At 38.8% G+C, this 144,179-nt stretch overlaps 4 protein-coding genes and 1 non-coding gene across 6 annotated transcripts; 3 read left to right on the top strand and 2 right to left on the bottom strand.

Annotated features, from left to right (window-relative positions):
- Positions 1 to 73,991: 73,991 nt before the first annotated feature.
- Positions 73,992 to 78,894, bottom strand: creld2 (cysteine-rich with EGF-like domains 2). Its single transcript, XM_038274503.1, has 10 exons — positions 78,598 to 78,894; positions 76,809 to 76,891; positions 76,481 to 76,591; positions 76,197 to 76,288; positions 75,930 to 76,106; positions 75,756 to 75,848; positions 74,768 to 74,851; positions 74,545 to 74,640; positions 74,254 to 74,388; positions 73,992 to 74,151 (listed from the first exon to the last, which is right to left on the bottom strand). The coding sequence occupies exons 1-10, from the start codon at positions 78,736 to 78,738 to the stop codon at positions 74,093 to 74,095; spliced, it is 1,071 nt and encodes a 356-aa protein (XP_038130431.1). The 5' UTR covers positions 78,739 to 78,894; the 3' UTR covers positions 73,992 to 74,092.
- Positions 78,895 to 80,786: 1,892 nt separating this feature from the next.
- Positions 80,787 to 84,683, top strand: alg12 (ALG12 alpha-1,6-mannosyltransferase). Its single transcript, XM_038274523.1, has 9 exons — positions 80,787 to 80,971; positions 81,847 to 81,979; positions 82,052 to 82,225; positions 82,307 to 82,501; positions 82,765 to 82,868; positions 83,008 to 83,231; positions 83,326 to 83,495; positions 83,632 to 83,707; positions 84,313 to 84,683. The coding sequence occupies exons 1-9, from the start codon at positions 80,813 to 80,815 to the stop codon at positions 84,557 to 84,559; spliced, it is 1,482 nt and encodes a 493-aa protein (XP_038130451.1). The 5' UTR covers positions 80,787 to 80,812; the 3' UTR covers positions 84,560 to 84,683.
- Positions 84,684 to 85,558: 875 nt separating this feature from the next.
- zbed4 (zinc finger, BED-type containing 4) lies at positions 85,559 to 99,659 on the bottom strand. 2 transcript variants are annotated; one of them, XM_038274521.1, is made up of 2 exons: positions 99,602 to 99,659; positions 85,559 to 90,337 (listed from the first exon to the last, which is right to left on the bottom strand). In XM_038274521.1, the coding sequence occupies exon 2, from the start codon at positions 90,141 to 90,143 to the stop codon at positions 86,397 to 86,399; it is 3,747 nt and encodes a 1,248-aa protein (XP_038130449.1). In that variant the 5' UTR covers positions 90,144 to 90,337; positions 99,602 to 99,659; the 3' UTR covers positions 85,559 to 86,396. The 2 variants fall into 2 exon arrangements, with proteins under 2 accessions (XP_038130449.1, XP_038130448.1); XM_038274520.1 differs by lacking the exon at positions 99,602 to 99,659 and adding an exon at positions 96,088 to 96,244.
- Positions 99,660 to 99,712: 53 nt separating this feature from the next.
- Positions 99,713 to 118,216, top strand: brd1a (bromodomain containing 1a). The gene is made up of 13 exons (XM_038274522.1): positions 99,713 to 100,129; positions 101,583 to 103,002; positions 103,733 to 103,889; positions 105,585 to 105,716; positions 105,819 to 105,947; positions 107,983 to 108,295; positions 108,447 to 108,746; positions 110,947 to 111,522; positions 111,712 to 111,853; positions 111,972 to 112,105; positions 112,924 to 113,033; positions 113,341 to 113,495; positions 116,447 to 118,216. Exons 2-13 carry the CDS (start codon positions 101,600 to 101,602, stop codon positions 116,628 to 116,630), a joined length of 3,735 nt encoding a protein of 1,244 aa, XP_038130450.1. The 5' UTR covers positions 99,713 to 100,129; positions 101,583 to 101,599; the 3' UTR covers positions 116,631 to 118,216.
- trnak-cuu lies at positions 107,836 to 107,908 on the top strand. Its single transcript has one exon. It is a non-coding gene; the product is annotated as a tRNA-Lys (tRNA).
- Positions 118,217 to 144,179: the final 25,963 nt, after the last annotated feature.

Genomic DNA, 144,179 nt, shown 5'->3' with positions numbered 1-144,179 from the left:
CTTTACAGGCAAAATCACTCTATCCTTACTTATTTCAGGGGAGTGCCGGTCTAGTGGTTAGGGCATTGCGCTTGGAAACCAGAGGTTCTGAGTTCGAGCCCCACTCCCACAGTCTGCCACTCTGTGTCCCTAAGCAAAGACCCTTAACCCCACACTGCTCCTAGGCGCTGCACAATGGCAGCCCACTGCTCCCCAAGGCGATGGGTTAAATGCAGACAACTCATTTTGTTGCTCTGTACTTGTGACAGTGGGATGACAATAATAAAAAAAAGTTGAAAAGCTTAAGCTTACATCCACGTCCACAATCAGTTGTAATCATCTAATAAAAACACATTTTTATTTCATTACAAACTTAGCTGATTTTAGGAAAGGTAAGCGATGCTCAAAAACTTTCCTCCAGGAATGCTTAATTAACTTTCTATTGTCTCATATTATTTATGCAGGCAACAATCTGTGCTAACCAAATAGAAAATTGACCAAAAGTTTAGCACGTCTAAACTGGTTTAAAAAAGAAAAAGAAATCATCAGCTTAAACTAACTCAACACATCTGCTCCAATATCTCCCTTTTTATTATCACGCCATTGGCTTAACCTCGTTAGAACATGAAAAAGACATTGGAAATAGACACCAAAAAAAATCTAATTTTTCAATCAATTCTGACTGGATTACAGAATCTCATCCTGGTGGGATTAGGAAATATAAAAAAAAAAAAAAATCAAAGTCTTGCATTTCTTAAAACTCAAACTAAAAATTATTTAAAATGTTTAGTTGCATATTTAAAACGTCTTTTTTGTTTTGTTTTGTTTTTTTTTTTACACAAAACCTAGCTAAAAAACACAAATAGTTGTATGCTTCAGGGTCCATATCGAAGGGACTAATCCCTGATTTACAGCTTGAGTTACAAAAGCTAGATGTTAGGGGGTGTGGTTTCTGACCAGAATAAAGGGTGCGTCTCTATAGTTTTACTGGTGCCTGCGTCATTTCTAAAGAAATCAATGCAAATTTGTGATGCTAAGACACACAAATCCCACCGGATCTCTTGTAAATAGCAAAGAAGAAAGTTTGTCGTCAAGATTAGATTTGGCAGACAAAAACTGATTTGCCTGAAGTCAGAACACAGAGTTAGGGAAGCACCATACTCCTAACCATTCCCCTGTTTATCATTGGTCCATCTTGTTAACTCATGCTTTTTATCTTGCTGGCTTTTTGACTCCAGTACTGGTGCACTTTTTCCCTTTATGTCTCTTTAATATTGTATAATATTTGTGTGCAACAAGGCTAATTTATGATTTTCTTTTCTTGAATCATTCTACAATAATACGTAAACATTTTGATGTTTCGGGACCTATACAACAGGTTTATGAAATTTACCGCACAATACATTCTGCTTGATTTAGCAGAATACCCTAAACAAGGATGTCAAACTTTCAGTTTATGATCTTAAGCTCTAGCATTACTGATTTGCACAAAAAGAAAAAGAGGCACATCAGCAGCCCCCCCTCTGGATTGCTCCTAAAAAGGTTTTGGGGTGTCCTAGTCAAAGTTTAGACGTAAATCCAGTTTTTATGCTTTGGCATCACTTTAAACAGACTGCCAGTGTTGGAAAATCCTCAAATGTGGTGTGTAATGTGGTAATCTGATGATATTCAAACTATCTGCATGGATCTTTATATCACTTTTGATTTGCATTTGCCGTTCTTGGCTCTTTTTGTTGATTGTTTTGATCTAACAAAGGTCTTGTGTATCGGTGGAAAAATCTTTGACTTTGACTTTTGCGTGTAGGTTTCCAAACTTGGATTCTCTCAGGCTTCTACTAATCATCCAAAAACATTCAGGTGAGACCCAGCTGAATAACAGATTCCTCTCAACACTCTGCACAGTGTGATAGGCTCCAGCCTCACCATGAGCTTACAATAAACAGGTGATTGGAGTTGTTTTTCGGTGCCGGCCTGGTTGAGAGTGCTTCATGAGGTCTTTTTTAGGTTTGGTTTCAAACCTGAACAGAAGATAAACATGGCTCCTATAGATATCAAACTGTTAAACACTTAAGTCGCATTGTTTTTACAATTTTTTTTTTAAGACGTCCAAACATTAAGATTAGCTCCCGAGCACTCAGATATTATCCTATACCATTTCATTGGTAAAGCCTGAGGAATTATTAAAAATATATAAGCTGGAGAAATTAAAATAATTGCTAATTGTTATCCCAAAAAAAAAAAAAAAAAACATGCCTACATAAAAGTTATGTTTTGATTTGTTGCAAATGGTAAATTTTAGTTGTTTTTTTTCTTTACAGACTTTGGGCCTATTGCTTATATTGATACAATTTAAGTGCCCATTTTTTTGTTTTATGAATATATTTGGATGATAGTGTTATGATTTACCATGCACATCTCTTATAGGAGAGAACAAGTCACATTTTGCAATGATAAGATAAAAACATTTTTTCGGTTGATGAAGAACAATGACAGGGTTTTTTTGGACTGAAAACTTGAGAATCTATTTAAAGTCTCAGGATCCCCAAAGATTGTCAGGTCAACTGAATAAATAGTTCAGTCTGCCATCCCCCTGGAGTCCCTTTAAAGATCCGCCTTGCTGATGTGATTTATTCTTCATTGTTGTAGAGAGAACGTCTGGATGGTTTAGCATGAGGTTTAGGATTCTGCATCATTTATTTGAATTCTGTAGCAGTGACCCATAAATGTGGCTTTCATGGTGTTTCCAGATATTGACAGTAATGTGCAACATTTTCTAACGTGTCCAAAATATTTGGGCTTGCCTCGCTAAGCTGGATATTAAACTAAGTACTTTATTTGATTGAATGTTTAAAAAGGCCATGCTTTGACATTGCTTTTTTAAAGTCATGTAGTTTTCAACATTCTAAAAAAAAACACTTTTTTTCTTTCTTTATTTGCTTCCTGATTATTTATAATCCTGGGACTCAGTTCTCCAATATTCCTCTTCTTTATTCTCATTTGCATCCTAATTTAAAATTCTGCTGCATAAGTGAACTATTTGTATTTTTGTGCGAGTCGTGCATTTAAATCTTACCTTCTGAAACTGCTCAAAGCTGTGTAGCGTTTTTTTAATGATTCATACCAAATTGCTCTTACTCATTCCCATTAAATGGCCACATAGGTCCATGAAACATTAAAATAGTAAAACAACAGGGCGTGCAGTTCTCTTTTCTATTTAATATTTTAACTTAGAACTCCCTGTGCTGCTTTACGCTGTTTCAGCCAAACAGCCAAAAACCTTTTTTCCCACACAACCAACCCGGCATACACTGAGCTGATCTGTTACTTTGCAGAGGTGTCGGCCATCTTAACTTTGATAATTTAATGCACCATGTACCAGTAGCAAATAATTTTTTTTTAATCCTCTTTCATGTAAAAGGACAAGTTTTAAAAGAAAATTTCCAGTGCTTTAAGAGAATTAAAGCACAACAGTTATTCAATGACTTACACTTACCCACAATTTATCATGATATATTCACAAAGTTAGATATAACCAGTTTTGATAAACACACTGTTAATTTCAGCAGAAGAAATAGGGAGCATTTTTAATACTTTCATTTTAATGTTCCTCATAAAGGTATGACTAATTTGACATCTTTCTGTATTTTTTAACCCCCTAATTAAATAATAGTGGGCTACAGGGGGGATATATTGAATAAGAAATAAAATTAGATTTTGGCCATATTACTGTTTCATCATCAACTATCTAGGAAGCATAGCGCCAAACTAATATTTTTCTAAATTAGTTTGTAGCATCTGTTTTATGCTCTTTTCAGTTCCAGAGGATAAATTGAACGAAGCAGTTTCCAAATAATGTTTTTTTGCATCTGCAAAATCAGATGTTTTAATGCACTTTATGACTTCTTAAAAAATTATATTTAAAGTATCTTTGAGCTGCACATTTTTGCTTTTTCTCTGACTTCATAGTAAGTAGGACTACAAAATGTCCAAGAACTTCGACTCAGAGTCTGACTTCTTTTTCAAATTAGGATTTGATTTGTCTGCAGAAAGTCTGAACATAGAAGGGTTGAACATTTGTTGTGATGTTGTTAAACAAACTTAAGTCGTAAATAAACAAATGTTTACGAAAAATAATCACTCTATCAAAAGGGCACCAGTACTTGAGGTTCTCATTCTGTTTTTGCAGCTTGTTTTTATGATCTGACCAGAACCCTTTGTGTGTCAGAGAAATATGAAGGTGCTGTTCTGCACTTGAGTTCTTGGGAAGTATGAAATGTCCTGGGGGGAAAGAACGTTGTTCTTGTTCTTACAGCCTCTTGTAAAAAACACACATTCAAATTTCCTGTGTTGTATGTATTGGCCTCAACCCTACTTTAAATTTCTCTTCAATTTTCTTAGTTTCATGATATTTGCTCTTTGTGGGCAAATACTTAAAGGCCTTTAGAGGTTGTATTTAGAGGCATTAAAGTAAAAGATGGCAAATATAAATCCTTACAGTTTCGATAGAAGTTACTTTGTCTTTTCACATTTAAAATAAATGTTTATTTTTGGTAGAGCTTCTAATAAAGAAATTGTCAAAGTTTATATACATTTCTAAGAATGGGTAAAAACAGAGTGAGAAAAATCCCTAACAATGAAGGGCTCAATGTCAGGAAATGGAAACATAGCAACTCGTTTACTTCACAACTTGTGCAGCTGAGTTAACATAACTGTACGGCAGACCTAGACGGTTTATACGGGCAAGGTTTCAATAATAAACTGTGAGAATGGCAGTGCATCAATCCTCCCACCCAGCACTGTCACAAATCCCCAGCACGGCTCCACGATGACTATGATTAAAGGGCACGTGCTGGCCACAGGTATGTGACAACCACTTCAAGCCGAGCTTAGCTCCCCTCGGTCCAGCAGGAATGTATGGGAGCTGCTCTGAGAAGGGAGAAAACTACCACTGTGTGGAGAAACTACCCATTCATTTGTGCCCCACCTCTAAGCTTCTCACCCAACCGCACACAGCAGACCATCGGGTTGCACTTTCACCACTTTGCTCGGCCTGTGAATATATGGGAGCACCATGGGAACCTTCAGCAACAGAATAGAAGGAAAGGCATAAAATGCACAAAAGTTTGGATATGCATGTTTTGGAGTGATTGGCTTTTTCAGGAACTGGTGCGCCTATTAGTAGCAGCATAGGGCTTAATTTCAGCGCTACAGGTAATTCGAAGCATAGGACGGAGCAAGCAGAGCGTAAGAATCACAGATACCTCAAAGATCCATTAAATATGGGTTTCCTACAGGTAGTTGAAGTTGTAGGATTTTATTTGGGTCTCAGAGAGGTTTGCATTAGCTTAAGTCGTTGTTAAAGTCTTCACAAAGTTCTGGTTAAACTATTTTAAATTCCATCATACCCTTCTTATAAACAAAGGTGCTTTAAAAGAGATGAAAGTGAGGAAAGAACTACTAGTCTTATAGAGGTCTATGAAGAGTGTATCATAACACATGACATCATTGGCCACCCCCTACCTGTTGCTGAGCACTGCTGGACGATTGGCTGAGTTTTTTTTTTCTTATTTCTATACTTCATGCTGCTTACTTTAGTGTTTCTCATTAAAACTTGTGGATGCTATGTATTAAAGATTTTGCCTTTTTTAACAAAAAGGAAACCGGGATAGATATATTGTTTAGGAACGTTTACTCAATATTATAGGCAACCAATAGCTACATTCCTTATTGATAAGTGCATAAGAGGGACTAATACAGTTGGCATTAAAGGTCTAAGTATCTTTAAAAAAGTAAGAGAATTACATTTCAGCTAAAATTCATTAAAAATTGAACAAAATACCAAAGGGCATATGTGTTTAATATTTATCTATGCAGTGTTTTTTTTTTTTACAGCCCTCTTAGATATAGTCTTAGTTTAAGTCTTCAGGGTGAAAACTATTTTTAGTTTTAGTGTTAGTCGTATTTTAGTCATTACTGTATGTGACAGTTTTAGTCGTTTTTAGTCGACTAAAACTCAAAAAGCTTTAAGTCTAGTTTTAGTCAGTTTTATGTTGCACTTCAAAAAACGGTTAACCTTTACAATTTCAAACAACAACCAGATTCTTTACCAGACTGAGAGCTTTTGCCTAGATGCTTCAGTTGTTGGAGATACAATGCTGCCATTCAGTTCATCATTGCTGTTGGGCAGAAAACTTTGATTTATAGAATTCAAATAAACTTTATGAATTAATGCCCTACTTTATGAAAAAGTGTCTAACAAAAGTTGTGAATATTGCAGATCTAGTTCCACACATCAGATCCGTAACATAGCAGACAGACAAGCTACAATAAAGGAATAGTTTAAGACATAAAGTTTGCATCTAAAAGCAAATATTTCTTGTTCTACTAGGAATTATGCATTATACACAGATCAATAAAATCTTCATTAATACAAAAAAACCAAAGGGCCAAAAACATTCTTCTTTCTACTTTGGCAATTGTGAGTTTATTTCTTCAATTTCCCCCTTGGTTACCGCTGCTCAGGGGTCAAAGTAGATTTAAATTCATTGGGGATCTGATATATAAAAAAAAGTTACACAGAGAACCTACATATCTTATAATGCTGCCGCAATCTAGACTTAATTTGAAAATGTTGAAAACTAAATGTTGAAATATTCAAATAGATGTAAACAAGAACTATGAGTGAGAAATATGCAAAGATCTATGTACCTTTTCATTTGGTTCTTTATCCCAAAATTAACAGAATGCAATTAAATATTTGCTTTGGATATAATTTAGGGATTCCTTTCGGTAGAAATTACAGAAGATTTAACATCACCTCTTGTTAGCTGGAAGAAATAAAATCTTAATAGTTAGACAAAATGATTTTTTTACGCTTGGGCAGAGGATGATCAGCCACATATAATTTATTAAGTAGCGAGAGCTGGAAGAGCCATACTGCAGAGAGCAAACCATCAGGGTGGAGTGTAAAGCTCAGAAGCGCAGCTAAGTGTGCACAAAGACCCATTTCTGCACAAGCACAGCGGAAAGAGCAGAATTTGTTAGAGTTGAGCGCGCACTACTGGGCGATTCCCGCTTATTTTTGCTTATTTCCCTGCCGCTGCTGTCATGATCCATCTGTGCTCATGCAGAATGTGCAGGTGGGCTAGGTGGGCGACATGTGCAAATAGTATGCTGCTGCATGGCTGATACTGCTTAGCTTGTCTAACAGATTACAGCACAATGAATTTTAAAAGTCTGACAGAGCATATTTAGTCTCGTCTCGCCTGCGAAAACTCAAATTCATGTTTCGTCATTTTCTCGTCATCAAATATCCATGTTTAGCTTGTCAGTTTTAGTTTTTGTCATGAAAAAAAGGAGTGTCAACAAAAATTTAACCTATGCATTCATGAATATGATCAGTCTGGGTTAAGAATGGCTCAAACCAGCTAGATTAGCTAAAATACTGTAATAGAAGGCGTTTTGGTAAATGGCATGTACTTATATAGCGCCTTTATTCAAGTCAGGAGACTTGACCAAAGCGCTTTACACTACATTCATTCACCCATTCACGCACACACTCACACACTGATGGTGGCAAGCTACATTGTAGCCACAGCTGCCCTGGGGCTCACTGACAGAAGCGGGGCTGCCATACACTGGTGCCACCAGCCCTCTGACCACCATCAGTAGACGATGCAGGTGAAGTGTCTTGCCCAAGGACACAATGGCACTGAAAGTCAGAGTCAGGACTTGAACCGTCTATCCTTCGATTACAGGGCAAAGTCCTACATCCAATGCCACTGTCGCCCTATTTAAATACATAATAATCTCCTTACCTGTTTTAACCCCTAGAACCCTACGGACCCACCGGCGGGTCCAGCTGCTACATGACCTCGTAATTTTAACAAACCCCCAGTATTGATGTAAAAAACACATTTGGCACAGTTTGGTGACATTTTTGGATAAATGTGCCAAAATGGCCCCTCCGCCTAAGAAATTTCTCACTAATACCATTCTAAAATAAATATGATTAATCTGATTGAGTCCAAATTTGGTATATTTTTACACAACATTTAGATTTAAAAGTCTGTACTACTTTTTTGTGCTATAAATAATATTTTGGTAGTGTTTTGCAATGTTTATTTCAAAGAAAATTTTGGCGAGATTCAAAAAATGCAAAATATTTTGTATTTTGTCCCTAATATTTCAGGCAGGGTCAAAGCTACAATGGTGCTGACACCAGAAAACCATTCATGACATCTTACCTTTACAGAGGGACCAAAAGTTTCTTCTTAAATCTAATAGCTGTGAGGCTATAAGTGATTTACTTTTGTGTGTTTTTGTCAGGCAGAAATTTATTTATACCCCCCTTAGGGTGTAAGAGGTTTTAAATACAGGTAAGGAGATTATTATCTATAAAAACTTCACTTAAAGATATAAAGAGTTTTAATAAAATGTTTACATTGTGTAACCAGTTCGCATCCTTAAAGTTGACCAACAATAAAAAGTAGGCCACTAAAAAAACAGGTTGTCAAAGCCTCTTTTTTCTTTTTCAGCAAATCTAATTGATTCCTGTTAGGCAAAACTTTCACTTGTGGAATTTAAGGTTTTCTTTAGGGGTATCAGTATAAAAGGAGATTTGTGGAAAGAAAGCTAAAAATAAAAACAAACAGCTGCTATCAAAACACTGTTAGAGCTAATTGCCCTCTCCCTCAGTTGCAGGCTTCAAGGTGACTGTCCACCTGCACATCGGAGCGGTGTGACTCAGCACTGTCGCATGTCAGCACAACTTCCTTTAGGAAAAAAAAAAGTCTGTCATGGAACAGCTCTGGAACAGTGTGACCCCGATGCAGTGCCAGTGCGTCACGGCTCAAACCCCCAAGGAGCTGGATGTGTGACGAATACTGCTGCTTCCTCTGGCCTCTCTCTTGTGCAAGGCCCCATTTATTCATCTGATTTATTTCTGTTTATCCTCTCCCAGTCATTCCTACCTTGATCTGCATTAACATGAGAAGGGAAGCCACTAAAATTTCTTAAAGCGTTATCCAAATCTTTAGAGAAAGAGCAGGCTTTTACCCTTAGGTTATTTCATCAATGAGATCAATTGTTTCCTTAGTTCCAAACTCACACTCGAGATGGTTTACATAAGAGGCTTGCATTAAAATGAAGGGAGGATGAAAGGCTTTTTGGAGATAGAAATCATTGTGTTCGCCTCCTTTTTGGGGAGAATAAAATTCTCCCTTCTTTTGTTTTTGTTTGCATCTTAACCTGAACTAACAGTCACTTGCAAACTTTTCCTTACTTACCGGTACTCTTAGCTTACTCTAATTTACTAAAACTTCTGACAGACTAACCAGAGCAGCTCATAATTCTAAAGTGGGGGGAATTAATTTTTGGTTTTCAATTTTTACTTGATTGAATCTTTACTAAGTAACTTCTGAAAAGCTTTGCATACTCTTATATTCAGCCTGCCCTAAGTTACTGCTTCGTTTATCCATGTTTTACTACAACCACAGCTGCAAAACACCCATGAACTGTTTCTGACACATTTAGAAAAGGAGATTTTATTCTTTACCATTTTTACCAGGGTCCTGTGATATACGTCTGGACTTTGACTGGGTCATTTTTATCTAAACTGTTCAATCGTAGCCCTGGCTGCTAATTTTAGAATCACTAGCCTGATGATAGGTCTCCTGACAGGATTTCATGCAAAAACAAGCATGGGCAGTTTATGGATGTGTCATGGTTGGTCTACAAAGATTGTGTGTATAAGCTTGAAACGGTACAATCAGGGCAATTGGACATGAAGTTTTCTAGAAGACATTTTGCCTCTTATCCAAGAGGCTCCCTCAGTTCTAACTAGTGGTTAGGAGCACTGAGATTAATATACTATAGGTGTAAAAAAGAATTAAGGCCTGGTTATACCCCCGCAGCAGTGTGTCACAGTGAGCTTGACATAGACATTTTTGATTTATGCCCAATTTTGAAGCATGGTCTGCACTATTTTATACTACACCACAACGCAAGAGGGACAATCACGAACTAGCTGTGTGTCGAGATACGGTCGAGGGGGTGAGGAAGTGGAAGAATACAAGGAGCAAGTTTGTGCGACAACGGAGGGACATGAGGGCGCAAAAGGAGCAGGTATCCAGGTGGAAAAAGGGTCCCAGTGTTCTCTTGCACTTTGCTCTTCTAGCTGGTCCAACTTCACGAGTCGTTTCCGACAATGCCTGTCATACAAACAAAAGAAGCCTGTAAGGTACCAAACAGGAAATACACATAGTGTTGTGCGGATGTAGATTTGACCAATTAGAGGCTTCCTGTCTGCGGCACTGTCTGCGGTCACCAAAAATTTAGGAGAGGTGCAGCAGAGAGTCTGCGGAAGAGGTGGGTTCATATCTGCGTTAACTGCAACACACGCACAGACCAACTGGTTTCTGAGCATAAACCAGCCTTTAGAGGGGACAAAAGGTGGCTTTGATACCTACCACTGGATTGGCCAAGGAGGTCATATGGGGGAAGGGGGGGGTTAATGGCTGTTTGTGGGTTCTGATGGGTCGTTAACTCCCTCGTCAGAGTGGTGTCGGTCACATCCCTCATTGTAGTGTGTGTCAGGTCAGGGCAGGTGAGAGGTGAATCTTCTGGGTATTGTTCCCAAAAGTGCTTTGTAAGTAGGTGAATGGTTATGTCTTTCTTCCTTTGCAGAATATGGACGTTATTGTCCTCAAATGAATGTCCTTTAGCCTTCAGATGTACGGGAACAGTTAAATCTTGTCATGACTAGTTGACCCTCCTGTGTTGAGCCGTGCACCTGTGTCGTCTCTTGGTCTCTCCAATGTAAAGGTCTTTGCTCTCTTCGTTAAACTGAACAACGTAAACCACAGGAAGGCACATTGCAGGACCTGGATGACTGAGAATTTTCACAGATATATTGTGTGTATAATGATAGACAGATGCAAAACTCGATCAGACTGTATTAACACATAAATCACAAGTAGTAAGTATTAGTATTGCTTATCTGCCTCCCAGTATTTTATGTGTTTTGGTCATAAGCATATGATCTACAAAACAGCTTGTGCCCACTGTTCTGCTTTATTTTTTATTTTTTGCACATGCAATGGTGCATGGTATAAAGGTATGATGGTATGAGGTCTTTTTAGAAACACAAAGGATCATACATTAGTGTTTTAACCAAAAAGCTGGTTGCATTGGATCAAAGCAGAATATTCGACATGCTTGCTGTGTCCTTTTTTAGCTCTTATCATTAACTGCCTTATTTGACAATAAAGCTGCATTATTGCCACTTTGCATCTAAATGTAAGACATGAACTGTATTAAATATTTAGGAAAGGACTGAAGAGAATTGGTCACACACAATTTATCCATGAGTATCACAGTATAACTAGTTTGTGCATAAATATTGAAAATAGTCTAGGCTTTCCACTAGGGCTGCAACTAACGATTATTTTGAAAATCGATGAATCGGACGATTATTTTTTCGATTAATCGATGAATCGGACACAAAATATTTTTTTTTATATTAACCTCTTTATTCCAAAATAAACATTTTAGACAGAACAAACAAGCACACAAGTACAGGTTTCTCATTAACTGTACTGGTGCTATATGAAAAATAAATGTTTGTGTTAAAACTATGCAAACTTACATGAGAAATGTAGCTGTACATCCACAAAATATAGGGTACTTTGTTTCATAAAGCGCAAAAAAAGACATTTTTGTTTTTAAAAGCCCCTAAGGGGTTCAAACAATAGGTCCCCCCATTTCAACAAATTTGTTTTTTTTAGACTAGAAGAGTTCTGCCTTTTAAGACAGGAAAGTGTAGCAGTTAAAGTTGCTACTTAAGAAAATACTGAACCATAGAGATAAAAATAGCCCTGTGATTCAAATTATAAATTGTATTTGGAATAAAAATGAGAGAACTAGGGGTGTTAAAAAAACACATCCTCCAAAGACAGATATTTACATGGGAATGTGGCAGATAATTAATTGACATATTACTGATCTTGCTGGATTTTATTCTGCTTTACTTCCATAAATTGCAGGATCTTCTTTACTTTCTTTGCCAGAAGATTTAAACTTTAAAAGCCTTGCCCTCATAATTTGCAAATTAATTTATTTATAAAGAAAATATAAACGCTGCTTAAGCTAATTCAAATGAAATTAAAAGTAAAATAAGAAGCCAACCTTATCACTGTCTGTAACCGACTAACAAGCTAAGGAAAGCATCAGATGAGCTACCTGAGAAACTAACTTACGTTTCCCCACTTTAAAATGAAACAAACATGGTTACTCATCCTGCTGATCAGCTCTCTTCACTGCCATTGAAGGCTCCAACGTGTTTTCTTTTCAGGTGCTGCGTCATAACAGTGGTGCTTCCGTTCCATGCTCATTTGTTTTTTACAAAAGTTGCATGTTACGACTTTTTTCACTTTACAAAGCGCAGGCTATTTTAATTATTGTGATCAATTTGCGCCGTCAATCCCGGGGCATGCGCGCTTCATTTGCAGTCTGGACGCTGAGGGTAAACTCCTCACTAAAATCCTGCGGCTCGGACTGCACGCTGAGAGGGATTCCTGTGGGAGAGGGAGAAAGGCGTTGGGATGGGGGAGGCGCCCCACGGCAGTAGCTGCCGCTGGAGGACAAGAGTAGGAACGATACATGCTTTCACGTAAGAGTCTCCAAAAGCCGCCAGTGACACCGTAAAAAGTCGCCAGATTTGTCGCTAGTCGCTTTTTAAAAAAATAGTCGCTGGAGGGGTCTGAAAAGTCGCTGAGTTGGCAACACTGCAACTGCGGCGCTGACTCGCTCCGCCATATTTTTTTTTCTTCCCCGGGATGACGGCGGCGGCGGATGACGCATTAATCGCGCGACACAACTAATCGATGATTAAATTCGTTGCCAACGCTTTTAAACGTCGATTTTTATCGATTTTAGCGATTCGTTGTTGCAGCCCTACTTTCCACCAAAACTGACTGACACAGCAAGGAGAACACTCCTCACAAAACTTGTAATGCTATGGTAACTCTGGAGAAGCTGTAGAGATGCAACACTCAGGTGGGATAATCCCTTGACAGAACGATGAGATCAAAATAACTTTTTTGGCCTACAAGCTCTTTAGCCGTGTTTTCCAACCAGCTGAAAAGCAAATTTAAAGCGAACTTTGAAAAAAAAAGGAAAATGCACTAAATTGCTGTGTTTCCATTTGGTTTGAAGCAAAATCTGTTAGAAAAATATGTTTCCATTTACCCTTTTTACACATCAACCCTTTTTTTTCGCAAAAGCCAAAAACCATCTCGCAAAAACAATTTTGCAAATTTGAGGGAGTTTTTATTAATCTTTCCATTTCCTTCAATCTTTTTTGATGCAAGACTTAAAAATGTGCGTTAACAAAGGTTAATGGAAATGCAACAACTGTATGAGAAAAAAACTAGCACAGTGAGATTTAATAGTGACAGCATCATGCTATTTATTATCACAGTTACTCTGTATTGGTCTATAAAGTGCATTGATATTTGTGATTTTAACATAACAATAGTACTGAAAAGTTGAAGAGATACTTTTATAACTGTCTTCATTCAAGATCCTTCTGCTGTTTGCATTCAGCCCCGTTTTCCTTTGCCGCTGGTATGACCCTCTTTTTCCAGACCTTAGCTGTTTTTCTCTCCTCCCCCTCCTCCTTGTTTACCTGTAACCCTGTAGCCACGGTGATGGCTATGGTTGTCACAGTGATCATGTTACAAGTAGGACAGCTAGTTCCGAGAAAGGGGAAACAAGGGATTCCCAATAATGAGCCACTATTGTTCCCAAAAGGCTCTTTCAGTGCCACTCTTCTCCCATAACACACATACATAGATGTTTTAGAAAAGGACACCAGATAAACATTAGCACATGAAGATAAAACACTCAAGCTATGCACAAAAAAAACTGGGACATGGTGTTACCTCCATAGCATGTACATTTGGAAAAGAACATGGTGCAAAAGGATGGAAACATAACATCAAACCAAGCCAGTCCCTTTAACTACAGGATAAAACCTTATTTTTTGACATATAATTAATTTTAAATTTGTCAATTTTATTTGTCAAATGCAATATAAATCCACTTTAATCAAAACATATGATCAGCAAAATATAAAAAAGTACCCTGTAAACCATGCTTTAAGAGGTATTTTACTACTTACTGAACATTTATATATTTAAATTATTAATGAAACTCTGCCGACACGTGGAGACCAGTACCTCCAAGATCAACATGTCAGCTCAAAAGGAAAGTACATCCTCTTTAAACTCCTGGGTTTTAAGAGCTTAATTAATCATCAGCAAATGAGACCAGTTCTATTGAAGCAGAAGATTTCGCAATTTGCTTGTAAGGAGGACAAGGTGTGTGGTAACACAAGCGCCAGGATGGAAAGACACAAGCAATGACCTGAAAGAATCGGCTGTTGCTGCCCATAAGTTTGGAGGGAGTTGTTCAAGGCAATTTAAAATTGCTGAGTTCGTTTTTCTAGAATAATAATTTGTCCAACTTTCTACCAAGAATTGGACGCCCTAGAAAATCAACTTAAAGTTCATAACAGTCCTTCGGGAAATATTTCTGAACAAGCGTGGGTTGTTTTAAGGGACTATCAGAACAAAGGCTCTTCTCTCTCGGTAGACCCATCCTGGAGATTTCCAAAACAAAGTTCCTTACAGATAAAGTTGCTGTCGGCAAATGACCTTATATCTCCATTTGGATCTATTTTTGTTTCCATGAAAATCAGCTCTACAGATCGCCCTTTGCATCTTTTTGTGGTTTCATTGATAAACCTCACTTGAACACCTAATATTATCAGTACGAACAGTGCTATCTTCAGGAAAAACCCAAAGGAGTAAAGTGAGCATTTGAAATGTGAGGTTAATGTTAGTTGAGAACAATTGAATGTTTTAAATAAAACTCAAGTTATTTTTTTACGGTAATTAAATTTTATGACTTGGGACTCAAAAATCATTACATAAACATATTTTCAATGACAGGAACATTTTCTAATGGTAAGAGCTCCAATATATCTACAGCTGACATTACCTAATCTACATGGTCTATTTCCGTTTGCAAGAAATTCAACAGAGCATGGCTGAATAACATTGTAGGGTTCCAAACATAATTCAATGAAATAAAGGTGGGTTGCTTTGGTTTAAATGTCCCTTATGTAAATATGACATAATCACCAAAGAAACACAAACAAGAATAGACTTATATTGAGTTGATTGTAGTTAAAACAAGTACAAAATAGGGAAACAGTTATCCTACGTAATTTTACTTTAAACATTGAACATAGGATGGGGTTAGCTTACATAGACTTCCCTTAATAGTAAAAAAAAAAAAAAAAAAAAGCGTAAACAGTGTTAGCTTAAGAAAGTATAAATTTTGGTGAATCTTAGCTGAAACCAATAAATGCAAATGAGCAAAATATAAGAAGCACATTTTAGCTAAAACAATAAGAATAAAAAGAACAACAAAAAATAACCAGGAAAAGTAGTCTTGAATAATTTGACAAGAACATACAAAATGCAAAAAGGGAAACTATCTATTGTTCAAACATTGGAATATACAAACAAGAAAAGCGTATCTCTAGCTGCGTTTCCATTAACCGTCAAACTGCGCAAATTGTAATTATAAAAATACATTTGCTGAATGGAAACACAAAAATAAAAAAACAACAAAAAAAACATGTTTTTCGGTAAGAAGTTTTTCGCTTCGATGGAGTGCATCAAATTTCATATTTCCTAAAACAGCAATTGAAAAACACGCTGCAATTTGCAATACACGAGTGATCTGTAAGAGGACCTTACCGACTTGGGAAAGGATAAAGAAGAAGATGGGAAGTTGGTAAAGGATGATGGCATGACACATTTGAATTCATGAGGCTATTCTTTTTACATTTAGTTTAGTTATATCTCACAAAAGTGTTTTCATCTGCCACTGCCATATTGTTTTCAGAATTGCCACATTAACAAACATATTCACATGCAATTGAGATTTTTTTTCTTATCTATTGGAAATGCTGCAATTATAAAAATTTGCTTTCATGATCTTGATACTGATGAATGGCTTAAATACTCATTCCATTCACCTGTAAAACGCTGCCCGGATTCTCATTACTGCTCATCTGATTCACCTGCTCCTGCCTCTATTTAAGACCAGGTTATTCTTGTTCTCTCTAGGCAGTGGTGAGAGTGTTTTTTGAGTTCCCTAGTGTTTCTCATTTTTTGATCCTGACCTGTTCTGCTTCTCAACCACTGAGCCTGCCTGTTCCCATCTGATCGGTTTGCCTGACCTGGCTTTGCACTCCTGATTGTTCTCCGCTCTCCGGGGCTGCAGCATCTGGGACACTCTGGGCAGCGCCCGCCGCATCTTTTTGGCAGCCCACCAGCTGGAGCCTATCTAGTTCTCTGGCTATGGACTTAACTTATAAACCAGGTTAGTGACTCAGGTTCATAACCTTCCTCCATTAGATTTGTGTGGTCACTAACCTGTGTTTTCCTTTCTCCAGAGTTTCCTGCCTCAGATGTCCTAGCAGCTGTTTTCACAGACCTCTTTATTTTAATAAATGCTTTTGAAGTTATTTCATTGTCTGTCTTGCCTGAATTCTCGGTCCCTATGTTTTGAGTCATTACATTCAAATTTTTTTTAAGTTTGTAGAATATCGATATAGTTTTGTTCACTTTTGTAATGGCAACAAAACTATTATTTTAAGTTGTTTTAGCCAAAACAATGAATGTAAAATGACTTAATTTTGCTTAAAAAATAATAAATATAAGGTTTGTTTAATAGTCTTGGCAAACAAAAGGAAAATACAATGATTTATAAACCCATTTTCTGTAAACATCACCAAAAACAGAAAAAAACAAGAAGGCTTAGCTTAGCTAAAACAAGAGATTGCAAAGAATAAAAACAATAGTGCTCATAATAAAAGAAACCTATTAACATTTTATCTTAATGACTACACATCTTGTAATTATAATTCCAAGACATTCAGCTTTGAAAATTCATATATGTATTAAAAACATTTATCCAAAAAAGGTTTTAAACACCCCCGCAATGATAACTGTTTTCTTTGAATCATCCTCTTCCCATTTCCTAAAAACAAGAGGTTGGGAAGAGTCACGAGATCCACATTTAAGGGAAACAGGGTGGAAACAAACAGGAGTTATCCTGGAAGTGTATCATTATGAGAAGGAGAATATAGTTCTGAGTCCAGTGCTGAGATTCAGCTGCAAACATATTCCCCTTCTTTCTACTGAGCAGCATATACTGCAGGATGCTGAGCTGGATACTCTAGTTTTATAGAAGGAAAATCAGTACAATGCAGTATAACCTGCAGCGGGGAACTGAGTCACTGGCCAAACGGAAGTAGGTCAGATGCAGCGTCATAACAGCCACACGACTGGTTGTGCCCTACTTTTTGTTACTTATGCAAACTTGCTCTTTTTCAAAGTTAGCTTTGATAAAAGGGACTGACTGCAGAAGATGTTGCCCTGATTTATGTAAGCATGCCTTTATTCAATAGACAAATCAAGCATTATACAATATGTTTTTGCAGGTCATTCCCAGGGGCGCTCATTGTTGGGGAGAGCTTTTAATCCAAACTGAAACATTCATAAAATGTTAGTTTGTATAGAAATGATTCTCTGGCAGTATCCAAAGGGAAAAAAAAAAAAACAAGAAGATTTGAAGGTATCTTATACTCTAGCTGAATGCGATGGTTCTTTTTGAGAGGGAGAGAGTACATCTGCTGAAAATAACAGTTTTTTGGTGGTCTCTGCCAAGAAAAGGGCAAAAAGAAAAAAATGCAGAAGAGACCAAAGAGATTTAAAGTAAACGAAAAAAAAAGGTTGATAACCAAAGAAAGATACAGATGTAGGTGTTTCAGGTGGAGGTCAAAGATATCAAGATACTTTGTTACCAAACAAGTTGTAGCGCTGCCAGGCAGATTATTTTTAGGATGAGGGAAAAAAAATCAACTACACTTAAAGTTAAGTTTTTACATTACATCTTATATGACAGAGCATTTAAGCCTTGATGTGAATCAGAAGAAAGGTTTAAAAAGTCTGGGGCAAGGAAATGTTTGTTAACCTTTGAGACATGCCCAAGCTCATTCAGATTTGTATGGAGAGGGTCGGGATTATTAAGTCTAGCAATAGATTCTTAATTTAAATTCAGATTTCGACTGGTGTACTGTAACCCATGAATATGTGGTTATCTAAAACATTCATTTTCAGGTCTGATTGCATGGTTAGGGTCACTTTAAGGTGGACTCTCACCACAGTCTCAAGTCATACAAGATTCCTACCAGGGCTGCCCTGTATTTAGTTCCATCTATCTGTCCATTAAGTCTAACTGGTTTTCCTCTCCCTTAGCAGAAAAATATTCCCACCATATAATGCTTCCACCACCTCCATTTTTAGAGTATCTTCAGCTCAGCCCAGCGTCATCATAGTCTTTGAGGTTGCTTCTCAAATTAAAGCTCTCCTTGACATGCATTTTAATGAAGCTGGACAGCTCGGTATATATAGTCGAAAATCTTCACAGTTTTCTCCTTTCTTTGTCTTTTGTTCTCATTACACTACTTCCTCATAAAATCAAAACAGTTGAGTTTATACTAAAGAAAAAATTACATTCTATTTTTTAAGGGTTCTCAGAGTGAACAGGATTAAATACAATGTGAAAAAATCCAAAGTGGAAAGAGTACTTTTACAATACGCTGTAGCTCGTAAATCCTTTAAGAGCAGGAGTTGGAAGCTTGTAGGGCTGATAAATGTGTCAAAAACCCCTTTATCACACTCATTTTTATCAATTTTCTTATCCTACACAGGACTGCATTATCGTTTAGTTATCTTTATGATTTAACCCAGAGGGCAATATCAGAGCTTATGAGAATCAGTTGCTGCATCTGTTGCAGCTTTAGCATTGTGCAGAAACAATAAATCTAAACCAGTCTTGCATAAATCTATGATGTCAGGGATGTTGCTGATGGGGCCAAATTAACATAAAATTAAATTAACTTTCTACCTCTGTGACATTTAGCCCTAAACCACAAGATATAAACATCTTTGCATGATGTCATTAAAAGCACAGATGGCTAGAAGGCATTCATAATGTTTCATTACACATACAGTGCTCAGCAAAACATTTTTATAGCTCTTGAACTTTTTCATTTACAAACCTCTATGTAAACAAGTATTTAGTTCCTTAGATCTTTCAATGGATTTAGTGTGGGTGCAAACATTGTGCAAATCCATTGATGCTCAGCAAAATACAGCATATACAGAAATTAGGTTTCCAAGCACAAAAATGAGACACAAAAACTGTAAAAGGAATTATTGTGGAAAAAGTTCAGTGCAATGCAAAATAAATATGGTGCAAAATGTAGTACAAACATTGATTTGTGTTCTATTCAAAGGGATTTATAACAGTCCAGCAACATTGGTAGTGCAAAGTAATGTGATACAGAGTCCAGTTTAGAGTTCAACAGTTTATCCAGGATTTCAGCTTTTGAAAAAGCTGTTGCAGAATCTGCTGGCCTGCAGCGGATGCCACCGAGTCTAATCTTTGCTGCCTCTAAAGAGCAGCAAAGATGCAAAAACATAATTGAATTTAATGTATCGCACATACTCAACAAACACATACATGGGCAAAATGCTACAAGGAGCAAAACAATAAAACTTCAAGTTAAGGAGGCCTACCAAGCTAGCTCTGTATAACAGAAGGGCTCCAGACCACTAGGGGGAGATTATCGGCAACTCATATGGGACAACCACAAAAAAAAACTTAGCGAAGGCATAAATTAGTAGCTCTGAGAAATAAAAGGAATCATAACCTTGCATTGAACAAATACAATGTTTCTTAAATTGTCTTTATATTTATGTTTAATTATCCAGAAAAGCCAGATTGTTAATATGTAGTACTCAGGTTTAGTTCTACACTTTCTACACATTCTGAGACTCCTCCTATTGAATCTGTTTAGGGAAAGGAGGATGATTCTTCAGAACCTTTCAAGCCGATTTGGTAGCCTTAGTCTGCTTTTATCCAAACATGGTATGAAATGAAATAGCAAAAGATGCCTTTAGACTCTAAAACAACTTAAACTTGTAATACTCTGGTTGTTCCTCTTGAGATGAAGATGAAACCGAGGATACTAAAAAAACAGATCTGATAGCAGCAACTACATATATATTTCCCTGCGCTCCGCTGTTCAGCTGTGGATCCGGAAGCTCTTGTTTTCATCACAGCTATATGCACTGTTTTAAACCATAATGCTGCAACATAATTGGTTGAACAGTTTTGGGCTAGACCTGAACGATTTTTAATTGTTATGCTACAAAATAAATTTGTGTGGTTGTCAGTTCATAGTAGAATTCAGCTTGCAAGCAAGGATAATATTTAATCACTTTAAGAGAGACACATTTAAATAGAACTCATTCGGACCCCTTCCCATACCCATTTTCTTTTCTTGCTGGGATACGAACAAGTACAACCAAATTGAAGCTTGTGGAATCCAGCTAATTTTGTTTGAACCAGACTTGGAACCTTAAAGTGAAGATGCAGAGAAAGTTGAATAGGCCCGTTTACAGTAAGATATTAACAATTTTTTCAGGTCTTTTGCACAATTGGTAAAAAAGTTACACAAGCAGCAGCACTTAGTGACCACAGTGCAGGTTCCTGATTTTCCAGGATTGTTGGAATCACCCATTTGTCAAAGGACAGGCTTGATGCCATCTTCTCCTATCCCCGGTTCTTGAAACCTTCGGGTGCAAAGTGTGTAGTGCAGACAAAAAGTGTTGCAGGGACTGTCTCTCTCTGTCTATCAATCATAAACTTAACCACCTGCTCCCTTATAGTGTGTTTCCAATGATAGGGGCAAACCGAAAACATTTTGTGCTAAAGGTTGTTGGTGAGACACTGGCAAGGTTGAATATGGATAGGTAGGGAGAGCTTATGTAGGCATCCTTCCACAAATGATGCAACTCAAGGAAGGGGACCAGAGTCACGCTCTGTGGAGAGCGTGCCCTTACAGGCTTTATTGGTTTGAACATATTTTAACATTCAGAAGGTTCAAGCTGAGGCCCCACACTAAGACACCTGTTTTTATATGAAAAAGTTTGTTTTCTGCTTGACAAATTATTTCAGGGCCAGTGGTCTGTTTTTAAAAAGCAGTTTTACTGAAAACTCTAAAGTTTTCTAAACCTGAAATAAGAGAAACTCTTAGTTTTTCATTTCACAAAGAGAGTTTACTCAACCTCTGTTTTAGTCACCGTAGTAACATTCCCCCCAGAGCTTACCTGGCTGAGAGCAGGTTTTCCTCAATAAACCCAGTGTGTGTCTTGTTTGATTTCCTAATGTAATAAGATCTATGTCATATTTTTGTGAATTAAAATGAAATCATTCACTAGGTTGGCACAGAGACATTGGGTTTTAAAAACGAACATTGCATGTCCATTTGACAAGAATCTTATTAAAGAATGATCAGCATTATTTAACAGAGAATTAAATAATTATAGGGAGAGGATTCTACAACTGGAATGACAGGATATGAGATTTATTTATTTTTGGTTTGTTTAATATGGGTGACATGCGATCATTTTATTTGTTTTTACAGTCCATAAAGAACTAGCTATTCTATGGGAATGATATATGATAATAACAACCTTTTATTGAGATGATAACATCTAAAGCGGCAGCAAACATCCACTTAGTATTTACTGTGTAATGGAAGACAGAATAAAACTGAGAAGGAACCCCATGAGATGATGGACTGGTCCTATATATTAGATCAACATTTTTAGACTTAATGTTTACCTGCTGCCGGATGATTTTACCTAAATAGATACATTGATCCACCCCCATTCAAGAAATAATCCCATGATGTTATCGTGGTCACAACAGGCTATGGCAAGCTGTTTTGATATGTATAAGTTTTACTGAATATGTATTACTGATATCTAAAAAAAAAATCTTGTCAAAATGACAATTTCAAACAAAATGAAACTCTTAACATCTAGAATAAACATTCTGGATGTCTAGAAATTAATTATAGATCTCCATTTTCCTGTTTTTGCTGGTCATCATTTGTATTATTTTGACTATGAAGAAATATATTTCAGATATCATGAATACATACATATCATATATCAAGCTGATATACATCAAAACAGCCACTTAAAATGTGTTTAATAATAATTTCCTGGTATATAGAACTTAATACTTATTAGTACAATTTAGTTTTTTTAAAATGTTTAAAATTCAGTTTCTTCTGCAAAAATGTAATTTAGAACCTCTCTATGCTACAATTGCGACTGGGTTTTTGATTTTGACCAGGAAGAATCCTATTTTAGTGATCTACAAATAGAACTACGGAAGCCGAGAGCGGCCGTTTCCCTCTGATACTTTTTCGCTGTGGTTTTCTCAAGAAAATGAGTTAATTTTCTCATTATCTAAAGATATCGAAAGCCGTTTTCTTGTCATAATGAGGTGGTTGGTGTGTGTTGAAACTGATTACATCCTAGGCAAGGATTTATTGCAAATGAGTAAAGAGTCATGGCAGCCTATATGTAATTCTGTAAAAAATCCTGTGCTTTACTTTTAAGTAATGAGACGACGTTGCTGGTTTGATGATTTGTTTAAACCTCTGATTCATAAACAATTAGGCCTATGCCTCCGGCACCTTAGTGCCGGGTGTTTTCTGAACAGCCCCGGTGTTACGCCTGTAACAGGCATCAGATGCATTAACCCCCAAAATGAGTCTGGATTAAAGATTTTCATTAACAAACAGTCAAATATTTTTCTACTGTATTCCATGCAATCCAATCATCCACCATGACCTGACAATGAGTGACAGAAAAAGGAAACAAAACAAAAACTGATTATTTGCGCACACGCGGTACAGCGACTCCACAACTACGGGCACAGCGGGAAAGGATGGACTGGGAATCCAGGGCTGTTGGCCTGTCTTATTCATTACTCATACAGGTTAATCATCTCGTTATCTCAAGAAATCAAAAACAGTTTCCTTGTGATAATGAGATAATTATCTTGTTATCTCGAGAAAACAATGAATTGGTTTAACCGTGATAAGGAGATAGTTATGTCATTATCTTGAGAAGGCAAAGAAGAAGATAAAAGTCGAGTATGGCCGCTCACAGCTTCCGTATAGAACAAGGAGAGGAGAGTGCTTTTAATAGATGTTAAAATGGTCTGCCTGACTTCCGAACTTACTTACTTACTCATCAACTCTGGCAGCAATCTTCTCCTTTGCCATCTTCTTCACCTTTGCAACTGTAGCACTGTTGCTCTGTGTTTTAAACACATTCTCCATTATTTCTTTTCATTTCTGCATTAAAATCTCTGGTTTCAGAGGGATGAAATAGGGACTTCCTGTTGCCTGTCGTCATGGTGACAAGCTGAATTGGGGCTCCACTTATAATGGCTTTTCATACTTGTTACGCACTTGTTGAACTCTGAATGGAACTACTTAGCGTAAGAGTTCAATCAATTCTGAATGGTCAAATCAGTAGGTCCTAATTCAGAGCAGCGTAATTGAAACTGAAAACTCCACCTTCAGGCTTATCAATATAGAATGGAGGATTTAAACCTGAGTTTGTTGTTGTTATTGAAATTGACCGTTGATCCTCAGAATATTTGCTTGGCTTTTAAAAGGGTCAAAAACATTTGAATGCACAGTGCTGATCTTCATTGAAGGTACAAAATGATTTGTGTTAAATTCAGAAAGTAATATGTACAAACCTTTTCTTACATGTTTATGCTCATCAATATGCACATCATATTCCAATGACCAAGGCATGATTGTTATGGAATTGTGAATATTTACCACGTGCAAAGCAATTGATCAAATCTGAAACTCAACTGCCACTGCAGTTTTTGCGGCTTTTTGGTACTTCCAAATTCAGGTGCAAACTGTATCACAAAATTCTTGTTGCCACAAAGGAGGCATTTGGGGAGAAAAAAAACAAAGGATGGAGAGAGAGATTCTGTGTGAATGTAGACATATCAACACTACTCAAAATAACAACAGTATAATGACAATAGCTGAGTCAGAAACATCTACACAGGCCAGCATTTACTAATGCAGAATGACAACAGACAATCTTTATACAATTAAATAATTTGAAAGGGTGCAGCTCAACAGGGATTTTTTTTCCCTCCTCGACTTCACATAACATAAAAATTACTTTTCAGCACTTTAAAACAGGCTACAGGTGCACTATAAATATTATGTATTACTATCATCATTAATCTTTTGATTACCATAATTATTATAATTTATCCTCCATTGCCACTCTCAATTGCCAGCAGAATATGCACTTTCCCCACTTTAATGGGTACGACCAAATTGGTTTGCACATCTTGACAGTTGTGCAGCAATCTGTGTAGGTCACCCACAACATACTCTTATTATTTGTACAAAAAAAAAAAGATTACATACAATTTAGTACCTCTTATTTGGAATCTTTCAAGATCAAGCCCTAAGTGTTTAAAAAGGGTTCAAGAAAAACTAAACTTGTCTTTCTTTCCTCTTAATGTCCTCTGGAAAGAGATCACACAATTTTTTTTTTTCATCAGATCTGGACTTCAAACATTACGTTATAAAAACATCCACGATCTGATGACAATGATTGACTCCCTCTGGTGGTTTGGAGCACTTCTGTTATGCAGAGCCATTTTCTTAACTTGCAATTGTTTTGCTAGTTCCTTTGCATGTGTTTTGTATGTTGGCCTTGTTTACATGACTGCAGTAGTTTTTGCGCTTGTAACATGTTTGCTTTTTCTCTGTAACTGCAGCATTTCTCCTTTGTATTTGCATGTTTTGTGTTTGTCTAGTTTTTGTTATCTGCTCTATATTTTGTGTTTGCAAGCCTGTTGTTGCAGTACTTTTTACATTTGTTTCAAAAGTATTGAACTCATCGAGGTTATTGACAAAATCGAAAAAGAAAACCAGGGTAAATAAAACATATTGTTTGCAAATGAGCATTTCATTTGTTAAATGAAAATGACACGCTATCCAACATTATCCTCACCAAATCATTGGTTAACTGAGATTGAACAAAGTTCGGATTTTTTGAAAAATTTAGGTTCAGTGTCACATCGAGGAATCATTTAAATAATACCCATCCAACAACATTAAGTAGAAAAAGTTGAAAAAAAAAGAAAATATGAATTTTCTCCAGTTGCTTTGAAGTAAATTAACCATGCACCGCAGAGATGTCCTGTGTCGTCTCAATATTAGGGTCAGTAATGGAGGAAAGTTTTAATGAATGTGTTGAGATCGTGGAAGTTGTTCTTACATTAACATGTCAATTATTGTGCATGTTTACATGCAAAATAGAAACATCCAGGAGGACACTGACAGCAGAAACAGTTGATCAGTCATGTAAGTACAAGTTTGTTACGTCAGAGCTTATTAGAAAAAAGGTATCCATTACTCATTTTACTCAAAAGCCTAAAACCACCTGAATTGAGAGTAAAAACATTTTTTGCACATTTTTGGGAGATTGTTCGAATTCGGTTGTGTCTATCAAGCTTTTCTGATGCAACACTTCAAACTGAGCATTAGAAAAAGCTGATGGAAACACACTTAATAACAGCCGATAATCAAAATTTGATGGGAAATCTTCCCAGGAGTGGCTTTTCAACCAAAACTACTCATTTAGTACATATATGACTCATGCAGGGGGACACAGAACTATGCACAACATCTAAATCACTTCAGGCTAGACTTCCTTCTGTTAGAGGTTGGTGTTCCTGATTCAGCAACAAGATAAAAAATGACTTAAATTGTTCAAATAGGTAAATTTTTTAACTAACATCCTGTTTTAATGCAGTATCTTTCAGCTTCACTCACTTAAACCCCTTTTTTGTAGCTTTATTATTCATTCCTGTTGGAATGACGTCATTCCCACTCAACCGTTGATGAATTTTGGTTTGCAAAGACATCCACGTCAGTCCAGCGGCGAAGTGTACCAATGACATCACTGAAAGGCAAATCTTTTGTGCATGCACTTTAAATAGTGTGTTAACATTCCCCTTACTGGATTTTTGAGCACAAGTTGTACACACATCCACTTTTCATGCTGCATTTAACATGCATGAACCACAATTGCCCTCTTGCATGTGAGCTACAGGCTTTTCTCCCGACCACTTCACAAATAACATCTCGTATGAACTCTTGGAAATAAGCATTCAGGATGGCTTGACAGGATGGCAACAATGCAAGGGGAAAAATGTGAATGAAACAGCCAAAAAAAGGAACTGAAAAAGCCACTGAACCCCTGTATATATATATATATATATATATATATATATATATATATGACATGAGACCATTTCATTAATGGAGAGGATTCTTACCCAGAAGGCTTTTGTGTGTGTGTTTGGGGTTGGACAGAGTACCAAATGAAGGTCAGCACCAGCTTGAAGGAAAAAAAGATCTACTTTAGTGTAATATATATAAATATATTATATTTATAGCATGGTAATTTATGTTCTGTTTGGGTTTGATGTCTTGAATAATAGGTGTCTTGGATGAATTCAGTCCATTGAAACAGTATGGGACACTTTGCGATGAAAGGCATTATGATTCATACAGTGCTGGCTTTTAAGAATAGAAAACTATGGAGCTAAATCTTTGAAAGCTTGCATTGACATCAAATGTAAGATCTGGCATTGAACATTCAAACACTGAAAAGTCAAACATCGAACATTCAAATCCTGAAAATTAAAACACCGAACTTTCAAACACCTAACATTCAACCCTAGAAATCAAAGCAGTGAACATTCAAACACTGAAAAGTCAAACATACAACTTTCAAACCCTGAAAATTAAAGAATGAAAATTAAAACCCTGGAAATTCGAATATTTAAACATTGAAAAGTCAAACATTAAATATTCAAACCCTGAAAAAATCCAAACCTGCTTTAAAAAACTAAAAACTGATTATACTGTCATCTTCAGCTGCAGCATTTTTTTTTATGAGAGATGATTTCAGTGTCACTTCAGAGTTCCTGAGCTCCTTCAGGGTCCTTCTGATTTTCCATTACTCCTTGTCATCTACCTGTAGTAAACTAAGGGAGGGTTTTATTTCAAGTGGCACTGCTAAACCACAAAGTAGGGATGGTTATTGGGTAATCCAGTAAGCTTAGTTTCAAACTAAGGAAAGTGATGACCTTTATTTCAAGGAGAAAAGGAACTAATTTTAACAATCAAACCAAGTAAGTGAAGGACCCTGAAGGAGCCTTCAGTTTAGCTCTGACCCTGAAGCAAATACAGTGGCAGCTTGTAGTGACATTGTAGGTGCAGGAACTCTGCAGTGGCACTGAAAACATCTCTCATTGAAAAAATGCTGCAGCTGAAGATGACAGTATCATCACCAGTTTTTCCCTTTTAAAATAAAATTTTGAATTTCCATTGTTTCAATTATTTAGTTTTTTTTTTTCAATTTCTGTGTTAAAATGTTCAGTGTTTAGTTTTTCAATGTTTATATTTTCAATCCAAAATGTCACGTTCCATGTTAATGCTACATGGAAATCCTACTTTTTTGAGTGATTTCAAAAATCCCAGTTTGGTCTGTTTTAGATTTATTTTTTGGTCAACAGTAGACAAAGAGCTTATTTAGTTCCATTACTTTGTACTTTAACTCTTAATACTCGGGAACTCACTCCCTCCTGACCTCTGCAGTATTGACTCTCTGCCCTTATTCAAAACCAGACTCAAAACCCATCTGTTCCAGCTCGATTATTTGTAAATACACTGCTCTTTTCCCTCCCCATAACTGTTTTTATGTTCCTATATTTGCATTTTTGTATTTTCATTTTTATTCTCTGCAAAGTGACCTTGACTGTCTAGAAAGGCTCTTTTAAATACAATTTATTATTATTATTAATTTTCATATGTAAGCTCTCTAAAAGACATAATTGCATTTGCTGCCTTTGCATAATTAACTTTGTGATAATATAATGAGCTTTATTCCTTTAAAAAGCGACTCTTGTCTTCTTAAACAATAAGACTTTTGTTTCATTTTCACTGTCAGCTCTGAAAGCTAAAGCATAAGGCACATGGCCATCATCAGGCAAGCACAGCCTCTGTGCGTGCATCATTTCACGGTTATATACTGCAGGGAAAATAGACAAGTGTGTGAGAGATGAAAAAGAGGATTAGGTTTCCATGTGAATGAGTATGCTTGAATGTGAGCATCCATATGCTTGCACGTTTGTCTGGCGCCTTGCGTGAGCACTGGCCCTTACGTCGTACAGAGTCACGACCAGCCCCGTGTTGTGCATGCTGACTAAAAATAGTCTATTAGTTATTGGCTCAGTGAACAGCTCAGTGCTGCTTAATTATTCAAGATCTGGAAAAGGCTGAGGACTGCCATTTTTCTACCTCCCATCCCTTCCTTTCTGCTTGATGTGTTTTTTTTTTTTCCAGTACACAGAGTGCTGGAGTGATGTAAGCACCTGCGTCACACCTGACAGCGTGTCACTGTGTCATTCACTCGCTGCTGGAGGACAATAATATTCTAGGCTTTTCCCCTTAATCATACTGTGTGTGAGCATCCGCATTCCTACTGTTAGTGAAGAACACTCGAGAAGGGAGAACACAGTCATTAATTAATCCCTCTTACTGTTCACAGATATAAGTAATTGCCTTCAAATTGCCAAATGTCATCTTAACATGTAATAATTATTGCTCTTTTTCAAATGTTGAATTTAGTCCTTGTCCATTATTGGATTGCATGCCTGTGAATGCAAAGAGTTTCACTCCACTGCCCTTAAGACATAAATAAAAATGACTATTAACTAAGGAAAAACCAAACTTTTTCACTCAGTATTTTTGCATTTGGCTGGTTAAAAAAACTATGTGGTGAACGTTTGACCAAAGTATTAGCTTAATATGATATATATATATATATATATATATATATATATATATATATATATATATATATATATATATATATATATATATATATATATATATATATTTTTTTTTTTTTTTTTTCTTTTTTTTTTTTCCAGTAAATATACAGTACAGATGCTTTTCAAAAGCTCATCTCTGTTGAGATGCACTATGTCTTTTGGAGCATCATTTTACTTTTAGTAGATTTTTTGCCAACTCTCCACTTGTGCAAAAATGTTTTCGAACGGGATGAGTTTTAGCCTCATCGTGCGCATTCCATCTTGTAGTATAAAGGGGGTAATGAGGGGGGATCAGCCTCTTGCGACCACCTCCTGATCAGGAATCAGAAGGTTGGGAGAAAATCAAACGTGTGAAATTGAGGCGGCCCTTGTGATGTGTCTCTCTTTTTCAAGAGAGATCTGGTCAAGGTAGCAGCCAAACCAAAATTTCATACATATTTACAACATATTACATTTTTTTGTAATAAAATGAGAGCAGTTTGTTAAAACACATTGAGCATCTCAGGAAAAACAAGCACATATCTCCATCACTACATTCTTCAATGGTTACTTTAAATTCATTAATGGAGACGGGAGTTTTTAGTCTGAGCTCTTTCTGGAGGTTACTCCATCCCCAAGGTGCAGAGTAGGAGAATGCAGTTTTTTCCCTACTCAGTTGAAGCTCGGGGTACATTAAAAAGTAACCACTAAGAGGTGCGCAACTGATAACTACTAGAACTCACAGAGAGGAGGTTACAGAGGTACAGTGGGAGTTTACCAAGTATTGCTTTATAGATAAAGATATACCAGTGCTGTTTTCTACGAATTGTTAGTGATGTCCAACCAACTAGATCATAAAGAATGCAGTGATGAGTAAGGGACTTAGAATTTGTAATGAATCGTAATGATGCATGGTACACTGAGTCAATATGACGCAAGATGGAGGATGCAGCATGCATGTACAATATATCTCCATAATCAATCACAGACAAAAAAGTAGCTTCTACAGGTTTCTTCTTAGCACTGAAGGTAAAACAAGATTTGTTTTTGAAGTAAAAACCAAGCTTTACTTTAAGTTTCTTCACTAATGTATTGATATGTACTTTAAAAAAAAGCTTATATCATAGTTACATCACATCAGAGCATTGGGCCGTACAGTGAAAGATCATATATTGTGAGCTGTGAACTTTTAAACCCTGCGGTTTTGTTGTAAAGTTTGAGGTGTAGCTGAAATTGAAAATATCGTACAGTATATGCCCGGCTTAAAGGGTTAAAATGTCTGCAATCCGTCCTCACATGAACTTCGGCCAATTTGTCAGAGTTTCTCTGATGGTGATGATGAACCTCACCACATTATGATACAGCCACAAAAATGTTTTTGGCACTTTGACATTACTCAATTTACAAATTTTGTCACAGAATCTAATTTAGATTTTCTTAGTACGATGTTGCCAGGTTTGCAAGAGACTGTTAAAAAACAACACCAGCTCAACGTCAACATCAACAACAGATGATTGGTAGATTTCTTTATTCCTGCAGTCTAAATTCCTTAGCTTAAAAATGTACAAGCTTAAATGATTTGGCATAATGCTTTTATTATTATTTTTCCCAACATCACTGTAGCTGTATATAGCCTCACAATTTGATTTTATTATCGGCAGTAGATGATTGTTATGCTATTTTTTATAGCACCATACATCTAAATCTAGGGTCTCCAACCCTGGTCCTCAAGAACTACAATACTGCAATTTTTAGATGCATCCCTGTTCCAACACATCTGAATCAGTGAATGGCTTATTATCAGGCATTTGCCAAACTTGATGGCATGGTGAAGAGATAATTCAGTTATTTCAATTAGCAGTGTTAGAGCAGGGATACATCTAAAATCTGCAGGACATTATATCTTGAGGACCATTGTTGGATACCCATGCTCTAAATGATATTTCCGAAGAAGTGACATTTTCCCTTCTTTTCATCCAGGAAATCGGGTTAAAGAAAATGATTCCCTATTCTTGTTACATCAAAAATATTACGTTCGGATTAACAACCAATCACAAACCTTTTGGTATTGATACCACATGTACTGTTGGTGTCATGACAAGCAAAGCCACAGAGAACATTTCAGTCCAAGAGGTCATGAAGTTCATTACTGGTTGCAGAGACATCCAGGACACATGGCCTCAGTGACACACTCACACACAAATGGATGAACCACTTTGACCTCTCTGCCACACAAACAGAGGAGCATGTTAGGAATGCCAACGTGCATTTACAGACAAGTTTTGCGGGCAATGGTGGCATTTGTTCAGTTAATCGGTTGGAGAAGGTAGCGGGATCTATTGTTATCAGCGGGAGCGTAGGGTGGAGCCTATTGCCTGAAAGAACCTATGGGCATCAGCAACATCCAGCCGCTTTCATCAGGGAAAACAGGATGCATTCATGCAACACAGAAGTTTAGTGAACCGTAAAAAAGTTACCTCTGGGGTTGACAGAAAAGGTAGAGAGAAACTTTATTTCTAAACGTCAAAAAAATTTAACCTATGAGTAAAATAAATATTTTCTGGGAAGTAAAGAGTGTGTATGTGTTGTTCAGGTTTCCTAGTGCCACAATTGCTAGTTCTCCTGATGGTTGTGGGTCCAAGTACTTTCCTGAGTTTTTTTTCCATGATCCAACAATGGATTTGTGGGTTTTCTCTGGGTACTCCAAGTCCCTTCCACTGTCTAAAAACAAACATATAAGGTTCATCTTGCCTCATCTGGAGTCAGCTCTATTCTGCACAACTTAGTTTATTTTCCTTTACAACTGAACCCAACTGTATTTTCAATGTGGACCGTTTTATCAATAGTAAGGTGGGCCCACAGTATGAAAATTAGTGTGATGTGATTTAGTGACTATAATACAACAAACATAGAGGAAGGACTCTGCATAAGTATGAAAGTACTTTCTGTATTTTCTGGACTATAGAGCACATCTCAATATAAGCCACACCCCCTACATTTTTTGAAAAAACTGTTAAAGTACAAACAGTATATAAGCCGCACCAGGGTATAAGTCGTGATATCTACATAACTGTTTCCCACCAAACCTGTAGTGGGAACTCTACTTATAGCCCCAAGAGTAGGGACGAAGAAGAATGCTAACTTCCGTTAGTTTGTTAAATCGCAGCACTAAGACCTTCTACTGAAAGATGAGGCTTCGTCAGCTTTTTATTTCAGCTCTGCAGGAGTTGAGCCCAGTCTCTTCATTGGTTCGGCAGCTTTAATGAGGCAAATAAATCTTAAAATGTTGGAATTCGGGACATTTTTTCTCCGTCATGCCTGCTGCTAGCATGTTCTCGAGCTAAATGGAAATTAGCCCCTAATTCTTTCATTTTCAACCTTGACTTCACCTTTAGCGGTTAGGAAAAATCAACAGAAAAGCTAACCTTCTTATAAGCCGCATGGTTCAAAGCGTGGGCAAAAAACCCCCAGCTTTTTGTCCTGAAAATAGGGAGCTTTTGTATTTAATTTCAATTCCTTACCCACTTCCAGTCCAGAAAATACGGTAATTGGAACCCCATACAGCAGAAAAACACTATGGGTATAAGCTGGATGGTGTATGAAAGCCAAAGCTTTAGCACAAATTTAGGAGAAGAGTGGTTTCATTTTAATAAAACGTGTGTGTTGGCGCGGCATGTTGATGTCAATGTTATCGCGTAAATTAGCGTGTCACCCTGGGTCTGGTGTTCCTACAGCATGCCAATCAGAGTTAAGGCAAGTTAAACACGGGTCGATTGTCGACTCCTTTGACCCGGTCAGTGAGCTCTTCCCAAAGTCACTAAAAGTCAATTGTTTTCCAGGCTTGTTAAGGAAGAAAATATTCTAAATAGTTAACTTTGGAAAAAGGTTGGGTGTTTCTCTTCCTCTCCCAGGTGCGCTCAGCGAGCTGCGTGTGGCCCCCAAGGAAAACCAGCAAGATATGCGAACGTCACAGAATCACAGAATTTAATCCAACAAAAAACAGCTTATGAGTTAACAACAAAACTGCAGAACAACAGAAACATACATTCAGTTACCTGAGGTAAAGAAAAATAGAAAAAGAGAGGCAAAGACGCGTCTTTGGAGAGAGCTGGTGCAAAAGCAAAAAAGTGGCAGCTATCTGAATTTTTGCCCCTGTGCCCAAAATTTTATAATGTAGATAAGTCCTTCCCTTTAGTATAAGGTCGTCCAGCTTGACCAATTGGAAGCTACTTTGGACACTCAGAAAAACTAATTTACGGCCGGGCCCCCCACTAGATTCTAACGTCATCTGGCTGTCATGAGATAAAGTTTAACAGAATCGATGTGGAATGTTGAGGGCCCCTTTCCTGCCATAAATCTCAAGAACAAACTTAAATTCAGTATTTTGGTTCAGGGAAAGGTTATCTTCACAGCTCAATCTTGCTCTTTTGCACCATTCCACCCCAAAAGATTGAATCCTGCCTTAAACCACATAGAATCAACAGAACATAAAATACAATTCCTTTTTCTCACATATAAAACATAATATTCAATCTAACATATTCAATTACCCCATTAAACCTATATCCTGAGCAATTTTCTAATAGTAAACAAAACATTTTCATTCAAACAATTTCAATTTGATTCTGATATTCACACAGATAGTACAACTTTCAATTAAAAAACATGATATTAATACTTAGAAAAATGTCTTAAAAACTAAATGTTAATGTTTTAACATTCTACATTTTATTCAGTATTACAGCATCTCAGATGTTTATTCTGGAAGACCTTTGATCTTCTGTAACCCAAGGAGACCTCTCCCCTGAGGCTCAACTGTTATTCACCCCCCAGGAGATACTCATTTTAAGGCCTCCTGTGCTTTGAATACTTACCCATTAGTAGTTTTAAATCATTAACACAGCCTTGTTCAAAATTCAGAAATATGGTCAAAATGAAAGTGTTCAACATACCTTTTACACACGCCATAAGATTAACTGTTTTAAAAACTAAAATAATCATTTTTCTTTAACAGTCCCCGTTTTGAGGTCTGAGACACACAGACCTCACAAATCTAATTGATTAAGCCTTCTAATAGAGGAACCAAAACACTATTTAGTATACTAAGAAACTAAAACATTATCCTAATTATATAACAGTCCCCGTTTATTAAACAGAACCTACCAGCTCCACAACCCCCTCATCAGCAGCACCGCGAAAAAGCATCTGATAGGGAGACGGAGCAGACGGGCCACTGCTTCCCTTCTCAATTGAAACTGTAATAAGCCTAATGATAAGCGACCGGATGCACGGTACACAACAGCATCCACAGGTGACCACTATGGCTACAAAAGTAGCCACAGAAACTAGCAGTGACATGACGATCCCTTTCCATTTACCAAACATAGTAGAAAACCACCTGTCCAAACCACCATTAATACCCGAATTTTCATGCATAGATTTACTCAAAATTCTCAAACCTTCTAACGCTCTAGTGACAGATCCATCAGGGGCTGTATTATTAGGTATCAACGTACAGCAGCTGTCTTGGAACATAAAGCAGACCCCTCCTTTTTCAGCCAAAAGCATGTCCAGGGCCATCCGATTTTGAATTGTCATTAAAGAAGTCGGGGCTAACTGGTCCTTCAAACCTCCAACAGCATCCCTGGTCAGATTTGCTAGCCTCAAAAGATTATAATGGACATAATTAATCCTATCAACATTTTTATTCGGGGTGATAGGAAAGAAAGCTGATACCACAGGTAAATTCTCAAAACCTGCTGCAATTTGATCCGCCAATTTATATTGATCCGGAACCCCTCTCGGCACACCGATGGCATCGATATAAGTAGGAGAATTAGTAGTCAAATCAAATGCAGTATCCAAATGTGTATGACGCACCTGTCGCTTATTTCTCTGTGTCAGTAAGTTGAACACCTGCGCCGGACCTACAGGATCAAGTCTTTCTCCTACAACCATAAGCGGGACTGCAAGGCGAGTCATAGCACATACTCCGACAGTCTTAGGAGGAATTCGCACATATAATCTATCACCTCCACAAAAATAATAAAGTCCAGCTCTGGCCCAATTCCCGATTCTGGTTACTATCAAAGTAACACTACACCAATCACTAGGAATCTGTCCAAAATTGAAATCAGGCTCAAGATGAGTGAAATTAAAACAGACATACAATCCCGTACCCTTATCCGGAAGAAAAGTTCCCGTTTGAGTATAGTTATTAATAGGCGGATATATTGTGGCAAACACAGTACAATTCATGGGATTCGCCTCACGTGTTAATCTCAGCATGCAATCAAAACCCCAGCTATCCCCCAAGTGTAATGGGGCAGGTTCCGTATAAAGATGAGGTCTAGCTGTTGCACATGCAATGCAGTTCCCAATATTAGTTTCTATAGCTGTTTGAACCATCCAATTCAACCATAAATTCCTGTCCTTATACCCAGTCACTGTTTGAATGATGTCCAATGGTGTGACTGCAGTGTAGTCAATTTTAGCCGCATACTGATCAGGAACCTCAATTCCCACTTCTTCCTCTTGGGGCCTGATCAGATTAATTTTAATAATTCCGAGTGGATCTTTCTCATCAATTGAAGCTCCCAAAGTTAAATAAACAGCTGAATCCGCCGGATATTTTTTAAAGAAAGCATTATGCATTGAGGAAATGGTTAACACAAGAGGATTTTGACCCTTCGCTGGAGAATTTCCTATAGTCCCTCGTTTTATGGTTACCTTGTCATATTCAGTGACATATTTATAAGCATAAGGTGGACTCCAACTTGATCCCACCCATCTGAAAGCCGAATTCCAAGTGGGACACAAATGTCGAACCCCATTCTCCTGAGTAATACAATGTCGCTGTAAAGTGAGATCTCCACACAAATACAAAGGAGTCTTCTGCCAGGATCGAGGAGTCGACCAGCAGCGACGAGTTACCTCACACAGGTCAATTTGGAAATCAGTCAAAGTACCCAAACTATAATTCAATTCAATTCCATGATATTTAGTGAGGCACTTATCAACAGGAGATCTCAAAGAACGCTTCACACGAGCAGTCACATTTCCACCAGAGACTCCACGTTCAACAAAAATCGGTTGGAAATCAGATGTCTGATAGGAATTTAGTCCGCTGGTAGACCCTCCTAAAGCCCATACTCCCAGCAGAATGAGTCCGAAAAATACACATAGCAAAAGCTTCCACTGCCAGATCACGTGTTTTAAGCTGAACTCCATTATCTGCAACAATTTAATACTCACCTGATGAACCACAAAATTTTAACCAGTAAAAACTAAAACCAAAAATACATTTCACTTATCAAATATGAAAAATCATAAAACTCAGTTATCTGAAAGAGAAGCAAACACACAATAGGAATATCAGCCCAGAATATGAAATAAAAAAAAAAAAATAAGATATCTCAAAATTACTAAAAAATGCTCAGCAGACTTAAAAGACAATATTCACCACAAAAACTACAATTTGTCAATAAAAAACAATAACAACATCAAAAAATACATCATAAACACATAAAAATGACAAAATAGCATAAACACATGAAAATTACAAATTAATTTTTTTTTCTTTTCACAATTCAATAATAAGAACTTAGAGTTCGTCTCTATGCTCTTTCAATAGTCCTCCAAAAATGAATATGAATTCTTCGTAAGGAAACGATCCAAAAATACGCGCAAAAAGAAACGAATGTTCTTAAAGAGTTCGCAAAAAACGAAAACACGCAATAAAAAGAAGATAAGTTAATGATGATCTTGTAGCCTGCTCCTTCACGTGTTCCTCCTCGGTTGTAAACCTCAGGTTTTCCACCTGAGTGTCCGTTGCTCACTGAAAATTGGAGTATTATGCCAATTTAACAGTGAGTTTAAGGAGAGGGTGCAATCTCCTTTTCTCAATGGAAGGACACCAGAACAGGATTATTGTGCCTGTCTGGGCCTTTTAAGCCTTTTGATTCAGGAAAATGAAGAAATCTTAGCAGGAATCCCTGCTACACTTCTGCCTGGAAATGCCGATCCTCCTCCGCGTTGGGATGTGCCTGCAGACACTCCTCGACCGCAGGTTGAGACTGCAGATTCTCCTGTATGCTTTGTAGCGTGCGTTGTGGCTCCTCAGCTGCTGTGCACTGACTCCAATGGAACCACGTGTCTCCTTTCCCTTGTAGACGGACAGCATGAGATGTCCTCTCCACGACTCGGTATGGTCCGGTGAAGCGAGGTTCAGACCACTTTCTTTTGATGACCTTCAGGCGCACCCAGTCGATTCCTGGAACTGCTCCCGAGCCTGGACGTTCCTCTGTTGTCTGGTATTTTGTAAATTCTGCTGCCAGGACCTGTAACTCATTGAAGAAATCTTTATGAGATAAATGTGCAAGTTCACCTTTCCATCCTGGGATGCGGGTAGCAGGTCCTGGAAACATCCGTCCTGTCTGGAGCTCATATGGAGAGAACCCTGTTGATTGGTTAATAGACATTCGGACAAACATCAAAGCAATAGGCAAAGCATCTACCCAATTCAATTTGGTATGTGCACATACTTTAGCCAATTTTTGTTTAATAGTTTGGTTTAATCTCTCAACCTTACCCTGTGATTGGGGATGATATACTGTACCGAATGAATGCTTCAATCCGAGCATCTGCTCCACTTTCTGCAGATCTTGGGTTCCTAAAATGAGTGCCGTTGTCTGATCTTACCTTCTCTGGGAATCCATGGGTCGGAATGTAATGATTGATCAGACACTTTATAACAGTTTTTACTGTCCTCCTTTTTTGCTGGCCACGCCTCTGGCCAGCCAGAGTATGCATCAACACACATTAATACATACCTGTATCCTCTAACGGGCGTTATCATGTCTGTAAAATCAATAATAATTTCCTTACCTGGTTGTGTAGTGCAAGGGAAATGTCCCCTTGGTGGTCTGATAGTTGGTTTTGCATTGTGTTGTCCACAAATTTCAAATTTTTTCACATGATCCTTGACCATGTCCCTCAAAAATGGATGCCACCAGTGCTCTAGGTTTTTTAACATCTGTGTAACGCCCACATGTCCAAGTCCATGAGCTTCCTGAAGAACCTGGATTCTCATATTAGGAGGAAGAATTACTTTACCATTCGGTCCCCGCCAGAGTCCCTCCATGCAGACGGCACCTCTTGCTTTCCAGACTGATCGTTCTTAAGGTGACACGCTTTTCTGATGAGAAATAATTTTCTCCAGTTAATTTTGTTCCATCTGCTCAATTTCAGTACTTACCATTAAAAGAGATGGCAGGTATCCAGCTGCCCTTTTAGCGGCCTCATCCGCGGCCGCATTTCCTGCTGCAACTCTGGTCTTGCTTTGATCATGTCCCTTGTTTTTAATCACCGCAACAGATTGAGGCAGCAGTAATGCCTCCGCCAATTCTTTCATTTCAGTTTCATGTTTTATGGGCTTTTGTGCTGCTGTTATAAATCCTGCTCTAAGCCACTGAGGAAGTTCCACGTGTACGGCACTAGCCACATAGGCTGAATCACTGTATAGATTCACCCTCAATCCTTCAGCTAATTTCAGGGCCTCAACCATCGCTTTCACTTCTGCTCTCTGTGCTGATTGGGCACCCTGTAACCTTTCTGCCTTTAAAACCTGAAACTCACTGCCCACATCTTCCACTACAGCATATGCTGCTCTCAATCCGTCTGTGTCATGTTTAAAACAGCAACCATCTGTGTAAAAATTTCTCACATCTTTACCTCCTAAAGGAGAAGCTTGTAGGTCAGGTCTTATTTTTTCTTCCTTTTGTACTAACTCCTCACAGTTATGTGGCTGTCCTTCTTGCATCCTGTCAGCCATATTCACTCCGTTATGTACAAAAGTTATATTAGGTGATTCCAGAATTTTGCTCAATTTTTGTTGTCTCAATGTTGTCAATGTGAAGTGTTGTGAATTCACATATGCTACCACACTGTGTGATGTCATAATCTGCAATGGATGACCCATCACAATGTGTGCTGTTTTTTGAATCATTTTTCCTACACCTGCTGCATGTCTTGTACATGCAGGATGCCTTTTCTCCATAGGATCTAACATTGCACTGACATATTGGAGAATTCTCCTCTCACCCCCTTTTTTCTGAAACAGAACTGCATTAACTGTCAGCTCTGTTACAGAAACATCCAAATAGAACTGTGAAGTATAGTCAGGAATGGCCAACTGCACTGCAGCAGCCAATTGTTGTTTCAGAGAAATGAATGCATCTTCTGCCTCCATAGTCCAATTCAGAGCATGGCTGAGATTACGAATCCCATGCTCTCTGACTAACGCCCGTAAGTGGTCCGTCAGTCCAGTATAGTTAGGAATGTAATTCCTACTATATCCAGTCAGTACAAGAAAAGACAACATCTCCTTCACAGTACATGGTTTGGGGTGATTCAAAATTGCAGATTTATGACTGGGAGACATCTGAGTGCCTGTCCCAGTGATAATCCGTCCCAAAAAGGAAACTTGTTTCCTTGCAATTTGCAATTTAGATTTGCTGACTTTAAAACCCCTGTCAGCGAGATGTGACAACAGTCGTCGTGTGGCTTCAACACAAGACTCCAACGTTTGTGCTGCCAGCATGAGGTCATCAACATACTGAATCAAGGTCACACCCTCTGGTAACACACAGTTCGATAACTGCTGTTTCAAAATCTGATTAAAAAGCCCCGGGGAGAGAGCAAAACCCTGTGGCAGACGCGTATATCTCAGCTGCTGACCTCTGTAGGTGAAAGAAAACACATCTCTACATTCCTCAGCCAACGGGAGACAAAAGAAAGCGTTAGCAAGGTCCACACATGAGAACCAAGTTTGAGAGGGATCAAGGTTAGTTAGTGCAACATGGGGATTAGGCACAGGCACCGTAGGGGTCAATAAAACAGAATTAATCGCTCTAAGATCATGTGCCATGCGGTATTTACCTGTCCCCTTCTTTTCCACAGGTAAAATAGGAGTGTTCCAGGAGGAGGTGGAAGATTCTAGCACACCTGCCTCTAAAAGACCCCTAATAGTTTCTGCTATCCCCTCCTCTGCCGCCCGCTTGTGAGAATACTGTGACCTCCAAATAGGAGGACCCGGTTGTAAATCAAAGGTGACAGGTGTGACATCAACAAGCCCCACATCAGTGGGACCTGTAGCCCACAAACACTCCGGCAAAGAAGACAACATTGCCACAGCAGTTGGATGATCAGTCAACTCCCTGCCATGGTGCCTAGGAAGTTGAACATGTCCCAAAAGTACAGAGTCCACAGCCGAACATTTTATTTTGTACGTGTTTGTAGAAGGAGAGAAGGAGAGGTCAGGAGCAACAGTATTCTGCCAGTCTGAAACTGCAAGAGAGCGTTTTACCACGCCCCCCAATTCCATGGCCTGATGGCCAGGATGCAGAGCCAAAGAAATATGTGGAACTGCCTCATCATGCATCTTATACCAAGCCAACTGATCCTGAGTCAGATTAACCGCAGCAGCAACACCCTCCGGTGCCACATAAATGTCCTGTGAAAACACAGTCCAATCTTTACCAGCTAAATGCAGCTCAAACTGCTCCTGGAACCATTCAGTCTGGTCTTGGTCATAAAACAAAGTTACGTGAGGAAGATCAGGAGTCGGCCCATACGGTGCAAGTGCTTGGATCCAGGGTTTCCAAAGCAGAAAACAGGACAGGATCCCAGCATGGTCAGTCGTCTCTGGCTGTAAAAGACCCCAGTATATGTCAGCCAGAAGCTCCTCAGATTGCTGGAGCAAAAATTGTCCATGTGTATATACTCGAGAACAGGCATGGGAAGATCCATCAGGAAAAGTGACAAGTAGTCCATCAGGTCCGCACAAAATAGTTGCCCCCAGAGCAATCAACAAATCTCTCCCTAATAAGTTCACAGGAGATGAGGGGGAACACACAAAAGGATGTGTCACTTTTTGTCTGCCCACAACTGTGTGTAAAGGTGTGGAGATAGGCAGAGTTTGTTTCACCCCAGAAAAACCAACCACTGATATTGTCTGATCAGAAAGTTTTTGCAAGGGAAGGACAACATTCATGGTGGAATATGTTGCCCCTGTATCCACCAAAAATGGCAATGTTTGTCCATCAACCGTCACATCAATCAGGGGATCTGCCAACGCTCCCTGATGCAGGTTCTTCTCAGGGGTGTGTCAATATTCTCCAGTCTGGTAGTACTGGCCAGGATGTTGCGGAAGCAATGCAGCAATCGGAGGTTCTTGTGGCGTCAGGTCCGGCAATGCACCCTCTTCGCCACAATAAAAACACTTGTCTCTGCGTCTCAAGCCTCGTCCACCCCTTCCTCGCACACCCGACCATGCGGCCGCTCTCCCTCTTCTCCCACGCCACCCCGGAAAACCAGACTGCCAACGTGGAGCTGCATACATGTGAGGACCAGGTTGTGCTACTGCCACAGGAGCCTGAGTAGGAACAGGAACTAATGGAGTAGCAGCTGTTAACATAGCCTTGACCTCCTTCCGGTCCTGTTTTATAAGATGAAGCTTTTGTCTGGCTTCACTTAACTGAAGCCTCAGTAATTGTTTCTTAAAATCCTCCTGCTCCTTCTCTGCCTCTCTCTCCTCATCCTGAGAAATCTGCAAATTATGCAACAAATGCAACTCCCATTTCGCATGTTCACAACCTTTCAACTCCGGGTTTTTTCTCATCAAGGCAGCGACAGAGGGAGGGACACCATCCAAAACAGCTTGACGGAAATGTTCCCTCATTAATGTAGCACCAGTTGGATGAACCCCAGTTTGCCGTCTCCAGATGTCTAGGGCTTTATCTAAAAATATTTTTGGGTGCTCTTTGGAGTCCCATAAAAATTTAGGAATAAGTGAAAGAGACACAGGGGGAAACATGTCCTTCAGGGCCGCACCCACTGGAGTCAGAACAGCTGAAAGAGGCGTATGGTCAGGCTGATTTGTAGTTCCAGCAGACAGTTCAACATCACGACAATTTGTTGTTGTTGTTGAACGACTTAAAATAGCTCTGAAATCTCCCAAAGCTAAGGTTAACCCTCCTGTTAGGGAATCCAACGCCTGTAACCAAGGAATAGCACCATCCACCAGAGAGGGTAACTTATCAATTAGGGTCTGCAGATCCCCAAAGGAGAAAGGCTTATATCTCTGACCCTGTTGTGTTACTAATAAGGGCATAACGTGATTAGATGAGCTCTCAGAATGTACTGATGTAGCCTCTGAATGACTCGATAAAGTAGAAATGCATGTGGTCAAATCATCAATATCACGCCGCAGACTCTCCTCCATTTGCAAAAAGCGCTCAGGAAAAGAATCTACGCCAGAGGGGGCAACCACAAACTGAGGTGTGTCAATGTCACAAGGGGAGGGACTAGCCTCCCTACTCTGCAGATCAATTAGATTGGCCCCATCCCCATGCAACCTAGGGGTGGAGGTAAACCTCACAGCGCCCCTCACGTGTGGGTGAAAAGATGAGGAGTGTCCTAGAGAAGGCGGAACTTCCTCTCCAAGACGTCCCACCAGTTTCATATCCATGCTCAGTTGTACCTCCCCCTGTTCCTCCTCCTTAGAGGAAGGGGCTAAGGTGGGGGCGGTGCTGCATGGTTGATGTGTAATACGAGTCATACTTGGTAAAGTCGCAGAAGGAGGCAGGGAAAAACAGAGTTTTTCACGCTGGACGCGATCTGCCATAGGAAGACTATCAGAAACAGGGCAAAAATGTATAAGGGATGTCGGGGATAGAGTCTTTGACTCGGGTGCCTCCTTTACCGGTGGAGCACCAGAAACAATCGGAGGAGGAGCTCCCACAATATCCCATTCTGCCGTACCAATACGAACATCCAAAACTGGATACAATCCCGTGTAAAAGGGATTGGTATTATTATATGGAGGCGGGAGTGGAGCATCAGATGGACTATGTAGCTGTTTAGGTTGTTCAGAACACACCTCCGGACGATCTACCCGAGCGTGAAATGAGTCCGAAGTCTGTGTAACTGACCCCTTTTTATAAAGGTGATCCGTTCCCTGCCAACCCACCAGAAGGTTAGCCCACAACTGTCTATCCTGTTCCGCGTTCTCTAACTTTTTAATTAGTCTTTTCTTGCCAAACAGACTAGCTTCATCCTTCTGTAATCGCACTGCATCCCTGACAGCTAAGGCTTGTTTTAAACAATCATTCAAAATCAAACCCAAAGGCTTTGTCGCAGTAAGAAGTTCATTCTGTTTGCGAACCGCATTTTCCAACATGATTTTCAGATCAACCGCCTTCAGATGAAGCGAAGCCAAACCAAGCTGCTGATCATAAATACCAATTAAGTCATCAATCTGTTCCCGCAGAGTTTCCCACGGACCTAAACCATAGGAATGGCCAATAACATCTTTTTGCAACTCGGAGTCCATCCTATCGTTACAATAAAAATGCGGCAAAAATCAACTCAAATCAGCACAAACAGCGGTTTTCAGCGTTCCACTCAGCAATCCGCACACAGACACACACACACAGAGCTCTGCAGATTCAGACACCACACACCACAGCAGCAGTCTCAAAAATTGCCACAAACATAGAAATACAGACAACACAAAACACAGTGTCAGACAAGCGGAAAAGACAGAGAAGAAAAAATAAAAATTAAAAATTAGGCGCCGGCTACAAAATATATATGATGCATCAATCTCAGTCCTACACTTCAGAGCTGGGTCAAGCTCGAGGCGAAAATAAGCCTCAATTTAGTTTATTCGATCAATCAATCCACCCAGTGACAAAAGGTTTTTTTTCTTTTCCAGCTGGGGAGAGCGATTTAACCCTTATTAAATCAAATAATTTATCTTAGTCCTTTATACTATAAGCAACCCGATTAAGGGTGCCAAACAAAGGTGATCCAACCTGCTATTAGTCCTTTATTTTCCACGAGTGATACAACTCGGTCCAATTAACCCAAATAATTATAAGTCCACTGGAGATGAGTCGAAATCTCCGGGCTGATACAAGCCCCTGCTAATTAATACACAGATACCCGAAATTCTTTTTTAGAGGCACAGGGATTGCTCCTCAGGGTAAAGAATAAATTAATCTTTATTAATTAATCAATTAATTAATTAATCAATCAATAAAACCTTCTTTTAAAAAACCCAGCTTAAGTCAGAGTTAACGTAAAGGCTCTGTTTGAACTAGCCACAGTTCCCTGTAATGTGTATTTATCCAAATCCTTAAACAACCGACTCTTTTAAGAGAGATTCTATCTATTTCTGCAGCTTCTGAATTCTGTGAGGCCGCACACAGCAAATCAGCCCCGGTCCGACCACACGGCGCTTCAGACAACTAAAAAATAATCAAATACGGTCTTACCACACCGAAGCGTCGGGCCGAGACGGATCAATCAGGACCAAACAGCCGCTCGCCGAGACTCCAGAACCGGCACGAGCCCCCAATTTGTTAAGGAAGAAAATATTCTAAATAGTTAACTTTGGAAAAAGGTTGGGTGTTTCTCTTCCTCTCCCAGGTGCGCTCAGCGAGCTGCGTGTGGCCCCCAAGGAAAACCAGCAAGATATGCGAACGTCACAGAATCACAGAATTTAATCCAACAAAAAACAGCTTATGAGTTAACAACAAAACTGCAGAACAACAGAAACATACATTCAGTTACCTGAGGTAAAGAAAAATAGAAAAAGAGAGGCAAAGACGCGTCTTTGGAGAGAGCTGGTGCAAAAGCAAAAAAGTGGCAGCTATCTGAATTTTTGCCCCTGTGCCCAAAATTTTATAATGTAGATAAGTCCTTCCCTTTAGTATAAGGTCGTCCAGCTTGACCAATTGGAAGCTACTTTGGACACTCAGAAAAACTAATTTACGGCCGGGCCCCCCACTAGATTCTAACGTCATCTGGCTGTCATGAGATAAAGTTTAACAGAATCGATGTGGAATGTTGAGGGCCCCTTTCCTGCCATAAATCTCAAGAACAAACTTAAATTCAGTATTTTGGTTCAGGGAAAGGTTATCTTCACAGCTCAATCTTGCTCTTTTGCACCATTCCACCCCAAAAGATTGAATCCTGCCTTAAACCACATAGAATCAACAGAACATAAAATACAATTCCTTTTTCTCACATATAAAACATAATATTCAATCTAACATATTCAATTACCCCATTAAACCTATATCCTGAGCAATTTTCTAATAGTAAACAAAACATTTTCATTCAAACAATTTCAATTTGATTCTGATATTCACACAGATAGTACAACTTTCAATTAAAAAACATGATATTAATACTTAGAAAAATGTCTTAAAAACTAAATGTTAATGTTTTAACATTCTACATTTTATTCAGTATTACAGCATCTCAGATGTTTATTCTGGAAGACCTTTGATCTTCTGTAACCCAAGGAGACCTCTCCCCTGAGGCTCAACTGTTATTCACCCCCCAGGAGATACTCATTTTAAGGCCTCCTGTGCTTTGAATACTTACCCATTAGTAGTTTTAAATCATTAACACAGCCTTGTTCAAAATTCAGAAATATGGTCAAAATGAAAGTGTTCAACATACCTTTTACACACGCCATAAGATTAACTGTTTTAAAAACTAAAATAATCATTTTTCTTTAACAGGCTTTACACATATTTTCATTGAGAAAGGGGTATATTACTGCAAAGCAAGACATTGGGAGGATCTCTCTATCTGCTCTGAACATCCTGAGACCAAAAATTGTTAATTTATTACTAAGTCGGATGGAAAAAATAGCATCTATGAACATATATTTGGCTACAGATTTCCAGTAAGTTGTATTTTTACAGGGCTGTTGAAAGACAGCAATATTTTTTTGTTTTAAACCTATGAAATCATGCTCTTAGTGTGTGTTAAGGTTCCCTTTCAATGGTATTAAGGCTCGTTTCGGAGCAAAGCAGCTAGATTAAATTAAATACACATGTTATCTAATGATCAATTAGCTGACATCTGAATCCAGTCACAGCGTTACATTTAGGCATTTCATAGTAAAAAGGAGGAACACCAACGGTAGTAGCCATTCAAAATGCCCCCACTTTCCTTGACGGGCCTTTGGCTTGTCCTTGGCTGGTCCCATACAATTCCTTTTTAAACATCAATATTTGTAGTAAAATATAATTTCTATCATGATTTGTGGATATTAAGATCTGAAGAGAAGCACCATCTCTTGGTGGAGTCAGTGTAAAAAAATATGTTGGGATCATTTAAGGGATTTTTCTGGGAGTTGCAGGGGAGTGGAGTGCCATTCGGCTGGCGTTTGACTGGAAAGGGCCTTTTTGAATAGCTGCTACTGAGAATCATGCAGCATGTTTTATTTGTAAAAACAACAGAAAAGATTTTGGTTGGTCTTTTAAATAATATTTATTAAAAGAAAAGGAGAAAGCTTGCATCTGGAAGGAAACCATGCAAGGCAAGTAGACCAAATGTAGCTGAACACACATTGACCTTATGCTCAGCTGAGCTGGATGGAAGCAAAGGTTGGGCATTTTAAGCTCTCTGGGTCAACTACACTTTAAAGTCACATGAGAGTGGGTAAGGTCGGATGACGCTCATGTGAGATGAGAGAAAAAACATCTTCAAGCCAGGAAACCCATGCATATACCCCCATAACCGGCAGTCAGAGGTCTGACTCTAACATTTAACTGTGAAAGATATAAAAGAGCCATTGTTTAGGGTGCAATTACCATCCAAGATGATTGTAAAACTATATGGAACAGTCACAAACAAGGTGGGAGAGGAAGATGACAAGAAAACCTTGTCTAAGCATTAGCGCCCGCACAACAACTCTATTGTATCAGCTTTCTTTTGATAGGTCCAGGTGGTGGAGGGGGGATAAAGAAGAAGAATCCACTTCAAACAGCAGTTTACCCTGTCAGGGGTTTGACAAATTCAGCATTATTCAACAAGGTAGCTTTACCTGCTGCTAGGATGGCAGAAAGTAATGTAGGGCCCCTCTGTGGATCCAAAGATAGTGGCCAATATCCAGCAGAGCAGCAGATAGTCTGATTAAGGCCTTTCTCATTGAAGATTTTGTTTAACTTAGTGGAGCTGGGGAAGCTTTTAGGAATACAAGAAAAAAGAAGGATAGAAACATGAGTAAAGGAAGAACATGACTCACAGAAGATTCAGGGACGTGTTTGTGTGTACGTGGCAGAGGTTCCGTCTGTTCTCAGTTACCCCCACCTCCAAGCCCTTTCCTTCACAGCTTGTAAATGGCAGCATTCTGCCAGCTATGAGGGGATGTGAGGGACGGGGGGGGGGACTTCACCCCCTGGCAGGGGAGGAGGTGAGATGAACCCGATTAACAGTCACATCTTGTTCCCTTGTGACCTTCTGTTGCATAACCTTTTCAGGATGCCGGTACAAAACCATTAGCAGCTATCCCTGTTTTTGATTTGTTGAGATATTATTCATATACTATTTAGAATAGATATACAATTTCTAATACACTTACAGGATACAGGGTTATATGCAAAAGTGTTAAATCAGCAGATACTTAATACTCAGTATGTGTGTTGCTAAATTTTAGTTGTGATGTTATAGTGTCTTATATAAAAAAGATTGAGGCATCCCAAACCTTTTCACATCCAGCTAGGTTACAAACTCAAAGTCTATTTTCATTCAGGCTTTATCAAACACAAAGAAGTCGACAAAGGAAAATGATTAGTGGTTTCCCAAATGTTATTTCAGAGTACATCTCTGCCATCTGTGTGACAGCTGTTCCTTCTGCAATGTGAATATGTGGCCAATTAGCAATGCTTGTTTTACTTTTTGTTTTTCATTCTTACAATATATTTGTTCATTTTTTTTTAAAGGACCGGACATTTTATATTTGCATGTATGATGACATTCTTTGTTATTCTTACTTTACCCGACATTTAGGTAAAGGTATAGTGAAGGATTTTCACGAAATAAAAAAAATAAAAATGTGATGCACAACCGTGTACCCGCTCTTGAGAGGGAATGTCTATTAAACAGGTGCGAGAGGATGCCCATTTCTTCTAGAGGAGGTGTGAGCACTCAGTAAAGGGCAGATAAGACTTCTGCAACCGCACACATCAAATGTAGCTTGGGTCTGGTTTTGAACCAGTTTTGCTGGTATGCTTCTACACTGTCAGTCTGGAATTTCTAGGGACGCACAGAAGTTTCCCGCCAAAGCGCAAGGGGGAGACTATGCGAGAACTCGCAAGAGCTTCGGTGGATGGTCATGAAAACTTCGGTGGCGCTGGCGGGAGTGTTTATCTTCCAAAACAACAATGGTGCGTCTACAAGATATCACGGTCACGGAGATGGATCTAGAGTTGCTAGACATTGAAGAGAAGTAGGTTCTGTTAATGGAGTTGGCAAAAAGACATATTAACCTTTCGTTGTAGACCAATTCGAGAAGGATGACCACACAGACAGCCGGAAAGGCATACCAAGGACCAATCACAGCTGCTTTTTGTCTGTGCACTTCAGCTTTAGGTCTGCGCGGGTTTGTGACCATCCAAGGCGTAGTCAGAATTTTTTTGAGGTGCACAACGACTGTTGCAGAACCTCTGCACGGGGGGCATGGTCGTGCGAGACAGATTTGACGGTTTCAGAAGCTATGCGTCAGAAGCATAAATTGGCCTTAAGACGTTCGCTCGGATGGATCTCACCACACCCATATTTATATATAAAAAGTTTCCCTGCAAATGAGGCTACTGGTACATTAAAAAAATCATGACCTGCTTGTATGTGTGTTGTGTGTGTGCTGCAGTGGAAATTGGGACATGTTTGCGGGGTAAATAAGGATCTGTGTCCACTGTATAAATACTGACAACGAAAATTACAGAATAAATAAACTTATCTTCCCTGGAAAGTTACAATATAGATGTATATCAATTTTACTAGCAGTGATATGAAATTGATTTCTCCAAATAGCATGCCAAACTTCAACTGTCGAGTTGAAACTTCGCAACCGTGGCATCAGTGGGAAGGCCGACCTGTCCTTTCAGTGTACGCCTTTGAGTGAAAGAATCTCCCGAAAACACTCTGGTCCTGTTTCTTTCTTCTGAGGCCTTTCTCCTCTTCTCATACATGTTGTAGACACTTTTTCTCTTACGACCCTCTGCCATTTTTAAAGAAATGCGGTGAAAAAGGTAGGCTTTAATGACTGGATGACACCGTAGCTCACCACAGATATATGCCTGAAGGTGTGCATGCTTTAACTATATGGAGTGCACACATTTGGTTAACTTAATGTGTTGGTCTGTTTTACTTTATTTAGAAGGAATTGCAAACAAATTGAGATAGCCACCTGTTTTCTTGCAGTTGGAGTTTGAAGAAAATTGTCCTAGCTGCATTAGTTCTCTCTTAAAGATCACAAATCAACTAGAGTGAGTCTGATCAGATAAACGCAACTTGTCCTAATCCAAATATATATTCTAAAATACCTCTACCTGAGTAGAGTAGGTTAAGTTGACCATTTTTTGGGCTCAACTTTCCATTTTTTGTTGAATTTATTTTTAAATACATCAAGAATTATTGTTTGAAAAAAACATCACCTTTCTTTTTAGTTTGTGCATCATTAAATGTCTATGTCTCACCTAACAGCTGAAGGTGGTTACTTGCAGATTTGATTTAAAAAGGAGGCAACAGAAGCAAAATCCAAAAACACAAATCCACAAAATCCATGAAAACTGAGAACCAGGAATACTCACAACAAGGGGCAAAGAAATGACAACAAACCAGCAAACAGTAACTGAAGAGGAGGTGTATATATGGGAGACAGAAACAAAGACCAGACTGATCAGCAGATTGGGAGTAGGTGTGGACAGAGGAAACTGAAGGGAGCTAGGGGAAAGGAAAGTGACACGAGAAGGCAACAGAAGGCAAACAAGAAAGAAACGAGTGCCGTTCAATAAGTAATGCCCTTTTCCTACTTCCAGATGTTTGATCGAGCTGGAATCTTGCATGTGAAGTATTTTAAATCTCTATAGATTGAATAGCAAATTACAGCTCTGAACTAAATGTGGTTTCTGATTTACAGGTGTTCAAACTGAGTCAAGTCTGAGTTTTTGCATTTGAAAGGATGCACACAACGGGAGACTTTTGATCAAACGAAAGTAACTTATAGTGATAATGTCCCATAATATAACCTTGTAAAACATTTTGCAAGGTCATATAACGGGCATCATCACCATAAGTTACTTTAATTTCATCAAAAGTCTCCTGTGGTGTGAGTCCTTTCAAATAGAAAAACTGGATCACTGCTCGACACTCAACAGGCTCTATTTCAGACTTTACTCAGTTCAAACACCTGTAAGTCAGAAACCACAAAAAGTTCAGAGCTGTAATCTGCTACTTAATCTATAGAGATTAAGACTTCACATGCAAAATTTCAGAAGTGGGTCAGGGGCATTACTTATTGAACGCCCCTCGTACCTAAGAACTCAAATACAATCAAAAATAACTAGAACACAAAATGGAAATAAAACAAACTCAAAGAAAATTAAACAGCACCAAAACCATGACATTCATGCAGGTTAGGCACTAAAATAAGTCTCACAAAATCCTAAACTGTCATCACTGTGAAGCACAGATTAAGAAGTATCAAGGTTTCCTACTTTGCTGCAGGAAGATCTGTCCAAGTCAAAGTCTGGATCTGGATGTTACTGAGAAGACATGACTTGATTTGAAACAGGAAACCGCTCAAACAATGAAGAGTCGGAAGAAAGGATTGTGTTCTTACCTTCTCCTCGTACAAAAACAGTTTTAATGATGCCTTCAGTTTAACGAGTTAATCAAGACCTTCAGTTTCCTAAAAATTTTGGGGTAAACTATTAAGTATTTGTCATTAATGTGTAAATATTCAACAAAGTGTCCCATTTTTTCACATAGTTAATCTCAGTTTAAATGTAGCTGTTTTCTGAAAGAAAACTGCTTAAAGAATGGCCCAACTGTAAACCAACACATTGGAAAAGCATGATACAGTAGTGAAAGCATCATGCTGTGACAATGCTTTTTCTTCAAGAATGAATAAATACAGGGAAATACAAAAAGAAACTTTGCTAGATTCTTCAACAAATCTCAGATCGATTTTCATCTGTAAGAAACACTGAGAAAAAACACATCAAAAAGTATAAATAAAACATATTGAAATTTGTGGTTTTAATGTTATAACACATAAGAAAAATGGTTGATAAAAGGCAAATAGCCTGTACTTATATAGAGCTTTTTCAAGTTGGAGGACTTTACCAAAGCGCTTTACACTACATTCAGTCATTCACCCATCCACGAACAAACTCCCACACTGATGGTGGCAAGCTACATTGTAGCCACAGATCAGACACGTGTTAATAGTGACTACCATATTCACCAAAAGTCAGCAGACATGTCATCACGACTGACAGAAATGGTGTAAGTGTGAACAAGGTAGAAGTTTATGTATCACGTATGAAAGAAAAGCCAATCGACTGATGAGTAATCATCCACGGAAGGCTTCAGCATCTTCAAAAAATCCTTTCCGTTCTCACTTTAAAGTTTGCCGTTTGTAACAGGCCTTTGTTATGCAACCGCCACTCTGGTAGTAGTCCATCTGGGAGATTTGTACTGGCACGTACAAACGTGTGTGAGGTGGTGTCAGTGTGTAGGCAGGGGAACAAGATGGAAAGAGTCAAAAGAGTGAGTGTGTCTTTGGCAGCCCTTTGTGATCTTCATCACTTAAATCTAATTTATCTATGATTTATGGTTTGTTATTTACAGTTCTCCACCTGATGGCTTCGGCGGTTGTATATCCGCCATCCTTGCTGCCAATGTGTTCAGGTTCCTCACTATGTGTGGGTATTTCTATGTCTGCATGTGAGGGCTGCAGCAAGCTGGTGAGTGGGCCGCTTCACTGCCTTTCTTCCTCTCTACAATCAGAGACGCTTCCACCTTTTTTCAGCTGAAGCCATTCACAGCCGTGGCTAAATAGCCCCAGAAACAGGATGCGTGCCAAGTCATGGCTGTTGGTGCTTGGCTACGGGAAACCTGACCGGCTTCCAGCATTATGTAAAACCTGCCAGATCAAGCTGTGTAGTCATTTGGTCACAAGCTTAATTTACATTTCCTCCAAGAGAATGAAAGAACTGGAAGATCTTTCTTTCTCTCTCTCTCTTTTTGTTTATTGTGGTGACAAAAGTTTGGAAGGAGGCTAATTTCCTGATCAAATCTTCACATCAGAGACAGACTGGGTGTTATGTCATCAATAATGACCTCTTCTAATTTAGATCATTTAATCTGAAAAAAGGTACAAAAAGGTGAAGCATACATTTTATTGGGGATAGGTGGAAAGAGAATTAAAGTTTTCATACCCCTGAAATTTTATAGAATATCTTTGTGGAACATGAAAAAATAGCCTTCCAGACCATGATGCTGCCACTGCCATGTTTTAACATACCTATGGAGCTTTCAGAGGGACATGCTGAGTTTTTTTCTCCACCACATTAACATTGTACATGTACATGTGGGCTGTGGTTTTCTTTTTCCAAAGTGCCTTCCTCCATATAGTTGCAATGTTTCTGCAGCTTAATACCTTATTTGGCCTGAACTGTCTTCACTGATGCCATTTGTTCTCTGATGTTCTCTAACAATCCCCCTGAGCATTTCACAGAACAGCTGTATTTATCCTGAGATAATGCCGCTCACAGGTGGACTTTCTTTACAAATCAGGGAACTGCTGAAGGCATCCTCTTGAACTTGATAATATTTACAGTAGCCATACAAAAGGGGGGACAATACATTTGCCAGCCAGCCTTTTCTGTAGTTTTTGTTTCATTTTTCCTTTTACTTAGCAGTCATGCAAAACACTGTGCATGTGTACCACATGAAGTGCTTTTTATAAATACGTATTAAGTTTTAATTAGCGTTGCGCCAATGCCATTTTTTGGCCCTGATACCTGGCTGTGCAGTATTTGGCCGATACCGATACGATACCAATACCATCTGTTTGAAATTGATGTGTGTGTATATATGAAGAACTGCATACTACTTTGATGTAAAATAATTGCCATCATGGCTTTGTCAAGCTGCTGCCTACCTTTGTGAAGAAGGAAAAAAAAAGACTAATACAAAGTGAATCCGGTAGAACTTTTTATTGCCTACCTGGAATGGGTTTCAATAGTTGAATAAACTTTTGGCTCTCAAAATGGCATCAGTGCCCTATTTGTTGGTACTCGCTGATACTGATACCATTTTAGTGCTGGATCGGGGCCTCGCTTGATACTGGTATCGGTGCAACACAAAACGCAGTTTTAATGTGCCAAAAAAGAGAAATAAATGAACTTTTTACTAGCTAAAAATATCAAAATACTTCATATTCCTACTTTAACCCACCAAAAACAGGGTGATACCTATATTTTAAAGATTAAAAGACGTAAATCTAATTCATATCAAAGTAGCGGCCTAGTGGTTAAGGCATAGAGCTTCGAATCCTGATGTTCTGAGTTTGAGCCCACTCCCACAGTCTGTATGAAATGAGAGGAACAGATAGGGACGAATAGGGAACTTAACAACAAAGAGGAGTCAACAGACAACCAAAGTAAACATCAGAAAAAGCATCAAGAGCAGCTGGTATTTTAGATATCTAAGTGTGTCAAAGGCAAAACTTTTAGTGATTACACAGTATGATTCCAGGTGGTATATATATCTCTAGCTCCAGTTAATTCTTTAGTATTAATGTCCAGATAAATATTTAGTATTGATGTTTATCAGAGAACACCTGGAACTAAACTTCTGTAGTATTTATGCATAGGCTTGCTCGTGTATAAAGGCTTAACAAATCTCCTGAAGAAGAAAAATATGCTCAATAGCAGGTGTGGGCGGCCCCTGACTCGCCCTACAGGGCCCCGGACAGAAAAAAGTGGTGATTAAAGCATTAGCGTTAAAGTATTAAAATGTGAACTAAGTTAAAGCGTTAGTTCACATTTTTTGAATTCTCATGAAAACTCAAGACTGAATGTTTTAGCATAGTTAACTAAAGAGAATACATTTTAAATTGAATCCTGTTGTGTTTCAGCACCATTAAGGGAAACTGTTTTTGTTTTTCTGATTTAGTTTATTTTTAAATTGTTATTTAGTGATTAATCAATTTATACATTATTTAAAATTTGTTTATTGTCAAATTTGTTACGGTCAGAATCCTCTTCAGACCTTTAAACAACAGAGTGTCTTTAGTCAGAGGCTTCCCCAAACCTGGTTTAAGACAGACCACTACAGAAGATCCTTCCTACCTACAGCTATTAATAACCAATCAAAAAAACATGAGTTATTGAAACACTTAATTCCCCTTTGATTAATAAAGTATTTTTTTATTAAATTCAATTTATATTTCCACTTATTGTGGTTTTGCTCAGGTTTATTGAATATGTTTTTATGTCAAATTGAAAAGTTGAAACCAATATTAGATTTACTAACCAAGCTCTGACTCACTGTAGAATTGCCTTCTCATCTTTTCGGAGCATTACTCTCTGAACGAAAAGAAACAATAAAAGTAATTATATCAAACAGTAGTCACAATACAAGCAGAACCTTCAATGGGTAATTGAAGTGCTGGCACCCCTGTGTGAAAAGACCTTCAACTAGTTTATTGCACTACTATTATTTAACACTAAAAACAGTCAATAAATGTGCCAAACATTTTAGTTTATTCAGTTAGTGAGGAAAATAGTCTAATTTCTCTACCAAACTCTTTCAAATGGGAGATACAAGAGAACATGCAAATTAGGTAAGGTAGGAAATAGTATTTAGAAAATGGCAACTTGTTTTATCTTAAGCTCTGATCTGTTCAACTAGAGCAGATAAACTTTACAACTACCTCATCCGGTCCTGTTCATCAGCAGGTTGAATGAAAAGACAAGCTGACTTCTGAGAGGGTAGAAATAAAAAATAAAAAATCTCAAAAAACTCACTGGTGATTTTGATGCACCCCTGTTTTGAAAAGTTTGTGTTTATCAGGATTAATTGTGCGCACATCACTTTTTTGTGTAATGATCTGGTAGGTTGCTAGTCTTCTTTTCTGTTTTTTTTTTTTTTTTTTAAATTAAGGGCTTATCTAACAAGTTTTTAAAATATAATCACAATGATCAACTGCCCCACGATAACTACAACGCTAAAATAATCATAAAGCACATGGTAGTTTTCCTGTTAGTTAGTGCCCATGTAGTAGGAGTAAAACGTTTCCATATAGATAATATCAGGTTATTTTTTCGTTTTCCATTGCTGGATTGTTGGTTGGCTTATGTGCATAAGTTTGTTGATCACACAAGGCATGCTTTCTTACACTTCCATTTAACCAAAAGGCAATAATATGATGGTGGTAGAACTAACTTTGCATTTCTGGAAAATGCAAAGCAAAATGTAAACTTCAATTTCCCCAAAGGATGAAACATAAACAAATTCAGCTTGCTTCATTGTACAGAAACAGGTTGAAAGTAGAGCAAAAAAGAATATTCTCACTCTGAGTCCATCCTTCCTTATCTTCTAAAAGTCTCTATATCATTCAAAAACATTAAAGAACAGATATGCTACACTATAGATTGTGAAATCAGGTCACGTCCTTCTTCAACAACTTTGACACTGAAATCAGTGTAATAGCATGACTTTTTATGGGGTGGGTATTGTGTGTTCAAAAGGTTTTGACTCTTCAGTCTCCAACCAGCCTAGCTGGTTGGAGACTGAAGAGTTTCAGTTCCGATGAAAATTCATTGATTCTGGTCACAAGTCAACTTCTTAGACTTTTCTTACATACAATCTACTTCTTGCAATAAATCTTTTAATATGAAGAGATATTAGCAAACAATCAGATTCAGTCTGGTAATAGTTTCTGATTTTTTTATGCAAAACTTCTGTACATTTTTAGAGGTATTTTGACTCTTGAATTAAAAAGTGGGATGTGAAAAACAGGATATATGGAGATCGGCTTTAGTGCAGCGAGTTTCTGTGGGGAATGAGTGGCATGCCAGCCGACCGGCAGCTCTACATGGCAGATATATGACCAAAAGCGCTGAGCTGACAGAGAGGTGACAGGCAAGGCTTAGCTGACCCAGCACTGCTCACTCCGACTGCAGACTCATCAGCACAGAGTTCAATGAAGGATGTCTTCTTTTCTCTTAAAAGCTGACTGAGACAGTCAATGTCTCACATTCATTTACAGCACGCCTTGCTCTATCAGAAGGTTTCAGCTCAGAATGGCCTCCATAAGAACTCTAATCACTGAAAAACAGAGCAGATTTTGTTTTCCTCCTAAGGTTGTTGAAATGAACGCGAATCACCCTTTGTGCTGACCGAGAGTAGCCCACTCGGTTGCATAACTGCCATCAGTGTGGTGGTCAGCGAGGATAAGCTACTGAGCCCTCCTGTGATCGCTGCTCTCTCTTCTCTTGGGTCTCTTTCCCAAAAAAAACAAAGCCATATGAACCGAAAGCAGCCAGGAAATGAGGTTCCATGAAGAGTGACACAGAAGCCAATGCAGGTCTGTCATTGCTGCTTGCAATATGCACTGCTTCTCTTTCATGTGGCTTTGAAGGCTCATAAGAGACTTGCGTCCCTTCTTATTATAATGCAATGGAACACATCACTAAACAACTCAATAAAACAAGGATCAGAGTGAGCCACATTTAGGAAGCTAGAAGAAAATAACAGGAAGTTTTTGGGCTGCAGTGTGCTGTATTCTAAGAATGCACCTGACTGCTAAGAGCACATGTTGCTTATCTAATACATAGAGCAATTATTATTACGTATTAAACTTGAATAATTTAATTTCAAATAATGACAAATTATCTAGAAAGGCATTAAACAACTGAACTTTCTGGCCCACACATTATATATCGAAGAAAACTAGCAATGCACCTGAGCCTGAACAAACCTTTTCCACAGAGGAACTTGGCGGTGGAAGCATCATGCTATGGGGATATTTCTGATCAAATAGCTGACGATAAAAGAAAACATAAAATGGCCCTAAAAGACTCTAAACTAGTTCAGAAAGTCACTTTCTAGCAGGGCAACAACAATAAACAGAGAATAATAATAAATTTCATTTGAAAGCGCCTTATTTGAAAGTGCCTTATCAAAACACCCAAGGACACCGTACACTGTACTGAACCAGGGAATGTTATATTTAATTGTATATTCTTTCAAAAACATTTATCCTTTTCCTTCTTTTAATTTGCAGTTTTCCTTAACTGTTGGGATCCTGAGGCTTGCCCACCAGAGGGCGCCGAGGATCCCTTCCTAGGGGTTTTGTGTTACTGTTGGGATCTGGGGTTCTGTCTACCTTTGTCCACCAGAGGGTGTATTGGATCTCCTGAAGCTGGAGCTGACTTCACCAGCTATTCCTCATCTGCTCATCAGGAGACCAGTACTTAAGCGGGCTGAGAACCTCACTCCAGTGCCAGAGTGTTAGTCAGTCACGGTACAGCAAACCCTGAGCCAACCAGTCTGTCTAGTCTCCTGACTACGATATCTGAACCTGATCCTTTGTCTTCTCTGTTTCCCAGGTTGAACCTGTCTGAAACCAGAAACCCCTGGAGAATCTCTCTGTTGGAAATCTGTCTGTCTGATCTCAGAAGAACCCTGGAGAACCAAACCTGCCAAGGACCTGCCAGCTGACTCTCAGAAGAATCTGGAAGGGAAACTTAAACCTGGTGATCTACTAGCTCTCAACCAAGCTCAACCTCCACCAAGCCCTCAGCCTGCCTACAGTGTTGGGATCTGGAGATCTGCCACCTGTCTCCAGCAGAGAGCACTGTGGGTCTCCTGGGCTGGAGCCTCCCGCACACCTGAGGATCATCAGTCCATCAGGAGACCTTCTACATAAGCAGCAGCCAGACCTGTCTTCGGCGCCGGAGTGTTGACCAGTTTTGGTTAGCAGCACCTGAGCCACCATCTGCTCTTAGAATCTCTGTCTGCTCTGGAGAGTAACTTTGATCCTAACCAGTCTCTGTCTTCTCTGACATAGGAAACCCGACTGAAGTCTGTAGCTCTGGAGGAGCTCATACTTGGAAACCTGCCTGCCTGCCCAGCAAAGCCAAACCTGAAGATTCTCAGTCTGAATTCTCCAGCAAGTTCTCAAGGGAAGACTAGGAGAACAGCTCAAGGTCTGAACCTCGTTAGCCTGAAGATAAGACGCTGCCGCTGCTAAGCTCTCTGCTGGATCCTCAGTCTCTGGACCCAACCGGTTCCCTCTCTCCACCGATCAGTCTGAACCTAATCAGGTACAAACCAGATTCAAACCCCCGACAAGTCATCACTGCTACCTGGCTAACCAACCTACCCCTCTCTGCAGATTACTCTGTGATTCCAGTCCCGGACCAGTACCAGAACCTGTTCATTAAATACTCTTGTGTGCTTCTCCTAAATAAACTGTTTAACTTTTACTCCGTTTTCTGTGGTTTTCTGCATGTGGGTTAAATCACAGAGACCCATCATGACATACAGCCTCTGAACCCTCCTGGTTCCCCCTTCTGCCGCTCACTCAAATCTCTGAACTGTGAACCCAGTCGTGACCCGCCCTGGACCTGATTACCCCCCTGACCTGTTTGTAAATATTCTGCAGTAAATCTTTGAACTTTTTCCCTGCCTCTGGTGGTGTTCTGCATATGGGCTAGGAACCCAAACCCATCATGACATTAACTTTGTGTTGGTCTATCATATTTAAACAACAAGAACACAAACAAACAAAAAAAACGACAAAAAAACATTGAGGTTTCTTTATGGAAAGGTAAAAAAGTAAAAACGTTTCAAGGGTGTCATTAATTACCTTTGCAAATCAAATTACAAGTAAATGATACAGTTTTACCCTGATATCCTTTAACTATGCAAGTACTGTGCCTTAAAATAAAAGAAGCAATACATACAAAGTTATAGAGAAAATCTTAACATCTTGTTAACTTGATTACAATGTAAATTATAGCTTTTATGCCTTGAAATCTTAAACTGAAAAATGAAACACAAATTTTCTTTCAATATTTGTGCACATATTGTGATGCAGAGGTATTTGTGCTCGAGGTTCTCTAACTGAGATTATAGGGACTGATGCCTAGAAGTAAACAACTGATTTTCTTACTTCCTTTAGAAACAAGGTGCGCTGCACAACTAATAACAACCTTCTTCCAAACCTCCAGGAAGGTGTCAGGGAACAGTTCAAGGTTTGGTTCGCAGACAGGTTAAAATCCGGCAGGAATCAAAAGATGGGTCAGGCAAACAGATTAGAATGGGGCCAAGCAGGCTCAGAGGTCCAAAGGCAAAACTGGTCGCAATCAGGCATTCAGAAACACCCAGGAATGCTGAGAACTCTAACCAAAGGCTTGAATAAACTGGCATTGATGACTAGTTTGAAGGCAGGACAAACAGAGCTGAAGCCGGTAAATAAGATGAATAGTAATGAGAATTGGGTTGAGATAAGCAGGTGAATGAAATAAGTATGGCAACATTACACATGAATGAAATCAACATGAAGTAGAGTTAGCAAGCTAGACTGAACATCAACCACTGATCATTGGTTGACTGAGGTTTTAATTAAACTGTTTCAATCGGGCAAATTGTACTTACTGTATTATGCCAGCTAGTTGATTAGATTTTATTTCCTTCATTAAAGTCTTCTAATGTGATACTTCTAACGCTCAACAAAAAGGTTGAAACATCTACTACAGTATCTTACCTGAACCTGAAAAAATCCCATCCTGTTATCCAAAAGAAAGCAATGTTTTTTATAGGTTAGACTAATCTCTACAGCTAAAAAGAAAATAATTATTAGAATATACATCGATTATGGCCACTAAGTCTATCACCAATCAACAAAGGGGGTTGTCCCTCCAGATTTTCTGTCTTTTAAGCACTCTTCTTAATAGATTATCAAAGAAAATATAAGTTATACAGATATAATGAAATTAATATGGTCAAGCATCTTTAATAGAAGTTTTCTTTTTTCAAAATGTTTTTCACACTAATGACAAGGCCAGCCCCTCTGTGTACAAAGCTGATTTCAGTACACTCTTATCTGTGATTTTGTTCTTTTAGTCATAACTTAGACATCACCTAATTTCCTATTATCACTACACATTAATTGAAATCTACTGATTCATATTTAAATCTATCTTGACGCTTAAACACAACACTTAAAGCCTCACATTTGTTCTAGAACAAAAGTTCTTGTGAGAAGTGAGGGCTTAAGGCTTTGGGGAAGAAAACTGAAGCTAAAAGCTTTGGCTGGTAGAGAACCAGTTTACGAAATAACTAAAAGCATCACAGTATGATTCAGGAATATGTTCAGTTAAAAACAGGAGTTGGAAAGACATTTGATTTTTTCCAGCCTTTCGCAAATCAATTTTCTACCAAAGTTTAATTGCAATTTTTTCCACTAATTGAAATGTCTTTAAATACACATTAACATGAATTCCGCATACTGAAGTAGACAGATAAATGGAGGCAGAAGACGTCTTTCAGTCATGCAGGGAGTTTTATAGATTATATGGACACTGCAATGTAGGTAGAAGAGGAAAGGAAAAAACAGAAAAAAAGGAGAAAAGATGAAAGAAAGAGGAGATAAAAGGGAGATAACGATAAAACATCTTCACTCTGCCTCATTACCCGTAAAGAGATTTAGAAGAACAGCACAACCAATAGGTATAGCAAAAGAGATACAATAAAGTAACAGCTTGATACTATCGCTTAAGTACAAGTAGTATTATTTAATCTGACATATATACTGTGGTAGCTGAAGATAAGAATATGGGCTTTCTGTATGGAAGTGAATCTCTAAGTACCTGGAGCCAAGCACCTGTAGTTGTTTGTGAAAGTGCACTTGTCCATGTAAAATTTATCCAAAGGAAAAATGTTCAATAGTGGTTGTGAAGAGCCAAAGAGGCGCCCCCCCAGATCACCAAGACGAGCACCAGGGGACCCAAAGCCCCAGACGCCAAAAGGGATCCCAAGAGCAAAGGCGCCCAGGATGGGCCAACCGAGGAGGGGCCAAGAAGAGAGGAGGAGAGACGACCCCGAGGAAAATGCCAGAGCCCCCGGGAACCGCAGGGACGAGTCCGCAGGCTCCGTTGGCAGTCAGCCACCCCAAAGTGAATCCGGCCATGGGCCCCAGGGACCCGAGGCCCCAGGGATGCCCCAGGCCGGGCCAGGCCCCACGGAGCAGCCGCCAGGAATAAGCCAGCACCCGCCTGGGCATCGACCCCGAAACACCGAGCACCACCAGTGCACCGCCAAGCCAATGCGCCAGCCAGCGGAGGGGGAGCAGTACGGGGGAATGGGCTCCACACTTAGCGGAGACTTGAGATGGTCTTGGGAGAGGGAGCAGTTCAGACCCCAACCTGACAAAAAAACTCACCTTCTCACCCTAGCGCCCCCACTCACAACACAGTCTCTGTGAAGAGGAACAAAAAAAAAGAAAAAAAAATCATGGACACACATTCACACATAACACTCGCATCCAATTATCCCATATAAGATATTTCATGGATATATCTCATGTGTTTACATTCGCCACTGCCATGCATGTTGTTCTCAGTTATTGTGAAAACAAACGTATTTGGGTTCAATTATTTTTTTATTTTTTATTTAAGAGAAACTATTCCCACTGCATTTTATTTTCGAACGCAAGATCTTCATACTTTCTGGCACCTTGCAAATTGTATCTTATATATTAAGTCATGTGTCTCAACAAAACAGCTTTAAGCTTTCAAGACATTAAAAAAGAAAACAAGATCAAAGTCCCTTATCTGTCTCCTCTCATTCCTGATGTCTGCAAGAGATCAGAGCCTAGATGAGTCAAGGTGTATTGCTGTACATGCAAAGCACACAGACCTAATCTCATCACCCTGTTATGCGAAACAAACATGCACACCTGCACACGCAGACAGAGCAACTGGAGACTTGGACATTGTCTTTAAAATCCAACAGAGGAGGTTAACAGCAGTCTCTGTTCAGCTTTCATCAGGCAACCCCCTGCATTTAACTACCCTAGTCCTGTTTTTTTTTTTTTTCACACCCTCTGAGGGATTACCTCTCTGAGGTAATACAGCTCCTGTAGTTTATAAAGAGGATTGCAGGACTACACTGGAAAAAAGCAACAAAAAAAACATAAAAACAAGAAAGATTATTTTCATTTTCCGCTCAATGACAAGGCAGCTTAGCACGATAAATAATTAAATATGCTCCAGTTGGTTCTGTGCTATTATTGAGCTGAAATGGTCTCAGGTAAAGTCTCATTTCTGTACATGCAATCAAAACACAGGAGTTATTGAATTTTCCACTACTTAAGCGCCCCAGCGTGGGATCTTATGACCTTAATAATTCAGATGTAGAATTTTTGCCCTGTTTCTTCCCACCAAAGGAGAATTTAACTTCTGAAAACCTCCAAACATGTTGTATGGAGAGCTTTATAAGAAAGAAAGAAATTCACATAACTGACAAAATGTTTATGTTGCCGTACAAAGTGCTGCAAAATTTCACATAATTTTCTTGGAAAGTGTGATTTGCATTTGTGTTTAGATCTCCTTTTACTTTGACACCTAGAAACAAAATCTAGAGCAAGAAATTCAAAATCAAATCAAGTTTTTGATTAGAAAATACAGTTAATCTATCTGAAGTTTGTTTCTGAGTTTCTCTGTGAAACTTAAAACTGTAATTAGTTATAGAGTAACTGTGTAAGTAACTCAATTAGGGCTGCAAATAGTGATTATTTTGCACATAGATTAATCTGTCGATAATTTTTTCGATTAATCGATACTTTAAAAAAAAAAAAATTCCACTTGAGGGGTTCTGGATAGAGCATATTGACAGAAGGAAAAGATTTTTGTTTTTTTCAAACAGTGCCCTGTCTGGTAATGTGGCAATAAGAATAATTGTCTTGATGCCAAAAAGAGCCCAACAGAATTAACTTTCACAAGTGGAGCAGTACGGCTATCGCCATAGTGTTCTGCTTGATTTATGCATATAAACTGCTTTTTTACAGGAGTTTGAGAGATTATATGGACACTGCAATGTAAGTAGAACAGGAAAGGAAAAAGAGAAAAAAATGGGAAAAGATGAAAGAAAGAGGAGATAAAAGAGGAGATAACGATAAAACATCTTCAGTCTGCATCATCACCTGAAAGCGATAGTAACACCTAGATACTATCGCTGAGGTATAAGTAGTATTATTTAATCTGACATGTATTCTGTGTTAGCTGAAGATAAGAATATGACCCTCCTGTATGGAAGTGATCACTTCCATAATTACAGCTCTAAGTGGGTTGATCCGTCTCTAGACTCCATTTAATGATTACTGAATTTTATTTTTTCAATTGTTTTCTGAAAGTAGGCTGATAGGGAAGGGGGTATAAGAGAGGGGGAGAGACATGTGGCAATGGACCATAGGCCGAACTGTGAACCCGGGTCGGCCGCGTCGAGGACTAAGGCCTCCGTACATGGGTTGCATGCATCACTGCGTCACCTTGAAGCCCCATCGATTACTGAATTAGTTGACGATTAATTCAATAATTGATTAAGAGGGGTGTAATTCACACCCATCATGGTGATTCGATTCAGTATAAATTCCTGACCCAACGATTCGATTATTTTCAATACTCAAGAATCCGCCATGTCTGTCTTGCCTACTGTTTACACAAGTGTGTGTGTGCAAGTGGGAAGAGGGTAATGGCTAAAGGAAGCGGGATAGGAGGGCACAATAAGTTTAGCGCCACCGCAGCACAAGAGTCAGAATTACGTCCAGGAGCAAATGGATAAAAATAGACTGGAGGAAAAAAAAGAAAAAAACATGAATCGATAACTCTTGCGGACGTGTTGATGCATCGGATCGTCGGCTGTTGGATCGATGCATCGATACAAATTATTTACACCCCTATTAATTAACCATGTTTAATGTGATTAATTGTTTCAGCCCTAAACTCAATGCTGCACTATTAAAGTAACCAATTTCTAAACAGAGTAACTACTTAATTTTTTTTTTTTATGTTGTAAAACATTGATCAAGCGAGAATACTGTTCTGCTTTGTAAAGTAAAAAAAAAAAACTGTCATTTCAGCTATTAAGTTCAAGTATCTTATATTAACTGAATGATAAGATGATGAAAATAATGAAAGAGAAGGATTAAGTACTTTTAAACATTGCACTCTAATGTAAATCCTTTTATCATATTGTGGGTTGAGTAATTGAAGACACATCTGTTGCAATACATTTATGTAGATTTAATAATTATGTCCAAAGTTTATAATCAAACACAAACACAAACTGGATGTTTTAGAACATGACATCAATACAAAATAGTTTTTTTTAAGCAATATATTAAAGAAAAATATATACTTATTCTACACAACAGCCATGTAACCTATACTTCCAGTATTTCTGTGTTTAAGCAAGTACAGCATGTAAGTAAGTAATTTCAGTTTAACACTAAATATATGTATAAATATATGTATTGCTTAACGTACAGTTTTCAGTGCTTAGATTTAATATCCTTGTAGCTAACATGTTGTGTCTTTCTTGTTGTTGGTCTTGTCTTTGTGACCAATTCATCTCATTTATATGCCTTAGGGTGACCAGATGTCCCGAAAAATTCTGGACAGTCTCGAATCCTAAGCTTTTGTCCCGAATCTGGCAGTGCATGTCCCGAAATTTTAATTTGTTCCAAATAACTTTTTAACCCCAAGCACACATCTCACCATTACATCACAACCATTATTTATCCTGCACCTTGTACCTGTACCTGTGTAATGACAATAAAGTTGAATCTAATCTAAATCTAATCTAAACTAATCTCAAACTATGTGCTACTGCCGCCTGTCCTGCGGAGAGGATGCTTGTGCAGCCCCAAATATGTTAAATGTATATCAGTCTGTTTTGTTATCTTTCTGACATTCTAATTCCATTTGATTGCAACAGCAAGCGGGAATAATGACCGGTGCAAATTTTCACTTTCACTGACAATAGCGACATGGCAGACGAAAAGCCCCACAGAAGCGACAATGCAGGTACAGGAAGGAATACTGTAGGAGGGGAAATATTCATGGATTACCAAGTTATTGACAGATGAATCGAAGGCTTTCTGTAAACTGTGCAGAAAAGAGTTGGCTTTTCTCACCGAGGAGAGTCGGATGGGAAATTGCATGCCAGTAATAAACACTGTACGAATGCCACGACAGTACAAAGAAACACACGGGTTTGTCCTGTTTTTAAGAAACAGGATGACACAGTGCATGATAAAGTTGCTGCTGCTGAGATAACATCTGTATTTCACTGTGTCACCCACCAGCAGTCGTCAGCCTACCCACCCGGGTACACACACACCGCCCGAATTTCAGCCAACCCCATCTGGTCACCCTAATATGCCTCCTGAGCCAATCAGCATCATGCAGGCCTCTATTTCAGGGTCCTATCTACTATTTAATATATTTTCACCAGATCTTTAAATAGCTGAAACCGCTCATGGTGGGTAGATTAACCAAAATGTACTCAGCTGAGAGTAGCAATATACTCACAAGAACATTAGTTAACAAAAAAGTCTGATTTATTAACAGAGTTTCAGACCAATCAATTAGCCCCGCCTACTGACTTTGCTGGGTATGTTTGATATATGAAATTATGAAGAGCTGCAGCAAATGAAATAAAGAATTGAAATAAAGAAAATAAATATTTAAATTGTTTTGAATATTCTAAACATAATGATTTTATTTTCAACTTGATGATTTTATTTTCAAATTGATCCTCAATACTCATCAAGGTAGACAGCTGAAACAAAATGAAATATTTATGAATATTTGTGTTATATGTAATAAAACATTTTTTTCTTAAATGTTCTTTGTCAAACATGCAATTTGTCAAACATCTATTATTACGCACTTATTTTTTATTTATTTTTATCAGAAAATGAAAAGAAATTCCTATTTGTTTCATTTTGGTATTCTAGCATCATTAGTTGGTTGAATACTCCAATTGAATCAAAATGGGCTTGAATAAAATGTTACTTTAAGGTTATGCAGAACAAGTTATTGCACTTTCTACATTTTTTATTTTTTTTTTGCAGTTTTCTTTCTAATCATTTATTTGTTTGTCTATCATTAGATTTTTTTTCTGTGATGCACACTGGGTGAGAAATGAACCGTGGCTTTCCTGAAATGTGGTTCATTGGGGGGGAGGGTTGAGCTCCAGGGGTCACACAGGCTCCACGTCAGTGGCTTAGATATACTTCACAAACAAAACAGATTTCCAATTTCCCCTCCTTCACCGGAGGGAAAGCTATTCTACTCTCTTGTCATGCCTCCACTTTCTGGCAAAGGCTCCATTTTTATAAGAAAAGACGCCAAGATCACAAGGGTTAGTGTCGACTCTTTGCACCTCGAAGGAAAAATTCCTTAAGAAGTCATGAGTCCGAGCTGCAGCCTTCCAATTTGTCTGGCCTTATTGTTGGTGTTTTGTAGCCCAACTGGCTGAAAGAGAGGCGAAGCTGACCGCATCAGAGAGGGCAGCAAGTTTAAGGAGTGCCCGACATCAGAGGCAGTGCGGACCGCTGACAGACAACAAAAGGACATGGTGCCACATCTGGCTTGTAGTTTAACATGCAGTCTCCCTTAGAGCATCTCTTGCACTGTGATTATCCCCATCCCACCGGCCTATAATGGAACAATGAAGGATAGCTTTGGGGGGGAAGAAAGGCTGGTTTGAGATTCAACCCCTGATGACTGAGTAAAAATAGCAGCAGAATTAAAACGTTCAATCAATACTACTTTAAACACAAAGTTGAATGTAGATTTAGTTGCTATATGCATCGAAATCCCCGTTTTTATTTCATTTTACCTCCTAATCCGTTACGGTAATCAGTGTCCTCATAGTCACCCCACTACAGCTGGACCATGCGCTTCCCAGCTGAGGTTTACTGGCAGCGGGAAACCACCTTGGTTTAAAAAAAAAAAAGATCAGTGTGCCCCTCCAACCACAGAGCAGGAGTGCGGGCGCATGCATGTGTAGAACTGGAGCTAGATCTGCACGAAGAGAAGGTCGGCATACAGAATAAATAGTTCCCAACAAAAGGAAAGCCTGGTGGTTAAAGGAGCTGTCTTCAAAGGGGTCATAAGTTCAAAGCACTGAAAATCAGAAAGTAATGAAGGAGCCTTTATCTCCTTTACCCAGAGGGTCAGATATCTGTTGCATCCTATTCAAGTCATTTATTTGATTTATCTGGATGAGATAAAAGCTAATTAATACATTTAAAGCTCCAATTTCACTTTTAAATATCATTGCTACCAATGTGGTCATTGCTTATTTCAGATGAGCTCACAAACACCAAGGTGGAAAACCCCTTCCCAGCTCCTTTAACAGGGGATTCCAAAGCACTCACAGTCCTGAGAGGACACAGTTTAAAGCAGATATTTCCCTTTTTGTGTATTTAAGTCAGAAATTCACAAACAATAAGATTAAAGCATTTCAGTAAAATCTACATGTTAAATTTAAAACAAATGAGTCAAAATGTTTGAAAGACAACTGTTCACCTGCAGAAGTTTGGTTCATTTTTAAAATACAGCTTGCAAGATCATCATAAGGTGCTTGGTGAAGTGAAGTTCTATTTATTTATTTATTTTTGGTAAATGTTTGGTGAGAAAATAACAAATCAGCCCCAGAACAAAAAAAGGAACAGATCCTGTGGTCTAATGATACTTAGCTGGAAGTATTTGCCCTTAATCACCATTAAATTTGGAGGGAAAGTGCAGAAGATCACAGTCCTACTTTAATTTCTGATGGTGGCAGCATAATGTTTTGTGGTTTTTAAGGGTTTTTTGTTGTCAACCAAAGTGGTTCATCTCACAAAATAGCATCATTTGGTATATTATAGAACATTTCAAGGCATGGGAAATATAGTTATTCTACTATACAAAATACATTTAGATTTCCAAACGTGAGGAGTGCATAAAAATTACAAATTCAGGAAACTTAAATATTTTGGTAATCCTAACTGACCTAAAATGGGACAGCCTTAGACAGAAAAAAGGTCTTGTATTGTAAACATATTTATGGTTGTAACTCCTTATGGTCCCTCTAGTAGATGTTACTCTCTGCTGGGTCTTCTTTACGAACTTTCTTTACATCCAAATTATAAAAACAACTTAGATAAAGGCTGTTCACACTAATACAACATTGACCCGAGAAATAAATAGCAATGGTAACAGTTTTAAAACATTTCCCTGTAATAAAGATAAGATCACAGAAAGAGGATTAGACAAACTCAAAAATACCAATAATAGCATAGAGTTAATAAAAAAGAGGTATGGGGAAGAGAGACAACACAGGACTTTATGGGTGGGGAAAAAAGAATGAGGATTCTGCTGTGATTTAGAAGTGTATGGGGGGAGGACAGATTTGGGATGATGGGTTCATGTCTCCACCCTCCAATTTCAGTGTTCTAAATTATCTGTAACCCATGTTTGCTTTTCTCGGAATTTAAAAAATTCTGTCATCCAGCAAAGAAAGACAGTTCTTCAAAAAAGGATAATTCTTACAGTTAACATGGTGTTGGTTGTGTAATGGGACTGCTTTGCCCTTTCAGGAACTTTGTTTAGCAGAAAAACCTGTCTGTAGATATTATGGCTGCCTTGACACTGCAGGCCTTGATGCTCAATTCCGATTTTTTTGTAAAATATTTGTGTTGCCGTTCATATTTCCAAATATATGCAACTGGTGTGTGATCTACTATGTGAAATGCAGTCATACAACCTAAGTGTCCCGCATGCGCAGTAAAGGACGCAATGACATCACAGGCCCGCATGCTCTGTGTTTACAGAAGTAAACATGGATGGTAGTGCCGGAGCGCATCTAGGGATCTTTCCCAACCATAAAAACATAACCTTTTCAAGATGTTTAAAGATAAATACTCCTCTCCGCATCATCATCTGCCATGGTTTTTTTTTTTCTCACTTCTTCATAGCAAGACCCAGAATAGTGACCTTTGTCGGGTATTAATGACATTCAGGTCGGATGAATCCGACCTGGCCGTTCAGACACAGATCGCATTTGAAAAGATCAGATTCATATCGGATTCAGGATCACATAGCTAAAAGGCCTGGGTCCCTTTGGAAAAAAATCGGATCTGTGTAGTTTAGACAGCCATGAAAAGATCAGATCCAGGTCGCATATGGGACAAAAAATCCGATTTGGGTTACTTCAGGCTGCAGTGTGAACGTAGCCTTTGTTGTGAAGTGCATTTAAGTTATCCAGCAGGACAAATATCAATGGCACACCAGCTAGACCTCTCCTGAATGGCCTGAAAAATACATTACGTTAAACTAAAAACTCTGAGTGGTTAAGTCAGTCTCCTGATTTAAATATCGATGTGGGACCTTAAGGGTACACTGTGTGATAATTACAGGGATTTATTGACATAAATGGTATATCTAATCTATACGCATGTTATTTACCATCACCTGTGAACTGAAAGTCCCAATCTTTATGCTTGGCTTGCCTTAGAAATTGATATTTATAATTACATAGGACACCTTTTGTGCCCCGGCAGCGCAGAGCTGACAAACTAGTGTCTATAGAGATTGCCTTTACGCTCTGCTGCAAGTAAGGCCATTATACAATCCTACATAAACTGATAAAATACTATTTAGTATAATAGTAATGTGACCAAAGGGGAGCAAATATCAGTGATAATTCTTCCGAACGGTCAGTTAACTGAGTTCACTATAAAGTGCACTATGCAGTCCCCACACTATGAAGTGATTGAGGGTTAGGGCACACGCTCGGGCACAGTAAGCCTGTACGAGCCATGAGGACAGCAACTTTTAAACAGAGCGTGCACAAGGAGAAATGTGCTTGTGCACGCTCTCGCACGCGTTTCATAGGCCTTCCCTCTCGGAAGCGGGTACAGAGTTGTGCGTGTGCATTTTTTTTTTGTGGAGAGGTGGTCTTTTAAAAAAATTACAAAAATCCTCCACAATACCTTTAAAACAGCTTTTTGTAAAAGCTAAATGCTGTAATGTAATATAAGTAAAGAAGAGGTTGCAGAAGCCATTTTGTACCATGACACCTACAATGTGGGGCAAGTCCTTTGTAAAATATCCTACATGCGGGGGACTTATAGTTACATATGGGGACATTCAAATAAGTCTGTAAGGAGGGGGGGGGGGACCTTTACAGAGTTCTAACTGTAAGCCCCTCCTCACTTCACTGCTACTCACCATCTTGGCTCTAGTGACTCAGGAGTCAAAAACTATGGATTAACTTCTGCACAATATTCCCAGAAATGGTCTTAATATTAGCCTCATGAGCATGGGCGTAGGTTTGCATAGGGATTATAGGGAAATGTCCCTGTCAAAATTTTGGACTGATCTATTTGTCCCTACCAATTATTCAATGTGAATAACATGTTTATAATGTACAACACAGTGTTGTTGCAACAGTCTCTTTTCCTCTTGTAGCTTTGCTGCCTGGTAGCTGCAGCTCCGTCTGAGTGCCTGCACGCTCTATCCTTTCCCTTTAAATTATCAGCATACATTACTCCACTCTTTTTCCAATGAAATTAAACCAGATGACACAGAGATGTTTCCTCTTGAGGAGTTCTGGATGGAGAATATTGACAGATGAAAACATCTTTTTAATCTTAAATGAAAATTCTTTATATATATATATATTTTTTTACAATTTTGATATAATTTCTGCCATAAGTGGGTTGCTCTGTCATCATAAAGCATGTCTTAGAGTCTCTATACTTCAGTTAGCGATTAATCGATTGCTAAATTTGTTGAAGAATATGTCAGTAATGAATTCATCACAATTAATCCAGTTGTTTCAGCCTGAAATAGGCTAAAGAGAGTAACTACAGCCCAGAGGTACAACTTGTATAATGAAGTTAATATTTTAAATGCTCAGTCAGTTCCTCTTCTAGTTCCCATGCACATGTAAATACAATACATTTATTTGCCGTCCCATGAATGTATTATTTTGCTTTGTTTCGAGATACAAAGAGAGCATATAAAAGATAAAAGTGGGTTTTATCTCTGCACTATTTTATATCTACAAAAGAAAATACGGGATAAATCCACATATGACATTTTAGACTATAATTGGTAAAATAGGCAAGTATTTTCCTACTGCCTTTGTTGCTGGTGATTTCAAAAACAAATTTCCACATTCAGAGCCGGTGATGCTTTAGCATTGGTAAACAGCATCTAGTGTGGAGTGCTTATAAAATCTGTATACATATAGTGACATTCTTTTTTGCATAGGACCAATGAAACTTAAGATATAGTGTCCCTACCAAAGTTGAAATCAAACCTACGCCCTTGCTCATGAGTAAAAGGGAGTCTGCTCTAACTGGAACCCTGAAACTCAGCAAAAGGTTCCAGCAACACCATCCTCATCTGTCCCACAGGAACGGTCCCTGAGGTAACCTGAGTGGAGCACATCTCATCTCCAGGAGAAAAATATGTATCTGACTAAGGCTTAAATTCACCTAGTAGGGCAGCATCAGTATAAGAAACACTGATTCATGTATGAGTCAGGATGCTGACTCATACTGATCCTCTATTCTTGCCATTTACCTCATATCACCTATCCCATAGAAAACACTCTCTCCTTTGAAGTATGGATTCAATATTAATTAAGGTATGATAGTATTAACAGTGTAGTCCATGCTTCTGCAAAGATGGACCCAGTGTGCTGAGCGCAGCGGTGGGTGTGGGGCAACTCTGCATCTCAGCTGATCCACTGCCAGCTCAGACAGGTCTCAACTGGCTCCTCCATCCACCTCTAAGACCCGGCAAATCAAAACAACTTACATCATCTCCTAGAAAGAAGACAGGGCTAAGAGAATGCAATATCTGATATATAGGTGCTGGTCATAAAATTAGAATATCATGAAAAAGTAGATTTGATTTCAGTAATTCCATTTAAAAAGTGAAACTTGTATATTATATTCATACATTACATACAAACTCATATATTTCAGATGTTTATTTTGTTTAATTTTGATGATTACAAATGACAACAAATGAAAATCTCAAATTCATCATATCAGAAAATTAGAATATTGTGAAAAGGTTCAAAATTGATGGCCCCTGGTGCCACACTCTAATCAGCTAATTAACTCAAACCACCTGCAAAAGCCTTTAAATGGTCTTTCAGTCTAGTTCTATAGGCTACACAATCATGGGGAAGACTGCTGACTTGACAGTTGTCCAAAAGACGACCATCGACACCTTGCACAAGGAGGGCAAGACACAAAAGGTCATCGCTAAAGAGGCTGGCTGTTCACAGAGCTCAGTGTCCAAGCACATTAATAGAGAGGCGAAGGGAAGGAAAAGATGTGGTCGAAAAAAGTGTACAAGCAAGAGAGATAACCGCACCCTGGAGAGGATTGTGAAACAAAACCCATTCAAAAATGTGGGGGAGATTCACAAAGAGTGGACTGCAGCTGGAGTGAGTGCTTCAAGAACCACCACACACAGACGTATGAAAGACATGGGTTTCTGCTGTCGCATTCCTTGTGTCAAGCCACTCTTGAACCACAGACAGCGTCAGAAGCGTCTTGCCTGGGCTAAAGAGAAACAGGACTGGACTGCTGGTGAGTGGTCCAAAGTCATGTTCTCTGATGAAAGTAAATTTTGCATTTCCTTTGGAAATCAAGGTCCCAGAGTCTGGAGGAAAAGAAGAGAGGCACTTCATCCACGTTGCTTGAAGTCCAGTGTAAAGTTTCCACAGTCAGTGATGGTTTGGGGTGCCATGTCATCTGCTGGTGTTGGTCCATTGTGTTTTCTGAGGTCCAGGGTCAACGCAGCCACATACCAGGAAGTTTTAGAGCACTTCATGCTTCCTGCAGCTGACCAACTTTTTGGAGATGCAGATTTCATTTTCCAACAGAACTTGGCACCTGCACACAGTGCCAAAGCTACCAGTACCTGGTTGAAGGACCATGGTATCCCTGTTCTTAATTGGCCAGCAAACTCTCCTGACCTTAACCCCATAGAAAATCTATGGGGTATTGTGAAGAAGAAGATGCAATACACCAGACCCAACAATTCAGAAGAGCTAAAAGCCACTATTAGAGCAACCTGGGCTATCATAACACCTGAGCAGTGCCACAGACTGATCGACTCCATGCCACGCCGCATTGCTGCAGTAATACAGGCCAAAGGAGGCCCAACTAAATACTGAGTGCTGTACATGCTCATACTTTTCATGTTCATACTTTTCAGTTGGCCAACATTTCTATAAATCCTTTGTTTTTATTGGTCTTCAGTAATATTCTAATTTTCTGATATGATGAATTTGAGATTTTCATTTGTTGTCATTTGTAATCATCAAAATTAAACAAAATAAACATCTGAAATATATGAGTTTGTATGTAATGTATGAATATAATATACAAGTTTCACTTTTTAAATGGAATTACTGAAATCAATCTACTTTTTCATGATATTCTAATTTTATGACCAGCACCTGTAAAAGTTCTGCATTTTAACCACCTCCTCTAACATTTTCCTCCATCAGCTCAATGAAAGCAATTTAGAGGTGGATTAATCTCTTAAATCAATAACCTCTGAGAGTGGGAAAAAATGTGCTTTGATCACCACAGGCTGTAAAATAAACTTTGGATCAATGTAAGTAGAAATATTGTATTGTTAAGGATACTGAGTGCACAGTAGAGAGGATTTAAAACACCCACACACCATCCAGCCCTTTCTGGATCAATTCCAGTCATGTGAGCGGCGAGGATCCAATGTTTTCCAGCCAACACTGCCACCGTGTGGCCATCTATAGCCACTGCAACACAAAAGCCCGCTTATCTTCCAGCATGTGTTCAGAAGGCAAATCTCAAGACAACACTGCCATCTTGTGGTAATTTCGAATCACTGCAATACTAAGTAATACCCTCACTACATTTATATTTTGAAATTTGTTCTTTAAACTTGCTCAATTGAAAATAAAGAGCTAATATTAACATTTAAATCATGAAGAACTGAACATAACTCACTTTTATTGAAAACTTTCACTATTAAAAACAACAAATGAAAAGTTGCACATAGAATAAAATGTCCCGTCTCCATCTTATTTCACTGCTGAAAGTAAAGTTTTGAAAGCAGGTGGCATCTTAAGTGCATGTGGTCGAAGTAAAAAAAAAAAAAAAAAAAAACATAATGAGGTTCAGTTAGTCCATACTGCTCCCATTGTGACATTAGAGCTCCCCATGTGGCTCCGTAGTTGCCTGCGGTTCTTCAGACTCTTCTGCTGGATCTAAGGTCAAAGGAAGCATGGTAGAATAGTGAAACAATTCCTCTCTACACGCACTGATGTCTGTGCTTTGTTTAACTGGGTACTTAATGCATTCAGCCTCACCGTTCTGTTGGATGCACTCTCCATCCTTCTCCTCATAGCCACTGGAGCAGATGCAGCTGAAGCTACCTTTATTGTTGACACACTCCTGGTGTTCCTTTGGACACGCAGGCTCAGACTGAGAGCACTCGTCAACATCTAGAAAACAAGTAAACCCAATTCACTTAAAGTAGTAACAAGGGTAAAAATCAGTTCAACAATATACAAAAGGCTGATTCTTGCTTTATCAAAGACTTAAACAAATAATCAATTGATCAAGAAAAATGCATCGCACTGAAAATCTTTCCATCCTACCTGTGCAGGATCCTTCTACATCCTGATAGCCTTCAGCACAAGCCTGGCACTCATCAGAACCAGGTCCACTGCACCCAGCGCAGGCTTTGTCACAAGCTGCAGAATACAATTAAAGACATTTTATTCCACGTTTAGCTGATTTGGAGTGGTAAAAATACCTCGACTCATGCATTAGTCTCCTTTCAGTCTGTGGGAGCTGATGGTACCCTGGATGTCTCCTTACCTTTGCAGGAGTAGGAGCCTTCACTATTAAGGCAGTATTGATCCTCTTTGCATGGTGAAGGCTCTTGGGTGCACTCGTTCACATCTGCAGATCAGTATTAAAAACATTTAAACATACCAGATTAGTCTTTCTTCAGTATAAAATCACACAGCTATATCTGCAGAACAGGATGCATGTCATTGCATCATAAGAAAAAACAAATATTCATACATGCACATCAGTAACAAACATCTTTTTTCTGCAGCTGTAAAAACATTTTAATCCCTGAAAAGTGTGGTGTGCATTTGTATTTAACTCAATAGTTTCAGATGACAGGCTTTGCTGAAAGGGTACAGGCAGTTGCATAGGGCGCCATCTGCTGGACAGGGAGCAAAATTGCAGGAAGAAAAAAAAATGTAAAGGATGTATTATGAAACAATGGATGCCTCTGCTGTTAGGAAGACCACTATCCTTTCCAACTTTGCCCAAACCTAAAATGAAAATATAATAACTTGAGAGATCTTAGCGCACCTTGTTTAACATTACTTTAATTGGACATTGTGTTTCAATGTTTTTAACTTATATATCCAACAACCTTGACCAAAAGGGAACCGAGGAATTTCTTTACAACGGCAGTTTGATACTTTTTAGTTTAGCATTTTATTGCATAGCTTTATGCTGGTTTGTATTATGTACTTCACTCCAATTCCATTTGCATAACATTTGGTTATTGTAATATTCTCAGGATAGGCATCTTTCTAGTTCACTTTTATTCTTTAGAGTATTGCCTTTCAAAGTTAGTCTTAACCTTGATATTTTAGTTTTGCTTTTGATTTTTCATGTTGTTGCTTTTGCACCCATCATATTTGCACACAATTTTAAGTTGTATTTCTATATCTCAAATTCATATTTATTGTTAGACTTCTTAGGCGCACTATAGCTTTGGACACCAATTAACCTCATACTTGACCGGCTACTTCACATACAGTTTGGAGTGTGTTCCACCTACCAACACAGGCTCCTTGGTCCTCCCAGCCCTCCTTACACTCGTCACAGTCCTCGTTGGTTGCTCCAGTGCAGGTCTTACAAGACCTGTGGCACTCTGTGAGAGGATATAACCTCTGAGTCATTAACTAATTCACTTAACCACTTCCCCTCCTGGTCATGTTGCCTTAAAACTTACCCGTACACAAAGAGAAAGTGTCGTTCCTGACTTCGTTGAAATACCCATCGATGCAGTCTAAGCAGAACTCTCCTTTATAGGCGTTGTCGCAGCTGCATTTCCCGTTGCCTCCTCGGGTCCCGTCACCGTCACACGCTCCATTACCATGACACGGCCTCTCAGAGCCTCCTATACAAGCTACAGGACGGGAAATAAAATGAAACGTTTATTTGTAGCGGACACTTTTAGACCTTAATAGCCGAGGAGTTGATCTGGATAGCTCCTTACTGTTGCAGTCAGGTCCAAATGTTCCCTTTGGACAGCAAACCTTGATGGTCTCTATGCAGAACCACTTATGCAGATCGGGATGTTTGGTTTTCCTGCAGAAGGGAAGAGAGGAAATGAAAGTTTAAATGTGTATGAAGATGCAAGCTGAAGTAAAAAGTCAGAAGCATGATGTCTAAAAGAACCCTAGTAGTTTATAAAGCCAGATCATTTTCAAAGCCATGGTTTAAAATCATTGAATGTTTCTCATTTAATGCACTGGTTTCAAAATGTCACCCAACACCTACTTTTTAAACCACCAGGTCTCAAAGTGCTCCTCGTGTTCCTCCACCATACGGTTGCACTCAAAGCTGCTGCTTTCACATAGATGCTCCAGAATCTCCATCAGGCGAATCTCACTGCAGAGAGCAGACATGCATGTAGAAGAAAAGAGGAAAAAGTTGGAAGGTACGACACTGCAGGAAGTTAGAGTTAAGGTTCTGTAATCTGTGGAGTTCTGTACAATCCTGTTTTTTTTCATGCCTTTTTCTTTGCTGTTATCTAAAACAAGGTCAAACTGCTCTATGGCAGGATGACCTGCAGCTCGCAGAGGGCAGGATGATCTGGATCACTCACCTCGTCTCATACTTGGATAGTTTTCTCTCCTCCCAGGCCGTGTTGCCTCCTCCGAAGTTCTGCTTGGCTGTTCTCTCAAAGCCCTAAAAAAAACAGTTGAACAAGTTGTTCCTACTTTAAAAATAGGAGGTGATAAACCTGTGGGATAATAATGCAGCAAGAAAATTATTATATAGAGCTCCACAATTTAGTGCAAATTATGAATTAAGAGGGGAAAAAAAGATAAATGGGTATTTTTCTTATATTAATGCCTCCTGCTGAAATATCAGTTAAGGGTTTTGATGAGGTTGAGTCTACAAAACACTGGGTGTTTTTTTTTTACCCATTCTTTGCTAAATTACTCAGGCAAAGTCAATGTTATGTTTATATAGGATTGCCCTGAAATAAGCTAAATAAAACTTCCCATGAATTCAAACTAGAATCCCCTCCTGTTGCAGAAAAGGATCCCCTCATCATGATGTGGCCAAATCCATGTTTCACTGAGCCTTTTACACCATAGACAGGGTTTTTTTTTTTTTTTTTTTTCATATGTTGCGTTCAAATTTACCCCGGAAAACAGACCTGAGAAGTCGGAGTGAAGAAATTTCATGTCATAGCATATCAAGCCTACAGCTGTTTCTCAACTTTAACAATGACAACAACACCGTTCTATCTTTTATTTTGCTCATATAAGCAATGAAAATGATCCATCCATCCATTTTCCGTCAAGCTTATCCCTGCTGGGATCGTGAGGGGTGCTGGTGCTTATCTCCAGCTGTCAACGGGCAACACAGAGACAAACAGGACTAACAACCATTCACAAACACACTCACACCTAAGGAGAATTTAGAGAAACCAATGAACCTGTTAAAACAATTAAAACAGTTAAAACAGTCATGTTTTTGGACTGTGGGAGGAAGTCGGAGTACCCGGAGAGAACCCACACGTGCACAGGGAGAACATGCAAACTCCATTCACGGGCCGGGAATCGAACCCAGAACCTTTTTCCTGCAAGCCACTGCACAGCTCCCAATGAAAATCAATGATACATAAATGATAAAGGACTGATTCAACAGAAAAGTGGTCAATATAGGAATGTTTTACTGATAATTCTGGTAGAAGCCATCTTGAATACAGAAATAAGTTATTTTTTTTTTCTGTTCTGACTTAATGAGGCATTCCTGTTTGGATTTCAAATTGGAGAAATTTTCAGCTTGCCATACAAACGGAATGGGGTGTTTTTCAATAAAAAAAATACTCAAATAATTGTATTAAGTTTATCTTCTGTTTCATGTGATCTGAATGCCGTTTCCCACATGGTTACAGTTTCCCCTACATCAGAGGTCCGCAAACATTTCAGCCTTTGACCCACAAAATCATATCAGAGTGGAGTCATGATCCAAACAATTTAACTACATAAACATTTCTACAAATTGGTGTAATTATATAATAGATGGCCAGGAAAACCAATATAGTTTTTTTTTATGTAATGTTTTTTTTTTTTTTTTTTACATCTTTAAACATAAATATTTACTGTTTAGATTAATTTTCAAAATGGATCTTAAAGAATCCACTATGGTTGATCAAGGACCTCATATGGGGCCACAACATGACCTTTGACCCTGAGTCTGCTGTGACTTGAATCTTCAAAGGGGCTGAAAACACAAAAACGCCACACTTAACAGATATAATTGTATAAATTCACTTACACCCATCAATCATCTCAAGAAGAAATGTGAGAAACTCAACAGAGAGTGCATATTTTATCAAACTAAAGTATGTTTAGAGGCTGTTTTTGATGATTTCTGACCTTGTTGAAGTTGTCGGTGATCTGCTGGCAAGTGGTACAGGCGGTTTTTAAATCCCTCTTGGCGTGGTTGGATTTGAAGAGTAAAAAAAGAATAAAAGAGCAAGAGAGGAGACGCAGATATGGACCGCAGGAGGACAGCATCTCTCACCCAGACAAACACACACTTTCATGACAGGAACACGCTTTCCTTTCTTTACAAATCGCTCCACACCTAGCTACAAACGGTTAGAAACATTTAAACTAGCTGCTCAGAACATCAAATCAAAGATACCGGTATCTATGCAAAGCGGGCTAAGTAGTATTCTTCTTCTTCTTATGGGATTTTATGGCGGTTGGCAGACTTGTGAATTGTGCATTACCGCCACCAACTGATATGGAGTAAAGCAAGAAAACAGGAAACGATTCACCCCCCCCAAAAAAAAAAAAAAAAAAAAAAAAAAAAAAAAAAAAAAAAAAAAAAAAAAAAAAAAAAAAAAAAAAAAAACCTGTGTAACTTAAACCAACATAATACTAAATCACATTTGCCCATATAATTTTAATTTACTCTAGGTCATCGTAACTCTGCCAGTTTCTGATGATCCCATCGGTCCTCCCATCATACTTCCAACCATCTCCCAGTTCAAATCTTTAATGTCCAGGTATTTTTCTGCAGCCTTCACTATTATTTTGATTTTTTCCGTTTTTTTTGTTGTCTGTGCAGTACAGTTAATCACTTCTACCATGAAAAGAACAAAAATTTGTCTTTTTAACAATAAGTGAGTCTTCATCAATTTTTAGAGATTTCTCTAGAGGTTTGGAATTTGCCGTGTGTTGAACTGTAGGTTTGGGTTTTTCTGACTGAGATGGGATCCTTTTTGCAGCTTCAGCGTAGGTTATTCCGAGCTCAAATTTCATTTTTTTAATTTCCTCAGACCTTTTGCTTGCTTCACAGCCGCGATAAGCAGCAGTATGTTCTCCACCACAATTACAGCATTTTATTTTAGCTTCTTTTCCACATTTTCCGTACTCATGTTCTCCTGCACACCTTCCACACCTCTGTTTCCCTTTACAAACTGCTGCAATGTGACCGAATTTTTGGCATTTGAAACATCTCAATGGTGGAGGATTGTAGATTTTGACATTATAGCTTATGTAACCGATGAATACTTTGCTTGGTAATTGCTCTTCTTCGAATTTAATTAGCACAGATAAACTGTCAGATCTTTCTCCGTTTCTTGTTGTTTTTAACCGTTTTACTTCTTTTACTTTTGCACCGCTTATGTTTTCCAGAATCTCTTTTTCAGAAATTTTTAGAGGAACTCCTCCAATGACTCCCCTGCTGATCTTTTTGTTCTCCATTAAGCTGCACTGAACTCTTATCCCGTCAATTTTGTTGATCCGTATTGCTTTGCCTTGCTGGGCGCTGTCTCTGCAGTTAATTAGCAGGTCTCCACTGTACAGAATTCTGGCACCTTTGACTTCTCCGACAAGTTTATTGATGGTTTTTGTTAAGTGAACCGGATTCCAATTTGTAAAAGAGTCTGCCTGATTAACGACTTTGAATATGACTTTGAATTCATTTTGTTGTGCTGTGGAATGTATGGAATAATCATCACTGGATTGTTCTGAACTAGATTCCCCTTGAACTGATCTCTGTTTTTTCCGCTTTTTCTCATTTTTTGGTGTTGCTATCTTCCAACCTTCATTGTCACTATTTCCCTCTTCCATCCCACAAGAATCGCTTCCTGTTTCCTCACTACTCACGGCCCAGGACATTTCTCCATAAGCAGCTTCAAAACACGCGCCATGCACCAAACGACCATCCACATGCAAATCCAATTCATCACAGGCCTTCCCTGCCTCGACCGACGTCGCTAAGTAGTATTTACATGCCGGGTCGTAGAAAAAGGGATGCTTTTCTAGTTTTCCGCGTCAGCCTCCAAGCCTGATTGTGGCTTGCATTGATTGGTTAGACCACCTATCAATCATTAAAATAACCAATCAGAAGCCGCCACGACCGGGACATAAAGTCCAACCACATGTGGAAAATTCAACTAGCCAGATGGTTTTTAATATATATGTATTTTATATTTTTGCAATAAACATCTACTTAAATTTTTAAACAAATGTAATACATTTTTTTTGTAAAACACAATTAAAAGTTAACGACGAAAACTATGTTATCGTTTTACTTCCGGTGTTGACCGGAAGTAAAGCTATCGGTTCTACAGCTGTCATGGCGGAGAAGAAAAAATTTTTGGGGCTGCCTCTGTTGCTTTTATTAATTTCTGTGAGCCTCCTGCACTTATTCATTTGTCCTTTCACTAAAGTCGAAGAAAGCTTTAATCTACAAGCGACGCACGACATACTATATTACAGGCTTGATTTTGATAAGGTAAGCAGCATTTCAGTGATGCAGAAGGTAAATCACACGCATGCGCACAAGTTACAAACCACAACTGGTTTAAAGTGACAAATGGAAGAGAAATCAGTCTTAATTCTTGGTTTAAATAATAAAAATAAAAAAAGTGAAATTGCATAGAAAATAATTAATGTAGTCCTATTTCAACCAAGTTCAAGTTAACTGATTTTTACATTTTATTTCAGTATATGAGGAAAAAAAAGTGAGAATTTTGACTTTAATCTCAGAATTCCGACTTTAATCTCAGAATTCCGTCTCCAATCTCAGAATTCTGACTTTTTTTCTCAAAATTCTGACTTTTTTTCTCAAAATTCTGACTTTAATCTCAGAATTCCGTCTCCAATCTCAGAATTCAGACTTTAATCTCAGAATTCTGACTTTTTTTCTCATATTATACTGAAATAAGACGTAAAAATCAGTTAACTTTTGTTTTCAGTGACCCTAATCATCTTCAGTAAACCTACTATTTATCTATATTTGAAATAAACGTAATTAGGAAAAAATACATTTTTCATAATAGCTAATAATATACCTGTTTAACAGATACATGTAGTAGATTGCGTAAAACTTAATTATTAATAATTAATGAATAATATAAAGCTAACCATATAAATTTAGCTCAAGCAGGAGAGCTATAAAACTAACAAATATATATTATAGACTTTGTTTAAAATAAATATTTTTAGTTCAAATCAGCATCAGTAGATCCTAAGTTTTACAAAATGCAGAGCTCAGAAATTGGCCCCCCAAGTCAGGTCCCTGCATCTCTAAATACTAACAATAGCTTTTTTAGTGTTTAATTGGTTTTAGGGTGTTTGAAACTATAAAATATTCTTTCTGTCTCTTAGTATGACCATCATGAATTCCCTGGAGTTGTGCCACGTACTTTTCTCGGTCCCCTGTTTCTCTCTGCACTCAGCTCTCCTGCTGTTTTTCTATCCTCTCTCTTGGAGGCCCCAAAGTTTTACACTCTGCTTATAGGTAAGTAAACCCACAGTCAATGACTGCTTTAAACTGACCTTTGTAAAGCTCTTTAATCTGTGTTCTGAACAGTCCGAGCCTCGCTGGGATTTTGCGTGATCAGCGCTTTATGGTTCATGCAGAGAGAAGCGAGGAGGCAGTTTGGCTCCACAGTTGCAGGGCTTTTTTGTCTGACCTGTGCATCCCAGTTTCACCTCATGTTTTACAGCACCAGGACACTCCCTAATGTCTTTGCACTACCGATAGGTAAGCTGCACTAATAACACATCATTACTGAGGGAATCTTGTTGAATTTCTCAATTTATGAGTGAAATATTGCTTCTCCAGTTCTTGTAGCGTTTACGTCTTGGATGGCTCAGAAACACGGCTGGTTCATCAGCCTCTCTGCTTTGGTCATCATCGTGATCCGATCTGAGCTCTGCATCTTGCTAGGCCTCATGTTGCTGATGTCACTGCTGAGCAGGAGGCTAGGGCTGCTGCAGCTGATCTACTACGCTGCTCCTGCTGGACTCTTTTCCCTGAGTGAGTGCAGACGTTACAGTGTTTACTGAGGTGGACAAATCCAATGGCCACTTAAAATGAAAAATCTTTGCAGCTTCCTTAGAAAACAGACAACATACAGTATGACGGGTCCTCTGCTGTACCTAACAATAGACAGAAGTTGTTTTAGGTTGTTTTTGCAGATATGCAGCTTTATTTTTTTAATAAAGGATACCTAAAAGATGCTATTACTAAAAGTGCATTAGATTAAAGCAGAAATTTGGTTTTTGTTTCCTTTTTTGCAGCTCTGACAGTGGCTGTTGACACCTTCTTCTGGAGGAAGCTTTTGTGGCCTGAGGGGCAGGTGCTGTGGTACAACACTATTCTTAATAAAAGTTCTAACTGGGGAATATCCTTTTAGGAAAAATAAGTCAAGTTGTTTTATGTTTTTTTGCATTTTTCAAATCCTGTTATGCAAATACACAAAAGTAACTTTCCTCATCTTGACAATCTGTCCCCAAGTTCTCCTTAACCCCTCTCTCTGTTAGACCTCGCCCTTTCTGTGGTATTTTTACTCCGCCATACCCCGTGCCCTGGGCTGCATGCTGCTCTTCGTACCCCTTGGCCTCCTTGACAAGCGAATAAGACTGCTGCTGCTCCCCACAGTGGGCTTTATCCTCATCTATTCACTGCTGCCTCACAAGGAGCTGCGTTTCATCATTTACACCTTCCCTGTGCTCAATTTGGCAGCTGCACGCGGTTGCTCATTTATGCAAGTTGAACTTGATTGTGGGCAAGAGAAAATAAAATAACATTCACATCATGTTGCCAGTATGTTTATTTCCTTTTTTTTTTTTTTTTTTCAGATTGTGCAACTACCAGAAATCCTGGATGTACAAACTGGGCTCTGCAGTTGTAATTGGCCAGCTGTTAATCAACTCAGTGTACACTAGTGTTAGTCTGTACGTTTCTCACCACAACTACCCAGGAGGCCGAGGAATCCAGGAGCTCCACAGGCTACAGCCCGCCTCAGCAGGTCAGAATCACTTCTGGAGCTTTAGCAACTTCTCAAACCTGATACCACACCATTTAATCTAACCCCTTATTATCAACACATATGTTTTTAATGCTGTGAATAGAGATTAAAAGCACAAATATGTTTCCCCCTCCAGATGTCTTTGTTCACATTGACACCTTTGCTGCTGAAACAGGAGTTTCACGCTTCTTAGAGCAAAACAAAAACTGGAGGTAAGTGATGCATAAACAGTTCCCTGGAATTATTGTCCCCTCTCCTAAAGATGTGTAAAAATGTATTTAAATGTATGGTTTCTATGGCAGAAGCACAATTTTACACAAAACGTTATTCAAAACAGATTGTGCTGTGATATATGGACCTCTGAAAATCCCCTCAGACCTGGGAGAAAATAGTTGCTTAAAGAAATGTATCCAAAGAACCAAGTTCTTCTTAGAGATTTTTTTCTTATTTATAAAGATTGCTATACATGTTTTCCCATTTTAAAGAGGAGCCTAATAAAAATAAGTTATATTTGTTCCAAGGAAAAAGTTTTCTTGTTTCCCTATTTTGTATTGAGAAACAGTGCTGTCACAAAACCACATCCCACGATTAGAAGTTGTTTATCTTCACTCTTACTTTGTTGGAAATAAACCATTATTTCTAATCATTTTGTGTTTGACTAAAAGCACTCAGAATTTTCTGCTATTTTTTAAAAATATCTAGTATTTTATATCTTTTTAGATTTTTATAATGCAAATAGGTCATATTTTAGTATCACTTCATAAAATGGGGCCCCTCTTGCTTCACATTATGTTGATACTTTTTTTCAATTCTACAGATATGACAAAAGAGAAGACATAAGCACCACAAGTCCTGAGACCCAGACGTACTCCCACTTGTTGATGGAGGCTAACGTTACCAAGATACAGCAGCTCCAGGACACTCATAAGCCTCTGGCCTTCATTGAGGCTTTCAGCAACATCGCCTTCAGCGCGGCTAACTTCCCGCCCATCAGAGTGCATCTGAGGAGGAAAGCTGTGCTGATGGAGAGAAAGAGCTGGAAGCCCAAACCGAGACACACATGAACTGAAATTTGATGGTTGAATTTTCATTTGACCAAATATATGATGCTGCTAGGATATATTTTTTTCATGTGTCAAAATTCAACATAGATCTACCCTAGCAGACATCATCTATTGTTTACGCCAGATTTATATATTTTGTAAACTAATATTAGCGAATAAAACCACACAGTAAGCAGCTTAAAGTGTGTTGTCTTTTTTTGAGATAAAAAAGATGTTTAGGTTCTTGCCTGCATTATTTTAACTATGTCTTCATTTAGTAAAAAAAATGCCAAAGCAAGTTGTCTACTACAGTTTTAAATAGGTTTAATTGGATGATAATTCACACAGGAGCAGGTGTGCTACCCATGTTCTTCCTGATTTACACACTGAAAAAAAAAAACACGCTTGTTTTTTGTTTTGTTTTCAATGGTCCATATAAGCAGCTTGAGGCCCAAACCAGCCCGAACAAAATTTACCAAGATTTCTTTTAACTTAAAAAAAGATAATCTGACAAGATGTCAAAGAAAAAAGGACCCAAATTAAAAACTTCCTGAGTACTAGTTTCACCTATCTTTTTCAAGCTGGGAGCACGGTTATTTAAATTTCCAAAAATAATGCTGGAATTGGCAAAAATCCCAACCTTGTCTTTTTCCTCACAGCATGAGCTAATATTTCTAAATTAATCTGTTTACAGACATATTGTTTGCTAAGGTTGCATTCTCTTCTAAAGTTGTATAAAGATTGTGATCTTGCTCCTGAAAAAATAATTCCTTCAAAATCTATTTTTTTTAATGGAAATGGTTTAGCCTAACACAAACATAAAGAGGTAATACAAGAATTTATAAATAGGATTTACTGAAATGCTTTAGCCCTTAAAATTTCCTAAATACAAACAAAACCATTAAAACAAAAAGTATAATTTGCACAATATTTTGAGACTGGTGTTTAAAAATAAATAAATATCAACTTTTCCCTTAAAGGTGAAGTTTCTTACAAAAGCTAGCATACAAAATAAAAGAAAACTGTTTAAGTAAAACCTTTATTTACAAATGACCACAAAATTTTGATTTTTCCAGTCTGAATGCTAAAAGGTTTATCAAATTAGGTTCAGAATTCCATTTCTTATAAAATGTACAGTACAGTTAATCAATAATAAACCCATAATTTAACCCCCTGGAAATAAACTTAAATTGTGCTTAAGAGACAATTGGTATATTCCAAAGAACCCATCCTATTCTGAAAATACAACACCATGATACATCTCATTAAAAACATTTCAGCGAGTAAAAATAAGAAAAAGACTATTTCTAAGTGACAGTACCGTGCGCCTCAAATTTACAGAGAAAAATTAAATAGCGTTAACTTATGTCTTTCAGTCACAGCATTTATTCTTTTGGGCCATGTTTTCATACGAAAAAAAAAAAATCTTTGTATCTTAAATTCCTAAGAAGAAAAATTATCCTGATGCAATCTGCACAGTTCTATAATATTTACAACATTTGACCAGAAGTAGTTTTGGTTAAGGCACAAGGAGAGAGTAGACGGACAAAAAACAAAACAAAGAAAGGTTACTAGCAAACACATCATTACCAACCCCCTACAACTATTAAAAAAACAAACAAAACAAAAAAGCCAATCCCCTCCCTCCCTGATACACTTCTCACTGAGACATTTCATCATAACAGCTCAAAGTGTTTAACAGTAGTACACAACACAAGAAACCCTCAATCTGGCCTTTGCATTAAGAATCAGTGTATAAGTCTCTATCTTACAATTAGCTCCACATAACCCCACCCGTTTCACAGCTATGCAACTTGGTCCTTGATAGAACGGTTTTCAAGTTAATGCTCAACAATGTTCAGTACTTAAAATAGATCAAAGGGAGATTGACCTTAAGAAACAACAGTCCTTCTAAGTTGTCCAGCATGGGCCTGGGCTGGTTTAGAGCACAGTTCATGCTGGCAGTGCTGAACAGTGTCTCAGCTGGGACAATGCTGGGAGGGCAGCCCACGTAACGGGCGGCTACTTTGGCGAGATCAGGCCACAGGAACTTCTTCAGGTTCCAATAGTCCAAGGGGTCACAGCCTTGATCTAAAATGTCCTCCTCTAAATACTCCAGCACTGCCAGCTCTGAGGACTTGGTCTTCTCTTCTCTTGTGTTTTGCCTGACTTCAGGAATCAAGGACCAGAGGTTGTCTCTGTTTGAATGCGGGATTTCAGAGGAAACTGTGTCCTCGCTGCAGCCGTTGGACAGGACAGAGTTAACTGGAACTGAGGTAGAAGAGGACGAGTCTAGCTCCTGGATCAGATCTTGTTTGCAACGTTCAGCTTCTTCTTCTGTGAACAATGACGTTTTGTATCTAGGGTCCAACATGGTGGCCCAGGTGTAACGCGGGTCATGCAGAGTTTCCGACATCCTGCTCATCATTGCTTCCTTTAGAGACATCAGCATATTGTCTATGCCCACAGTTTCATCAAATAGGAGATCTATTTTCCTGTTAAGGATGTGAATGAGTGGTATGACCTGTCCCAGAGAGGCAGTGCGGTTACTCAGCTCTGTGTAGGCAACCTCAAACGGTTTCAATGCATTACAGACAGACAGCATCACCTCCCACTGGTCACAGCTGATTATCTCCCTAAAATTGCACTCTATCGACAACTCATCAATGGCCAACTTCTGCTCCACCAGCCGTTCCAGCATGAAATAGGACGTCCTCCACTTGGATGGGACGTCCTGGATCAGCTGGTTCTCCGGCAGCTGGTGAACCTTCTGAAGCTCTGCCAGTTTTTCCTTTGCCGTCGCCGAACGGTGGATCCGTTCGCAGATCTTTCTAGCCATGCTCAGAAGGTTTTGAACCATTCTCTGGCTTTTTATGGCTTCACTTACAATGAGGTCTATAGTGTGGCCAAAGCACTCCACAGTAACATGGCCGTGCTCCTCAAGGGTATTTTTGATGGCGGCATTATCTGTTAAGGTGATCCCCTTCTTCAGCCCCGGTGAAGTGATCCAGGAATCCCACAGGTACTCGAGCTGCTTTGGGATGTCGTGCATATCTTGATCACAATCTATTTGTGAGACACTTAGGAGAGCAGAACAGTGGAAGTCGTGACCTTGAGGTCTGATACTTGACTCATACGTTGCCCAGTGGGCGGTAAGGGTCAGGTATTCCCTTGTCTGGCTGCTGACCCAAATACTCGTTGTGAAGTGGACAACCCCGCCTTCAGCCTCTTTTAGATGGGTCAGCACAACATCTTTCACCTTTTCATAGATTTCTGGTATGGCAGTGCTGGTAAAATAAGAAGAAGGTGGTAGCGAATACTGAGGCTTGAGGAATTCTAACAGTCTGTAAAGTCCAGAATTCTCTACCATGGCTGATGGCTGAAGATCCAGTGCGAGCATTTCCGCTATAAGCCTGGTGATCTTTTTGGCAACAGGATGGTTTTCATCAAATCTCTCACAGTTTTGCTCTGGCTGATAAAAGGGGGTTTCCACCACCTCTTGTTTAACGCGAATTTCAGCAGACGGCACATCACCTGAGATAGCACTGTTACGCTCAAGGAAATGTTCATGGAACCTTTGCATGTGCCTGAGGAGGCAGCTTGTGCCGAGGTTCGTAGTCTTTTTCCCCCTGCTAATTGTACGGCTACAGTGCAAACAGACCACCTTGGTGGGATCAGAGACGGAAATGGAAAAATGATTCCACAGTTTTGATGTCTTTTTGCTGAAAACTGGCACGAGTTGGGGTTTTTTCTCAGGACCGTCAGTTTCTTTGGCTGAAACTGAATTTGAGGTGAGGGGCTCGTAAGGTTGAGGGGAATATTTCTTCTCGTCGAGGCATTTTTGGTTTTTCATAATGTCTGGGTGACGCCTCACGAGATGCCTCATCAGGCAGCTTGTCCCAAACTCGCCCCGCTTGCCTCGACTAATGACACAAGGGCAGTAACGGCACAGTGCTTTCAACTGGTCAACCGGTGACACTATGAAATGGTGCCAAACTTCAGATTTCACCCGTTTCATAATCTTCTTATTCTGCTGGAAAACCAAACGATCCTGCATGAAGCTGGGGCCTTCAGAGAGGTCAGATGGTGTGGAAGTTAGTGGTTTATCATCCCCCTGAGTTTTGAAGAAGTTAAAATAATCCTGCCCTGAGAGATGCTCTTCACGCTCCTCCTTAATGTCCATGCTTTCTTCTATGCTTTGGGGTAGATCGTCCGATATGGTTTCTGGTGATGAGATAAGAAAGGGTGGCTCTTTTTTTATGTCCATTACATCCTGTAGCTGTGAGCGAGGTGTCATTGAAGGAGGATTCGTATAGGGTGGCGGAATGTGGTTGCCCTGTCCATTTTCCTCAATCACAACCTCTTTGTGGGCTCTCCACATGTGGCGGATGAGACAGCTTGTTCCGAGATCCTTTCCGTTTTTGCCCCTACTGAACTCATTCATGCAGTGGATACACACAGCTTTTGAACTGTCAGCAGGGGAAAGATAGAAATGCTTCCAAACGGCTGACCTGCGGCGGGAACTGGAGCCTTTTGGGGTGCCAGAAAAGCACTCAGACCCTCCATCTAATATATCTTCGACATTGTTGTCGCTGGAATGTGAGGATGGAAGGGGTAGAAAGTTGCTACTAACAATGTCGACATTAGTAATCGGTTCTAGTTTCGGTTCTAGTTTCAGTTCGACTTTGGGCAACACGTCTTTGGATGATGGGCTTGAATTTTCAGCTGAGGATGTGGACGGAGAGGTTTCCTTTGAGGCAGGAGTAAGAATGCTATTTGTTAAATCTCCATTTTTTGGTGAGCTTGGGGAGGGAGGTATTGATGATGAGGGGAAAGAAACAGGCAGGCTTGATAAAGATGCATCTGCTCCCTCATGTATAAGCACAGTGGGGTGAGCCCTTCGTACGTGCCTCATCAAACAACTTGTGCTGAGGTCTTTTTCGTTCTTGCCCCTACTGAACTCTTTCATGCAGTATAAACAGATTGCTTTGGTATTGTCCCGTGGTGATATGCAGAAATGGTTCCATGCAGCCGATTTTTTCCTGGGACTTCCCTGACCCCGCATAGATGACAAAAGACTCTGAGTGACGGCATCCATGGCAACATCATAAAGGGTGCTTGTGTAGCCACTTAATAAACTACTATATTCTTCACAGTCTCGAGTTAGAAAGGGGCCAATAGCTCCACCAAATGGTAACCTGTCATCTTGCATTTCTTCTACCATTTCGTTTGCATCCTTGCCATCATCTTTGACGTTTTCACTCAGCCCGCTGCCATTTGCATACTTCTCAATCCCCATATGTCCTTCAGCATTTTGGGAAGATGAATCTATGTCGCATACTTTCTCCAACTCCAACTGTTTGTCTACCTGAGAAGATAAATGGAAAGTAGGGAGGGAGTCTTTATCCAGTGTTGAAGAACAACTAGGGGATTTTGCATCTGTGAGGTAATGAGGATGAATGCTGTAGGATTTGAACACGTAGCCTTCCTGTCCCTCAATTTTTAAGAAGGTCCCTTTTGCCTCTCTTTTTTTACTCTCTGCAGACACTTCAGGTTCACTGAACAAATCCTCACTCAGGTGAGGAATATCCTCCTCCCCGTCCATGGTGGCAGCCCAATGGTTTCTGTGAATCAATTGGGTTTGCGTAGCTGAGTAAAGTCACTTTACTTCAGGTATAGTCATTGATAAGGTGCTTCTCAAAGAGGTGTTGTATTGGATGTGTTGCTTTCGTTGACCCTGAGTGCCTGCTTGTCCATCTCCATTTGTAACTAAAGTAGTTTTACTTCTTTCCACACCACCTATGGAGAAAGAAGAACGAAAAGATAAGATCTATGCAAAAGGCACAAACAGGATTCCTAAAGCAGGTAATACAAGTGTGACATAGCTAAGCACGTTTTAGTTTCCTTTGCCAACTGGTTCCTGTAAAGGCCAAATAAGGGAAGCTGGTTTGGGGGATTAAAGCCAAACTCATAGATTGCTTTACAGTTAAGTAATGTGATACCATTATTATTTTCAAAATAAGCTGGGATTGATTATCTAAAAAAGTGCAGTTCATTTCTATTCAGACAAATAGCAACATTTTTTTTTATTTTTAGCTCCAAGTCATGTCAGTTTTAACTTATATAAAGGCATTTAGTCAACTTTAAAGCCTTTTCCATTAAACTTTTGCTTATCTGTAACATCTTCTACTCCTACACATTTATTCAAGTAAACCTAAATGCAAATCTCTTATTTAGATTAGTAATGCTGAACTATTATTTAACAGGGGGTGTTTTAAAATCTTCACTAAATAACATTCATTTAGTCTTATTTGCCAGGAAGGCAGTTTTCCCCAGCTGTATGAAGCTCCTCTCCCATCTCCTACTCTCCATTGCCTCTCACCTGCCTGAAAAGTAAGCTGGTTGAATTTTTTCTCCTTTGCTAAAAAAAGAAAATGGTCTGTTTGAAAACACTTCTCATTAAAAATAATACAAAACCTTATCTAGCATGGAGAATTAATGACAATCATTAAATTTTACGGAGAATTAAGGACAATCACTCAGTTTTACCAAAGTAAAAAAGGTCAGCTATAAGGGACCTATTGCTCACACAGCCAACTACAGCTTCGGTAAATGAGCAGATATTTAGACTTTTTTACCATCTAATATTAGCTCACATATTAGCTCATTAGCAAAGCTATACAGAGCTCAACAGCATGCTGGTGATACATTTTAGCCATTTTATTAAGGTGGATAGGGTCTGGAACTTCATAAAAGTTGAAGGACTGTGGCCTTTAAAGATTTGAGTGCAAGACCATTGTTCTAAAAAGAACAAAAAGCTAAAATTTGCACCATTTTCACTTTGGTCAATATCAAATTTAGTACCCGTTTGTTCTATACTTTTCTAAAGACCTTATCTCACCATCATGAGCTATTTTAATTGTGTAATTAAATTAGTAAAACGGGGTTTTTGAAGTAACAGCTGAGCGCTAGTTTAAAAAATTGACACACAATCCCCAAACAAGCCTAAGGGTGCCAAAAAGGGCCCGAAGAGATCAAAATGGCTCCTTAATTGCTTCCTGGGATCAAATTAACCAGTATTAAAATATTGAGTGACTCAGAATCCCATATGGATTTATAGGATTTAAAAAGAAACAATGGAGGGATCATTAATACTGTGTAATGAGGGGGTGCAGAACATTCATTCTCTATGGTCTCTTTATGTTTCAGCAGACATAACATTGCGTATTCAATAGTTAAAACACTTTGCTTCAACAACCTTTGTAAGCTAAATAATAAAAACTTAAATTACTTAAAATGTAAGTGATTGTAAACAGGAACTAGAAAATACCACTCTTTAGCCACCTTTGAGTATAGAACAGAAGTTATAGAGCACAGCGAAATTCAGTAAACAGAAACTAAAGAGAACCTATCTGAGAAAGATTAGGAGAGGGAAAAAAATTTGAAGCTCTCTGATGCAAGCAAAATCAAACAAATTCAGATTGTGGGCAATTCTGTATTAAAGTCTAAACTGTTTTATTCAAGAATTTTGTTGAAATGCATTTTATTTAATGCAAAATTTTATTATTTCCACACTCAAAGCTCAAACTTTTTCTAAAAACAATTAGATTCTAGTCATTTGAGCAAACTTAAAGCTACAGTGTGTAATTTTCAGCTACATCTAACGTCCAGACTGCAGACCGCAGCAACATGAACATCTCCCCCCCAACAGTACGGCGAGCGTTACAGGACAAAATGTCTTCCACGACGTCCGCATCACCTACCTTCTCAAGTGATGAGGTTTGTTTACATAGATAATTTTACAGATAGTATTTCATTAGTCTGTGTAGGGTATAGATTATTTATTGTTCAGTACCGTCTCAGTTCATCTCTCTCAACTTGCCGTAGTTCGAGCGTAATGAGCGATCTCGCAATCGCTAGTTTGTTGGCTCTGCGCTGCCGTAGGGCAAAGATGTCTGCCTCCATGGCTGCGAGACCTGCTCCTATGTAATTATAAATAACGAATTCTAAGGCAACGCAAATATTAAGGTTAAGAGGCTGAGCTTGTAGATGATAATAAATAACATAGTTATGTATAATATATTACATTTCTGACTGTATATCCCTGTAATTATTACACACTGTAGCTTTAATTACACAATACATTTTTCGTACTCTCAGACTACGATCAGCATTTGTGGGGCTGAAACAATCGGATTGATTACTTAAATAATCGTCAGCTAATTTAGTAATCGATTAGAGTATAGAGACTCTAAAACATGCCTTTTGCTAAAAGTGACCCACCTAGAGCAGTAGCTATACCAAAATTGTAAAAAAAAAAAAAAAAAAATGTAATTAAGAAGAAAAAAACTTTTTCGTCTAACAATGTGCTTTATCCAGAACTCCACAAGTGGAAAAGTTTTAGTTCCACTTGACTTAATTCTGCAAAAAATCTTCTTTGAGGAACCTTTTGCTGTCAGATTAATAATAGATTAATAATGCAAAATACCTTTAGTTGCACCCCTAGTAACCAGTCTAACAAAAAAAAAAAAAAAAAAGTAACCATGAATAACCCATTTATTTCATTTATTTTTGGCTTTAACCTGATATAGTTTCTTATCTTTAAGGGAATACATGCATCGTTATGCTCTATCAAGAGCTTTTAACACATTTTATACCAGTAAACCAACAAGAAGCCAACAAGCACCTGTAATTGCTTTGAACAGGCCTGTAATCTAAAAATCAACAGTTCACAGCTTTGAGTGTGGTTAGGCATTTGAGGTAAACAAGCAAACCAGGAAGCAGTATTCTAACCTACTGCAGCAAAACCAGGGTAAAAAAAAAAAAAAAATCACGCATAGAACTGCAGGGATTAGATCCTGTGATAAACAAAACATATGGTACAGCTGATTTAACAGTAATAAAAAATGGTCAATCTCTACAACAGCATTACCATCAAACAGACTTCTACCTGCTCCAAATTTATGATCTGACGTTCTAATTTAAAGATAATGTCTGGTAAACATACTATTAAAACAGTTTATGAAAACAAGTAAAGGGGAGTGAGTGCTGACAGATTAAGAAGAACTACCTCAGTGCCTCATGGGATGCCATTCGAGGCGTACCAGTACATTTTTGATTTGTGAATCAACAGAAATTTGAAACAGAACAGGAGAAAATCTATCCAGATCCTGTTTTGTAGGTGTTTAGTTAAGCTTGCAAAAGAGGCAGGGAGGTAACTTAAGTTTGCACAATATAAAACACTCTCTAAGATTTGCCAAGATTTTTTTTTTTCTGGATTGGAGATAAAAAAATATCTGTCCAGGTCAAATGTGGGCTGAAAAGAATGACATGCCTTATTATCGTCTCAGTCTTTAGAGTATGTGAGTTGCTATGTTACTTGGCTGGATGAAAGTTCTCCTAGCTGAACAAATTAAATATAAAAAAATATTACTTAATAAAATAATACAAAAAACAATGCTGGATGCAGCTATAAGAAGTCCAGATGATGTACAAGTCTCCAAATTATAATTTGTTAAATATATTTTTGTGTCTAATAAATAAATAGCCAGTATTTGTTTTACTTATTTCTAGATTAGCAGAATTATTATTATAAAAAAAGTGTGGGTTCTTTAAGACTATGGTTTAAGAACCACTAATACAAAATACTGAACCGATATACTTCAGAAGGTTCCTATTGGTTTCACACAATGAGATTGTCAATTATAAACAAGAAATTAGTTCAAATTGTTAATATTTATTTCTTTAACCTAAATACACCATGTATCATTAATACATTTTTAAAACATTCTTTTGGAGTTTGACATGCAACTATTTCACTACTATAGCAACTGGATTCCTATCATTTAAGGTCCCAACACTGCATGCTTACAATTAAATGGTTTCAAGACAAATATTTAAGTTACAAATGGTACAAATACCAACAATCACGCTCTCTGTATAACAACAAAAAACGATCATGATATTGCAGATGAAAGTAAATTAGAAAAAAAAAAACATACAGAAGAGGATTAGGGCCACTGGAAAAATTAAAAAAGGTTTTAACTGATTTTTTTTTTTATTTAATTTCAGTATGACAAAAAGGTCAGAATTCTGACTCAATTCTGACAGCTAACAAACATGTTAGCATCAAGCCGTAGCCGTGTCTGTTCTAAAGACTAAACTAGCTCTCTTGTTTTAATCACCTTCTGCTCTTCCATTAATGAAATAGCATCATCGGGGACCCCTCGGGCATATAAAAAGTCAACCCACATCTTTGTCAGTGAAGCTGAGTGCTCCCACATCTCTTCCTTCATGGTGCCCATCTACATTAAGGTCCAAAATTCTGAGATTAAATTCAGAATTCTAAGGGGGGAAAAAAAATCTGATTTCTGAGATTAAAGTCAGATTTCTGAGATTAAAGTCAGATTTCTGAGAAAAACGTCAGATTTCTGAGAAAAAAGTCAGATTACTGTCAGATTATCAGAATACTGATATTTTTCTCAGAATTCTGACAGCTAACAAACATGCTAGCATCAAGCTGTAGCCATGTCTGTTTTAGAGAACTGCTCTCTTGTTTTTATCACCTTCTGCTCCTCCATTAGTCGCCTAATTCCGTCATTTTCCACCAATGTGTCACTGGCCCTCCCAATCAACTCACATCTTTGTCAGTGAAACTGAGTGCTATCACATCTTTTCCTTCATGGCACCCATCTATATTAAGATCCAAAACTCTGAGATTAAAGCCAGAACTCTGAGATTAAAGCCAGAACTCTGAGATTAAAGCCAGAACTCTGAGATTAAAGTCAAAATTGTCGAAGTTTTCCCCACATTAAACTGAAATAATATTTAAAAATCAGCTAACTTTTTTTAAGTTTTTCAGGGGCTCTAATCCTCTTCCGTAAGAACAAAAAGCAATATTTCATGTGATTTCTATAACTGATCGCCTGCGGGGAGTTTTCCGGGTTTGCCTTTACGTGCTAGTCAGGAAGATGCGTGAGGACGGCGGTAAATAGCCACGACGGGCTACCGTTCATCTGCTATTTACAACTCAGTCTCCATCAGGCTGATGCCCACAGATTTCCACTTAGTCTCAATGAAAATCGGGTGTTATAGCCATGAAACCACTTCTTGTATTATATAAGCTGCACTGGTCAAAAATATTCTTAGCTGTAAGACTACATCATTAGTAAACACGACGATGGCTATGTTTGAGCTAATAGTTAGCCACAGAGCTAATAAACACACAAAAGCAACACACAGGTATAGCCCTAATGTCACGTTAAATTTAGCAAAAATATCCACAGCTATTATACGCGGACACACAGAGTTATTATTGTGACTAGACATTAAGATAAACGCCGGTAAATATCGGACCATACCAAAACGACTAGCTGGTTAGCTGCCAGCTAGGCCACGCTTAGGACATACAAGCTAACCTGGGAGGCAGAACCCAACCGAAGCAGCACACGAACCGCACGGGATCCGAATCAGGAAAGCTCTCAACACGACGCCCTGCCGGCGTTAAGAAAGCCCATTTTCAGACCTTTACATCAACCCGGCATACTTACTATTCACTCTGACGGTGCGAGCAGAGGGATTCGGCTTGTAAACGGTTAAATGTGACACATTAGATTGATCCGGAGGGGGGTTCACTTTGTTGCTTTTGTCTCCTGGTTTGCTAGTTCGGCCGGAGAGGCAGCTCCACGCAACGTCGGACGGAAGGAAGTCGCATACTGACGTCATCGGGTCCTTATTATGGCCCAACGGATCAGGATTTCAACTATCACTTTCCATACACTGATGGACTTTTTTTTGTTTACAATATCAGAATAAGTTCCAAAATATTATCTATAACACTTTAGTGTTTGATTCCTGGCGCAAATAACCACGTGTTATGTACTATAAAATGTTTATGTGAAATAATTCCTAATGTGTACAAAAAATTTCAAGCCAATAGTGTTATATGAATCCACGAAAAGACCATAATTAGAACATTAAAAAAGGGACATTTCGATGGCCACGATTAATGTCAATGTAATAACAATTAGGCAAAATAACAAAAGTGCTTCTATAAACAAAAACATTCTAAGAGTAAAAGAAACAGTTTTTGTTTGATCCAACATAACCTTTTTTAGTTTATAAACCTAAACATAATCGTTAACTGGGCTTATTAACTTTTTAACTTGTCAATTAGTGTTTTACCTTTTTTTTCCAACTTAATTTAGAGTAGGTAATATATCATTCAAGGGCTCATAAATGGTGAAATGCCAAAATAATATGTACAGCCATGTAGCAGTATTTTTGCTGAATGGCTGGATATAGATCTTGTGCTTCTAGACCTCACTGAGAGACAAGGGGGACTCCATTTGTAAGGGGTATGCAAGTGATTAAAAATTGTATCTATTAAAAATATCTAATGAGACTTTGTTGAAAGCGTGGTTCATTTCCCCAATAAAACATGGCGGAGGTAGTGTGATGATCTGGGGCCGCATCATCAGCTCCTGGTTGATCTGATCTAACTGATGGAAACCACCAGTTTGTGGGCTTAAATTCAAACACAGTTGGATTATACAGTGGGACAATAATATGAAGCACTCCACTGCAGCCAACTCTGAAAACAGAGTGGCCTAGTCAAAGTCTTCAATCTTAAATCTTTCACATGGATTTAAATTAATTATTTTAACAGTTGGTTTTAAGCTTTTTCCAAACATTGGAAAATGTTGGCGTTCTCATTTAAAACTGAGAAACAAAGGAAAACAAAACAAAAAACTGTAACTTGCTCTATAAAGGCTTAAAGGAATTCGTTGGGTCTAGTGTGTTTATGTGCTAATCGCCAAATTTTGAGCCATTTTCTTTATAGTTAAGCATGTATTACACTAGAAAAGTATTTGATTGAGTCACTTAAACAATGGGAAGCTTTTATCTTACAGCCCAGACATGTAACTTAGAGGAGTTGATATGATCCTAATAGGGCTTGGTCGTCGTGACGTAAGCACTTTGTGTCGCCGCCATGTTGAATGCTTCTTTTACCGCGGCTCAGACTACTGCCTATGACTACCGCGTACTGTACTCCCTCTCAGCCGTGTTTTAATTTGATTAATTTCACCTTAACTTGATTTCAACCATGGTGAACCGTTGCTGTATTGTGGGCTGTAACAGCTCAACACATGATCGCCATGGGAAAAACATAGAAAATGGGTTAACTTTCCACCGCTTTCCTGCCTGGAGGCGTAACCATGGAGACCAAGCGTCAGAGATAAAGAGTCGTCGGCTACCTTGGATCGCGGCTGTAAGACGACCGAACATAACCTTCCATAGTATTCCATTGTCATTGAGAGCGTGTTCCCTGCATTTTCATTCTGGTAAGTTAAAGATGCACGGTTTTATTTTATAGCCTACTTTGTTTCTTTCCTTCAAAGTTGGGATCTTTTACGGGAAAATAATAAAAACGGCAGCGGGAAAAGGCTCAAATACGTGGAGGGTTGGCAGTTAACGTTACTAACTACACCTTTGAAACACATAGCAGCTAGTTAAAAGTACATTACATGCGTGAGTGGTTGTTAGCATTAGCGGTTGCTAAACTAGCAGGTTCCAGAGCCCGTCTGATCACAGCTTACCTTCGTACGGATTACTGTGTTCCCACTGTTTGCTGGCTTTATGATCTGCAGCTCCTGAACCCATCCATTCATGAACTGCATATGAGACTCCAAGGACTTGTAGCTTCGGAACCGTTTTGAAGTATAGGCGCTCACTCATCGGTGCTCCACTCATTGTTTGGAACTTCATATGGATCCAAATGATTAAAAATGCTAATTTTGTCAACATACCGGTCCGTGGCTTCTCTATTTAATGTGTCCCGTTAAATTCCAGATCCTTTTCGGGATTTTAACATCTTTTTTGTCTCTACTTCTGTCTCTTCTTTCAACAACAACGTTGTATCAGAGCTATGTTTACGTTTGCGTAGCAGTCAGTATGGCTGCGACTTCCCACAATGGGCAGTTCTATACTGCAGTTCTGGACCCTGTAGTGAAAGCATAATAGCCTACTAAATCAATATCTTATGATGATAACCTCAACAATAGGAGAGTCTAACTGATTTACCTTTAGGATCAGTTTGATATTTTACCCTTTCACATTACTCTAACAATAATTTAGGAATTAAGTTTTTTTTTTCACTTTAAGCTACATCTGTATCACAATCACAGATTTCATCTAGATCAGGGTCTGTGGCTTTTGCTTTTTGGCTAACTTACTGGATTACACAATGTGCTACTTCCCATTTTTCTGTGCGAGTTATTTTTGGTTTTTGTGCTTTGAAGAATAAACATTGGCCTCCCTCTACCCCCCTTGGGAAATTTGGTGTAGAACCACCACTGCTTAGCTTAGGTGTGGAAATGCATTGACATGACAGAGGTGTACTCCACCAATTATTTATATGTAATTCCCATTTAAGCAGGATTTTGCTATAAAATATGTAGGGGACACAGCAAGCACAGGGAAGAAGACGATCTGATTAGATGATAGCAAATCTGACCTTCTTAGAACACATGCAAAAACCTTATGTTGGGTGCACACTATTCCAAAGGCTCCATTTCCACTATATAACACGGTCATCCTATGGAAATGCCTTTCTACTTTTAGCAGGGACCAATGGGTATAATAACTATACCCATTGGAAGGGGTATAGTTTATATAAAACTATATTTCCATCAGATTCCCATGTGTTGCGTTCAGGCTCTAGTTTCTAATAGGAAAAAAAAAGTTTGAAAAATCTGTTATCACAGAAACTGAACCCCAAAATATATTAACTGTATAATTTGTATCATGAAATAACAAAATCATAGTTTCCACATGAATTTAACGTGTTAAAAAACAAAACAAAAAAAAACTGTAACAATCTGTAAAGCAGGAAATCTTCCTGAGATTAACGGTTAAGATGGTTGACAGCGGTTAGTGTTCCACCTGTCATCCAGCTGGGTGAGGTTTAAACCAGTTTTTCCGTCTTCTCCTGACGGCGCTGTCGGTGCTGCTTAAAAGTGAACACAGACTTGTTGGTTTTTAGTCATATCCGTTTCTACTGACCGTGATGAAGCCAAAACAGAACACGTCACAGCTTTTACTCCTTTTCCAACCCGCTTTGTGTGGCGCTTTGTCTAGTGTTTGGCTAGCCTGGACTGACACACACACACACACACACACACACACAAAAAAGCAATGCATTGATTGTGTGACAGATGGGGTCTCTTTTGTGTGAAATCCTCACCAATATGACCTCCAGCGTCACGCGTATAGTTGTGCGTACGGGTGGGAGTTGTCTGCTGCCTGATAAACGCATTGTTATGCTGGGGGGATGTTCCATCCTGTAACGCTGCAGACTATGAATGGCCTACAAAGGGAAGAACTTTGTCTTCTGCATAGAAATTAGCACAGAAACCTCCCGGACACCAAGCGGACCTAATTCTGATGTATTAGTAGGTGCAAAAACAAAAAAGCCTACTCATTTCTCGCTGGATGATAACATTTAGCAGGGAATGAGAATCGAATCTCAGGCCGCTGCTTTGTAAGGCTGTTAGCTAGCTATCGGCTAGCAACACTGCTCTTCTGTCTCAGGTATTTGCTACTTCTTATATTTGTACGACTTCTGTTGACCCGTTAACCACAAAATACAAATTATTTACAAAAAACAGATATATATTCCGCTTAAGTTAACTAACGGTGTTTTAAATAGCTGTTTTGTTTGACGCCTTCTTTTTTACGTGTAGCGACTAGCTTTTTTTTTTTTTTGCTAGTTAGCTTACGTTATTGTTAGCATGTTAGCGAGTTCACCTTGATGGTATTTGTCGTGTGAACTGTGTTAGCTCCTAGTGTAAATGTTTTACGATAACCTCAGTTATCCCTTCCGTTGCACAAAGTCAGGCCCAACTGACTTTTTATTACAAGCTGGCGACTATGATGCTGATTGCGGAAAGGCTAATGCGCGAGCTTCGAAATGCTAGCATTTTTATGTGCTCGTTGTTATTATGCTTAAAGTTTGGAATTTATTTGGAAATTACCGTTTTTAGTGTTTTGATTCAGAGCAACTTAGTTATGGTTAGGGTCCCTTTTAAATTTGGAGAAGTACAGGATGTGACATGGCTATTTTTTGTGGTTTGAGCAAGTTTGCAAAATGGTGCACAGTCCATTTTCCGCAACTTTTTTGTCCAGCATCAATAAATGTCTTATATTTGTTGCATTCATCTATTAATTCATTTATCTTAAAAAAGAAAAAAAAAATGGTGCTTTGATTGAAGCAATGTTGTTATAAACCTTCACAAGTCTGCATAGCAGAAGATAATGTTGCCATGGTGATGTTAAATACTGCAGCTGCAGTATCAGTTGCAACACACAAGCACTTACCTTCACAGTATGTCAAACTCCTGTACGCCAGTAGGGCTGGATATTTTCACCAAATCGATTAATTTCGATTTTATCTGTTTTTACAATAATTAAAGTGGTTTAACTGTGTTTCAAAATACTCATGTATTTTATTTTTTTCCTGTCATATTAAATACAAAGTGTAAAGTTGTAAATCGGACAGTTTAAATTTGAGATGGGAACAAAACTGTCTCAAAAGTGCAAACTTGTTTGTGAAAAGTGAAGCCTCACTCGAGCAAGCAGACGTGACACAGCAAACATGCATGAGCTGCATTATCTTCATTGTACAAACCGTATGTGCAGCGTTGTCTGTAACAACTACAAGGTGTTTGCTGGTCAGCCCCCATTTGTTAATGTCTTCAGTTTTGTCTGCAGCTGTCTGTCTTGAAGTGATCTTGATTGAATCTTTCCTGCTCATTTGAATTTGAACGTCACATGCGTCACTATAAAATGAATAGATCTCATTTGCTAGACATTGATTTTGCAAAAATGTAAAGGAATCTATTTAAAATTGATTTAATCGATTTTTTATTTATTTATTTTTTTAACCCAGCCCTATACGCCAGTACAGTAAATATATGTTTGGCTTGTAAAGATTCCTGTCTCCATATGTAATATGTTTTTTTGATTGGTCTCTATCTCCACACAGCATCACGGAGAGCCAAGATGAAGAAGAAAGTGCGGCAGCATCGCCCCGCGGTGCAGAGGAGGTCCCAGTCTCCGATCAAGCCCTCTCCCAACAAGCAGATCCTGACCTACGCCCAAGCTCAGCGCATGGTGGAGTTTGAGCTGGACGGCCGCATACATCGGCTCAGCATATACGACAGTCTGGACGTGATCTCGGATGACGATTCCATCGTTCAGGAGATGATGGAGTGCACCAGCAACAAGGAGAACGCTGACAAACCCCAGCAACAGGTCCGACAGAGGTCGGCTAGACTTAAAAACAACCAAGAGAGGAGAAATGCAGCACTGGGCATCACTGGCCACGCAGAGGGAGGCGGGCATCATGCTGGAGGCCACGCTGCGCCAAAGCTTCCTGAGCCTAAATTTCGAGTTGTTGAATATAACCTTCCAGCTGTTCCAAAGCGCCCATCTGCATTTTATAAGTATATAGAGAAGACAGAGGAAGAGCTAGATGAGGAAACGGAATACGACATGGACGAGGAAGATTATGCATGGCTGGACTTGGTCAATGAAAAGCGCAGAAGCGAAGGGATGAGTCAGGTTTCCCACAATGTTTTTGAGTTCCTGATTGACCGTTTTGAGAAGGAGTTGCACCTGGAAAGGCTGGATCAAGCAAGTGAGAAGCAGCCTCCCGTCGACGAGGATGCGGTTTGTTCAATCTGTATGACAGGAGAGTGTCACCAAAGCAACACTATCCTGTTCTGCGGCATGTGCAGCGTGTCGGTGCACCAAGAATGTTACGGCGTCCCCTACGTCCCGGATGGTCCCTGGTATTGCAGGCATTGCCTTCAGTCGCCCACTCAGCCGGCGGACTGCATTCTCTGTCCCAACAAAGGCGGAGCTCTGAAAAAGACGGACGATGAGCGGTGGGGCCACGTGGTGTGCGCCCTCTGGGTCCCGGAGGTCGGTTTTTCCAACAGCACATTTATCGAACCCATCGACGGCGTCAGTCAGATCCCACCAGCTCGCTGGAAGCTCACCTGCTACATATGCAAGGAGAAAAACGTTGGTGCCTGCATCCAGTGTCACAAAGCCAACTGTTACACGGCTTTCCATGTTACTTGTGCCCAAAAGGCTGGGCTCTTCATGAAGATGGAGCCGATCAATGATGTAACGGAAGCAGGGGAGGCCATCCTCTCTGTTAAAAAGACCGCCTACTGTGGAGCTCACACGCCTAATGGATGTGTAAGGAGACCTCTCTCCATTTATGAAGATGCCAAAAGGAAAAACGGACTCTGTAAGAGAGGGAATAAAGGGAGGGGAGACGATAAAGAACATTGCAAGGGGAAGCAGAAAAAGAAAAGCAAGAATAAAAAGCCTGAACCTGATGATGAAAGTGAGGCTGCAGCTCCTGCTACTGTGCCTAGTTTTCCTGCTCACAGGTAGAATCCTAAACTGTGGATTATCTGCTCAGTATTGCAAGCATTTAACTCTGTATCTACACAGAAATAAAAAAGGTGGTGTTTGTGAAGTATTTTCTAGGTCTACATACATGTGAAGAAATAGAAGAGTAAAGAGAGATGTTAGTTTATTATTCCCAGAATTTATTCCTATTCCCACTGTCGCCGTTGAATCCCTCTGTCCCTCTTTCTTTGTCAATTATTCCTTTTATACCTCCCTCTCTCTAAATTATAAACTGCATTATTTTCTTGCCTTCTTGTGTCCTTTTTCATTCTTTTTGTCTAATTTCCTCCTTTTTTTATATTCTTAATTTATTTCTGTTAGTGTCATTTTCTATTTACTTTTTCTTCATACTGGCATTTCTCTCTTAGGACCTTTGTTTTTTTTCCTGCTGCTCCTTATTGATTTATTTTTTTCTTCTTCCCTGCTTTTTTCCTTCCTTCCTACTGTGTATTTAATCATTGCCTCCTTTTTCCATTCTTCATTTTCCTTCCATCTTCAGATGTGACTTTCTTTTCTTTCTATCCCTTCTTCCTTGCCTGAAATAAATATGACTGACCCTGAACTGTTGGAAATCCATTTTGAGACTTTTTGCTTGAAAATATGTACTAACCCCGTATTTCTATTATGATCAAAGCTGGAATAGTGCTGGAAACATTTCTCAGTGTTTTATCTCACTGGTCTTAATACATTTCCTTGTGGCTTGTGAAGGCTACAAACCATTCTCAACCAGGTGTCCATTCAGAAGAAGAGAGCCTTTGTGGAACTGGTTCTAAATTATTGGACACTGAAAAGGCGATCCAGGAACGGGGTGCCCCTGATTAGACGCCTTCAAACTTGTCTGCAGTCACAGAAGAACGCCCAGCCGGTACGACTTCCTCAGCTTATTCACTCTGATACTTTTGTCAAGGTGTTGGCCAAACAAAACAACAACTTATTCCTATATTATCTCTTTTTCATCTTGTTGAGGCTTTGTATTGACAGTTTTTAGGGGAGTTGCGTTTGCATCTCCTGGACTCATAAACAAATTCATTTTCAACCGGAAGCTTTGTTTTAAATACAGAGATTGGATACAGAGCACTATTTTTTTGGCCCTATTTTCTTAAATTCATACAGGGTCAACACAGATCTGCACTACTACATTTTGGATAAGTGTACTTCTAGGAAGTTAAGTATGTTTGGTAGCCATTGCCATTTTTCTGCAGTATTTCTGGCTGAATTATTTAACCTGTCAGAAATAACATGTTCCATTTAAATGTGTTGGTTCGCAGCCACAGACCCAACTTTCATTATGGTGCACATATTTCCAATGGCTCTGTGGGAGAGCATCGCTTATTATATTGCTTTGTATCTAAAAAAAGTTATCATCAATAACTCATGTCGTCCCAGGTTTCAGTAATTTGACCAAAAATTTTATTTTCTCTTCTTTATTTCATCTCAATTGGATTACTATAACGGGCTCTATGTTAGTGTTTGTCCGTCTTTGTTGTTTCGCCTGCAGCTGGTGCAAAATGTAGCTGCTCGTCCTTAACTGTTGCTCAAAAATATGAAGTCATGGCCTCACTCCATTGGCTGCCTGTGGATTTTAGAGTTGATTTTAAAATTATTATTCAGTTTAAGTGCTTAAATGACCTTGCCCCATCTTACCTCTCTGATATTCTTCACCCCTACTTGCCTCCTCGGTCCTTCAGGTCAGCAGAACAGCAGCTCCTGGTACCGAGGTTTAGGCGGAAGTTCAGAGGGGCCAGAGTATTCTCTATCGCTGCTCCTCTTTTATGGAATAGCCTCTCAATGCACATTAGGAAGGCTCCTACACTGCCAAATTCTGGGTTTTAAAACTGGCTGAACTTAGTTTTGTGACCTTTATTATTTAGCTTAAACAATTTCATATTATTGCATTATTTTATATTTTTATGCTGTATTTTATTATTTTGTGTTTTATTCATATTAGCTATTCTCAGCACTTTGATTTGTAGCTGCTTTAAAACGCCCTACAGATAAAGTTGATGATGAAAACTGCTTCTGATGTTCACATGCAAGTAAGAAACCATTATGGCTCAAGTTTAAGCTGCTGAACACCAGTTTTAAGTTTCCATTGAAAAAATAGGCCTGACTTTACTTCAGGCCTGACTAATTTTGCAGCCTTCCCATTTTGAAAACCTTCATGGTCAGACATATATTAAGCTTTAAAACACAGGGGCATTGTAAAATCTATCAAAAGTAATAGTATCAGCATTGCTTTGCTTTGAGTAAAAGTGGTTTATACTGTTAGTAGAATTTCGAATAAGGTAGATTACCTCAAAATTCTTCAGAAACCAACTGCTAGTTTGTTGAATCAGAGGATTGGTTGATCCGCTTCCTTAACTTCCTAACCTTATCATATGCCTATGGACTGTGCTTAAAGTTCGGGTACATATCAGGAAACCAACTCCACTAACTGGGCTCAGAAAGGGCATCAATTGTGGCTCAATATAGTCATATTTTTATCAGAAGACAGTTTTTATTCAACTCATAGAAATTGTGCATGCTTGTTTTTGAATTTCTTAATATATTTTCTCCTTAGAGGCAAAATGAGGAGGAAAGCAGAGCATTGAAGGAGCAGCTGAAGGAATGGCATCGCTTGCGTCATGACCTGGAGAGAGCACGGCTGCTGCTCGAGCTGATTCGCAAGAGAGAGAAGCTAAAGAGAGAAGAGGTAAGAGAAGCATCAACATATTGACATGAGGCTGATCAACTAATCGCCGTAAACTCTTATTCATTCATGTTTGTCTTTATTTTCCCCATGGCTTTGTTTCAGATAAAACTACACGAGAGCGTTCTAGAGATGCAGCTAACGCCGTTTAGCATTTTACTCCGGGCTCTGCTGGACCAGCTGCAGGCAAAAGACCAGGCAAAGATCTTCACCCAGCCTGTGGATGTCAATGAGGTGATCTTCAAAAGACGTTCAAACATTTTTTTTTATTCCGTGGTTTTCAGGACAGTCAGAAAAGGTCTAGTTTGGAAAAGGAATGTTCTATTTCCATATTTTGTTCCAAATGAAACTGTCCAAAGGTTGTATCTATTAATCTGTTTATTCAGCTGTATTATAGTCAATTCTGCTGTTCCTCTTTGCAATTAAGGAATTTATTTATTCATTCATCCATCCTCCCTTTTTTTTTATTCATCTATTTTTATTAATTTGTCCACCTATCCTTTCATCCATGTGTTTGTCCAGCCATCTGTCTTGTTCATCTGTGTTTATCTGTCTGCTCGTCTTCACCCTGTCCTTTTTTTATTGTCCTATTCTGCCTTCAAAGCATGACCAATTTAAATGAATTGTTCATGTTTGTATTTATACCTCAGGAATGAGTAATAAATTGACTTCTTGTGTCAGAAAAAGTTGATTTGGAGAAGTGTGGATTTTTAACATGAAAGAGCTATAGAAGAGCCTGGTTTTAGCGTCTCTTTGTCGCCCATTACTCCAAACGTAGGAGAATTAGAATTTCTGTAACAGCGCGCAGCAATTTTACTGTTAATGTACAATTTATTTCATTTTTTCTTTTTTGCGGAAAATCTCCCTATTTGTTTTTGTGGTGAGCGTTTTAAGAGAAAAGAGTCCGAATAACAGGTAAAATTGGATGACTGCATTTTTATTTTATTGATACCGAAAAAATGGGCTGAAACAATTAATCGAATTGATTGTGATTAATCAATAAATTGAAATAATCGTCAACCGATTTAGTAATCGTTTAAACGTAAACTGGAGTATAGAGACTCAAATATACTTTTAGGCGACAGAGCAACCCACTTGGAGCACCAATTATACAAAGATTGTAAAAATATATATTAACATTTTGCATTTAAGATAAAAAATAAAATAAAACTACATATATTTTGTCTGTCAATATGCTCTATCCAGAAGTGGAAAAGTTCTAGTTCCACCTGGCTTTATTTCATAAAAAGTCCTCTTTAAGGAATCTTTGGCTATCTGATTAAAAATCGATTAAACGAAAAAATAACCGACAGATTCGTCGATTTGAAAAATAATGGTAAGTTACACCAGCACTCTCCTGGTCGTTCTCGAAGCTCACACTCGTACTTTACACCTTTCACCTTATGTGGAGTTGCCATTGATGTCTGAGTTGAGCTTGATGCGGGTCGTCTCTGTGTAACCACCAAATCCATGTTGAGTATGACGCTTCGATTGTTTGCTAGTTCGGACCAATTCAACATGGACGCAATTGATGTTGCATTCGCAGAATAGCACAGGAACTTCAAATCCAAAGTACATTCTTGCAAAAAAAGGCTACAGACAGGCTAATTAATAGATGCATTGGCACTGAACTACTTGGTGTCAGTAGTTATGACCAAAACATAATTTGGCTCAAATAAAAAGGCTATTTTAAGGATATGTCTTGGTTTAAAAACTTAATTTCCCTTTAAACTGAAAAAGCAAATATCTTTAAATCTTTTTATTTTATAACTACAGTTTAAAGGGTTTAAAGAAATGCGTGTATTAAACTGTGAGTCTACCTAATAAACATTTAAACATAGTAACGGGACTGAGTTTATTTTGTCTTTCAGAGGTACTGTGTTGATTTTTAGAACGGTTTCATAGTTAATTGTGTTTGACTTAATTCATGTAAAAAAAAAAAAAAAGTTTTTCAAATTTCACCGCATGCAGCTGCCAGACAGCTGCTAGTTTCACTCTCAACTTTGAGTCGGGTCATAAATCTTGTGCCGATAAGGTTACACTGTGTGGTTTCCTGCAGAATGTGACGTCAAGACAGAACTACTGCCGCTTTGAGAAAAGTATGGGGTTTCACCTCCATGAAGCCCGGCTAGCTCAGTCGGTAGAGCATGAGACTCTTAATCTCAGGGTCGTGGGTTCGAGACCCACGTTGGGCGATTCTTTTGAACATCAAATGATATTTGACTGACTTAAAGGAAACGTTTTGTCGATCATATGGTTTTCCCTGCAGGTACCTGACTATCTGGACCATATCAAACACCCCATGGACTTCTCCACCATGCGGCAGCGCATTGACGCCCAAGCCTACACCAACTTAGACCAGTTTGAGGCAGACTTCAACCTCATCATTGACAACTGCATGAAGTACAACTTGAAGGACACCTACTTTTACCGAGCCGCCGTTCGCCTCAGGGACCAGGGCGGTGTCTTGCTCAGGAAGGCCCGCCGAGACGTGGAGAGGATCGGCTTTGACGGGGAGAGCGGGATGCATTTGTCCGAAGCTCCTGAAATCAAAGCACCACCGTCGTTTTCTTGGGAAGACGGTGAGCATCCCATTACTTAAACCTCATATTTTGGGTCAACGATTCAAAGTTTGTTAGAGTCTCTCCAGCTTGGCGGTTAGCTTTAATCTGTCCCTCTCGGCTGTTAATCAATCTTTTAGTGATCTTGTGTTTTTTTTGTCTCCACCTTTAGTGGACCGTCTGCTTTTGCCGACCAACCGAGAGCATCTGCCTCCGGACAAACAGCTGCAGCAGCTCCTGGAGAAGTTCGACCTGACGTGTGCCATGAAATCCAGCCCCTCCCGCAGCAAGCGCCTTAAGCTGCTTAAGAAAACCATCAACGACGTGCGAAATGAAATCAGCCTGAAGAAACTAGTGCCCTCTTACCATCATAGTTCCACCTCTGCCTCAGCCCTGGCCACGTCCCCTCCGGATTTGGAGAAATCCACAGAGGAAAGAATAAAACCCAATGGGCACTTTCAAGATGATGAAGGTATGTATTTAAAGTTAGGGTGTTTTACCGTTTTTCTCATTTCCTGTTTATTCAGGACAAACATTAACCATTAGGATGATTTGGATCAAAACAGCTCTTATTTCTGCCTCTTCTTCCCCAGCTGGGGTTGATGTCAACATGTGATAGCTGTATTGATTAGTTTTCAAAGGGATGGATGTCTCTTTAAAACAACAAAAGTCACTTAGAATGTGAAATGTGTCCTTGTTGGAGTTGAAGGTGTGGCTCGTTTCGACAAAACATTAACACAATCTTGTATGTAGACTTAGTTTGTAGTGAGTCATATTCAAGTAGAGTAAAAGTACCATTTACCTTTGTTTTTTGATCAAACAAGAATTACTTGAATAAACATGGAGCCCTGATTTAGATCTGGTTACGTTGGCTTATTCTAAGCAGGTCCAGAACCCAACTTGTTAAAATCAGAGCACCTCCAGGGTGTTACGGGGGTTTATCGGACCATTTAAATGGCAAAAAAATACTTAAAACGAAACTAGTTTATCATTACTTGCATATGATCAGAGCGGTTATCCTTGTTTAAGGATATGTCTTGGTTAAAAACTTAATGTCCCTTTAAACTGAAAAAAGCAAATATCTTTAAATATTTTCACTTTATAACTACAGTGTGGCCTTAAAGAAATGTGTGTATTAAAATGTGAGTCTACCTAATAAACATTCAAACATGGCATTGGGACAGAGTTTATTTTTTCTTTCATAGATACTGAATGTACATAATTTGTGTTGATTTAATTTTATTTATTTAATTAATGTAAAAAAAAAAAAAAAAAGTTTGTCAAATCTCACCGCATCTTCCTATCGACTCAGACCAGCCAGTTTAACCATGTTGAAGAAAAGCATCCCATAGCATGATACTTCCACTACCACAGGGAAACTGTTTGGGGTTATAGGCTGTTTTGTTTTTTTCTCTAAATCAAATTATCTATACCTTTCCATTTGCTTAAATATAATTCCTTAGTATGTCTCAGGTTGGTAAAATAAAGGTGAGCGGTTTTAACTTACGGTAATACAAATTAAAAGTTTTGCAATTAACTAATATATCCTACTTAAAAAAATACTGTATTAGCCCCTGATCCACTTCCACAATCCTAAAGGGCTTCTCCCTTAAAGACTGTTTAAAAAACTTGAATATAATTACTATTTAACACTAGGGTTGTCAAAAGTATCGATACTCAAAAAAGTATCGATACTGAAATGTTGTATCCGGATACAATACTTATTTTCAAAAGTATCGAGTACCAGTCGCACCTAAACAGTCATTCATCTAAAGTGCAGAATAGAGGAAAATGCACTTTCTGAACACTGTGATTGAATAATTCTGCGCACTTTTCAGTTTCAGACTTTTTTTGTAACAGTTGTAGCTGCTGAGAATTATTTTTGTTTCTTAACCGGTTTGACTAGTGTCATTGTTATGTGTACAAAGCATAGCCAGGGAAGGAAAACTTAATTTTAATTTTGTAAGTTTTTTATCAAGCTTGCTTAATATTGTCACAGCATACAACCTCAAAATGTTGTTCTTATTGTTTATTGTATGTATTTATTTATTGTATTTTAATTATTAATCAAAATATTTCTGTTGAAATTTTATCCTTGTGGTATCGAAAATGGTATCGAGTATCGAATATTTTCCTTAGTATCGGTATCGAGTTGAAAAGTTTAGTATCGTGACAACCCTATTTAACACCAGCCTCTGAAAATATATAAAGGAATCTTTTGGTAAAGAAAGTTTTCCTTAAAATAGTGCAGAATTTGTAGTATTGCATCACAAGAGTGCTTTGATGAATGGGGTTTTTTATTCAGCAGGCTGTAAAAATGGAATGGGGGAAATTTATTATAGGTGAGCAGTTGTGTAAAAACTATGTGGATTCATTTGTATTCATAAAAAGCTGTCGACAGGTTCAGAAAAACACACTGCAGCTGTGATAAAACAAAACCTCCTTGCTTTGATCGGGGCGTTGTTAAGGATGGCTTGGCTTTAAAGTGGAATTGTTTGAAGCTTTACTGATCCACAGTGTTTCTATCGTGTTTTCTTGAACTATTAGATAATGCCTCCCAGAAAAGAACATCAAGTCTAAGAAAGGTGGTCAGTTTATTAAAACATGGGTGAAGTTTAAGTAGTGCTGGCTTAAGATGGAAATCAATACACAGAACTGTGCTTTCTCCACAGGAGACAAGTCTCTTCCTCCTAAACTGGAGCCACCGGGTGCTATACCCCCCGTCCTCCGCTCAGAAACACATTCTGAACCCCCCACCCTCAGACCGATTGATGACGACCCGGACTGCGAGGAAAAGATCCACAGCAAGCGACTAAAGCTGGATGAACAAGCAGCCGACTTGCTCTCCTCCGCTCCACGCCTCAACGGCCACTCCCTTCAGAGCACCCTGCTGGACGGCGATGTGAGCGTGCTGGCGAAGTCCACCGTCGCAGAGCCCGCAGGCGGGGCCAACCACCGGACAGCTGCCAACTTCTACAAATCGAAGTGCGCCGGAGCACACAGGCCGCCGGAGAAGAAAGACGAGGATTGCGACGGTGCCGACGAAGGATCAGGCGAGCAGGAGGTGGAAGGTAGAGACGCCTCTCAGCTGGGCTCCAAATCCTTCCTGTCGGTTGTCATACCCCGGCTGGAGACGCTTCTTCACAGCAAGAAGAGGAAACACAGCGGCAGCCAAGTCAAGGAGGCAGAAGGAAGGGAGGCTGACGGCGAAGAAGAGGAGGCGTCTCCTGGGAAGAGACTAGACATGGGTAAAAATACGCAGGAGAAATTATCTACATCTGAATCAGTAAACCCAGAAATGAAAACTTTCTTTTTCACTCTGAGGCTACATGAAAGATTAGTGTAACAAGCTAGATCTACATTAGCAATTAGCTTAACAGGAGGTGATCAGATCCAGGGGGAGATATGCTTTGAAACTTTGCTCTGGCTCCCTCCAGGCCTGTCAAGAGGTTTTCTGGGAATGGATGAGGAGCAGGAACTAGAACAACCCCGCAGTACGAGCAGACCAGTGGAGCAGCGACGGCGCTGTGCCTCAGAGTCCTCCATATCTTCATGTAGCAGTCTTCAAGGAAGTGCTGGGTAAGCTAGCTTTTCCTTGTTTCCATAGAGACAGAGGACCCTGATGTTTAGTTACAGCTGTTTTATCTAAAGGGTTCGTCCAGGTTAGCATGTCCTAAAGTGGGTGTTTTTCTCACAGCACCATTCTTAGTCTGCCAAAATGTGGAAAGGGGAAACCGGCGTTGGTCAGACGAAACACTGTGGATGATAAGAGTGAGCTCATTGCCTGCATTGAATCGGGGAACTTTGCAAAAGCTGCACGGATTGCTGCAGGTAAGTTCAGTGTTAAAAGGTTTATGAATCATATTAAACACATGATTGCTCTTTTCTTACAAGCTAATATCCTGGGTTATAATAAAAACTACACCGTTTGTTGCTCACTGTCTCCATTTTTAATTTGTCATAAATATCAAGTTGAATGTATTCAATTTAATCACACATTTCATATCATCTTTCATCGTTGCCTCTTGAACCTCTTTATGCTTTTTTCTCACATTATAACCAAGATTAAGCACAAGCAGCAGCTTTTGCATATTAAAAATGTAGCTTCAATGCAAATTTTAAATATTTGGCTTGTGTTTATGTTCAGAAAGGCAGAAAAATTCAAGGAGAATGAATATTTTTGCCACTGTATTAAATCTATAATGGACTAAAGAGATTTGCAGCATCCCTAATGTCTGCAGATATCACTGAATTATCTCTGTGTTAAATAAAAATCTGAAGATTTGATGCAATAAAACCTGCCAACATCTGTTTTTTTTAATTCATGCATAAAAAGCAATGTTGGAAATGAACATCAGCTCTAAGCCAGGGGCTTTTGAGTTTTGGCAGTGACCGGTAAATTTTTATTTTCTGCCTGCCACCATGGCTTGAAACCCCTCTGCATCTGGATGCTCACACCTCATCTCCAGCTCATATTTGGCTAATTAAACCCTGAAAGTCCTGGCAAGTTGAAGTGTTTGCCCCTCTCCGCATCTTCTCAAGCTAATTTCCCATCCTGATTAATTTTTGCACCACTCCACTAACAGCTCAGCTTTAGAGAAAGTGTTTTTTTGTGTATAACTTGTCTGGTGTTGTTCCCACTTCCATAGAGGTTGGCAACAGCAATATTTGGATGCCGGCTAGTGCTTCAACAGTTGCCCTGGAACCCTTAAAGCTAGTCTGGGCCAAATGCAGTGGCTATCCTTCCTACCCTGCCTTGGTGAGTGTATGTCGCAGAGACTGCCTGATGTTTCTTAAACTTTATTTAAATGTCACCTTCATGTTCAGGCCTTACTGAAGTCATATTGTAAAAACCATCTACCTGAGAACTGAAAATTAAGACAGTTGGAGTTATGTTTTATTTAACCACTAGATGGCACTGTAAATAAGCAATTTTATGTTAGCTTGTTACAATAAAAAATGAGGAATTTTAATGCAATAAGCTAGCAGTGTGCAAAGAGTTGTTTTTTGTAAACAGTTTTGACTTTGTGAACTCATGATTGCTCCCCCCTCCCCGCTGTGAGCAGATCATAGACCCCCACATGCCACGCGTCGGCTGTCAGCACAATGGGGTGTCCATCCCCATTCCCCCCATGGACGTGCTGCGAATCGGAGAGCAGATGCAGTACAAGGTAGAGGAGAAGCTCTACCTTGTCCTCTTCTTCGACAACAAGCGCAGCTGGTGAGTGCCGCCATTCGTCTGAGTGATTTAGGCCGACACGAGCTTCTACAAGGGTAAACCTGTCAACCTCCCCGCCAGCTGATCATTATTCTCCTCTGGCTGCAGAGCATCAGTTGTCAGGAGAGAACAAATGGCTTCGCCTGGAGAGGCACTTGATATTTTCACCTCAACTCCCATTAAAATATCGTGAAAGGATGCCAAGATATTTCATACATGCGGCACGGCTCCATGATTACTGGCAGCCCTGGTGGGGGTTGTGTAAAATTCCTTTAAATAAATCCATCTTCTATTGCAGCAGCTTTAATCTCATGTTGAAAGATTGGGATATAACATTAGATTTGAGTTTATTTACTTTGTGAAAGGAAAGATATTCCACATTTAATTGCTTTTCCTACATTTTACAGTATTCTTTTGCCATTAAGATACAACTAAAGACTCTATCATCAAATCAACCAGAGTTCAGTTTACTTTGCAGCTTTACTGTAGGATTTAGGTTTAGGGACTATTTTTGTGTTGATGTGAACAAATATTTCAGATTATTTTCAACTTACCATAAACTAACCATCTTTAGTTTGAAAGTGGATGTAAAGTGGTTGATTTAATACAATAAAATAGCCTGCAGTGTCACACATCATTCGCCGTAATTAGCTGTTTTTAATGGTGTCCTTTCTGGCGATGTGGCAATAAGAATAATTGTCTTGATGCCAAAAAGAGGCCAACAGATTTTGCTTTCACAAGTGGAGCAGTACATACGGCTATCGCCATAGTGTTCCGCTTGATTTAGGCATATAAATAGCTTTATTATAATTTGTGCAGAGAGTTTTACAGATTATATGTACACTGCAATGTAAGTCGAAAGAAAAAACAGAAAAAAGGAGAAAAGATGAAAGAAACGGGAGATAAAAGGGAGATAACAATAAAACATCTTCAGTCTGCTTCATCACTTGCAAAGAGATGTAAAAGAACAGCACAACCAACGGATAAATTATAAAAGATACAATAAAGTAACACCTTGATACTAACGCTGAAGTATAAGTACTATTATGATCTAGAGTTTTTAATGTAAGAAAAAAACCAAAGCAATTTCTGATCTGACCAAACGACACTGATCCAGTTAAATCTTTAAAAAATTGTTTACATCTGTGATGGTTGGAGAAAAACAGATTTTTCTGCCATGCTTCACCAAGCTTGATTGTAGCTTCTAATATATGGGCCCAAAATATAAGCCTAAAATGCCAATGTGTGCTCTGACTGGCCATGTTGGCACGTTCTACTAGAATAGAACTTTATTGATCTCACTATAGAGAAATTCACTTGTGACATCGTCTCTTATAAAGAACAGAATGTGCATGAAGTAAATACTGTGCATCCAGATATATACAGTGGATGGTAAAAAAAAAGTTAGAGAGATTTAAAGAAATAGTACACCCAAAACATGATTAGCCTTCATTTTCTACTCACCCCCATGCTGAACAACACTCTGGAGTACTTTTTTGATATCTCAAATGCATCTGGAGATCTGGGAGGCTTCTTGCTGTCTGCTGACATTCAAATAATGGAGGTCTATGGTGACCGAGACAGAAATTCCCATAAAAGTCCACAAAAAACGTGTCAATATTCCTCCATACTGCTCGTCCAATGTATTCCAAGTGTCCTGAGTGGGTAGCATCCAGAATTTACTCGAAACGAAGTCATTTAGAATGTTTTTAAAGCATAAACAGTAGTGTGTAGGATTTCCTGAAAGCGCGCACATGCACGCTCACGACGCTACGGAAGCCGGCAGACCAAACCAGATGAAAGTGCGCATTCAGCGTCTGCTCTCCCAATAATGCAAGCGTAGAAGAAGAAATGTGCTGTTTACCTGTGCAAAGAAAGAAACAACGAAAGAAAAATGTCTGAGGACTTCAGTGTTGAGGAAGAGCATGAGTTCTTTGCCGAGCTGAATGCGCACTTCCATCTGGTTTGGTCTGCCGCGGTTTCCGTAGCGTTCTGACCGCGCGTGTGCGCGCTTTCAGGAAATCCTATACACTACTGTTTATGCTCTAAAAACATTCTAAATGACTTTGTTTCGAGTAAATTCTGGATGCTACCCACTCAGGACACTTGGAATACATTGGACGAGCAGTATGGAGGAATATTGACACGTTTTTTGTGGACTTTTATGGACCTTTCTGTCTCGGTCACCATAGACCTCCATTATTTGAATGTCAGCAGACAGCAAGAAGCCTCCCAGATCTCCAGATGCATTTGAGATATCAAAAAATTACTCCAGAGTGTTGTTCAGCATGGGGGTGAGTAGAAAATGAAGGCTAATCATGTTTTGGGTGTACTATTCCTTTAAGGTGACTTTTATATACAGCCGGTAAAATATTTGTTTTTATATGTCAAATCTGCCGTTCCTTTAATAACGTGCCACCATTTTTAGGGAGCTGGCTACAGAACACAGTGGCTACACCAGCTGCGTTCTGTTTATTACCTTTTTAATAAGGAATATTTATGGGCAAAGCTAGTAAATACTAACAGCTGCTGATAGGGGGCAGTATTGCTATCTAAATCCTATCTGATTTAAGCTGTTGTTTTCACTTTGTGTTTGGCTTTTTTTATTAATCCATTCAATATTTTTGCTTTTATTCCATTATGATATTTATAATTGGTTTGGTAATTTAATTATCTTTATATTCGAGCACTGCTTAAATGGTTGCTGACATCTTGTGTGAAGCTTAATTTGAAAACATTTACAAAGAAAAGCTTGAAATGTTCAGGGTGAATACTTTATTTCCACCTGTAAAATTGAAAGAATACCCAAATAAACTGAAACTGTAAAATAAAAAGATTGTATTCATTGTTAATTTCCTATTAAGAAAACTCTATGCTGGACAAGTATGTTGAAATAACATTGATTACCTGCAGTTTTTTTTCAGTGTGGTTCTTTTTTTCTTTTCCCTCTTCAGGCAGTGGCTTCCTAGATCCAAGATGGTTCCTCTTGGAGTAGACAAAACCATCGACAAGATCAAATTGATGGAAGGCCGCACGTCCAGCATCCGCAAGGCGGTCCAGATCGCCTTTAGCCGTGCCATGAACCACCTGAGCCTGGTGCAGGATGAACAAGTCAGCGACCTCAGCGATGTAGACTGATAAGACCACTAACTTCAAAAAAAAAAAAAAAGTTTCCAACACTCCTCATCCCAACCCTCATTCCCATCCTCCTGTCTCTGCAGCAGGCTTCTATGTTTACTGGGCACCTGCTGTAACAGGTGGTGTCAGAAATGAATGTGTCCGTATTTCCTCTCCTCCAGGCTTGTAACTGTGCCAAGACAGCCAGACAGAGGCTTCCTTTCTGCCTCCTCCACCCTCAATACAAACACCTCCACTGCCATTTCTGTCGTGAACGGCTGATCTAGTGCGTTTTGGCGCCTAACCAAATCCCATTAATTTGAATAAATGCACGTTAAGCTCGCATCATTCCCACGTTTTTTAAGTTTGTTCCCTTCCTTTGTATTTAAGCTGTAAATAACCTGTACAATCGCCTGACACTAACTTATTTTGTATTTGTTGGACATACATGCTGTTGGTACTGTACAGATGTCTTTTTTTTTATTGTTTTTTTTTTTTAGTATTTAGGTGGATCTGTTTTGCTTGAATGATCAAAAAGAATAAAAAAAACAGGGCTCAAGTGTCATAAAAAAAAGAACAAAACACTCTAAAAAGCCTCTTTTGTTGTCTCTTTAAGTTATTATATTGTATGCTTACAGTTTATTTCCCGTTTTTATGAAAAAAAAAAGTTTTGGTATATTTTTCTTCACATGAATACAGTATTTATATTTTAATACATTATATGATGTTTGTCTTTACTGGGGGCCAAAAGTTCACCTCTACGCATAAATTGTTAAATATTGAATGAAATGCATACATTAAACCAGTCAATGATTGAACAGTTTAAATATGATTTGTATACATTAAACATTTGATCTATCTTTTTTTGAATCCAAGTTAGCTATTGGGTCTAAATGATATGACCTATTGGCAGTTTATGTAATTTCATGAGCAACTGATTTCTATTGTTTAACTTGTACTATGATCAGATTAATATCTCCAGTCGTATAAGTATGTATTTAACAATTTATGTATTGGATTGTACCACTTTTGAGCCTCAGTATACTCTAAAGCTCCCTCACAGTCTATTGTCTTAACATGGAACGTTTTGTTCTAAAGAAACCAAAAAATGTTGCTACCCAGATCATTTCTTGTCATTTGATTTTTCTATTTGTGAAATTTGCCAAAAAAACAGAAAAAAAAAAGTCAAGTGTGAGTTTATTATTTTTTTTTTTTTAAGTAAAACATTTGACTGTTACTTGGCTTTGCTGTAGTGGTAAAAGAATGTGCCTCCGTTAACTTATTGTAAAGTATTTGCATTACTTTATATGTGGGGAAAATCATGCAGAGTGATTGTGATGTGACCCATTCTGTGGTGAATATTTGCCTTTTTAATTAACCTTTTTATAACTTTTGTAGATGTAGACTTGGAAGACTTTTTTTTATATATATATATATATATATATATATGGTCGCTTGTTTTTTTTTTGTTTGTTTTGTTTTTTCTGGGTAGCACCGGGTAGTTTTGATATACTTCATTTTCTACTTTACTGTAGTGTTATTTTTGAAAGGGGGGAACTTGCATAATATTGCTGGGACTGTTTTTGTAGCAAAATAAAAATACAAAAGGAAATTTTGTTGTGCATTTCAATGTGTTTCATACTCTGTTTTTAATCAGCTTGCAGTTAATTTTAGCTCATTATTGAACATTGGCAGTTGTTTTTAATGAGCCATGTCAATGATGTTGGCTCACATGTCCAATGAAATCACTACATTTTTCTCCTTTTATGGCAAACTAGATTTGTAGCTGTTAAAGATGTTAGAGTTAAAACAAATAAATGCTGTAAAGAGACTGGATTATTTAATAATGTTTTACATACTGAGCTCAAATAAGGAAATATCAATCTTGCATCAGGGATGTGATTGTTCCTTATGTAACTAACGGATCACTTTGCTCTCAATCTGCAGGTTAACTAGTGGTTCCTAGAAGTTCTAAAAGTAGAATGGGAGTCAAGCTTCTGTCTTGATGAACCAGCTACCAGTTTTAGTACATCACGCAGACACCCTGTCTACTTTTAAGACTATACTTAAAGCCTTTTTTAAAATAAAGCTTACAGTTAGAGTGGCTTAGGTTGTCCTGAACTATTTCTATAATTATGGTACTATAGGCTTAGAATGCTGGAGGACATAGTGACAGCTTTTCAACATTCGGCTTCATTTTATCTATATTCTCCCATCAGCAGTATTTGCCGGTTCAACCTCCAACTTAATAGTCTCACTGCTTTTGTTATCGTATCAGCTTAATCTAGTCTGTTTTTTTTTTTGTTTTTTTTGGGGTTCAGAGTGCAACCTGCAGAATTATGAGCTGGGCTGCTCCCATCAGCACCTTTGTTTATTGATGTTGGAGTATAGTCCTGTTTATTTTACTGTGTCAAAATGAATGTGCTTTCTTTCATCCTCTGATATGGGAACTCACTCTGAGCTTGTCTGCTTTTCTGTTACTTTTCTGGACAGTGACATCCGTACAGCTAGTTAACAGTTTACCTTTTGTATCTTCTCTTTTAGAATTTCTGCTTCTGTCTCCTTGATCCCCAGTCAGCCTCTACAGAAGGCCGCTCACACTGAGCCTGGTTTCTTACTGTTAAATAGGAGATTTTCCTATACTGTGTCACTACATGCATGCTCAGTACGAGGGTCGATGCAATCACCTGGTTTTCCTTAGATAGAAAGCTTTGAACTAATCTGACTTTATGATCTGGTTAATTTATCACTACAACTTGCCTTGAGATGACAAGTTGTGAATTGGTGCTATATGAATTGACATGAATAGAAACATTAGAAGCCGAACTCAGCCCCCCATCGTTTTATTATACGTGAACTTTACAGATGATAAGAGCCAAACCGTTCTTTGAAATTTTTTTATTTTTGAAGACAGCGTTAGTTTATAAACCTTCCCTTAGCAAAAAGTAGTTTATTCAAGGATACTAAAAGTGCACTAATTTCCTACTTAAAATCAGGCAGTGCACTTAGAGTTTACTTAGTTATAGTTAGTTAGTTATACTTAACTATATTTAATATATTTAACAATAGTATATAGTCAAGTGTACTTGACTTACACTGGAAGTATAAAAAGTATACTTTAGTATACTTAAAAATCTCCCAATGTAGTATACTTCGAGTATTCTACTTTTTGCTAAGGGTTTACAAAAAAACCTTAAAAAATAAGCTAAATAAATGAATTGCACATGAATAAAGTTTGACTTAAAAGAATGGATAGACTTAACTTATTTGATTAAAGTATGTAAATAAGTGATACAAAAGATTAAAAGACAATTATATGATTTAAATGGGTTTACATTTTGACGTTTTGAAGATGTGGAACAAAAGTTTATGAAAAATGCCGGAAAATAGACATTAAGGTAGCCATATTGCAAAAAAATGTGTGATCTGAAATAGCATGAATACATATGAAGTTTAAGGGAAGAAACAGACGGCCTTTGTTACAACTAAAAGAAATATTTTCCATTAGTTTATCTCTTAATAATAGATAAACAGATAATAAGAGGAAAATGCAATTCCCCTGCTGCCCTGAGAAAGGCGCTGTGGCTCCATGTGAAAAACTTACCAAAATATGCACAAACCCAACAGACCTGTCTTGAAATGTCCAACTGCCCTTTTCAGCCAAACCTTTTTTTTTTTTTTTTTTATTGCCAATGGGAATTAAAATTCAGCATAACTGTACTGAAATGGTGAATAGACTAATTAGGAAAAAAATGTGAATTGTTGCTAAATCACCTGGAGGACACAGTTTCTGGTTCTTCTTCACCTAAGCCAAAAGTTTGTTTATGCCAGAGGCTGACCATCTCAATTTTCACAGAGTGGTCACACAGCTGGCCTCTTTAAATGCTTTAAGTGTTTATATGCTAATTCTCAGGTTTGATGCACAGCATTAGGGGCCAAACCTGGGCACGCCTCAATGCAAATTTCACATCTATCTCTTGAAATATGCATTTTATTTAAACCCAACTAGGCTTTAGTCAATTGAAGCTTCTGACAATCAAAAAGGTTAACCTGCTTTGTGGGGATTAAATATGCCGGTAATGGGCCCCATGATATAGAAAGCCACCTTCAGCACACATTTAAAGACATCTCCCATCTTCATAAACAGTTGGAGCTAATGTGGTGGCGCAAACAACAGCAGCAGCAGAGGAGCCTGACTCCATCCCTTCTCTCGTCTGTCTTCAACAGATACTAATTGTGTTGGGAGGTAAACACCGCAGTCGAGCGGAGAGGACGGCGAGTCAAGCGTGAATATCAATCTCCCTACATCAGTGTCATCAGATGACTTTGACTGAGTTGAGGTGGGCTCATTAGGGTGCGGCAGGGGCCAATAACATCCAGGTGGAGAACTGTTTTTTTTTTTTTTGTCTGCAGGTTGCAGAGGTCTGTCTATGTGTGTTTGTATAGTTTTAGAAGTATAATCTAATCCGACTTTGGCAGAGACATTAAAGGAGCAAGTGTCATGCTCCCACACAGGTCCTCTGTTAGAATCAGCATGAGCAACCATACAAGCATATATACATGAGTGCTTCTCTTTGACATTTGGCTTGCAAAACTTTCTATGCAACATTTTGCTTTATTTTTTTCTTGTTTTTCCCACGTTAGAACAACATAGTAAAATATAGTTTTCTTCTGACAGAGCCACAGGAAGAATTGCATATCTGTAATCTGGAAGGAAATAGCTTTGAGTTTCTGTTACCCTTTTTTCACTTTACTTTAGAATCCAGTAACTTTCAAGTTAATTTAAGCATTACCTTAATTATTTCTTCAAAGCTTGTCATAATGTCTCCTCAAATTGGGCCATTCTAACACATAAATATGGTTTGATCTATACTTTAATGCAGGGTTTATTTTCAAACTCTGGAAAAGTGTTGAAATTAAGTTGTTTTCCAGCAAAAAGAAAAAGGATATGGGAAAATATTTGGGTTTGTAAACTATTACCTACATTATTGCCAAAACATTGTATCCTTTGTTCTCTCTTCCTTCTTCCTTATTATCTTACTTGCTTTTCTTGTGCCCTACCTTTTTTTCCCAATTCCCTTCTTTATTTCCTACTTCTCTCCTGCCCTAACTTTTCTTTTCCATTTTTTTTTTCTATTTAAATACCTTCCTCCATATTCATTCTGTTTCCCTTTTTTGAAACCGTTGGATGAATTAGTTTATAAAGGCCAAAGGGATAGTCAAAAGGTTTTGCATAATATGCACTGAAGTTTTTATTTATTTATTTTTTTAAATGGGTATGGATAGTTTTTAGTGTTTATTTGAAACAAAGTGGATAATTACCTTTTAGAAGTTTCCATTTTTTATTTTCAGAAAACTGCCTTTTCAGTTTTTGTTATTTAAAAAAGAATGATTAGTGACTTTTTTTAAATTATAAAATCATAGACTGTGCAAACCTGTAATGGGCATTCTGTTTTTTTGAAGAACACAAAAAGTTAATGTGAAATTGTTTGAAATCAGTGCCATAGAGCTCATCTTTTCCTCTGCAAAGCTGCTTAAGTTTCAAAAACCATCTATCCTTCTAATGTGGACTAAAGTGGGTGTCCTTCATTTCTACCTATTTTGTCAGATGAGCAGCGAAAGGTCCAGAGTTTGATTTATTTTGCGGATTTGTGAAGGGAAGATGTTGATAAGAGTAAAAGGGCTCCCATCGCTAGAAAACCTGGACCATTCTAAGGCTGAAGAAACAACCAGGGAAATAGCAGGAACAGCAGGAGAGGTCAAATCAATACTTTTGTTCTTTGGAAAAGAACCAAAGGAAGCAGCGGTCATCTTGGCATCATGATGAGCTCAACCTACATGTGAAGATAGAGGTGGATGGCTGCAGGTAAGGAAACTTTACCTAAATGGCAGCCTGCTGCAGTACCATGCAGAAATACCGGCACCCCTACCTTATCCAATCATGGCACTTTTAATTAGGACTTTTGAAGCAAGTCAGAGTGTCAATGAATTTAATATTTTCTGGGCTTTCACAAATGAAAAAAATCTGCCTCTTATCTGAGCCATTCTTTAAAATGGGAAAGACAAGGCATCATGGGAATAAAGTCAGTTTGACCAATGAAACTTACATTAGAGGAGGAACTACTACAAAAAAAGTTACTGCTCTAAAGTTACTGATATCTAAACATTTAACATTAGAACTTGGATGAACAAGACTGGAGGACTTAAGTTTGTCTTGCAACAGCTTGGAATACGGCAAGGGAGTTAAAAGTTCTCCATTGCTAACTGTTTGAAGACTTCAGGAAAGAGTGTATTCCTGGGGTCACCAAATATCATTTACAACCGTTACCTGATATCTGTCAAATTCTTGTTTGTGAGGCTTTTTCTACCATCACAGACATAAACATGTGGAGTTTATTAAACTCTACTGACCAATTATGATCCAATCGGGGTTGATCTGGAGTATAGGATGAATATCTGGAAAATCACCTCTCAATCAATGTTAAATAAGGTAGAGGACCTATCATGCTGCGGACCTGTTTCTCATCATTGTGTCTTTTAGCACCATAACGGTCTAGAACATACGGCTCAATCATCATAGAGATAATCCTTTTTTTCAGGGTCATTTCTGTCTCAATGTTTTCAGGCTTTAAGGCCAGCTGCTGTCACATTGGATAATTATTTGTGGTTATGGTCATTTCACCAAACAAATGTAAGTATTGCACACATTTAACTCATAACTCATAGTGCCAGTTTTTAATTTAAACTTAAAAATCTTCACATTTTAACTAAAGTTTTGCTTTAATTTATTTAACTATAATGATTTTTATCTCTACTTACACAATTCTGTCAAAAAATATTTTCTTAACCATCTGAAAAGAATCAAATTTGGTGTTCCAATTTATTCTATGTCCAGAGGTGTATAAGATCAAGCACCCAGGCCTACAGACTGTTTTACAACTTTTGTGAAAGAATAGGTCTCTAACAGGGGCTCAGTGGTACTTAGCATGGTACTGTGATAGGATGTCTATATTCCTGTCAGTGATTTACATCAAAGTGGAAGTCATTATGAAAAACAGCAACTCAGCCAGAAAGAGCTAACTGGTAGAGTGAATGCAGCAGATTTTGACATGGATAGCCTCAAAGTTTTTCAACGTTCTGCAATTCCAATCAACTATTCAGCCTTGCACCTGTAGCTTTCAGATTAGCTTAAGAAAAGGTTTTCTAGAGCCAAGCAACTGCATATAAGCCCTATGTCACCAAGTAGAATGTAAAACATCAATTATATGTGGTGGCGTTACAGACGGTCGCACTCTGTTGTGTGGCAGTGGAGGTTTGTTCTGTGGAGTGACCAATCAAGCGTAGTGGTTTCTAGGTTGCCGGTACTTGATTGGCTGTATTATGCCAAGTTTAATAGTTGGTGAAGTGTTGTGCTCTGAGGTTTTTTTTTCCAGGAGCTATGCTTTTCCCCTCAGTTCCTGTAGATACTTTAGCGTACCAAGAGTTTTTGGACTTCCAACTTTGTGGGAATAGCCTGAAGCTGGCCCATTGTTCTTCCAACATGACTTTGTCGGACAGTGCAGAAAACAAGGTCCAAGAAGACATGATGATGGACTAGAGAGTCTGGCATGGAGGAACAGGTCTGAATAGAGCTTTGACCCAAGTGGGATAAAACATCTTTGAGATGAAATGGAGCAGAAGTTGAGAACCAGTCCTTCTCTTCCAATCTCACAAATTTGCTAACGGTGAGAAATTCCCTTTAACACATTTTGAAGCCTTGTGAACAGTCTTAAATCTGTTAAAGCTGTAAAGGTAGAATCAACATCATATAGAACCATGTGGATTAAGATTGGGATGTCACTAAAGTCAAACCAGGTGATGTAATACTTTAGTAGAAGCTAAGACTGAACTGAGAATTTCTTTTATAAGGAATTTTTAGCTTTATGTTTAGGATTGTGTGTCTGTATTAGGATTGTGTGTCTGTAGTGCCAGCTCTGTTTTAACAACTTCACCCTCAATAGAGTCATTCCCACATCATAATGCAGCCAGCACCAAGTTCTATAGTAGTGATGAAATGTTTAGCCTGTTTACCATTTAGGTAATTTCTTAAGCTCTTTGACTTATTCCAGATTTTCTTAGACGTATCAAAGATTTTATTTGTAAAAAATTGTCAAAACAATTCCCACACGTCATTGGGATGAACAGCTTTATGTTGGTCACATATAAAATCACATATATTGGAGTTTATAATTCTTATATGACAAAACAGGAGTAATACTTTCAAACAGCACTGGATTTAACATTACAGTGAAAAGATTCCTCATTTTCAAATTAAAATATTTGAATTCTAGTCTATATAATTACGTAGGGGTGCTTTTGTAGGAGCGGAGGATGTTATTCTTGAAAGGTTTGATGAATAGGTAGTTTAAATTGCGCCTGTTCTATTTGAAAAGTCCACACTGGCTACCTGGAAGATAATTAGGAAAAAATATAAATTTAAAGTTTAGAGTTTTTGTCCCCTCAGCCTAATGCTGCCATCACTATGTTTAGATGGTAATGGTTCAGGGTGTTTTCCTCTTTTAAAACTTTGACAACAATGTCTGATTTTTCTCAAATTACACAGTTATGAACTTCCTTATACTGGTCCAATAAATCCAATTTAGATAAAAGAGATAGTAAACCTTTTTTTAAGGTGTGAATACATTAGCAAGGAGTTACAATGGACTGACTCACCAGGTGTTTTCCCTTAGAATCTGATGCTTCAAAGAGCTTTCTCTGAGCACCAGAACTCTTAAAAAATGCAGCTTAGACTTGTGTGACTGAAGTTTCATGAGTGTGTGAGGTGACTTGTAAAGGAAACAGACTCTGAACCGTGCAACCATTCTTCTGCATTAAACATTTCGCGAACCTTCCACTTTCCATTTTGGGACTTGCACAAAAATATTCTCCTGCAACACTTCTTTCCTCCCAGCTCTCTTCTTTTGCTTTTTTGTTGTTGTCTTTTTCTCCATTTCTCCCATTACTCTATCCTTTCTCCTTCTCTTTCTCTCTCTCTTTTGGTGGGTCCTGATAGACCCAATCTCCAGTGGCCATGTTGAAAAACACGGGGCCAGAATAGCACGGGCTCAAGGTGGATAAATATTTATGGGGTGCGTTTACACCACACCACAGAAGAGAAGTAGAAATAGCGTGTTTCCAAGGTGAGCAAAACAAACAACTTCAAAAGAATTTAAATGCACTTCATATAAATTTCCCCCACACAGTCACATGTTTTCTGCTGAGATTATGCTTATACTGTTAATGAAGGATCTGCGCTTGAAGCCAGATGACCTGATTATTGTCTAGGGCCCAGAGGCATTGACAGATGAGGCTAATAAACTGAGTAAAAAGCATATGTAAACAAATATGAACTGTACATTCTGTTTTTTTTATTTATTCTCCAAAAGATGCATTGCTTTAAGGGATGCAGCGTAAACCAAACTCATTAATCTGAGAGGAGCTATCAGACAGCAGCAACGCTAAAGGATCAAATCAAACACGTGAATGGCCCAGATAAAAACAAAGTGGGATAGCTATTAATGCCTTCACGCGGGCTGCAGGTAAAGCATGTTAGATCTTGCAGCTAATGTTCTTGGTTCCGTAGGTCTTTCCGAGTTCGGCAGCTCCGCTGGCAGAGAGCTCCCTTCGTCACATGTTGCCCCTATCAAACCCAGTCAGGCGATCGGCTAATTATCCGCTAATGTCATGCTTCAGCTGGCTCCGGAAACGTGATGATGGTGATGGCGTGTGTCGGGGGCCAGGCAGGCTGGTTGTTTGGGAGTGTGAGACGGAGGGAGGGGATCAGCAGGGCTCAGAGCGAGGCCCTTTGATGTGAAAGATAATTACTTGTGTAGTTAAGATAATTAGCACAAGTCCAGAATAAAAGTAAATAGGCTAACTGTCGTTTCCACTGCAGCCGGAATGAAGTCAAGCTGCGTGTGGAACAGCATGTAATTTTCCTGTCTGCTGAAAGTGAAGAGAGATTAAGCATATGCATTTATTTGGCTGAGCATGGTGTATACTCATAATACTCAGCAGGGATTAGAGGGCTGCAGCACATTTTTGTTCTGTGCCTTACAAAAGTTTTCACAGTCCTTCTTTAAAAATGTTACGTGAACTGCACACTTTAGCAACAAATATTAACATAGGCATAGAAGATCCTTTAAAAAACAAGTAGGATGACTTCTACAATATATTTTCAAGGGGTTTTTAATGCAATCCAAAGTCAACTCTAGTCGTATATATGATGAAAGATCACTATTCCTACTATGAAACATTAATTCATCATAAAATATTACCTATTTTCTAATGTTTTTCCAACCTGGAAAAAAGAAGCTTGGCTTTATGGTGCCTTCTTAACACAAACCATTGAAATCAGTGGGATAAGCTGCTTGAAGCTGCTTGTGCCCCATTAAATATTTTTCAAAATCTGTACATTAAATATACATTTTTTGAGTGTCAATGAAAACATATGAGTAGTATAACATAAACATTTATTTGACAAAAAGTGAGGTGATACAGTATTGCTTTATTTGCAAACATTTAGCTGCTTGCACATCTTTTAGCTTTGATGGCACTAAATCTGCTTAACTTGTCAGTATTGCCTTTCCATCAGCTGCTCCCACTGATCGTAGCAGATGCTCTCCTGACAGATCCCTTCCCAAACCTGGACAAAATCATCTGCCAACTCCTGGACAGTCCGTTGAGCAATGTGACTTTGGTGGAGGGATCATAAGATGATGTCCCATATGTGTTTAATTAGATACAGATCTTGGGAACGGCAGGGCCAGTCCATAGCTTCAATGCCTTAATCTTGCAGGAACTGCTGACACACTCCAGCCACATGAGGTCTAGTATTGTCCTGGATTAGGAGGAACCAGGGCCAAGCGCACAGGTATATGGTCTCACAAGGGTATTGAGGATCTCATCTCTGTACCTAATGGCAGTTATCCTACCTCTAGCAAGTACACGAAGAGCTGTGTGGCCCTCCAAAGTAATGCCACCCCACACCATTACTGATCATTGCCAAATCAGTCATGCTGAAGGATGCAAGCAGCAGATCTCTCTCCATGGTGTTTCCAGACTCTGTGTTCTTTGGCAAATGTCCAGCCTCCTGCACAGTGTGGGGTTGTGAGCACAAACCCCAATCTGTAAACTTCAGGCCCTCATGCCATCCTCATGGAGTTGGATTCTAAGCGTTTGTGCAGATACGTGCACATCTTTTGACTGCTGTAGATCATTTTGCAGGGCTCTGGTAGTGATTGTCCTGTTCCTCCTTGCAAAAAGGTGGAGGTAACTGTCCTGCTGCTGGGTTGTTGCCCTCCTACGGCGTCCTCCACATCTCCTGGTGTACTGGCCTGTCTCCTGGTTGTGCCTCCAGCCTCTGGACACTACGCTTACAGACACAGCAAACCTTCTTGCCTCAGCTCAGATTGTTGTGCCATCCTGGATGAGCTGCATTACCTGAGCCACGTGTTTGGGGTATTGAGTCCTTCTCATTCTACCATGAGTGTGAAAGCACCACCAACATTAAAAATTGACCAATCATCAGCCAGAAGGCATTGTTACTGAGAAGTGGTATTTGGTCCCCAACTGCAGATCACTCCTTTATTGAGTGTGTCTTGCTAATTGCCAATTATTTCCATCTTTTCCATTTGCACAACAGTGTGTGAAATTGATTATCAATCAATGTTGCTTCCTAAGTGGACAGTTTTATTTCACAGAAGTTTCATTTGATTGAAGTTATATTTTTCACATGTTCCCTTTATTTTTTTTTAGCAGTCTAGTAACAGCAAAGAGGAAAATTCCCCTTTAGCATATAGAAATGTCTAGCAGAACCATGCTTGGGGTAAACAGCCTTCTACTGCAACTCACTGAGGGTTTAAGAAGATCAGCATAAGCAGAAAAAGAAGCACTGATCCAGAAATACTTCCTATTTAAGAGAAAATAAAAAAGTTAATGGCTGTAATCAATGCTTTAGTGGCTTCATATAGGAGAGAAAAATCTAAGCAGATGAGCTCTGAGCTAGCAATCAGGCTTTTATAGAAAGCAAATTAGTCACAGTAAAAGTTCAGGCAATGTGTCTAAAGAGAGACAGGGTTAACTTTTGAAAAACAGAACCAATGCCCTCAGGGGAGTCTCACAGCTTTATACAAAACCAGGCAAGATGTCGCTACAATGAAGAGATGGAGATATGCAAATAGGGCAGAAAATGACCAATATGTCCTCCAGCAGCCGGAGTTAGCTCAGGATAATCAAACCAACTAACACAGGCCAGTGTTTGTCAAGTTACTTAGAAAGTAACTAGTTACAGTCACAATTTACTTCTCAAAAAAAGTAAATTAGTTTCAGTTACTTGTCAGTGAGAGTAATTCATTTCTAGCCAACGTAACTATACAATTAGTTTTTATGAAATCCACTGAACAGTTAAAAAAATATACAAAATTTATAAAAAAAAAAGTCTTTGAAAATAATAAACTTGGCCCCAAAAAAACGAGGTCAACATAACAGACTTTAGTTCACTTACTAACACAATTAACTCAAGCAACTTACCTACCAAACAAGACATGAGTGAAACTTAAATAGTGACTGATCAGATCACTTTTGACACACAAGTGGGATAAATGACTAACAAACTAACATGCAATCTTAATTTAACAGACAAATACTTGCCAGACACGTAGTACTTTTTTAAAATTTAACAAATATAACACAACTAACCAGAAAAAAGACTATGTAAATAAATGATAAACAAATTTCCCCCTATCCTTACAACAAGTGCTACAAACCTCTGAGGAAGCTGCATCGACCATATAAGGAGAAGAAAACTGGAGCTCATTGTTGCCCTCCAGCAGCTGCTCCAAAGTAAACTGGCAACTCAAAGAAAAAAGAATAATCCATTGTATCTTAACCAAAATTTAGCAAACTGACAAATAAAGTTAACTAAACTGCAAATAGCTAACTAAAAAGTAAGGCTACTTAAAATATAAATTGAAATCTATATGTAAACTCATTTAGAAAATGAAAACTATAATACAGTTACCATCCCTCTTCAGCTTTAGGGAATGTGACTTTTGAAAACTTTTAATGGAATTTAAAATACAACTAGTGGTTCAGTTATGTAATATAAGGTGTTTGTTATTAATTGACAAGTTAAATAATGGGGACAAGCATGTAGAAAGGCCTTACGTAAATCAGAATGTACCAGAATGATTGACAATTAGAGGACCAATTATTTTGGTGATCCACCCAGAGAAAGAACATTCTCCAATATACCTTTAAGTCAGATCGGTATCAGATATCAGCAAATGTGCTCAGCCCAGGTATCAGTAACGTATTAGAGCGGGGAAAAACTGGATCGGTGCTTCTCTGCTGCACTGTTGTGGTTTAGCTTGTATGATAATATCCTGTTTCTTTCTCTCTGTCTTTATTTTTTTCACATGCAAATTTGTAAGATAGAAACTGCTTGTCATGCTTTTGGTTCTGTTTAAGTTTTCTCTTAGAGTTTTAATGGTTTTATATCCATTTGTGTTATTCTAGTTGTTTTTGAATTCTTATGTATTTCTTTTTAACCTCTGTTGCCCCCTAGTGTTACTTTCCTTCCCTATCTCCCATCTAGACGTTTTCATCCACACCTGTACTCATCTGCTGATCAGCCTAGTCTTTGTTCAGTCTCCCATTTACAGTCCTTCTCTTCAGTTAATGTTTCCTGGTTCCTCGTTGTTTCTTTGCTCCCACGTGTGTTTTCCTAGCCTCGTGAGACCATCCTGATCTCGCGAGCTTTCAAGATTTCACTCGCTAATCAGTCTGGAGACTCTCCGTTGAAAAAAATTTGGAGCCGTTCACCAAACAAAAATCCAATCAGCGTTGGCTTTGAGGCGGGTTGAGGTGTGACACAACGAGAAGCGCGACAGTTCAGTCTGAAGAACATGGCGGCTTCAGCCGATGAAACTAGCATTAGCGTGGCTATCGAGCAAGTTTTATCGGAATTACAGAGTATTTCTTCACTGAAAGAAGAGCAAAACACTGCTCTGGAGGCTTTTCTCAGAGGAAAATATGTTTTTGCTCTTCTCCCGACTGGTTTCGGCAAGAGTAGCCTGGCTTGTGGTTGTGTTTTCGTCGTCGGTCTGTTAGTACATCATATGCTTCGTTGATCTGATTGGTTTATTTGGCCCGTCTATCACCAACATAGGCCAATCAGCTAACCAGTATTTTCGCACCTTCCCAAAATTACTGCAACGGAAGGTTTCCAGATGGATATGCGGAGCAAATCCATCTGGTGGAGTCAGGTTAGTGTTTTCCATGATGTCTCCTTGATTTTTGGTTTTCCGCTATTTTGTTTGTTGACTTTGCTTTAGTTCCATCATTTGGATAATTAAATCACCAAGAAACCACCTCAACTTCCATCTCTGAATTTGGTTCCTCTGCCTGTTCAAATAAAAGAAAAAAAAAAAGTCCTCTGTAATAAGTGTCACTTATACACTTGTAGAATCAAATTAAGCTAGGGTTCTTGATATCCAGCCGCTTTTTGGTTGATTTCCAAATTACAAGATAAAGGACTGTACTGTGATTATTTATTGATGTTATACAGTTTATTATATATTCTTTTGCAAATGTCTTTTCTTTTTGTGGTTTCCACCCTTTTTAAACAGACTTTTTTGAAGCCTGGCGATGTAACGCATCAACTTTGTTGAATATAAATGTTATTGAGTTGAAATATGAGCATGCAGAGTCGAGTACAGGGACCCCCCAGGATGATGCAGGTTCTTGAAAGTGCCAAAGCAGATTTAAGAAAGGTTCATCCCCGCTTCGTGCAAAGAGAGACTCCTTCACTGCTCTCATCACCATTCTGCTGCTTTCCAAGGGCACTCCTGTGATTGACGGGGCTTAATGTGTATCTTACCAGAATTGAATTTGATCCTGGGGGCTCTGCCACGGGCCTCCTATGTTAGATTTAAACCCCACAATCTCCCCAACCTCCAACAGAAACAAAATTACCTCGTCTGGAAAAGCTCCTGCATGCTTGCTCCCTGCATTCTTGGGAGATCATGTACGGATCTGTGTCTCAGAGTGATTGTGCTGCTTGTATTTTATGTTTGGGTTCTTTTTTTTCTTCCAGGGTTTGTAGAAGAAGAGGATTTGAGCATTCATTCAAAATGACAATAAAGAAGTATGCTATTTTTATTTATTTTTTATGTACGGATGTGCATTTCTGGCATATGTGCTTCTGTGTCCATGCACCTGTTTATGCCTGAGGGTAGGAAGGGATGGAGGAGGGTGATTTTCCATGCACCTGCTGTCTGAGAGCTGTAATTTCCTCTGCAGAGTTTAGCTGAATAATCGGAGTTCCCCCTGCTGGCACTTCACACTTCAAAGCATTGACAAGATGAAACAAAACAATGACTTGTCAGAAACGCCAAACAACACTCAGGTTTCATTTAGGAGTTAGGAAGTGCAATTCCTGGTTACCTAGCAGGCTAAGTTCTGAACAGTTTGCAGACGTTAAACCCAAAAACCCATGTTGGGTTTAATGGTGGAATCTATGTTAACAAAAGCACCCCATCATAATTTCTCAATCTATATCATTGTAATTATCCCTTAAAATGATAGACATAACTTAGCGAAAATGTCCTTACTTAAATTATGCTAACTATGCACCAATAATTAATTCCTAATTATGCTAATTAGCTGAACCTAAGTCTGTGCTAACAAACTAAACACAACGCCACATACTTCTATAAGGCTTGAAAACAATGAAAACTACAATTTGTCTGCAACATTTTCCGAGTGTAATTTTGTAAATTAAGTAGGTGACCATTTATGTTAAATCTATCATAAATGAAGTTATTAAGTGTATTTTGTTATTAGTAACTGGATACTTACTTTTTTACACACATCATTAACACTGAGGTGTAAATTAACTTAAGGTTATGTTTAGGGTTAAGTGTGTACTCCTATAAAGGTGGGCTTATGGTAAAGGTTAGGGTTAAGACATATAAATAAATGGTATATTAATAAAAGTCAACATAAAGTCCCTATAAATAAAACAGCAAAAACACTTTAGGGTGTGTGTGTGTGTTTTACAGGGAGCAACTTTCAGATTCAAAGCTTCATAAAGAAATAAATACCTCATGCTTAGCAATATTCCTCTCCTAAAGCACTGAACAAATTGACCAGGCCTCATCCGAATCCTCCTCAGCTTTCAGATATCCCACTCTTGTCTCCCGCAGATCTGTGACAACAGTATCCTTATCGCTTGTAAAAAAGCCTGCCATTCATGTTTATCCGTTTGTCTGAAGACTGTTTTTACCACAGCTGCACCCTAAACACCCCCCCAGTTCCCTTCATTTTTATCTTTTGGTGAGGCTGAGGAAGCATGCACGGTCCAAGACAGATTACTACTTCAGCTCAGAGGGAATCAATGTTTTTCTGTCTCGGTTTCATGTGGAGGCACAGCTGAAGTGGCATCGGTTTTTCAGTCATACACAGTATGATGTGCCTCTTTTAATCTGCCTTTGTATGCTATTTTTGACCAACCCTTATCTTGTACAAGTGCTTCACAAATATTTATGTATAGGCTTAGTCATGTAAAACACTGTCAGATGAATTCCTTTGAGAGTCATGTTGAAATCCATGATGTAAATATCTTGTTCCACCTCCTCCAAAAGAGGTTGGGTGACTCTGGAGCCTGTGGCAGAACAGTAAATGTTGGTCATGTTTAAGAAACCATGTTAAGATGATCTTTCTCACATTTGTTTACCTTGGAAGCAGATATTTACTGATAAAAAACCCCCAAAACATACCATTACACTACCACCGCTAGCCTCATGTTTCAATGTAAGGTTAAGGCTGAGTCAAGGAGTAATCCAACAATGTAATTTTTTTCCAATCTGTTACTGCCCAGTTGTACTGAATTTATTTGGTTTTCTGCTGCTGTCATGACTCAGAGTAGGAGTACCCAGTATTCTTGCAGATACAGTGGGATTATTCAAAAGCATTTTTATAAAACTGGCTGATCAAAGTAGCCCAGAGAACAACGTAGGATCCAGCCGCTGGGCTGCCAACAAGATGCAGCAGTCAGTCCAGAATTTCCCAGATGCGGCAGTCCCGGAGAACAGAGAACAAGCAAAAGGAACGGGCAGGCTCATAGGTCCAGGAGTCCGAAGCCAGGTCAGGCAAACAGATCTGAACAGGAAAGGGCAGACTCAGATCCAGGAGTCTGAAGCCAGGTCAGGCAAACAGATCAGAACAGGAAAGGGCAGATTCAGGTCCAGGAGTCCGAAGACAGTTAAGGCAAACAGATCAGGACAGGAAAGGGCAGACTCAGAGGTCCAGGAGTCCGAAGCCAGGTCAGGCAAACAGATCAGAGCAGGATCAGATAGGCTCAGTGGTTGAGAGGCAGACCAGGAAATCTGAAACACTAAGGTACACTAAAAACACTCTCACCACAGCCTGGAGAGAACTAAAATAATCTTGGTTGATCAGATGAGCAGTGATGAGAAACCAGGCAGAGTTGGACAGGTGAATTAAATGAATAATTAAGCCAGTTATCAGCGCCAAGACATGACGCTGCTTTACCCCATCTGCTTCAGTTTTTGATGTGTTGCAAGTTCAGTTAAAGTGTTCTGCATAGGAACAAGTGATATTTGATCTACTTCTGTGTGCCTATTATATGAAAGAAGTCTGTCCATCCTCCTCTGTCATCAGGGTGGCGTTTCCATTAAATACTTACCTCTAACTGGATGTTTTCACCTTTACCAGAACAAATCCTCCTGGATCAGCAGTTTCTGAAATACTGAGCTTGGCCTGCCAGCCAATAACAATTCTGCCACATTCAAAGTCACCTAAATCTGACCGACCGGATATACTTAAATGTTTAATCCCACACAGGAACCTATCAATTTTCTTCAAACTCCTTCCCTTCTTCATTCCCTACCTTCATTTCCAGCTTGCACCTCTGTGGCTATTGATTATATAACAAAGGGGATTTTCTTGGGCTGACCCCCACTTTACAGATGTGTGCAGCATAATTACCTGTTTGCATCCCTTAAGAGTAACCCACCACCATCAGCAGCACCATCACCCTTTGTATTAAACAAAACCCTTTAGCCAAACTATTGGGGCAAAAAAAATCTCAGCTAAATGAAACATGTCAGATTTTTAATGGAGTTTGTTTTCTTCACTGTGTTTACCTATTAATGTCAGTTATGATTTCATCTGCATACAGGTCCTGTGTTGCTGTGTGGGAGATTAAATGTGTGTGTGTGCAGGCTCGCCTAGAGGCTTGCTTTAATGAATTAAAACCTAAAAAAGAGGCTCTTAACACCATTACCTGCAAGAAACAGGTTATATATTCAGACTGTCCTTTATTCCAACCAAAGTTAAATCCTTTGGAAAAACCTTCACTGTGAAACTGTGTGCAAATTAGGTAAAGCAAAGCAGTTAGTGGAAATATTGATCACTTAAAACGAAGAAAAAAAGTGAGCAGTGATTGCATGTTGTAGCTCATTAAGTAGAGCTGCTTGCATAAAAAATAACAAGCATTAATTAAACGGTTGCTGGCGCTTTTGAAAAGAAAAAGAAAATACGCTTTCACTTTAAGGACTCTTTGCTGCATAGATCATAGTCTTAAGTTGTTACCACTACAGGAATTAAAATCATTTCCCTTTGTTTAACTAAATAACTCAAATGAACATACTGTAATGATGAGTTAAACAGAGTCTTGCAAAAGTCTTTGTACCCCTTACCATGCAGTAAAAGGTACAAAGAGCCACAGCTCAGGTAGCAAGTAGAACACATGTTTTGCAATAAACAGACTACGGAATTCTTGTTTGCAGTTTTTCATAAGCCATGAAAGGACAGCACTTCTGTTTAGAAAAATGGTAGTGGCTGCATTATGCTAGGGGGAATGCTTTCTCAAGTTAGGCTTATATGGTTATGCATATAAGCAGTGTTGTGCCTGAACGCGTTCATTGAACGAAAGTTCATGAACTCGTTCATATTTTGGGCAAACGTGAACTGAACGTACTGCATTATTGCCTGATGAACGTTATTGTGAACTCGTTCATTCTGGCGTCTGTGAACGGCACGCTCTCTCAGTTCAACTCCGTTCAATAGGTTGCCAGATTTCTATAAAGCCCTCCAGGCGAAACCCCGGCTAAATCACACCGTAAACAGGCCTTAATATGTAGCGGGAAAAACACCCAATCTGGCAACACCAGCTACCAGCGTCGTAGCCTACAGCCGCGTGCGTCATCAAAACAAAATGCAGCGTGGAAGCCACAGCAGCATGGAGGCGACTTAAAACAGTTTTATGACCAGGTGGTCGGTGAGGATGATGGCAACAAGTTTGCCCGCCGGCTTTCAGTAAAAAAATCCGCACTTCAGTAACCTTAAATTCCTACCTCAGCCTGGTCCCTCAGTTTGTGTTAGTAAAATCTTCTTGAGCGGAGGTCTTCAACAGGGGATCCGCGACCCCTAGGGGGTCTACGGAGGTACTGCATGAGGGTCTGCATGGTTAGTTGATATTTTTATATTCCCCCCTGCATTTTTTTTCCCCATTAATTGAAATGTCTTTAAATACTCATTAACATGAAATCAACACACTGTAGTAAACAGATAAATGGAGGCAGAAGATGTCTTTCAGTCATCAATGCTCACATTCAGAGACACACAGGAGCTCTTTCAAGCTGGGCACCGTTTCCTTCACAACACCTGTCCCATCAACCAGGAATCAGAATCAGAAAAACTTTAATAATCCCAGAGAGAAATTAATTTCTTTACATTACTCCATCTGTAATAGAGTGACTATAGGACACAATTTCATACAATATATATAGTTAGGGGGTCCCCGCTCCATCTCGCCATCAGTTTGGGGGTCCTTGGTCTGGAAAACATAGAAGACCCCTGTTCTTGAGGGTTTTACTATCCATGTAACTTGTTTGTTAAACCTGCCTGGTATAATTTTCCAGGATTCCAGTATTCCTTTTTAGTATGTATTGAAATGGAATTTCAAATGGAAAAAAAAAAAAAAAAAAAAAAAAAAAAAAACATTTGCACCTTAAAGACTACTTTCCTATTTTTCTTTTAATAATTACTCATAAAAAAGACCATTCAAGCAGCACATTTTTCCTGATGTTTTTGAGAATATACTGTAGGGGTGAAAGCTGCAGCTGCTACTAGTGTGAAGTGAATGGACAGCAACAAAGCATTAAAGCAACAATGGGGAAATGCTGTCCCCTCAATGCTAATGTAAATCCTGGTTGGATAAGGATTCAAAGCTGGATATGAAGATGAAATCTGACGCACAGTTTCAGTGTTACAACTGATAAAATAATTGCTGTCTGTGGTTCTACAATAGGCTATGGTGTAATTGAGCAATATATGAAAAAAAAAAAAAGAAAAAAAAGAACTATGAACTAGTTCGTTTTTTTGGAATTGTGAACTATGAACTGAACTAGTTCATTTTAAAATGTGTGAACTGAACTTTGAACTAGTTCACGTAGAAAGAGAACTTTCCCAACACTGCATATAAGGCTGTGCATCTTCAAACTTTTAAAGGCCTTTTTCAAAATTAGGGGATTCAAAGAAGCCCTCATTGAACAAACTCTACTGTGCTAACATCAACTAGCCCAGAAATTCAAAGAGATAAATTTTGTGTGATGCTATGTTGTTACTGCTTATTTTATGGCTTAAAAAGGCATATGCAAATCACTGGTGTGGGTTTATAAGCAAGGGTTATGAGTATGAACAAGGATTTTGATACCTATTTGTGTTACAGTCACGCTGTATTCCCCATCGTCACATCTTTCCATAAGCATTGCATAAACATACCATCTTCTTATTAATCTGATCATTTCTGTTTAGCTGCTGCAAACACACCAAATATTCATCATGATTGTTTACAATATTCTTTGCTTCCATTTTGGAAGTGTGATGTCAACTATTTCTTCCCCTTTTTTGACTGCATTTCCTCTAATTAGTACATGTGTTTTTGAAGAACACTTCATCTTAGGCCCTGTCAAGAATTGAAGTCTACAATGCTTCTATTATGCTCTAAGTCCAAACAGACTTGTTCGAAAGCCCAAAGCGTGAATATAGCTAAACCTTTAAGCAATGACAGGGAAGCTTAGAGTTTATAAAATAGATAAATCAGATGGCCTGCAAAGATTTCAGCTTCTAGCATACCAGTGACACTAAAGAAACAATAAGAGCTACAACAAAAGGGTGTGCGCCAAAGTATACATGTATATTAGAATAGCCCAGTCAAAGCTCACACCCAGTTCTAATTCAGAAAGTGTCACAGATTACAGTATTATACAATGGCTAAATTTCAATGTGTAGATGTGGAAATAACATGCAGCCATTGTAGCAATGGCTGGTTCTATATAGCATTTATCAATGGTGACCGAATCCTAATCCATAGCACACTATTTGTGTCTTAATCAGAAAAAACACAGACCGTCCTCCAACACCAAATTAAGTTGTTTTTCTTTTTTGAAAACTTGCAAGAGATTTTTCACAATAATGGAATACATTCTTATTGAAGCACATCAATAAAAATGTTCTTCTCCATTATGTATGTTGGAGGCACAAAAAGAATAAAATTCTTAAACTATGATTCACAATTTCAGGTTCTTGTGCTGTATGGGGTGCATCTGTAGCTGCCTGAGGCAATGATTCACTACATGGGTTCCTGTTTGTGTCTAGGAAAGGAAATAAGTTTGATAAAAAAAAAGAGGCCTATCAAACTAGACTCTAATCATTAAACATCACCAGGCACCGAAAAGCAAAAACGTAAAAAACCTGGAAAAGGAAGCAGAAGATAACCATTTTTTTTATTTCACAGCTTCTTTAGTTTGAAGAGGAAACAAAGGTGAAGGTGCACCATTTAAAAGCACATCAAGAGATTTTAACTTTCATGATGTGTTAAACAAGGTCTTATATTTAATGAGCTTGCAAGGGAGAAGAAGTTGTTTATTGCTGCTAAAGGTCATGCAATGCACACTGTAGAGCTCAATGAGCACAGCCCACTATTCCAACAATTAGCAAGGATGAACTTTCCCAAACAGTTATGCACACCACCACGATAAAAATAATTGGTGACAAGCGGACGGTTAAAGCTTTCAAGGTAACACCTGATGACCACAACAAATTTAAAGTAACACTTTATAATTACGCATGAAATGCACACCAAAACAGAGTGTTTGGCTAAAAGTCTGCTAATAAATACAAGAGCAAAGAACGGTTCACGGTTACTGTACCTTTAAATCATATCCCTAAACCATAGTCGATAAGGTCATGTTACGTAGGCATCTATTGGTTAAATTTCACTATATTGCTGGAAATCGGAGGACTGATTATGGATGTATTTAAAGACAATGCCTCGAGTGAACATTATCTAGAGTAAAAGAAGTCATGGACTGACATGAGCTCAAGAGGAAGCTACTACTCCATAAGTGTAATTAAGAAAACTGGTAAGAGTTTGCAAATATAATAATGCAGAACATGTTTCCAGGAAACTAATATTGGAAGTGTTTGGCTATAATAGCTATCATTTAATAAAAAAAAAACAAATAAATGAAAAGATACATATAAGTTGCGAAATTAAAAGTTCAACCAAAACAAAAAAAAGATCCAAATCCTGTCTGAAACCTTAGCATACCAGCTAATTAGTTTCAAATTGGCTTAAGAATATTAAAATCAATTATTTCAAGCTTAACTTTTAGGTAAGAGTGTGGATGCATTCCTTAGATATATTCTTGGTAACTTACTTTACCCCATAACCGTTAAATAGCAAGGTTAAAAACCTTTTGAAACGTGCAAATTCACTGAAAGGTCTACCACTGTAATGCCAAGAGCTATATGTCAGAAAGTCAGGAGGAAAAAAAGTTGCTTCTGCTGATTTAAGACTGCGAACCCCAAAATGAATTAGCAGAATAAAAAAGTCTGCCAGCTCAAATAGAAGCTAAAAGCACCAACCCAATACCTCTTATCTCCAACATCTGACACTTAGTTTCCAGTTATGATTTTTATTTCTAACACTGCTGTTGCAACTGCTGGCAGTAAGCATCGATGTCCGATCCAATGAACACATTTGCCCTGTCACTTTGTGAAACATGGAAAAAATCCCTAGAAACACATCTCAGACACAGACATTTTTATTGTTCAGTTTGTAATTTTGTAACTGCCATGGGTTTAAAAAAAAATCCATTTAGCAGGGGTCCTTAATAGCAGCCGGAGGAACAGAAATGTGTTCCCCCTCCCTCCTCCCTTATCACCGCTTCTCACAAACAACAGCATGAGATTTTGCACAGTAGTTAGCACATTGTAACGCCACACATGTCAGCGGTGATTAAATATGGGGAAATACAATGAGAGCTTTGTCCTATTTCAGTTTCATTCCTGTTATTGAGCTATATCATCCAATTTCAACAAATTATGTCTCAGTTATCTACTAACCTAAAATATATGTTGTTTTCCCCCTCTCCTTCTGTTTCATATTTATGCAAAAAGAGGTGAGAAGAAATAAAAAGGCTCCCAATAGATTTATGTGTTTATATAGTGGGGAGATTAAAATATCTTAACAATTGCTATCCTCATTAAGTGTTATTGATATTTGATTTGTAAGCCTATTGAAACAAATGTTGCACTATCAAACTCTGAAATGCTTATCTGTGCCACTTTAGTTTTAAATTTATCTTGGCTTCCTGGCTAAAACCTAGAACTTCTTTACCCACCGAGATAGCTGCAACCTGCCAGGATATTTTTTAGACAGCTAAAAAGACATGGAAAAACAGAGTCCAACCTACAATGGGATTTTGCATTGGGCTGATGATCAAACAGTAGCGAATAGTTATTTACAAAGGAAACAGGTAGCAGGCGGCGCATTCTTAACCTGAAAGTTCTCTGCTTTCTGTTTGCAGATCATTGGTGGCTGTTACGGTCACTGACCTCTAGGGGCTCTCTTCATGAGAGAGCCCTCTGTTTGTGTTTCAGGTTTCCCTGGCTGTTACAGGTGCAATGCGTTGAAGCTCGTCAGCCACCTCATAAAGAGCTTCAATCCTGAGATGTCAGGCCCCTTCTCTTATTCACTGGGCCTTGATCTGAAGTGATCTTGTTCATGAGCTGAATGTCTCTGTGTGTGTTCATGTTGAACAATTGATTGACTAAAGTTTTGTTTTTCTGTTCACAGTGGAAGCTGGTAGGGGTTCTCTGCCATTTTTGTTGAACTGTTTTCTCCTTGTTTTGTGGTTAGCCAGGGAGTCCAGGTATTGTATGTCCTTTTCATTTTCTATGTTAGAAAGTGTTTTGTTTTATAAGTAAGGGGGGGGGGGGGTTGTTTGTTGTTTTGGCCTTGGAGACCCTGAGGCTTTAAGCTTCCCTGTTTTGCTGTTTTTTTTTTTTTTTTGTGACCCCTGCAAATTGTAAGTAAATCATATTTTTTTCCAGCTGACATCATCTTTTAGTTTACTGACTTTTGTGTTACACCCATTGCCAGAATTTACCCTTTAGTGTTCTTAAGGGTGGGGGTTGTAACATAAGTGGGGGCTTGTCCGGGATTTGATTTACTTTTTGAACATGGCACAGTTTAGTTTGGAGGAGTTTTTGGGTAACCCTACCATACAATATTTTGATGTCTGTAGAAAAGATGATTTATATGAAATTGCTTCACATTTTGGTATCCGTGTCTCTAAGTCTTTGCTTAAACGTGAACTGAAATCTCTTGTCTTCAGTGGCTTGGTTGAGAAAGGAGTACTCCCAGTGAGAATGGATAAGGAGGAGGCCAGCTCTTCTGAAATTGCTGAACAGTTTGAGGTTTGTGCTGAGGAGGGAGTGAAGACACCTCCTGTTGCTGCCAAGCCAGAGTTGGAAAAACCACCAGCCTCTCTCCCACGGTTTGAGCCTTTCTCTATGGAGTCCCCAAATCCTAGTGTTGAGGCACGTCTAAAGGTACGTCTGGTGCGGCTAGAACTTGAAGCTAAGGAAAAGGAATGGAAGGATGAATTTGAGTTCCAGATTAAGTGCAGAAAAATTGAAGCTGAAACTGCCATCAAAATGCGTCAGCTGGAGCTACAGTCTCATAAACTGACCACTGTACTCACTACGGATTCTGGTGGGGATGAAGATGACAGTGTTATTTTCCCAGATAAACCTTCCTCCCCTTCATCACCTTTCACGTTTGACATCAGCAAAAATATTGCCCTGGTCCCACCATTCCGGGAGACGGAGGTGGAGGCATATTTTAATGCGTTTGAACGTATTGCTGTTGCCCTTCATTGGCCCACAGAAGTTTGTTCCCTTTTGTTGCAGTGCAAACTCAGTGGTAAGGCACAGGAAGTATGTGCAGCACTAACAATTGAAGACAGTCTTGTGTATGACAAAGTTAAAGCTGCCATACTCAGGGCATATGAGCTGGTGCCTGAGGCATACAGGCAGCGTTTCAGATCCTTAAGAAAATCCAATGCACAAACATTTGTTGAATTTGCAAGGGAGAAGGGAATGTTATTTGACAGATGGTGCCAGGCAACTAAGGTTACTGATTTTTCTTCACTACGTGAGTTGATATTGTTGGAAGAGTACAAAAACTGCCTTCCAGATCGTACAGTTTTGTACTTGAATGAACAGAAAGCCTCAACCTTACAAGATGCAGCTGTCCTGGCTGAAGAATTTGCCCTTACTCATAAAAATGTTTTTGTTTCTAAACCTGACCAACCCTATCGTGACAAGACGTGGAAGGATGTACCACAATCTAGGGTTAAGAACTCTTAAATTTCCAAATCAGAGAGACAGTGTTTTTATTGTCATAAAATGGGGCATATTGTTTCTGATTGTTTGGCCCTGAAACGTAACCAGGCACCCCAACCAGCTAAAGGGGTTAGCCTGGTTAAGACTCTGAGGACCACCCCACAACTGTCAAACATGGGTGAACCTGATGATTGTTTTAAACCCTTCATTTTTGATGGTCTTGTCTCCCTAACAGGACGTTCTGAGGATGAGAAACCGGTGAGGATACTGAGGGAAACTGGTGGTTCCCAGTCATTTATCCTGTCCAGCTTTCTGCCATTCAATGCTGATACCTCCTGTAATGCAAGTACAATAGTACAAGGAATTGGAATGGCCTATGTGCCGGCACCTTTGCATCATGTTTACCTAAAGTCCAAGCTGGCCTCTGGATTTTTCAAGGTTGCGGTGAGAGATTAATTTCCTGTTCGGGGGGTTGAATTTATAATGGGGAATGATCTTGCTGGAGAACAGGTACTACCTATCCCTGAGGTGGTGGATACTCCCAGTTGCATAATGGGTGAAGATGACATGTTGGAATCCCTTCCTGATGTGTTTGCTGTCAGTGCTCTTACCAGGTCCCAAGCTCGTAAGCTGGAGGAAGTGAACTTGGATGACTCTGTTCTGGGCTCGGCCTTGATGGAGGATAAGCTGCCAGCAGATGACCATTCAAACTCAGTACTCCGAGAGGACTTCACTCCAAACTCTGAGGTTTTTCTCCCACTATCAATGTCACGTGAGGTTTTCAGCCAAACTCAGAAGAGTGATAAAACACTCACTAAGTGCTTTGAGAATGTGACTGATTCAATAAAGGACAAGACCCATATGTTTTTTGTTGAAGATGGATTACTTATGAGAAAATGGATCTCTAGGCCTGCCTTGCAACAGAAGGGTATTGAGGAGGATTGGGGAGTAGTTTATCAAATTGTCATTCCTCAAGATTATCGTGAACAAATACTGCAGTTGGCACATGACCACTCATGGTCAGGTCATTTGGGAATCACTAAGACCCATGACCATATTCTACGGCATTTCTTTTGGCCAGGTCTGAAAAAGGATGTTGCCAGGTTCTGTAGAACATGTAGAGTTTGCCAAATAGTGGGTAAACCTAATCAGAGGGTACCACCCATCCCTCTTAAGCCAATTCCTGCAGTTGGTGAGCCTTTTGAGCGTGTCCTGGTGGACTGTGTGGGTCCTCTGCCTAAAACTAAAACTGGTAATCAGTTTCTCTTGACTATCATGTGTGTTGCCACTCGCTTCCCTGAAGCCATTCCACTAAGAAAAATTACAGCGCCGACTATAACTAAAGCTCTTCTGAAGTTTTTTGCAACTTTTGGTCTGCCTAGAGTTATACAAACGGATCAAGGCAGCAATTTTCAGTCCAAACTCTTCAAGCAGACACTACAGTCTTTTGGCATTAAACACATTCCCTCCAGTCCTTACCATCCCCAGTCACAAGGCGCTCTAGAAAGATGGCATCAGACTATAAAGGCCATGATGCGCAAATATTGTCATGAGACAGACAAAAACTGGGATGAAGGACTCCCTTTTCTGTTGTTTGCAGCCCGAGAAGCTAAACAGGAGTCTCTTGGTTTTAGCCCTGCTGAACTGGTTTTTGGGCATGGTGTTGGGGGACCGCTGAAGGTTCTGAAGGAGCAACTCCTGTCAGACGACACTCAGAAACAATCCAATGTCCTTGAGTTTGTCGCACAATGTCGGGAACGTCTACACCATGCTTGCTCAATAGCAAGAAAATCTTTGTCAGCTGCT

Source organism: Cyprinodon tularosa, unplaced genomic scaffold (assembly GCF_016077235.1).
Source record: "Cyprinodon tularosa strain WSP-4 unplaced genomic scaffold, ASM1607723v1 ctg92, whole genome shotgun sequence".
Lineage (NCBI taxonomy): Eukaryota > Metazoa > Chordata > Actinopteri > Cyprinodontiformes > Cyprinodontidae > Cyprinodon > Cyprinodon tularosa.
This window is presented reverse-complemented; position numbering and strand designations above follow the sequence as displayed.

What these genes read in the sequence shown, in the direction of transcription:
- alg12 (XM_038274523.1), top strand. Translation starts at nt 80,813, where the DNA reads ATGGCGGAGAAGAAAAAATTTTTGGGGCTGCCTCTGTTGCTTTTATTA. An exon ending in GTTTTACACTCTGCTTATAG is followed by an intron (nt 81,980 to 82,051) that starts GTAAGTAAACCC and finishes TGTTCTGAACAG; the next exon opens with TCCGAGCCTCGCTGGGATTT. An exon ending in GCTACAGCCCGCCTCAGCAG is followed by an intron (nt 83,496 to 83,631) that starts GTCAGAATCACT and finishes TTCCCCCTCCAG; the next exon opens with ATGTCTTTGTTCACATTGAC.
- brd1a (XM_038274522.1), top strand. Translation starts at nt 101,600, where the DNA reads ATGAAGAAGAAAGTGCGGCAGCATCGCCCCGCGGTGCAGAGGAGGTCC. An exon ending in AGCCTGTGGATGTCAATGAG is followed by an intron (nt 105,948 to 107,982) that starts GTGATCTTCAAA and finishes TTTTCCCTGCAG; the next exon opens with GTACCTGACTATCTGGACCA. An exon ending in TTCGACAACAAGCGCAGCTG is followed by an intron (nt 113,496 to 116,446) that starts GTGAGTGCCGCC and finishes TTCCCTCTTCAG; the next exon opens with GCAGTGGCTTCCTAGATCCA.
- zbed4 (XM_038274521.1), bottom strand. Translation starts at nt 90,143, where the DNA reads ATGGACGGGGAGGAGGATATTCCTCACCTGAGTGAGGATTTGTTCAGT.
- creld2 (XM_038274503.1), bottom strand. Translation starts at nt 78,738, where the DNA reads ATGCTGTCCTCCTGCGGTCCATATCTGCGTCTCCTCTCTTGCTCTTTT. An exon ending in CTATCCAAGTATGAGACGAG is followed by an intron (nt 76,592 to 76,808) that starts GTGAGTGATCCA and finishes TGCTCTCTGCAG; the next exon opens with TGAGATTCGCCTGATGGAGA. An exon ending in AGAGTGCATCCAACAGAACG is followed by an intron (nt 74,152 to 74,253) that starts GTGAGGCTGAAT and finishes CTTTGACCTTAG; the next exon opens with ATCCAGCAGAAGAGTCTGAA.